At 59.6% G+C, this 139,084-nt stretch overlaps 2 protein-coding genes across 7 annotated transcripts; both read left to right on the top strand.

Annotated features, from left to right (window-relative positions):
- Positions 1 to 38,252: 38,252 nt before the first annotated feature.
- On the top strand, positions 38,253 to 85,024 carry ZNF385A (zinc finger protein 385A). Of its 5 annotated transcripts, none has more exons than XM_043532933.1 (8): positions 38,253 to 38,374; positions 44,865 to 45,049; positions 66,369 to 66,479; positions 71,999 to 72,164; positions 76,969 to 77,289; positions 79,722 to 79,900; positions 80,725 to 80,820; positions 81,808 to 85,024. In XM_043532933.1, exons 2-8 carry the CDS (start codon positions 44,897 to 44,899, stop codon positions 82,030 to 82,032), a joined length of 1,251 nt encoding a protein of 416 aa, XP_043388868.1. In that variant the 5' UTR covers positions 38,253 to 38,374; positions 44,865 to 44,896; the 3' UTR covers positions 82,033 to 85,024. The 5 variants fall into 5 exon arrangements, with proteins under 5 accessions (XP_043388868.1, XP_043388869.1, XP_037739930.1 ...); XM_043532934.1 differs by having other exon boundaries at positions 38,254 to 38,374; positions 44,865 to 45,007; XM_037884002.2 differs by lacking the exons at positions 38,253 to 38,374; positions 44,865 to 45,049 and adding an exon at positions 53,604 to 53,711.
- A 13,671-nt stretch (positions 85,025 to 98,695) lies between these two features.
- GPR84 (G protein-coupled receptor 84) lies at positions 98,696 to 104,394 on the top strand. 2 transcript variants are annotated; one of them, XM_037884175.2, is made up of 3 exons: positions 98,696 to 98,882; positions 100,605 to 100,836; positions 102,042 to 104,394. In XM_037884175.2, the coding sequence occupies exon 3, from the start codon at positions 102,124 to 102,126 to the stop codon at positions 103,318 to 103,320; it is 1,197 nt and encodes a 398-aa protein (XP_037740103.1). In that variant the 5' UTR covers positions 98,696 to 98,882; positions 100,605 to 100,836; positions 102,042 to 102,123; the 3' UTR covers positions 103,321 to 104,394. The 2 variants fall into 2 exon arrangements, with proteins under 2 accessions (XP_037740103.1, XP_027683928.2); XM_027828127.3 differs by lacking the exon at positions 100,605 to 100,836.
- Positions 104,395 to 139,084: the final 34,690 nt, after the last annotated feature.

Raw genomic sequence — 139,084 nt, 5'->3', positions numbered from 1 at the left:
CATTTTGGAACTTTATCCGTAAAGAAAATCCATCAAGTCTCTTCCTTGACTTTGCATTTGCTGTTTGATTTTGCCTTTCCCAACAATTCCTTATTCTTGACAGCAACAGCGTGAATTCCAGACAGGAGTAGCTGAGGTGGCAGCTCATGCAGAGCTCACTTTTGACCACTTCAATGCGTAGGCAATTCCTCTGGCCAGCCCCAGGTTTGGGGGTGGGCAGACAGCTGCTGGGTTTTGATCTGTTATCACTTAAACTGCAGAGGTGGGATGGGAACACTGCAGCATCTTGAGCTGGATACAGACACTTTTACTGTTAGCTAGCCCAGTATATGGTGAGAACAATGTAAATCTTTAGACCCATGTGAAAAAACTGGCAGATTAAATTATTTGTCTGGCAACTGGCAACTCCATAAAAAACCAGGCCGGTCAAACACCAGCCGGGTGGTAACTGGTAACCTAGCTGGGGTGCTTCACAAAGCACTGAGGCACTGAGGCAAGGACCACATGAGGCAGATTTCGGGGGAGGGGGTGTCCAAACATCCTTTTGGATGGATTTGTGGGGGGGCACTCAGGTGGATTTCTGAGTGGGGGGCTCCCAGGTGCCAGATTGGGTGGATTTCTCGGGGGGGGGGGTTCCTAGGTACCAGGTGGGGTGAATTTCTGAGGGGGTAGGGCTCCCAGGCACCAGCTTGGATGGATTTCTGAGCAGGGGGGCACCCAGGTGCCATGTGGGATGGATTTCTGAGGGGGGTGCCCAGGCACCAGATTGGGTGGATTTCTGAGGGGGGCACCAGGCGCCAGATTGGTGGATTTCTGAGGGGGCGTGACGTTATTGACTTGAACTGGGACCGTATAGAACATTGTTGCAACAAAGGTCCTGCAGTGGCACCAAATCTTGTATAAAGGGGGTCAAATAAGGTATCTAAGACAAGGTTATGGTTTGCTGGTTAGGATTATGCTATCTGTTTGCATGTATCATTTTTGTATTTAAAGATATAAGTATTGGCTCTATACTGTCTGTATTCCAAACTTGTGCTATGCTTCTGGGTGACACCCCAGACAAGTTGGTGTCAGCTCTGCCTAGCCTGCTTGGTGGCCCATTAAGGACCATCAGCTGGACAACTGACCCATTGAGAGAAGGCAGACACGCCTTGGGACTCAGCAAGGCATGCAGGGACCTGCCTATGGACAGAACTCTGAGGTTTTCCCAGGCCATGTGATGGACAGCTTGTCTTTGGGACAAAGAAAGAAAGAGACCACATGGCAAGAGACCATAAAAAGCTGCTGCAGGTCCTCCATCTTCTCTTCAGTCCTGCTTCTGACCTCTGGAGGGACTTTGCTACACTGAAGCTTTGAACCAAGGACTGACTGACCCATCCCAGCTGTGGATGTGCTCCAGAGACTTGATTTGAACCTGCAGTTTATTCTATCACTGCTGCAAGCCTGAACCAAGAACTTTGCCATGACTGGATGTAATGGATTCCATTTAACCAATTCTGGCTCTCATCTATTTCTTTTTCCTTTTATGAATAAACCTTTAGATTTTAGATTCTAAAGGACTGGCAACAGCATGATTTGTGGGTAAGATCTGATTTGTATATTGACCTGGGTCTGGGGCTTGGTCCTTTGGGATCGAGAAAATCTTTTTTCTTTTTCTGGGGTATAGGTTTTCATAACCATTTGTCCCCATAACGAGTGGTACTGGTGGGGATACTGGGAAACTGGAGCGTCTAAGGGAATTGCTTGTGGTTAGCCAGTGGGGTAAAACCGAAGTCTTCTCTGTTTGGCTGGTTTGGTTTGCCTTGGTGTGCACAGAAACCCCAGCCTTGGGCTGTAACTGCCCTGCTTTAAGCAATTTATCCTGAATTGACACTCTCAGTTGGGTCCTGCCAGAACCAGCCTCGTTACAGGGGGGCGATCAGGCGCCAGATTGGGTGGATTTCTGAGGGGGGTGCCCAGGTGCCATGTGGGGTGGATTTCTGAGGGGGGCTCTCAGGCACCAGGTTGGGGTCACCTGGTGCCCTGGCATGGTCCCTATTCCAGGGTTACAGCCCTCCCAGCTAGCACGAAGTGAGGAGTTGCACCGAGTGCCCCAGGTTTGCAGTGTCCGTTGTTGTGTTCTTGGCCTCTGGCAGGAGCTCTCAGCAGCTCGTTGTGCCAGCCGTGCCAGCTGCAGCCACTGCTGGCTCTGGCAGCCGGAAACCGAGTTCTCTTTTAGCCGATCAATAGGGACAAATGCTGGAGCCGGGCTATTTATGTACTGGGGCGGGGGCAGGGAGGATTTACAGGTGGGGCGGGGCAGGGACTGTGCTCAAGCCTTGATGTGAGGGTGGGTTTGCTTCAGAACCCCAGGGGCACTGACAGGATTGGTGGCAGGGGCTCAGCAGGGGCCGCTCGGGAGACAGGATTTTAATGATCAGCTGGTGCTCCATTCCCCTCCCCTCCCTCCAGGTGCTGCAGAATCAAACATATCTGGACCTTGGCTGATGGGCTAAGAATCCTGTGTCTGCCCCATAACATAGCTGGATCCCCAATGCTGGTTGCAGCCTGGGGATAATTGCCTTGCCCGCCTTCTGTATCTGTTCACTGCAAACCTCCTAGCCTCAGTGGGTCAGCACAGGATGCCCAGTAGGGCTGGAGGGCACTAGGTGATTGGCAAAAAATCTGCCCCCAAGCCAGGGGGCCACTGGCTCTGGGAGGCTGCAATGTCTGTAGCCTCTAGTGGGCCACAGCCCAGGTAGGGGGTGACTTCTCACGCTCACTAGGGGCACATCCAGAGCCCACCCCCTTGCCTGAGCCCCCCACTGCCACATGGAACAGCCTTGCACAAAGGCTGAGGCGGGGCCAGTAGATCCCTGCTTTGGTGCCCCTCAGGCTGGGGTCTGCAGGAAGCCGAGCCTGGGCCCACGCTGCCAGAGGAGCTGGCCCTGTGCAGGGAGCTGGGACAGTGTCATCCCACCAGGAGCCCAGGCATGGGGCGTCTATTGGCTCCATGGGGCAATGCACGCAGCCCCTGGGGAGCCTGAACACCAGCTCCCACTCTCCACCCTGGCGCTTGGGGCCGAGGAGCAGACGCTGCAGCAGCTTCCCCCTGCCGTCTGCCTGGGTCTGTAACCGAATCCACAGCTGTAACCGAACCTCCTGCTGCAGTGGGAGGGAAGGTGCCTCAAAGTCACAAGACACACTGGGGATTTCACAGGAAAGAAAACCAATGAAGAGTAGAAGGGCTGGCAGGGTCTGGAGACCCCAGAGAGCCAGTCCCGGGTGTGCTACCTGGGGCATCGCCCTGTTGACAGCAAGGAGGGATTCAGGCAAGGGCAGGGCTATGCCTGGAAAGTGCCGCTCCCCCAGAGCAGCGGTTGCCGCAGGGAATGGGGAGGGCAGGTCAGGTTGCCCAGGGGCTCTTTGCTGAGCCTCAGCCACACCCTCTGGTTCTTCTCCAGCCCCCATGTGCTTAGCGCCTGAGCCTTGCACCCTCTAAGGCATTCACCAGGAGAGGGGCAGGGCTGTTACCCCAGGGGGCAGACAGGAGCAGGGGCCCAGCACTGCCACATGACACACCGTGGGTCATCCAGGGAGCCTGTGGCAGAGCAGGGAACTGAACCTGGCTCACTTGAGTCCCAGGCCAGCACCCAGCCTGGTGTGCCCTCCCCCCACCTCCCGGTGCTCCTGTGCTCCGGTCTGCACCATGCGGTCATGGCAGGGCAGCTGGTTACATGCTACTGGCATGTTACCAGACACAGCTCAGGCCTAGACACCCTGCAGCTTAGTTGCTTCAGGGACAGGATAATGCTGCAGCCAGGCGGCTGGACCCCAGACCAACATCAGATGGGCAGGAGCCTCTCCCCACAGGATTGCTGGCCCCGAAGGATGTGGGGAGACATCAGGGGCCCATCACAACTGCCCAGAATACCCAGGGCGCTGTCCCGCCTAGCCTGTCTGTAGCAGGCTCAGGGTGCCACCTAGGACACCAGGCTCCGGAGCAGGTCCTGGGAGTTTCACACCCACTTTGCTTGGGGTAACTGCCCGACGCGGTACAGGGCTTGGGGAGCAGCCTCGGGGGTTTAGTCCCGGGCTCGAAGCCAGGACACCTGGGTTCTGGTCCTGACACTAACTCACTTTGTGGCCTTGAGGGAGCCCCTCCTCCACTGTGTACCCCCCATTGCCACAGAATGGGATCCCAACCTCCGAGGGGGGGGCACAGCCTGTTGGCTCATGTCCCTGGCACTTCCCCTCAGACATTCCCTGCCTGTCTCATGAGTCTCACAGGCCTGGTGGGGGGCAGGCGGCTCAGCTTTCCTCAAACAAGATTGAGACAACCCCCCCCAGCCCCGCAACCCAGCCCGGGGCAGGGGGAGGGGACCCTCCGTGGAAGGAGGCCTCAGCAGCACAGCTGGCCAGGATCCCCTCCCCCCACCCTTTCCCTGGCTCGGGCAGGTCGGGGCGCGTCTGGGGCGGGAAGAGGCTCCGGAGAGGAGACTGTCTGGCACCAGGTGCTTTATGAATCCTCCATCTGCTCTCACATGGGGGCTCCCAGCAGTAACAGCCCAGCCTCTGCTGCAGCCCCCAGGTGCCACCGCGCCCCTCCCTCACTGGGCGCCAGAGCTCAGGCCTTGCATGAGGAGCAGCCCCCAAAGCTGGGGAGGAGGGGATGGAGGATATGGGGCACAGCAATGACGAAGGCCCTGCAATGTTCCACCCGCCCCATGAGCTGGCAGGGTGGCTCCGGGCTGTGCCGCGGCCTGTCAGTCTCAGCCCCCAGCTGGCAGGCCTGGGAGGGATCCCTGCAGCATGGCGGCCCAGGACAGGTACCCACGGCAGCCGTGATAATCCGCGCGAAGGACCAGACCAGCTCAGGTCCTGCTGTCAGCAGATTAGTGACACATGCAGTGTGTGTCTGGCCTGTGCGCTGGTGAGGGCTGGAGCCTGGTGCCAGCAGAGGAGGGAATTAATCTCTAACCCCAGTCCCAGTTATTGGAAATGAGGGAGTGGGATAAGGCAGCAGGACGGGGGGAGGCTGGGAGTCAGGACTCCTGGGTTCTACCCTGTCTCTGGTAGGGGAGTGGGGTCTAGTAGGTTGGGTGGGGAAGAACCGTCAGGATTCCGGGCCCTAGGAGGGAAGTGTTGTTTACTGATTAGAACAGGGGATGGGAGGCAGGACTCCTGGGTTCTATTCCTTGCTCTGTCGCAGATTGGCCGTGTGACCTTGAGTCTGTTTGCCTCAGTTTCCCCTCCCCTCAGAAATCCAGATCCAGACCTAACTCCCAGGAGCTGGGAGGATTCATTAGCCTGTAAAGTTCATTGAGATCCTTTAATATCTTGTGCTGAATGGCTGCAGGGACACTCCGCCCCCTGCACGTGCTACTATACAGCAGGGTGGGGGGCATGGGACAAGCACGGCTCACAGCTGGGATGACTCACTGCCTGTTACTCATCCATGGGATGCCAACAGGTCCTGCATGTAAAGCGCCCGTCTACAAAGCAGCAGAGAGCAGCCGGGAACGGACCTGACCTCGCTCAGCTCTGCTGCCATTCAAGGTGCCGAGAGACACGCAGCACGGCCCACTTGGTCCCTTCCTGCCATGCGGCGCCCCTCTGAGACGGGGCATCTTTAAGTGGGGCACAGACCACCCATGGTAGCTCTGCAGCGACCGGCCCAGCTGTGTGGGAGTGAGATGGATCCTATCCTGCCTGCCCTGCATCACCCATAACCATCAAAGGCTGGATCATTATTGTTGAAATAAGCTAGGATCTGCCCTACCATGGCCCTGCCCCCTGGGCATTACCATACACTGGTCAATGGCAGGATTAATCGGTGCTTTTGGCACAGTAGCACCCCCTCCCCCGAGGCCTCACTTGTGCTGGGTGATATGCAGGTCCCCCAGCAGGAATGGAGCAGACAGATGCAGAGCATGGGAAAGCCATAGGGCCAGGACTAGAGTCGAGGTGTCAGGCCAGGGTCCTACCCACTGCACCCCCTTGCCTCACAACCCGCCCTCCGACCCCCGACAACGTTCCGCCATGCTCAGATGAACATGCCAGCACCTGGCAAAAGCTTTCCCTCCTCTCCCCGCTGGGTATGGCTTTGGATGGGCTAGGGCCCGGTCCCACATCCCCAGAAGTCAATGGCAAGCAGCTGCCTCCTGTGCGGTTCCAGACTGAGCCCTGTCAGCCCGGTGGAGAGACCTGGCGACACGGCCAGTCTGGAGGCCGGCCTAGCCCGAGCCTGGTGTCCCTCGCACGCCCGCTTTACTCTAAGCACGCGCCCCACCCCCTTGCCTTTGTTTGTCACATGAAGCACGTGCCTCAGTCTTTGTGGGATCGGGGCCCGAGGTGACCTGAATATGCCAGCACATTTTCCCTTTTCCCCAGTGATGTTGCATGTAGCAGGAGGAGCAGCGGCCGCCGCTGTGAGTGACTTGTGCTGTTTGCTGCGCAGCCCACCCCGCTCCAGGAGATGGGGGCCGAGGTGAGATGAGTTTGGTAGGTCTCGTGTCCACATCACTAGTGAGGATGTGCCCTGCTGCAGGGGCTCTGAGACAGGCAAGGAGAATGAGCTGAGGCCTGAAAAAGCTCCCATGTAGAGAGAGATTGAGAAGGCTGGGATTATTCTCCCCCAGCGGGGAAAGAAAGAAGAGGGGCTGGAGTGCAGGCCGTAATGACAGGCCGAGGGAGGGGAGCTTCTGTCCTCCCTGACTCCCAGCATGAGAAGGAGAGCACACACAATGAAACATAAAGAACTGATCCAGGGGAAAACTTTCCTCCCAAGGTGGGATTAATCTGTGGAACTCACTGCCACAGGGAGACTCAGAGGTCAAGAACTGAGCAAGATTCAAGGAGGGACTGGCCTTTTCTGTGGATACGACTGTAGAGAGTTGGAAGACGAGTTCTGTGTAGCTAGAAAGCTGGTCTCTCTCACCAACAGAAGCTGGTCCAGGGGTAGGTATTACCTCCCCCACCTTGTCTCTCAAAGTTGGACTAGCTGATCTTAGCAAAAATGTGGGAAGGGATATTAAACCTCAGGCTTGGCTCCTGGTACTTACGGTGGGGGAGGTTCTCCAAGTGTCTCTCCTCTCTCAGGACCTGCATTTTGTTCTATTTACTCCTTAGTGCTAAGAGATGGGGGGGGGGGGGGGGGAAGTTAGCACAGACTGTCCCCCCCAAACCTGCAGGGACCCAGAGATACCAGGATGGCTCCTTAGTGACTGAGTAAATGTGGCTGGAGAGGGGTGTGTGTTTGGAAGTGTGGGACTGACTCTTGGGAGGATTGGGGGGGCTGAGTCTCCAGTGGTTGTGATGGGCTGAGGCTTGGGGTGTGTGTGTGTGGAATCCAGTGCCTTCTCCCAGTGCTAATATTAAAAAAACAAACCAAACAAAGAAACCTAAATCAAATCTGGCCAGGAAGTGCAAAGGGGGGGGGAAGGGCGGGGGAGGGAACAATGGGCAGGTGGCGGGGGGGGGGGGGCGGGAAGGGAAGGTGGAATGACTCAGTGAGTGCTGGACCCAGCAGCTACTTTATAAAGAGGGAAGGAGGTGAGCTGCCACACGCACACACACACACACACACACACACAGAGTCACATCACACAGTCCCCCCATACACAAACAGGTATACGTGCACACACGGTTACATCTGCACAACCATTTGCAACCCCCTGCCCTGCATGTACACACACACCCTTAAACAGGCACCGAAAGAATCACACAGCCGTCTGCATACAGGTGCACTCACACTTGTCTGATTGTACCCCATTAATTGAGAACCACTGAGACACATACAGGTGTGCACGCTCACACCCACTCGTGTTTTAACACAGTTACAGTCACGACTATAAACATGCAAATGTACACGCACACATACACACCCAACCCAACCATACAAACACAACACACTGCTATGACACACATGCAGAGTCCTTCCTAAACACAGGACAACATGAACACCTATGTGCACACACAGGCATTGACACATCTGCACACACGGTCTCTAGCCATGCACACAAATGTATACAGACACACATCCTGCACACACACACCCTTACCTCTCCATGACCCCAGTGCGCCCCCAGCCCAGCCCTGCCCGCGGCTGCGGCCCCCCCAAGGCCCTGCCCCGCGCCTCTCCTGGGGCCGTTATTGATTTCCCGGGACAGCTGCCGCATGAAGCTCCCTCGCCTCCAATGTGCTGAGACAGATCAGAGCTGGTGGCTGCTGTTAGTATTCCAGGCACTCCCCAGTGGCTCGGGTCTGGAGGGAAGGCCCTGCTATGGGGGAGGACAGCCCAGGTCACCCTCGCTCTGCATACCCCAACCCCCCGCACTCCTCATGCCCCGACCCCCGACACACACGCTCCTCATACCCCAACCTCCCCCACTCCTCATACCCCAACCCCTCACACACACACACACACACACTCCTCATACCCTAACCCCCTGCACTCATCATACTCCAACCCCCTGCACTCCTCATACCCCAACCCCTCACACACACACTCCTCATACCCCAACCTCCCCCACTCCTCATACCCCAACCCCTCACACACACACGCTCCTCATACCCTGACCTCCCCCACTTCTCATACCCCAACCCCTCAGACACACACACACTCCTCATACCCCAACCCCCCGCACTCCTCATGCCTCGACCCCCGACACACACACTCCTCATACCCCAACCTCCCCCACTCCTCATACCCCAACCCCTCACACACACACACACACTCCTCATACCCCAACCCCCCGCACTCATCATACCCCAACCCCCTGCACTCCTCATACCCCAACCCCTCACACACACACTCCTCATACCCCAACCTCCCCCACTCCTCGTACCCCAACCCCCCGCACTCCTCGTGCCCCGACCCCCGACACACACACTCCTCATACCCCAACCCCCGCACTCCTCATACCCCAACCCCTCACACACACATACACACACTCCTCATACCCCAACCTCCGCATTCCTCATACTCCGACCCCAACACACACACACACACTCCTCATACCCCAACCCCCCGCACTCCTCATACCCCAACCCCCTGCACTCCTCATACCCCAACCCCCTGCACTCCTCATACCCCAACTTCTCTCTCTCTGTCACACACACACACACTCCTTGTACTCCAACCCCCTGCACACCTCAGACCCGAACCCCCAACCACCAACACACACACACCCACTCCTCATACCCCAACTCTCCCCTGCTCCCCATACCCCAACATGCATCCCCCCGCTCTGCATACCCCAACATACCCAAACCCCAACCTGCTCCTCGTACCGCAACCCCAACCCCACCCCCAAACCGCTCTGTGAACCCCAACCTTCCCCCACTCCTCGTACCCCAACCCCAAAACACACACCCTTGCTCCGCATACCCCAACACCTCACACTCCTCACACCCCAACCCCCTTCTACTCCTTATTCCCCCAAATCCCCCCCATTCTGTGTACCCCAAACCTCCCCCAACCCCTCTCCTCATACCCCCACCCCCAACACACACACCCCAACCCACTCTCATACCCCAACCCCCAACACACACCCTCCTCATACCCCAACCCACCACCCCACTCCTCAGACCCCAACTCCGCAACCTGCGCTGCGTACGCCAACCCCCCACCCCCATACCCCAACCCACCAACCTGCTCCTCATACTGCAACCCCAGCACTTCAACCCCCACAACCTGCTCCTCATACCACAAACCCCAACACACACCCCTCACTCCTCATACCCCAACCCAACCCATCAACCCCCCAACCTGCTCCTCATAACGCAACCCCCAACACACACACCCACTCCTCATACTCCAACCCTCCCCCACTCCTCATACCCCAAATCCCCAACACACCAACCCTCCAACTTCACCTCATACCTCATCCTCCACCCGACACACCAACCCCCCCCATACATTCTCCGCGCCTATACACCATCCCACTGAATACTCCAGACACTCCAGCTCAGGGACTTGAGATTCCCTCAATACATCCTGGGTATCCGGGGCCTCTGGCCTGACCTGGGGATGGGTCAGATGGGGGCAAACAAAGCATGAAGCTTTTTGTGTGTGCCTGAAAGGGGGTGGCAAACTGGGGAGCCTGACGGACAGCGTGTGTGTCAGTGTGTGTGTCTATCTGTCTCAACATAACTGTCTGTGTGTGGGGGGGGAGGGGGGCTGTCTCTCAGTGTGTGTGTGTGTGTGTGTGTGTGTATAGTTGGACGTCCCACAGTGTGTGTGTGGTGGTGGGGGGTTGTCTTTGAATGTGTGTGTGCGTGACAGTCTCTCAGAGTGTGTGTGACTGTCCTGCAGTGTGTGTCTGTCCTGCAGCATGCGTTTGGCTGTCTCTCAGTGTATGGCTGTCTGTCCCGCAGTGGGTGTGTATCTGTCACACAGTGTGTGTGTGGTGGGAGGGGGGTTGTCTTTGACTGTGTGTGTGTGTGACTGTCTCTCAGAGTGTGTGTGACTGTCCTGCAGTGTGTGTCTGTCCTGCAGCATGCGTTTGGCTGTCTCTCAGTGTGTGGCTGTCTGTCCCGCAGTGGGTGTGTATCTGTCACACAGTGTGTGTGTGGTGGGAGGGGGGTTGTCTTTGAATGTGTGTGTGTGTGACTGTCTCTCAGAGTGTGTGTGACTGTCCTGCAGTGTGTGTCTGTCCTGCAGCATGCGTTTGGCTGTCTCTCAGTGTGTGGCTGTCTGTCCCGCAGTGGGTGTGTATCTGTCACACAGTGTGTGTGTGTGTGTCTGTCTGTTCCGCAGTGGGTGTCTGTCGGCTGGCGGGGGGCAGGTCTCCGCCAGCCCGGCGCGGCCCGGCGCGGCAAGGTGCGCTCGCTCACCTGGGCCCTGCCGGGTAACGCAGCCCTGGGCGGCCCGGCCCCCGCCGCTCGCTGGCTGCTCCTTTCGCTCTGGCCGCTGCCATTGGCTCTGGAGTTGGCAGCACAGCCAATCGCGGGCCGGGCAGGCGAGTCGCCCCGGGGGTCCCTGCCCAGGAGCCGCGCTGCCTGCTCCGGGCTCACATTGTTGGTGCTGCGGCTTCGGCTTCTCTGTGCACGGACCCCGCTGCCCATCTCCGCGCCCGGCCCGGCCCGGCCCGGCCCGGCCCGGGGAGCCCCTCGCCGCCGCCCCGACCGCTGGGGCTGCCTGACCCCCCACCCCGGATCGCTGGGCTGCCCGCCCCGCTCCTCTGGATCGCTGGGACTGGCCGACCCCCCCCCCCCCATACACCTGGATCGCTGGGGCTGCCTGAGCCCCCCATACACCTGGATCGCTGGGGCTGCCTGACCCCCCCACACACACACACCTGGATCGCTGGGGCTGCCTGACCCCCCCCACACACCTGGATCGCTGGGGCTGCCTGACCCCCCCCCACACACACCTGGATCGCTGGGGCTGCCTGACCCCCCTACACACACCTGGATCGCTGGGGCTGCCTGACCCCCCCACACACACACCTGGATCGCTGGGGCTGCCTGACCCCCCTACACACACCTGGATCGCTGTGGCTGCCTGACCCCCCCCACACACCTGGATCGCTGTGGCTGCCTGACCCCCCTACACACACCTGGATCGCTGGGGCTGCCTGACCCCCCACCCCGGATCGCTGGGCTGCCCGCCCGCTCCTCTGGATCGCTGGGACTGGCCGACCCTCCCCATACACCTGGATCGCTGGGGCTGCCTGACACCCCCCCACACACACACACACACACCTGGATCGCTGTGGCTGCCTGACCCCCCTACACACACCTGGATCGCTGGGGCTTGCTGACCCCCCCACACACACACCTGGATCGCTGGGGCTGCCTGACCCCTCCCCCCACACACACACCTGGATCGCTGGGGCTGCGCCCGGAGCCCACGGGATGATTCTGGGTGAGTGGATGTTCTCTCCGTCCGTCCGTGTGCCGGCGACCCCCTCCCCAGCTCTCTGATCCGGCCCGATTCGTGACTCCCCAGACTGGGGGTTGGACCGGCTGCGCCTGTCGGACCGCTGTGCTGGGGGAAGGGGGCAGTATCGCCCCCGGGATGGTGCTGATCGGACGGGCCTGAAACTTCCCTGGGGGGGGGGGGGGGCGACAGTTGTGCGGAATTCGCCCGGACGCCCACTCCTTCCCCTACCCCACTGCCTGCCCCCTCCTCTGCCCCCAGTCTAAACCCCTCCTCCCCCGGACTCCCACTCTACCACCTACCCCGTCTCCCCTGCTCCATACCCCTCCCCTTGCTCCCTCCTTCCCACCCCCCCACCCCCGCCTTAGCCCTCCGGGGCACAATATGGAACTTTTTGTCATTTCAGACCAGTTCTGCTTCCAGTGTGTGTGTGTGACTGGGGGGGGCGGGGGGGGGCGGGGGATATCGGGGCTGGAGAGAGGGCACTGGAGGAGTGGGGAGTGTGGGCGGGGCACAAGGGGATAGGGGCGGTCAGACCGATCTGATCTCCAAGGCTATTACTTAGCACGATCCTGCCTTTCCCCCGCGCTCCCCCGGGCCAGGCTCTGGCAGCTGTGCCGGTGCGGGGGGAGGGGTGTCCCTTGGCTGCCGTGACCCGCCGGGGGCTGCTGGTTCTGCGGGGGGGGGGGGGGGGGGATGTGCTCGGCGGATTGTGCCCCTCATGGCTGAAGCTTGAAGCATCATCTCTGACCTAGATCCTGGCTCCATCCTCCCTGTCCCTGCACAGCCCCCCTCTCCCGTGACCTCTGGATCGGGGTCCCCAAAGCAGCCTCCACCCAGAGATGCTGTCACCTCTGGAGAGAGGCAGAAGTGGGGGAGGGGTGGAAGATGCTCTTCTCCAGCCTTGTGGGTGGCTGGGCTACAGGCTCCATAGCTCCCTAGTCCTGGGAACGGGGGGGGCAGGCCTGGAGCTTGGCCTGCAGGAGCAGCGCCCCAGATGAAGTTCACAGCAGTCGGGAGTGAGAAGCAAAGGAGCCGCTGAAGTGCGGAGCTGCTGACTCCGTCCCGTCCCCGTGCCCCCCAGTACCCCCATCCCATCCCTTTGCCCCCCGGCACCCCCTGTCGCATTCCTCTGCACCGATCCCATCCCCCTACCCCCAGTACCCCCGTCCCATCCCCCTGCCCCCCGGTACCCCCATCCCATCCCTCTGCCCCCTGTCATGTCCCTCTGCCCCCCGGCAGCCCCCTGTCATGTCCCTCTGCCCTGTCCTGTCCCATCCCTCTGCCCCCTGTCATGTCCCTCTGCCCCCCAGCATTTCCTGTTGCATCCCTCTGCCCCTGTCCCATCTCTCTGCCACCGTCCCATCCCTCTGCCCCCCAGCAGCCCCTGTCCCATCCCTCTCCCCCCAGCACCTACCATCCCATCCCTCTGCCCCCCGGCACCCCATCCCTCTGCCCCTGCTCTGTCCCTCTGTCCCCTGACACCCCTGTGCCCCATCCTGTTCCTCTCCCCCCAACACGTCCCATCCCTCTGCCCCCATCCTGTCCCTCTGCCCCCCGTCATCCCCCTCTCCCCATAAGCTCAGTCAGAACGAGGGCCAGAGCAGGCAGGTGATAAACCAGCATCACGCACCCACCCAGCTCTGCTGGTGCCCCTCAGTCCCGACCTGCAGCCCCCTGTTATCCCAGCCCTGGGTTCCCCCCATCCCCTGAGCTCAGCCAGTGCCCCTCAGTCCCGCTGTATCTCACGTCGGTTGCGGGGAGGTTTGGGAGGGGGTGGAAGTGGCCCTTGCGGATGACAAAGCCCCCCCGAGTCCTTTGCTGGGGGTTGGCTTACTGGTCTCTAGAGGTTATGGGGGCTGCTGGAAGGGGGCGTTCAGGGAGTCTGTAACCTCCACCCCCAGAAGCAGGCGCTGCCCTCGCTGCTGAGTCTGTCTTCACCCCTGCCCTGGCTGTGTCAAAAGCTGTTACTTGTGAGGAGCCCGGGCGGGGGGATGGGCCCCCCCAGGCTCCCAAAGACTCTTAGGTCAGCCCCCCGACCCACGGCTCTATTGGGCCCTAACCTCCCCCATCTTCCCCTCGGCTCTAATGGTGTCAGTGGGGTCCCCTGCTCTGGATGGCTGGGGTGGCCATGCCGGGAGAAATGCCCTGTTGGCAGCTCTGGTCTTGGCTGGAACCAGCCCAGAAAGACTGCGGTGGGGAGGGGACTAGGGCCCCCAACATGGTGGTGGGGGAGGACCACAGCGCCTGATTCAGCTGAGGTGGACCCCTGGGCCGAGACTTCTCTCAGCTCGCTCCGAGAGCCCTGCAGTAGCACTTGGGCTGGGAATGGGTCTGCCCGGGGGTCTGGAGCTGTCCATGCCCGGGGCTGTCCCTGTGCCTGGGGCTGTCTGCGCTCATCTCTTGCTCGCTCGCTCTCTCCCACCTCCTGTCACCCTCCCTCTCTTTCAGTGCTTGGTCTCATGCCTCTGACTCCCTTGTGTGTGTGACATGGACTCAGGCAGAGCCCCAGATATTTCCCAGGTAGGTGCCAGAGACACTCCCAGGATCCTGTTTGGCGGCAGGGACACCCGGGGGGTCCCGTGGCAGGGCGACGCTCGGCGGCAGCACCCGGGGGGTCCCGTGGCAGGGCGACGCTCGGCGGCAGCACCCGGGGGGTCCCGTGGCAGGGCGACGCTCGGCGGCAGCACCCGGGGGGTTCCGTGGTGGGGCGGCGCTCGGTGATAGCGCCGGGGGGGTCCCATGGCGGGGCGGCGCTCGGCGATAGCGCCGGGGGGTTCCGTGGCGGGGCGGCGCTCGGCAGCAGCGCCCAGGGGGTCCTGTCATGGGCCGGCGCTCTGCGGCAGCGCCAGGAGGTCTCATCGCAGGGTGGTGCTCAGTGGCTCTGGTGGGGGGTCCCGTCGTGGGGCGGCGATGGTGGCAGCACCGGGGCATCCTGTTGCAGGGCAGCGATTGGTGGCAGTGCCGGGGGGTCCCGTCACGGGGTGGCGCTTGGTGGCTGTGTGGGGGGTACCGTTGGGGGCAGCCCTTGGTGGCAGTGTCGGTGGGTCTCGTTGCCGGGTGGTGTTCTGTGCCAGTGCCAGGGGGTCCCATTGCAGGGCAGTGCTCGGCGGCAGTGCAGGGGGTCTCATCACGGGGCGACTCTCGGTGGTGGTGCCTGGCAGGGGTTTGGACTATGATCTTTCCCAGCCCTCTCCCCCATCAGTCTAGGCAGGTGCACAAAAGCCCGAGGAGAAGGGCTCAGCTCTGGCATGGCTGTGGGGCTGCAGTGAGGGGATCCCCCCAGTTCCACCCCACTTCCGGCTCCTGCCTGTGACTCTGTCGCAGGCCTTGCTCCAGGGGCAGACCCAGGGAACCCCCAGGTCCTGCCCAGCTGACACCAAGGTTCCAGCATGGTGCCAGGGGGCATAATACTGCAGGAACCAGGGTAGGGGGTTGCAGGGGCACCATGCTGTGGGGATGGGGACAGGGGCCTGGTGGGGTCCTTGTGCTGCAGGGACCAGGGTGGGGGTGGCAGGGGCATCATGCTGTCAGGATAGGGTAGGGTGACCAGACAGCAAGTGTGAAAAATCAGGACGGGGGTGGGAGGTAATAGGCGGCTATATAAGACAAAGCCCCAAATATTGGGACTGTCCCTATAAAATCGGGACATCTGGTCACCCTAGGATAGGGGCATGGTGGGGGCCTCATGCTGCAGGGATCAGGGCGGGGGCACAGCAGGGGGCCTGGTGAGAGAACCAGCTTTCTGACGAGATGTGAAACTCGGGCGTCCGTGGCCCGTGCTGCTCCCGCAGCGCCTTGCCCAGAGCTGGCGTTCCTGGCGTGTCCTGGCCTGTCCCGGGAGCGTTCCGCCCCCTGCCATGCCAGCCTTTCTGCTGTTGGACATGGGACCATACTAAACTGCTGCGTTGGGCTCACTGTACCGCCCCCCCCCCCCGCCCGGAGGCGTGTGTGACTGCAGGGGCCCAGCAGCGTCCCCCATGGTGGGTGCTGACCGTGGTGGGCAACCCGGTTTCAGCCCCAAGCGTACTCGCTAGGGAAGCCTAGAGAATCGCTCCTGTTGGCAGGCTTTGGGGGGGTGTCTCTGTCTGAGGCCGAGCGTGGTAACAGAACCAGGGCTGGCGCCCGCGGGAGCTGAAAGAAGGGCCAGTGCCCCGTCCTTCAGCTGCCCTGTGCCAGGGTGGGAGACCACCCCCCCCAGCACATGGCAGGGCCCCTCCCACAACCAGTGGGGGTGCTGGGCCCCGGACGAGGAGCTGGGCATGCAGCAAGTCATGGAGTGGCACCCCCGCCTCCCCCAGCTCCCTCTGCTGAGCAGGCTGAGGGGGGGACTGCCCCTGCTAACCCTGAGACCCCGCCTGCCCCAGGGTCTGAGGGATCCCAGCCCAATTCCCCGGCCATGCTGCCCTGGCTGCACCATAACACCCTCCCCCAACTCTGCAGACCAGCACGCATCCCCAGGGCCCCAGAATGGGGAGGGAGCCCAAGGCTCGCAGGGCCGTGTTCATCTCATCAGCATCTGGGATTGATAGCATGGGGCAAGGGGAGCTACCCAAGGAATTACCCGCATGCAGACACCTAGCTGGGCAGAAAACAGCGGCTGAGCCAGGCAGGAGGAGCTGGGCACGGCAGGGTCGGGATTGAGGGGCACTGGCAGACCTGGGGGGGGGATGGGGGAAGCCCAGGGCTGGGCAAGCAGGGTGCTGCGGGTCAGGATTGAGGGGGTGAGGCCGTATTAGATTGTCCAGCACAGGGTATCGAATATTTCAGTTGGTGTGGAAGAACTCCGTGTGAATTAGCAGAGTGTGTGTGTGCGTGTGCGTGCATGTCAGCATGTGTATGTGTCAGTGTATCAACATGTCTGTGTGTGTGTGAGTGTCTGTCTATGTTCATGTGTATGAGCAGGGTCCCCCCCACGGTGGGGCCAGCTTGGCTAGCAGGAGGGAGGGGGGGCAGAACTGGTACATTGTTGGCAGGGGGTGCGCAGGAGGAGTGAATTTGGGGAGATGTAGCGTATTGGGGTGAGACCAAACAAAGCCGTGGGGGGCAGCAGGCTGGGAACCCCAGCAGGTTAGAACAAGAACAAACAACCGTGCTCTTTCCTGCCTGTCTGGTGCCTGGGGGCGTTGGCAGCAGGGGCAGGGTGCGGAGAGCTCCCTGTGGAGTGCTGGGGCTGGGACATGGTGGGGGAGGACACCCCTGGGGGAGGGTGGGGACCTGCACCGAACACTGCACCGCCCCACATGAGTGCCTCCCCTGGCTGCCAGCCATTGCCCATTGTGATGTCAGCTGGGCAGGGACCACGGGGCCCCTCGCTCAGCAGGTGTCATGGTCGCTTCAGTGCTGAGTGGGCAGAGCGGAAGCGGGGAGTACAGGGCATGTGGGCGGAGGGAGACGGGCCCCGGGCTGGTTTTGGGGGCTAAAGGCCTTGGCTGTGTGCCCACCTCCAGTCACTGTAAACAGACCCACACCTATTGGGTCCAGTGTCCCGGGAGCACGTCTCTGCTCCAAGGGTCCAGCAGGGGGTGCTGCAGGGTAAGACGGGGGCACTTCAGTGGAACTATGTGGTGTGGGGGGACCATGAGTGAGTAAGTGGGTGGCCTTGGCAGAGCCACTTTGGGGAGGCCCAGAACTGGCACATTAGGGGGGCTGTGGGTCAGGACTGAGGGGCACCGGCAGAGCTCTGTGCAGGAGAGGGAGGAAACCCACAGCTGGGCTAGCAGGCGGCGGCAGGTGGGAACTGAGGGACACCGGCAGAGCTCTGTGATGGGGAAAGGGAGAGCCCTGGGCTGTGCTGGCAGGGGGCCGTGGATCGGAGAACTGGAGGGAGCTGTGCCTGGTTACCTTGACTCTGCCCATTTTCCCATCTCTGCGGTTCCACGGTTTCGTGACCCTGGGGCATTACAGGGGCACTTGGGGTTTGCAACCTCCCGACAAACTCGTCTTTTTCCCTGCACAGTGAAATCTCCCTGCCGGGCCGCGCTGTACTCCATGTATTTGGCTCGGCCCGGGGCTGCAGCCCCCTCACCAGGCTCCGCGTGGCAGGCAAGCCTGATCTAGGCTACACTCACTGGGCACTTAAGTGGCTGTCACAACCTAGGTTTGTTTTAGTAAGGTGCTCAGTGGGTGTCACACACTGGATGGTGTTGGTAAGGTGCTCCGTCGATGTCAGACACTGCATTGTTTTGGTAGGGTTCTCAGTGGGTGTCTCACACTGGATTGTGTTGGTAGGGTTCTCAGTGTGTGTCTCACACTGGATTGTGTTGGTAGGGTTCTCAGTGGGTGTCTCACACTGGATTCAGAGTAACAGCCGTGTTAGTCTGTATTCGCAAAAAGAAAAGGAGTACTTGTGGCACCTTAGAGACTAACCAATTTATCTGAGCATAAGCTTTCGTGAGCTACAGCTCACTTCATATGCATCCGATGAAGTGAGCTGTAGCTCACGAAAGCTTATGCTCAAATAAATTGGTTAGTCTCTAAGGTGCCACAAGTACTCCTTTTCTTTTTACACACTGCATTATTATGGTAGGGTTCTCAGTGGGTGTCTCACACTGGATTGTCTCGGCGAGGTGCTCAGTGGGTGTGTCATGGGGCGAGACTCACCCCTGTGGCGCCTCCTGCTGGTCTCTCAGGGAATTAGCTCCTCCAACCTCCAGAGCACCTTCTGCAGGCTGGTGTCCCACTTGTCGCTGGCCCCCGTGTCCCTCCCAGACCCTGGTGCCCCTTTTTCCCAGGGTGCTGCCCCTTGGCAGTACCCCCTCAGTCTCTGGGTCTCCTCTCCCCACAGAACCCCCACCCACTATCCCCATCTCACTTCAATCTTTGGCTACTGCCAGTCACCACTGAGCCCCTGCACATGGGGGTGGACTGTAGTGTGTAAGCCAGTCATCACAGGCAAGGGGGGTTTGGACCTGCTGCCTCAGCCTACCCATGGGCTGCCCTGTTGCAACCCCGGTACCTATCTTAGGCCATCTGCCAGGCCTGCAGGTTTTCCAGTCTTGGCCTCCCAGCTCCTCTGGCCTTCCCCAGCCCCGCTTCACCTCAGGTACCCTGGTCCGCTCCCCAGCAGCCAGGCCCATCTCACTCAACAGCTAGAGGAGACTCTCTGCTCCTGGCCCATGGCCCTCTTATAAGGGCCAGCTGAGCCATGACTGGGGTGTGGCCACAGCTGAGCCTGCTTCCACCAGTCAGCCTGGGAACTGCTTGCTCCCAGCCATAGCCCTCTCCTGGGCTGTTTTAAGGCCGGAGCGGGTGACCACCCCGCTACAGGGTGTCACACCCTGGATTGTTTTGGTAGGGTGTTCTGTGGGTATCACACACTAGATTGTTACGATAGGGTTCTCAGTGGGTGTCTCACACTAGCTTCTTATTGTAGGGTGCTGAGTGGGTGTCACTCACTGGATAGTTTTGGTAGGGTGCTCAGTGGGCCGTGTGCACTGCAATGTTATTGTAGGATTGCTAGATATTTGATGTGGCGTTGAAGTCGGTAAGCAGTGCTGTGGGGAGTGGGAACCGAGGGACCTTGGCTTGGTTGTTGAGTCTGTCCCCTCCCCCTTCTTCCCACCCCCAACTGGAGGCCGGTCGCTCTTGGCTGTACCGCGACACCCGCCGGCCTTTATATAAGCAGGTTGTTGTGGCTTAATGGGTTATTTTTATCTCTGAGCAGAGTCGTGCTGATGGGTTCCCTTTTCAGTTCCTTCCTCCACTGTCAGCAGCCAGAAGGCCAGCCCGGCTGGGCTGAGCTGGGCCCACCTTGGTACTTGGGGAGAGCTTGGTTCCCGGTGGCTGACTGCGGTGCCCTCCCATCCTCACTTGCACCAAATCATCCGTGCCGTGCCAGGGCCGTGATCTTGAGCCTGGCAGTCTGCCCTGCAGCACGGCTTCCCCTTTGCCACAATGCCTGCGGCTCTGGGGCCGGGCCAGCCCTGCCACTTCCAGAAGGGATGGCACTGAACCCCAGATCTCACCTCCCCGTGGGAGGCTCCCATCCCCGGGTGCCAGCCCCCTGTGCTCAGGACCCGCCCTGCACCACAGATTCCTAGCTGCTGTTAATGGCCTCAATGGCTCGCTGCCCCCAAGTCCCTCACCGCCAGGGTGACCCAGCTTGTCTCTTGGGGGTGCCCTGGTTCATCACAGACAATGCCAGAGGAAGCGCTGGCAGGGAGGAGCTGACGGAGGAGAAGGGAGCGTCATTTCCCTGCAGGCAGCGGCTCAGGGCCTGAATCCATGGGGCCATGCCCCAGTGTCCACGTTGGACTGGGCCATTCAGCCTCCCCTGCCCAAGGAGGGGCATGAATCTGAATGAATGGCCCCTGCTGGTGTCTGCGGGGCCTGAAGCAGGAGGGCCAGGAGCCACCAGCTGCCCCTGCACCAGAGCCGTTCGCCAGAGGCCACCAGTGAGACACGGCCCGCAGCAAGGGGGCGCCTGGCTCAGTTTTGCCCCAGCTTTGTGGGTGGTAGCTCAGCCATGGCCTATCGGGGGGCACCATGCTCCTTAGCCAGGTCACCCAGCACTGCCTGCCTGGAGCCGGAAGGGGCAGCCCCTCTCCCATGGGGAGAGCTGGGAGCTTGTCTCTCTGGTGCAGGGGCCATGGCATTGGGGCACAGGAGGGCTGGGGACATGATAGGTCAGGGCACCAGGCCTCCCACAAGGTGGTTGGCACAGCTCCATGCAAGGCCACCTGGGAAGGCTGCTTGTGATCTGGGCAGGAGAGTGCCCCCTGCAGGGGATACATGGTGCTGCTTGTTACCCACCTGAGGTTCGCAAGTGTGTCAGCATCACTAACCCTTATGGCAAAAAGGGAGAAACTGAGTCACACGGTGGCAGGAGTCTTCCCAGGGCACACAGTGAGCTGGGCTTGGGATAGAACCCAGGAGTCCTGGCTTCCAACCCCAGTTGTTGCTTCCTCTCACCCCACCCCTGCTCTTGCCCCCTCCGCCCCCGGGGCATGGTGCTGCCATCTGGTGGGTGCTGACTCCCCACCCCAGAGTGGGGCCTTTGTGGTGAGGGGCTGGTTTGGGTGGCAGGCGAGGCAGGGCCTTCCCTGGGCCAGGTATGTGTGTTTGTGTGGGCGGCGGGGGGCTGATCTGGGGAGTGGAACTGCTGAGGGATTGTGTGCCTTGGGGCCGCATGGCTGTGCAGCGATCTGGAGGAGGTGGGAGGGATGGGGATTGGGGTTGTGCGTGCAGTGGGGGAATGGCGGGGGAAGGGAGGTGCTGAGATCTGCAGAGGGTTGGGGGGTCTCTGGGAGTGGCTGGGGGAGCGGCTGGGGGAGGGTGGGAGTGGGAGTCTGTCACGGACTCCCCAGGCGATGCTCTGGAACTGCTCCCTACGTAGCCAGGCAGGACCTTGGGGAAGTCTCCTTTCTGTGAGCAGACTGTCTGCAGGACACACAGCTCACACAGCTTCCACCTTCCTGGGTCTGACCTCGGAGCATTCAGCATCCTCTCTCCCCTCCGTGCGCTTCCCACAGCGAGTCTGCCCAGGTGGGGTCCTGGGAAGCCAGAGGATCCTGCACCCCAACTCCGCAGTCAGACGTGACTCTCAGCCAGCCAGTAAAACAGAGGTTTATTAGACGACAGGAACATGGTCTAACACAGAGCTTGTAGGTGCAGAGAACAGGACCCCTCAGCTGCGTCCATTTTGGGGGGCAGTGAGCCAGACAACCCCGTCTGTACTTCACTCCTTGTCCCCAGCCAGCCCCAACTGAAAACTCTCTCCAGCCCCTTCTCCTCTGGGCTTTGTCCCTTTCCCGGGCCAGGATGTCACCTGATTTCTTTGTTCTCCAACCCTTTAGCTCTCACCTTGCAGGGGGGAAGGGCCAGGCCATGGGCTGCCAGGAAACAGGGTGTTGGCCATTCTCTGTGTCCAGACCCCTGCACACACCTGCCCTCTAGGGCTCATACACCCTTATCCCACCACCTAGATACTTAAGAACTGCATAGGGGAAACTGAGGCACCCCCACAATATTCAGAGGCAACATGAAGAACAGTCCCGCTTTGTCACATCTCTCCCCCCTTCGAGACTGAACTGAGCAGGGTCACTTTAGCCGGTGACCTGGGGAAGTTCGAAGCCACCAACGTTCCCATGGATGCCCCAGCATCTCTCCTGTTCCTTGGTGGGAGTTACACCAGGCCCTTCCAGTTTCAAGCCCTCCCTTAGGTTGGGGGTGGTCAATAGCACTCGCATGCCGCATGTGGGAAGGTTTATGCGGCCCATGCCCTTTTGCCACCCCAAAACCCCTGGGGGTCAAACTGGGATTGGGTCTTCTCCCAGCGCTCCAGTCTGGAGGCCTGCAATTCGGGCTCTCTTGGTTAAGAGCCCCCATCTTGACCTGGGCCACATACTGTTCACTTACAGAACTAGCATGGAGACATCCCTTTCTCAACAACCTTGTCTCCCCAACAAGCTGGCCAAACACAGCCACTTGGTTATAGGACTGTTTAACTTTCTTAACAGCTTTCACTCCATCTGAGACCTTCTCAAAGCTATCCACACTGGATCTTTCAACAGGGAAGTCAGTGGCTTCAGTCACAACAGAAAATTTCTGGCTGTTAGGAACTGAAACTTTCTTGATTAAATCCCTTTCACACCCTTCAGTTGCTTGCAAAGACTGCCATGAGGATTCCTTTCCCTAGGGGCTTTTCTATGCAACAGTTCACTCTTCACAGAAATTCTGCCCTTACCCTCTTCACCTAGGGCTTGCTCTAGAGGAACACTTTCCTGAGCAACAACAGACTCTTTCTGGGTCTCCCTTACATCCAGAATTACCTCTGGCCCATCCGGCGGATTCCTACACAATCCCCTTTCAGGCAAACTGACGGGCTCCCTAGATAAAAGGTTAGAAGCATTCTCCTTCCCTTTGCCACACACAAGTTCAGGAATCTTTTCCTTCTTGCCAAAGGTTTCCCACCCTCAGTAGGTAACACAATCACATCACCTTTATGCTCTCCTTGTGCCCTGGCTAGGATCTCACCCTGATTAGACAGGGTTGCTACACCCTTTCCCAGCAACACACTAGCAACAGGCAAAATACAAGCACCAGAATTGTCTGGTCTCTGGGAGTTTACATAGACACTAATTGGATGGGACCTAGTTGCAGGGCCATTCTCCGGAGCAGGCACAAACTTAAGACCATTCCCTTCCTGGGCTTTAGCTGAATCCAGAACCAACTCTGAGACAACTGCACTATCCTCAATCATCACAGGCTGAAAGGCCCCTTCTGTCTGCTCCACAGACAAAGAGCCAGAGACACATTCTCCTTTCCCAGACACACAGCTTGGGATCTCATTCCCCTTGTCCCAGCACACAAGGCTGTTCACAGACAACTGCTTGGAGACCGGGGTAGCTCCCTCCATAGGCAAGTCAATACCCCTGACAGACACAGGCACATTTCCTTCACTGTCACAATTCTCCACCCAGCTAACAGGTAAGGTACAGATTTCAGAGTAACAGCCGTGTTAGTCTGTATTCGCAAAAAGAAAAGGAGTACTTGTGGCACCTTAGAGACTAACCAATTTATTTGAGCATAAGCTTTCGTGAGCTACAGCTCACTTCATCGGATGCATACTGTGGAAAGTACAGAAGATCTTTTTATACACACAAACCATGAAAAAATGGGTGTTTACCACTACAAAAGGTTTTCTCTCCCCCCACCCCACTCTCCTGCTGGTAATAGCTTATCTAAAGTGATCACTCTCCTTACAATGTGTATGATAATCAAGGTGGGCCATTTCCAGCACAAATCCAGGGTTTAACAAGAACCTTAACAAGGTAAGGTACAGGGACGCTCATCTTCCACTCTCCTCGCCTTCCCACACTTCTGACTAGACACAGCCATCAGCTCACAAGGCTGCCTAGACTCATCCAGACTTTCCTTACCAAGCACCTTGCCACTCCCAACAGATACCCTGCCCTGCCTGTGTCTCCCCTCCCTCAGCTGGGGTCTCAGCTCCCACTGTGCTCAGCGCTGCCCTTGCTGTCCCAGTGGGATAGGCAGTGAGCTCGCTGCTTTCCTCACTGCATCAGAGCCAGCGTGAGCCCCCTTTCCGGTGTGCAACGGGGCGGGGAGCATCTCTCTGTCCCACCCAGCCCCAGGGGTCTGGTCACAGGCAGGCAGGTACCCTGAGCGTAGCGGCTCCTCCCCCCTGCCAGCCAGGTCATCTGCATTTTCACTGACCATTTCCCTCTCCACCGATTGGTTCCCTGGATACAAATTCAAACCCTCCGCAGTTACAGGAGCAGGGTCTGGATCCTGTCCCAAAGAGAGACAGTCACCCCACAACAGGGTCTCGCAGCTGGTATCCTGGAGAACCCCAACGACCAGCCAGCCCCACGCCTCCTGGGTCTGCACAGGGATCTGGACCATAGGGAGGACGAGGGGCTTCATCCCTGGGACGCTCACACAGCCCCTCAGCATCTGAGGCTGCACCACCCAGGACCTGACAACAATTCTCTCTGTCCCAGGATCTCGCCACCCCAGGAATGTCTCCCCATTGACCATCACCTTCTGCTCCCACTGGGGGTCTGAGGGGCCTGGCCCCAGGAAACTCCACACAGACATATGTTGGGACCAGGAGTGGGAGCCTGACCACCTCCCCACCCATCTGGCTGACGGAGTCTATGGCCTCGGGACACAGCAAGGGAGCTGGACACCAGGGCTTTTCCGCAGGGTCTTCCTCGTTCAAATCACCAGACTGCTCAAAGGCAGTGAGGTGGGCATCCACATCCCCCCCTCCTTAACCAGGGGCAGCAATTTAGTCTCGAGGTTCCCTGCGGAACTGGCACCCCGGGGTCTGTTCCCACTCACCCCTGGGAGGACCCCTATGCCTCTCCGCTCCACCACCGCCAGTTCATGCTGCTGCTGCTTCTGCAGCTCTTTCTTGGACTCTCGCTGACTCTCACAGTCCTCTTGCTCTCTCGGACTCAGCTCCAACCCAGTCCGTCTCTGATCCCCCGATGGGGCACCCGATCGTGAAGACCCTCGTCTGGTCAGGGACAGGAGTTTAGGGGATGCCTGGCTCCCACTCCAGCTGCTCCCAGATCCTGCTATAGCCCCAATGGGGTCAGGAATCTGTTCCTTAGGGTGGTCATCCTCCTCCAGCTGCACGATTAACTGTGCTTTGGTGAACTTTCCAATGTGCAACCCTCTCTTTCTGCACAGGGTTACAATGTCCTTCTTCCGCAGATGGTGATAGGCCATCACTCCACTGTTCCCAAGTTGTTGTGAACTCACAGGTCTGTGTGCTCTCAGCTCCCCATGGTTTCCAGGGAGAACCTCTAGTGTGCCAGCCCTTCTCGAGGTCACCACCTCTTTGCCAGGGTCAAGCTGCAGACTCCTCTGCCCCTGGGACCGCTCGCTGCAATCCCCAGGGGAACCCTGTTACTACTAAAGTCCTTCTCTCTCCCAGGGCCAAGTCGCAGGCTCCTCCGCCCCGAGACTGCTCGCTGCAGTCCCCAGGGGGACCCCATTACTGCACAGTCCTTATCGCTGGTCACACACTCCCAGGGGTTAACCGCCCCCCAAAACCGCTCCTCTCTGAGCCTTCAGCACGCCTGGTCCTCGTCAATCCCCCTTCGTTTTACTGCTCCCCAGTCACTTACTGCAGGAAGCGCCATCCGCGGGGTGCAGTAGATCCCACCTCTGCCACCAGTTGTCACGGAGTCCCCGGGCGATGCTCTGGAACTGGTCCCTACGAAGCCAGTCAGGACTCTGGGGAAGTCTCCTTTCTGTGAGCAGCCTGTCTTCAGGACACAAAGCTCACACAGCTTCCACCTTCCTGGATCTGATCTCGGAGCATTCAGCATCCTCTGCCCCTCCGTGCGCTTCCCCCAGCGAGACCGCCCAGGCGGGGTCCTGGGGAAGCCAGAGGGTCCTGCACCCCAATTCCGCAGTCAGACGTGACTCTCAGCCAGCCAGTAAAACAGAGGTTTATTAGATGACAGGAACGTGGTCTAACACAGAGCTTGTAGGTGCAGAGAACAGGACCCCTCAGCTGGGTCCATTTTGGGGGGCAGTAAGCCAGACAACCATGTCTGCACTTCACTCCTTGTCACCAGCCAGCCCCAAACTGAAAACTCTCTCCAGCCCCTCCTCCTCTGGGCTTTGTCCCTTTCCCGGGCCAGGAGGTCACCTGATTCCTTTGTTCTCCAACCCTTTAGCTCTCACCTTGCAGGAGGGAAGGGCCCGGCCATCAGTTGCTAGGAAACAGGGTGTCGGCCATTCTCTGTGTCCAGACCCCTACACATACCTGCCCTCTAGGGCTCTGCAACGATCATACACCCTTATCCCACCACCTAGATACTTAAGAACTGCATAGGGGAAACTGAGGCACCCCCACAATATTCAGATGAAACATAAAGAACAGTCCCACTTCGTCACAGAGTCATTGGGGGTCTTCTGGGCAGGGGGAAGGGGGACTGGTTAATCCTGCTTCTTCTGGTGGGTGCCTGGCCGTGGGGCAGGGAAGCGGCTCTGCCTCCAGCAACACCAGGGCAGTAGTGGACACTAGGCCTGGCCCCGGGGCAGCTCTGCCGGATGGGTCCTGCTGACTCCTCATGGCGCCGCTGCCTGGGCCATTGGCGCCATTCCGGGGATCCTGGCTGGACAGAGGCCAAGCTCTGGTGCATCCCCAAGCCGCTGCCTGGCACCTGCACCACAGGGGAAGTGAACCTGCTGCCCCCCAGCCTCCTGCGCCGCCCCTCAGGCTACAGGAGCAACTCCATTGGCTGGCAGCAGCAGCGGACAGTTATCTTCTAGTGGGTCAGAAGAGAGGTGGCACATGGTTTGCTAGAGAGTTATGCTGGCATCTGCAGGGGTGCCAGGGGGCACTGGAGATGTTGGGGCATTGGCAAGGGTGCTGGGAATTTGGGGGGCACAGGGATGCGAGGGGACATGGCTGTACTGGAGCTGGTGGGGGAAGGTGGGGTGTTGGAGGAGGCTGAGTTCTGGAGTGGGGGGATGTGCATTGTCCTAGGGCAGGATCCCCATTCCAGCCCCACAGGATGGGGTGCCCAGCGCTCACCCCACACTGGCGCTGCAAGACACAGTTCCAGGCAGGCTGATGGCACAGCCAGTAGCAGTGCCAGCCTGGGGGTACTGAGCAGGCCCAGCCGGGTGAGGGTCACCTTCCTCCAGGCACTTGGCATCATCTGCTGCCTTGGCAACCCTTCTGAGACCTTCCCAATTAGCACCTGGCTCAGCTGGATTTGGTCCCTCTGGGCCTCGCTGTGTGGAGGGTCCAAGAGGGGATTAGGGCTCAAGCACTGGCCAAACACCTGCCCTGGAATTGTGGCCCTGCTGGGATCCTGAGGAAATCAGAACGGACCCCTTATCCTACACACACAGCCCTCAAGAGCCCCAGCCCCCCAAGGACTCCATCCCCCCAGGGGCTCCCACACCAGGCCCCCAAGAGCCCCAGCCCCTGCCCTCCACCCCCAGCCTGGCTCAAGGCCTGAGGAAGTTGCAGGAACTTAGCTGGGAACTTTCTCTTTTGCAGGATCTCCTGCACCACGTTGCTCTCCCCCTCCCCTCAGCGGGCAGTGCCAGATGCCCCAGTGAGTGAGTCTCTCACTGGGCCCTGGGGGCTCCGGCCCTGGCTGGGCAGGCGTCAGATCTGGGAAGTTGCCCAGCTGCCGGTGGCTGTGCCTGACTGTGGGCGGGGGAGACCCGTGGCCCTGTGGCAGAGACGCAGGCTCAGGGCTTGCTGGGGCAGGGCAGTCGGCTTCCAGGGCTCCGGTATCCCCCCAGGGCATTAGGGACAGGGAGACCCTGCCCCGTCATGGCTCTGCTGCCCTCAGCCCCCACAGCAGCAACTGCTCCCAGCCGCACTGCTGCAGGGTCGGACACCCATCTGCCAGGGCCACATTGTCCTGGGCACTGGCCAGGGGGCAATTCAAAACTTGGGGGTCCCCTGGCACCTTCCCCTGAGGAACACCCAGCCGTTCACAGGCAGGGATATCAACAGCCCCCAAGGGGCAGCTGGATATCACCCCACAGTCGAGAGGAGAAACTGAGGCACAGAGAGGGGAAGAATGCACCCAAGTTCACAGAGCCATAAATAGAACCCAGGAGTCCTGACACCCTGCCCCCCTGCTCTGACCACTAAACCCCACTCCCCTTGCAGAGCTGGGGATAGAACCCAGGGCTGATCCCTGGGATAGCCCCGCAGCTCCCTGGGGCACAGGGGTGGTCAGACTCCAGCAGGTGACTGTGAAATGAGTTTGCCAGGCCTCAGGCCTGTCTGTCGTGTGAGAGGAGGGATGAGACAGAGCCCCCCAGGATGGATAGCCAGGGGCCTGCTCCCCCAATTCCCCCTCCCTGGGGTCTGGACAGCAAGCAGAGCCCTGGTGGGGCTTGGGGGGGATTCTGCCTCCTGCCCCAAGGGGGGACAGAGGTGGGGCTGCCACTCCTGGGACTGGCCCTGATGGGGATTTGTGCTGGGAGCAGGATTCCGTTGTCCCCTTGCTGGCTTGGGGAGAGGAGCAGTAGTCAGGACTCCTGGGTTCAGTATCCCCTGGGTGTTGCCTGGGGTTCAAGTCTCCTGGCAGATCGCAGGTCTCTCTGGTTGTGTGGGCGTGAGGGGGCAATGGCACCCGAGTGGTGGGGTGGGCAGGTAATGAGGCCTTGCGGTGCCAGCGAGCCATGCCCTGGGCGGAGCAGGCCAGGGAGGGGGCAGCATTACTGACTTCAGGGCCAGCCTTGTGTCCCCAGGGTATAACCGGGGCTCGGTCTGGGTGCGGGGAGCCGTCATTGCCGGCCTAGGGAGGCATCCGCTCTGGGCCCAGTGCCGGAACCAGGCTGAGGCCTGCTAACCCCCGCAGCCTTCAGCCCCACCATGGCACACGCCCCTTCACCCAGGGCCTACGAGACCCCATGGAAGAGCCTGGCTGAGGGGGTTGCCCCAATGCTGACGTTCAGACGGGGCGGTGGGACTGATGCCAAGGAGAGAGCTCCTCCGGGAGAAGTTGGGGGGCTCACATGGGGGGCTGGGCAACAGGCTTATCTGGGGGAGTCTCCGATTCGAGCGGCTCTCCCACCCCATCCCGCTGCCCGCTGGGTGCCCGCTCAACCCCCATGGTGATGGAGCCGCTCCTGCTCCTCTCAGCCACGCTCCCAGCCCCTGCCAGCTGCCGTGCTGGCAGCGGAGAAATGGGGCCAGTTTGTCAGGAACAATCAGGGTCTTTTCCGCCCGGCTGCTCCCAGGCTGCGCAGAGACGGGCCTAGCCGGATGGGCAAGGGGGGCCAGCAGGCTCTCGGCGGCCAGCGCACCAGGGCGGGGGGGGGTGGGGGGCGTGCACCAGAGCTCGCACCAGAGCCCACCCTGCTATGTGGAAGGGCCAGGGGTTCACTGAGCCAGGGCCAAATCTGCTGGCACGCTTGGGGGGAAGGGGGCGTGAGTGAGCTGGGGCTGGCTGCTGCACAGGGTCCCCCAAAGTGCTATGTACCCCACACCCTGTGGGCATCATGCCCAGCCAGGCAGCCATGGGGCCTGGGCCCTGCCGCACATCACTCAATCCAGACTGGGCATCCCCAGACCGCAGGGGTAGGAGTCCCACTCCCAGCCCCGCATCCCAGCCTCGTGCATGCCCAGAGGCTGCGGTTTAGGGGAGGGGGCATCGCGGGTGGGCAGCAGGGCTGGCCTTGGGCTCGCACATAAGCGGCGGCAGGGCCAGGCCGGTCCTCACTCCACCCCACCACACTGGGCACCAGTTCCCACCCTCCACTGTGTACCACCAAGTGCCTAGGCTGGCTCCGGGGGGACGGTTCCTGGTCCTCCCCCTACACCTCCTGTGCCCATCGGCCAGCCACAGGGCTGTTCACCCAGCCCTAAATGCAGTGATGCGCCCAAGGCCGGGGCATGTGCTGGGTGGGTGCTGAGACCCCTCCTCCCCATCTGCCTGGCTCATAGGGGTGCAGTGGGTCAGGCCCAGAGATCCGATCGGAACTAATGGGGGAGGGGGGCTGGACCCAGGGATTTCTTCTGGGCCTCTCCAGTGACTCCACAGCCCCCCGGCTTCTCCCCTCGCTCTTAATATGCATGGTGCCCCATTGCATCCTGGGACTTCTGTTTCTGACTGGCAGTGGGGCCCTGACAGCCCCTCCCCCCATCATGGGGGTTGTGGTTGGGGAGCGGGGGAGAACCACAGACACTGGCCCTTCACTCAGCACCTTTTGCCAGCCAGGGAGAGACCGGGTGGCAGGGGAGCGAAGTGGCACTGCCAGCCTTAGCGTGTGACTGGTGCACATGGCTGCACTGTCATGGGGAGGGTCTTGGGGGAGAGCAGCAAAAAGGGGAATGTGATAGTCTGGGGTTAAAGCAGGGGGCTGGGAGCCAGGACACCTGGGTTCTGACCCTGGGAGGGGAGCAGAGTCTAGTGGTTAGAGCAGGGGGCTGGGAGCCAGGACGCCTGGGTTCTTCCTAAGCTCCAGTGGCTGAAAGTTGATCAGACAGAAACTGACGTGTGAGTTTCCCCCAGGGAGGGGAATTTCCCCTGGGCTGTGAAGGAGTCGCTGGTGCTGGCCATGCTCCCGTGTAGCCGGGATGTTTTTTTTCTAAGATCTGCTGTGGGTGCAGCAGGAATCCCCTGGGTTTCCAGCTGAGGGGGGCTCCAGCTGTTGCCCTGGTCTAGCGGGCTCTGCCCCTGGGAGTCAGGTCCCACGCCCTATGTCCAGGCTGGCACCTCTCCGACCGGAGCTGTTTCAGGCGCAGACAGGGCTGTGCACACCCCAGGCTGGGCCCTGTGGTGGGTCGCGGCACCACAGGGAGGCGAGAGGGCACTGGGCCCAGACTGCGCTGGCCTGGTTGGTGGGCGGGGGCCTGGCACAGGCAGGGTCGGGGGTTCTCCTATAGTCAGGGCAGCACCACACAGGCTGGGGAGTCCTGCCAGCTCTGGAGCGGGGCCAGGGGAAGCTGGGGACTCAGGAGGGGTGCACAGGAGCTGTACGCAGCCCCCCAGGACACAAGGACACGCTGAGTGCAGGACCCTGGCTCTGGGTGGGGGGGTGAATGTGCCTTTTTCCCTGCTGTGGAGCCCCCTGCCTTTCATCTCCGCCTCACTGCCCCCATAGCAGGGTCTGCACCGTCCCCCTCCACCCACTCCAGGGCGCATGAAGCATGGGGGGCAAACACAGGAGACCTGGCACCGCAACTGCTCAGAGGGGCTGTGGGGGGATCATTGGGGAGAAGGCCACAGATTCCCCCCCGAAAACAGGTTCTACTCTAGCCGGGCTGGGAGATGACTTTCAAGCCCGCCTCTGTATTTGGGGAGGGGAATGTGGGGGGCTCCGCTGGGGAGGGGCCAGTCCCCCTGGAGCCCTTGGGAATCTGGCCTTTAAGTTCCATGGGATCAGGGACCAGAGTGTGACCCTGCTGGCAAGTGTCCCAGAGACAGAGTGCTGCGAGCGCTGGGCTGGGGGCCAGGATGCCTAGGTTCCATGCCCAGCTCTGGGAGGGGAGTGGGATCTGGTGGGTTAGAACGGAGGGTGAGGGGCTGGGAGTCAAGATTCCTGGGTTCCGTGCCCAGCTCTGAGAGGGGAGTGGAATTAGAACTGGGGATGGGGGGTGTCTGTGATTCAGGACTCCTGGGTTCTGTTCCTGACTCGCTGTTACCGTGGGTAACCTCCCACCCCCTCCATGCCTCAGTATCCCCAGCCATGTAATGGGCCTGTCTCCCAGGGAGGGGTGTCTGGAGAGCTCCTATGGGGGCAGCTGGTGCTGTGCAGAGTCCCCAGATTTATATCGCTCCACCTGCCCCCTGGAGGGCTCTGGGGTGCCCCTGGTGGGCTCTGTTCCTGCCCCCAGACCCGGCCCTGTCACCCTGAATGGGTCTCCTCTTTGCTGGAGCAGGCTGTGTGGGCAGAGCCCAGAATGCCCACCCCAGAGACTCTCCCAGGGGTGGGATCAGGGGTGACTCCACCGTCAACACCTGTCTCTTGGACCAAAAGGGCTGGGACAGCAGGGCCTGCGGGTCGGGATTGAGGAGCCCTGGCAGAGGTGTGGTGGGGAGCCCAGGGGGCTGTGGGTTGGGATTAGGGGCACCCGCAGAGCTAGGGGTGAAGAGCCCAGGTGTCTGTGGGTCGGGATTGAGGGGCATTGGCAGAGGAGTGGTGGGGGGAGCCCATGGGCCTGTGAGTCGGGATTGAGGGGCATTGGCAGAGGAGTGGTGGGGGGAGCCCATGGGGCTGTGAGTTGGGATTGAGGGGCATTGGCAGAGCTGGGGGGAGCCCATGGGGCTGTGAGTCGGGATTATGGGGCATTGGCAGAGCTGGGGGGAGCCCATCGGCTTGTGAGTCGGGATTGAGGGGCATTGGCAGAGCTGGGGGGAGCCCTGGGGCTGTGAGTCGGGATTGAGGGGCATTGGCAGAGCTGGGGGGAGCCCATGGGGCTGTGGGTCGGGATTGAGGGGCATTGGCAGAGCTGGGGGGAGCCCTGGGGGCTGTGGGTCGGGATTGAGGGGCATTGGCAGAGCTGGGGGGAGCCCTGGGGGCTGCGGGTCTGGATTGAGGGGCACTGGCAGAGGAGTAGTGGGGGGGAGCCCATGGGGCTGTGTGTCGGGATTGAGGGGCATTGGCAGAGGAGTGGTGGGGGTGCTCTGGGGGCTGTGGGTCAGGATTGAGGGCATTGGCAGAGCTGGGGGGAGCCCTGGGGGCTGTGAGTCGGGATTGAGGGGCATTGGCAGAGCTGGGGGGAGTCCATGGGGCTGTGGGTCGGGATTGAGGGGCATTGGCAGAGCTGGGGGAGCCCTGGGGGCTGTGAGTCTGGATTGAGGGGCATTGGCAGAGCTGGGGGGAGCCCTGGGGGCTGTGGGTTGGGATTGAGGGCAGAGCTGAGCAGTGCAGGAGCCATTCGCCACCCCAGCTCCTCGTCCATCCTCACCCCCAGGCCCTGCGTCCCAGCAGGCGTCATACCCGGCAGCCTGGCCTGGTGCCTGTGTCCTCCTCACCCCACCCTGGGTGCACCCTGCATCCCACCAGCTGCCCCACCCAGAGACATGCAGGTCATGGGTGAGCTGGGGGGCAGGGCTTGGGGGGCAGAACTGGGATGAGCTGGGGGAGGTGGCTGGGGGGGCAGGGCTGTAGGTCAGCTGGGGGGCAGCTTCGCAGGCTCCTCTGGGCAAGGCCATGCAGGTCGCCATGGTTACGATTCCCTAGGATGTTCCCCACCCTTGGAAGTAAAATTACAACCAGGGTGTGTCCAGGAGCTCCACTGCCCCCTGCTGGCGGGATTCACATCTGCTGAGTGTCATAGGCCCTGTACACCCAGTAGCAATGGGGATTCCTCTGTCACCTGGTCTGTGGGAGCAGGAGGATCCTGGCTCTGACCCGCCTGTCACCGGGAAGCTCCGAGGTGCGGTGGGTGGCATAAGGTACAAACGTGAGGGCCCGAATGAGCCTGCATGTATTACAGGTGGTCCCATTTCCTTGCCCCCAAAGGGTCCCAAAGCACTAACTGGATAAGGCACAAACACACTGGCAAACTGCAGCCACCTCTGGGATGATATAGAGCAGCAATTTAATGTTCACAACATCTCTGAACAGCTGCTTAGGACTGGACAGGGCGGAGAGAATGCAGTGAACCAAGGGGGGCTATGGGTCTGGATTGAGGAGTGTCGGCAGAGCTCGGGGGGGAGCTCACGGCTGGGGTACTGAGGGGCTGCGGGTAGGGAATGAGGAGCTCTGGCAGAGCTGAGGGGGGTAGCCCAGGGCTGGGATAGTGGGGGGCTGCTGGTCGGGATTGAGGAGTGCCTGTAGAGCTGTGCTGTAGCCAGGAATTTGAGTACACCATGTTTGGCCACAAAATGCAATTGAAGAACGTAGCAAGTGCACAGCCCCGCTGTGGGGAGGGGGGGTGGGAATGTGGGGGGCCATGGGGGAAGCGGGGAGGGGTGGGGGGCACAGATTCCCACAAAACAGGTACTTAGAGAAACCCAAGAACCAGAGTCCTTCAGGCCCGCAATCTGCAGAGAGCCCGCACGGGGGAGGGGCTGATAGGAGCTGGGTGTGAGCCTGGACGGGCCACAGAGCTCGGAGTAGAGACTCCCAGGGCAAAGCTGGCCACTGCACAGAGCAGGGTGGGGGCTCAGCAGGGGGCGCTCTCCCCTGGCAGTCAGTAGGGCACTTGGGGGCTGTGCTGCAGGAAGCTGGATCAGCAGGGGGCGCTCTCCCCGGCGCTCTCCCCTGGCATTAGGACTCTGGCAAGGGGGCCGTGCTGTGTGGTTGGGGCTTGTTCAGCCCCACAGGATCTATGGCCGTTCCTGGCAGCAGGAGCTGGGACCCCCGGGCTCTGGCCTGACTCCGCAATTCTCCTGCCCCTCCCTCCACTCCGGGAAGTCTGGTCCCAGGGGCAGCGCCGCGCAGATTCAGGAGGTTCGAGCAGCTGGCTGGACGGGGATCGCTCCCATCTCTTGCCCCTGCAAGCTCTGTCTGCGCTGAGCAACCGCAAGTGTCCCCCCACCGCCCTGCCTGAGTGGGGCAGGAGCAGGAGAAGGGAGGCCTCTGGGGTGGGGGAGGGGCAGGCTCTGCAAAAGGTCATGAACTGAACTTGCTTCCCACACATTGGTGAGGCCTCTCCGGAATATCAACCACGGAGATGCAGAGCAGGAGCTGTGGAGAGAACCCAGGAGTCCTGGCTCCTGTCCCAACCCCCCGCTGTAACCACTAGACCCCACTTCCCTCTCAGAGCCAGGGAGAGAGCCCAGGAGTCCTGGCTCCCAGCCCCCGACTCTGCCCCTGGCTCTGCAGTTGATCCCCTCGATGTCCGTGCTGTGTGGGGCTTGGGCAGCAATGGAATCAGTGCCCCCCACCCCCGCGTGTCCATGCCAGGCTGCCCGCTGGGCCGTGGGAGCCGGCACGCGGGCAGCTGTGGGGCCAGGGAATCGAGCTGTCATCTCCCGTCACGCCTCTCCTAAGCCGGGCTCCCCGCCCCCCCACCCCCCCCGCCGCACGCCTGCCCCACTTTTGAGCGCCTTTAATTGGCTGCTGTTCCCAAAGCCCGTTAGCGACCGGGGAGGAGGGGCGGCTGCGGGCGGGCGGGAGAAGGGGACACCGGGTTCTGTCCCCAGCCGAGCCCTGTCCAGACCCAGCGCCGGGGGCAGCAGCAGGGACCCGGCCTGCGCAGGTAAGCGCTCGGTGCCTGGCCCGGGAGCGGGCAGATTAGCTGGACAATGGGCGTCTGGAGTCTCCTGTCATGCCTGTCAGGGTTGCTCAGCTCAGCACCCGCCACGCTTGGTAGCTGGACCTAGGCTGACTCCCTCAGCCTGGCCCCCCCACAGCACCGCTTTGCTTGGAGCCGCCGCAACGATGATTGGAGGGGCAGGCAGGGCGGGGGCTGGGAGGCGGAGGTCACCCCAGGGCGCTGGCGGGGGCCAGGGCTCTAGCTTCAGCAGTCGGAGCTCTGGGCAGGAGGGAGGGGAGGTGCTGTGGGGGAGGGGTGATCAGGCCTCTCCCACACCCATGCTGCTTTTTGACCCCTCCCTGGTGGCTGGGGGGCTGTTTACTGTGTCTGGGCTGTGGAGGGAGGGGAGCCTGGTCTCCACAGTGCCCCCTAGCGTAACACGCTGGCACTGAGCATGGGAGAAGGGACCCCTGTCACCCTCTAGTGGCAGGGCCCATGCAGGGGGCCAGGGCCCTGGGGAAGCGCGTCTCCTGGCTGAGGGATGTGGGGCAGCCGGTCCAAGGGCCTTGGCCCAGCTGGGGGTCGCCTGGTTGCAGGGGTTACAGGGCATTGGGGCATAGATGTGCCTCAGTGACAGCTCCCTGGTGACCAGTGCCAGGGACCCCGGCATCCGGGTAGGGCCGAGTCCCTGCAACGGAGTCTTGCTAGGAGAACTGATGAATGGCTCGTCGATACTCAGGGCAGGGGCAGCACCAGCCTGGAGCCTCGTCACTGATCCAAGGGGAGTGACCCCCAGGGGTGGGGATGACCCAGCTTAGACACGGGCCTGGAGATGCTGGGGCACTTGTGGCTTAGCCTGAGGGGCATTGGCAGAGCTGGGGGGACAGAGTTGGGATGGCAAGGGGCTGCAGGTCAGGACTGAGGGGCAATGGCAGAGCTGGGGGGCTGGGCTGGGATGGCAGGGGGCTATGGGTCGGGATTGAGGGGCAACAGCAGAGCTGGGGGCAGGGCTGGGATGACAGGGGGCTGCAGGTCGGGTTCTGCAGACTCGTCTCCGATGCAGACTGGGGGTCACAGATTGCGCCCCCTGCACTGAGGTATCTGGCACTGTCAGGTTCACAGGCTTGGGTGGTACCCAGTGTGTGGGGAACTGGTGCTGGTGCAGCGGATGCATGTGTCAGCGTGACGGGGGTCTCTGCCCGGGGAGGCAGGAGCTGGTTTCAGCCCCTTTTGCAAGGGGCACTTGTTGCCAGCGGTGGGAGAAGAAGCAGTGAACAGCAACAATGGGGCCCTTCGCAGCATCTTCCAGCTGGGCCATTGCATCAGAGGGGAAATTGAGGCACAGGGAGGGGCAGGGATGTGCCTAGCACATTTTACAGCTGGGGACAAAACCCAGGAGTCCTGACTCTCAGCACCCCTGCTCTAGCCACTAGACCCCACTCCCCTCCCAGAGCCGGGGATAGAACCCAGGAGTCCCATCCACCCCTTCACTCTCTGCCCATCCTTGGGACTTGGGGACAGCCCTGCCCATCACACCCACCCTCACCTTCTGGGGAGCTAACAGCCTGGAGGCCCGTCCCAAGCCCCAGCCTTGCTCCCTCACCTCCGAGACCCTGTCAGAGCTGCCACGCCCCACCCCCACCCCCGCCCCCGTGGGAATTGTGGTGTCATTTTTTATTAACCCATCGAGCAGCCTTGTTAGGGGAGCTGGTCTCATTAGCTGCCCCACCCCCAGAGGGGAACCCTTGGTGGCTTTGCCTGGGGGTCTGGACAGGGCTCATGTGCCAGCCCCCTCCTGCCTCCCCGAGTGGCACTGTGGGGCAGAGCCACAGCTGCATTTGGGCCCTGTGCTGGTGCAGGGCTCTGAGCTGGGTGGGGGGCGCTTGGGGGGGTGGTGGGGCTGGGAGCTGAGTCTCAGAGGGGGCCCTGGATCAGTATCTGCTCCACTCCCCGGCTGTGTCCCAGGCCCTCAGTCCCCCAGGCATCTCGCCAATGTGCCACCCCCAGCAGCCGCAGAGCTGCTCTGAGCCATGGCAGCTGCTGGCACCCAACCTGATCGAGGAGGGGGCTGTGCTGCCCCTTTGGCAGCTCCCCCGGCCAGAGCCCAACACACTGGATTGACCCAGCAGACTGTAAGGGGCCCAGCCAGTAGCGGGCTCAGCAGGGGGCGCTGTGCAGCAGGGAGCGAGGGGCTCACCAGGGGGTACTGTGCTGTAGGGAGCAGGGCAGGGGTGAGCAGGGGGCACTGTGCTGCGGGGAGTGGGGCGGGGGCTCAGTAGAGGGCATGGTGCTGCAGGGAGCAGGGCGGGGGTCAGCAGGGGGCGCTGTGCTGTACAGAGTGGGGTCGGGGATCAGCAGGGATCAATTCTCCTAAGAGATACCCAAGGGCCGTATTCCCCAGCTGTGGTGATGCCAGAGCACCAGGTCCTCCCGAGAGCAGCTGTTCCTGTGCCCAGCCACGTTCGAAGTGCCCTGCTAGGGAGGGCCCCTGGCTCAGGGTAGAAGAACGTCCCCCATGTCTCTGCCTCTCATGCTCAGCCACTGAGGCCAAGGGTGACTTGCACTGTGAATGGATCCCGACAGCACAGGGTGGGGTGGCCCTGTGTGGGGTGGGAGGGAGCTGCTCCCCCTGCCCCCAGCAAACGAAGCTCCGAATGTCACCCAGGCCTTTGGGGTTGCGTCTGCACCGTGTGCCGGCACCTCGCCTGGGCTAAGGAACTCTGCACCATGACGGCCACCGCACACTCCCACACTACTGCCGCAGGAGCTGCATCTATGGGGGATGGGCAACCCCCTCAGGCTCGGGGCTCCGAGTCCTGGTCCCTGCCCGCTCTCATGACGTGCCTTCAAAGGGAAGCAGCTGGTGCAGATTCCATCTCTGGCTATTGCACCCCTGGCTCTGTCCCTGCAGGGTGTTGCTGCGGATGGATCAGTGGCTGTCATGCTCCGCCCCAGAGGGGGCTGCAAAATAGTGCAGATCCCTGAGTGGAATGTGCTTTGGGGTGGAGAAAGGTCGTTACCTTAAGGACAGGGACTAATTAGCGCCCATTGATGAGGGAGGGAGCCCCCTGCTCCGTGTATGCCCTGGTTGCACATCGAGGGGGCCACCCATGAGCACAGCTCAGCCCCCACCGCTGTGCTCATTGGGAGGTGCTGTGCAGAGGCGGGGGCCGGGGGGAGTCAGTTCCCCTTTGTGGGCAGCAGGAGCTGAGCTGTGAGTAGGAGCTGGAGGGAAGCAGCATCTCTCAGGCCTGCAAAAGCGGATCCAACCCTGCTGTGCCCAGCCCAGGGGCTGGGAGGTTACATGGGCTCTGGCGTTTGCTGTTGGGGCTGAGAAGCGAGTGCTCAGGGGAGGCATGTGGCTGGCTGTTGGGGTGACTGTGATGCCCAGGGTGAGTGTAACCTGCTGTCATTGGCTGCGCTTGAATCTGGGTGCTGGGCTAGAAGCAAGGGCTCTGTTGTTGGAGCTGCAGGAGTGGCTCTGTTAGCTGGCAGCAGCGGCAGTGGCAGTAGGTTGTTATCTTTGCTTGGCCCAGCCACTGAAGGAGGAGATTTTACAAGCTTGTTGTGGGGTAACCAGCCAGTGAGATTTCGCAGGCTGAAAACAGTGCGGATGAGAGAGGCAGGTTGGGCTTGTGCTGGGCTCGGGGGACTGGGCCCAGGAAGTCACCGAATCTCTCTAGGGCTTGGTTTGCACTGAAAGGTTACGTCGGCCAAGCTCCCAGTGAAAACCCACGCCCGGCCCACTGGGCTTGGCCGACCTCCCCCCACTGGAGACGTAGCCGAAGAGCCGCATGGCGAGGGGGGCACAGAGCTCCCTGGCTGCCCTGAGGGGGAATTAGGGAGAATGATGTTCCTTGGTTCATCTTGTCTATCCAGACCCTGAGCTCAGTGGGTGGGATTGTTGGGGGGGGGGGGGGGAAGGGGGCACACTGCAGCCAGGTGCTAATAGCAGCAGCAGCCCCTCCAATAACAGGTGGCTCAATTCCCCTCCCCCCTCCCAACCCGATTTTCAGATCCGAAGTTCTCAAAACTTAACACTTAGGCCCCTAGTCAGGTTCAGCCGGCTCGGAGCTAAAGCAGCAGCCACGCCAGCTGGCTGGAGGCTCCAGCTGCTTCCCAGCCCCGATTTCACCCCCAGCCCAGCCCAGCAATGTGCGGGATTATGAGGGCTTTGCCATTAACTGCCATCACCCAGCTCTGCTGCGTGGCCTCCTCCCTGAACACCCGCTTCTCTCCAATCCCAGACCTGGCCATCCCGTCACACTCTGTGGTGCTACCACAGAGCCGGGGGCTGGAGCCCCCGTTACTGGAGGGGCTGCTGCTCTTAGCGCCTGGCTGTGGGATGCTTCATGCCCCCCACCCCCTGAGGGAGCTCGCAGCTGCCCACTCTGCAGCACCCCGCCACATCAGGAAACTGCCTTAGGCTTGGCACTCTGCCTCCCCCGCAGCCTCCCAGCGTAGGGTGGCCACTTCCCTTTAGGTTAACCTGCAGGATGTTCTCGTACCCGCCCCCCCTACCCAGCAGCATAGGGTCAGCATGGCACTCAGGTAGTTCGGGGCGCTTTATGACACGATGACCTGGATGCAAATACAGGGAGCCATTCAGTGTCCCCATTTACCTATAGGGGAGCCAGAGAGCAGCATATGCAGATTAGCTGGCCAGCAGGTAGGCGCATGGGTACACGCCGCCTCCACTTTACCTGCAGAGGGTGCCAGGAGTGTCTGTTCCCCCAGGCTGGCTAGCGGTGGTGTGGACGTCCAGCGCCCGGCACAGGCGTCCACTCACAGACCCCAGCAGGGTTTGCTGCAGGGACCTCGGTGCCTGGGTCTGCAGCATGTTCAGTCCGGGCCAGGTCACTCCCAGCCCCCTCACGTTTCACAACCCATCAGTCTCGCGGCCAAACCCCGGGGGACAGGGAGGGGTTTGCAGGGACAGGGGGCGAGAGTGCTGGGGTGGGAATTCAGATCAGCCTTGGGGCCTTTCTCCCTCTCGCCCCTCCCCCCCGACCTTGGGGACTTTCTCCCGACGCCTATTGTCTCTGGGACTTTTCTCCTGACCTCCACCCCTAGGCTCTCATGCTCAGTCCCTCGGGTCTCTGCTGACTCCGGCGCCCCCGAGATGGGGGATCAGAAACCAGGTCGTTGTCTGGCTCCGTGACTGAACTGGGGCGGGGCGGTGGGGGTTGCACCCTGTACCGGAGCCAGCATGGACTCGCTGGGGCCGTGCTCGAGTGGGGAGGGGCAGGGCGCAGGGGAGGACAGGACTCCGGGTTAGATGGGCCCATTGCTGGCATGGGCATGGCATGGGCATGGCTGGCAGGGGAGCAGTGGGTACTCAGGGAGAAGGATCTGATCTGTGGCATTAGTGGTGGAAGGGAAATACTGGGCTATTGGGCCCATGGGGCTGGTGGGGTATGGTTGGGCGGGGGAGGAGGGGGCTAGTGGGCTAAATGAGCCCCTGGGTTTGATTTGGGGGGCAGGGGGACATGGGGCTCAAGGCACCATGCTCTGCACCCCCTGAGCTCCAGCTCCAGCCCATCCTCTGCCCCCTTTTCCTCGGCTGCGCTGGGTTTCCCGCTTGTGTCCCCGACCCCTCCCTGCCGCTCAGGATTGGCCGGGGCTGTTAGCCAGGCCGTGCTGCCCCCATGGCCTTCTCCTGACAACAGGTGGGCCAGGGGATTTCCCATCTGCTCTGATGGGGCTGGTGCTCACATGGGTAAGGTGCCGGGCTGGGGGCAGGACTCCTGGGTTCTCTGCTGTGTGAGATGCTGCCCCCACCTGAGTGTCCCAGTAGAACAATGGGGGTAATAATGCTCCTTCCCCCTTCCCCTTGTAGGGAGCCATTGGAGCTATGATGTGGGGCAGGGCCCAGCAGCTGGCCTGAGTCTGTCGGGGGGGGTGGGTGGGCAGACCCTCGTGCAGGACTCCTGGGGGCTCCCCTCGAGGTGCTGGGCTAGCCCTGTGGGTGTGCTTCCCCCGGCACAGTGGGACCCGTCCCTCCAGCCCCATGTCATAGGGCAGCCTGGCCTTGGCCCTCAGATCAGCTTGGGGCTGCAGTGGGGCCGCGCCTGCGCTGCTAGTCCGGGCGGTTCTGACCAGAGGAAACATGGTCCCGGAGCCCCCCATGGTGCTGGGAGCCCAGCGCCAGCTGCAACTGTCCAGGGAAGGGAAGCAAAACTGACCGTGATGGTTTGGCTCTTGCTGGCAGATCCCAGGCCTTGCCAGGGTGTGGGGGGCTCTCTGGTGATGCTAGGGTGTGGGAGGGGAGGGGATGCCCCCGAGACAGAGACACCACCCTGAGCCTGGGACTCCGGGGTGAGAGCGGGGGGAGAGTTGCAAAGGGCTTTGCAGCTCTAATCGCGCTGCACTGGGGCAGGCATTTCCCCTGCACGGCGGCTGCCTGAGCAGCACAGCCCGCTCGACCCAGCCCGGACCAAGGGGGCTGCCCACCCCCATCCCACCTCCCCAGACACATTCAGCTAGCTGTGCTGCCAGGGGCACTGCCAGCCACTCCTCTGCCCCCCAGGGCCTGGGTTCCCAGCAGTAATCGCTGCAGGACCCTTTGGCCTGCCAGCCAGGACCTGCCCACAGGGGTTGGCAATGCCAGGAGGCCCTGCAGCCTCTCTGCCTTAGTGCCCCCGTTCTCTGCCAGGTAACTGGTAAGACAAGCTCAGAGATACCCTCTGGGGCTGCGCTCAGGGGCAGGCCCAGCTGCCCTCCCAAGGTGCACAGGTGCGACTGAGCCAAAGTGCAGAGCACCTGCAGAGCTGTAGGGCAGCTACCTCCCCTCCACCAGGCCCCTCTGCTGCGTGGGGCTGCTGCTGGGGTGTGGTGTGTGTGACGGGCTGGATCACAGAAACACCCTGGGGGTTGCCAACTGATGTACTAAGACTACTTCTGCCCCTGCTTTCCTGCCCTGGTAGTGCCCTGCCTGGTCAGAGCCATCCCCGCTAGCCTGCTGCAAACCCAGACCCAGGTCTGAGCCACGTCCCCTAACAGCTGTAGGCTTAACTGAAAGCAGCTTACAGAAGTGTTCCTGTCTTTGACACTCAGGTACCCAACTTCCAATGGGGTCCAAACCCCAAATAAATCCGTTTTACCTGTATAAAGCTTATACAGGGTAAACTCAGAAATTGTTTGCCCTCTATAAGACTGATCGAGAGATACGCACAGCTGTTTGCCCTCCCCCCCAAGTATTAATACACACCCTGGGTTAATTAATAAGTAAAAAGTGATTTTATTAAATACAGAAAGTAGGATTTAAGTGGTTCTAAGTAGTAACAGACAGAACAAAGTGAATTACCAAGCAAAATAAAATAAAACCCGCAAATCTATGTCTAATCAAACTGAATACAGATAAAAATGTCACCATTAGAGATGTTTCAATAAGTTTCTTTCACAGACTGGACGCCTTCCTAGTCTGGGCACAATTCTTTCCCCTGGTACAGCCCTTGTTCCAGCTCAGGTGGTAGCTAGGGGATTTCTCATGACTGCAGCCCCCTTTGTTCTGTTCCACCCCCTTATACATCTTTGGCACAAGGCAGGAATCCTTTGCCCCTCTGGGTTCCCACCCCTCCTTCTCAATGAAAAAACACCAGGTTAAAGATGGATTCCAGTTCAGGTGACATGATCCCAAGCCGTCATTCCTCCCAGCCTGACTCACAGGAAGGCCGTCCTGCAAACAGAGCCATCCACAGTCAATTGTCCTGGCTGATGGGAGCCATCAAGATTCCAAACCACCATTAATGGCTCACTCTTTGCATAATTACAATAGGTCCTCAGAGTTATATTTCATATTTCTAATTTCAGATACAAGAGTGATACATTTATACAAATAGGATGCCCACACTCAGTAGATTATAAGCTTTGTAATGATACCTTACAAGAGACCTTTTGCATGAAGCATATTTTAGTTACATCATAGAATCATAGGTTTCAGAGTAACAGCCATGTTAGTCTGTATTCGCAAAAAGAAAAGGAGTACTTGTGGCACCTTAGTGCCACAATTTATCTGAGCATAAGCTTTGGTGAGCTACAGCTCACTTCATCGGATGTGTGAGCTGTAGCTCACGAAAGCTTATGCTCAGATAAATTGGTTAGTCTCTAAGGTGCCACAAGTACTCCTTTTCTTTTTTCATAGAATCATAGAATCATAGAATATCAGGGTTGGAAGGGACCTCAGGAGGTCATCTAGTCCAACCCGCTTCTCAAAGCAGGACCGATCTCCAACTAAATCATCCCAGCCAGGGATTTGTCAAGCCAGGCCTTAAAAATATTTAAGGAAGGAGATTCCACCACCTCCCTAGGTAACGCATTCCAGTGTTTCACCACCCTCCTAGTGAAAAGGTTTTTCCTAATATCCAACCTAAACCGCCCCCACTGCAACTTGAGACCATTACTCCTTGTTCTGTTATCAGCTACCACTGAGAACAGTGTATATCATATTCACACTCATCAGCATACTTTCATAAAATCATATAGAGTCAACGTCACAGTGTGTGCCAGAGCACACAGTTGCGCGGGGGGGCCGTCGAGCATCACGTGTGCAAGGGGGGCCCGTCGTGTGTCAGGGGTGCATGGCCATGCATGTGGGAGCATGCGTACAGCATGGCTGGCCTGCTGCAGTACATTCTGGGAGATCATTCCACTGGCCCGTGACCTGAGGTGCAGGTCCCTCGCCCTCTGCTCTACCAGACTCCCAGCACAGCCTCAGCCAGAGCAGCCCCTGTCCTTATCAGCAGGCATGAGCAGGACTGCACTGCCCTGTCCCACCACCAGGGGGCACCACGCCACCAAGACAGGAAGTGGGGATCAGAGCCTAGAGCCCTGCGGTGTCTGTGCAGAGTAGGGGAGGGGATTAAAGAGCTCGGCTCCACGGGGCCTTTCTGGAGATGAAGAGACCCGGACAGACCCAGACAGGCCTCTCACCTGGCCCTACCCAGACGGGCGCCTCTCAACCGGCCACACCCCAACGAGTGCCACTTGCCCTGGCCCTCCCAGACTGTGCTGCACGCAGATGGGCACGTGTCCCCCGCCACACATGCTAACATGGAACCCCCACTCATGTTCACCTGCAAGTGGAAAAATATGCACGCTTACACACGTGTGTGCACTGTCCCCCGAGTGCTGCTCAGCCCCATCCCATAGTCCCCTGTTATCCCAGCCCTGGGGTCCCCCACACCCAGCTCTGCCGGTGCCCCTCAGTCCCGACTCGCAGCCTGTTTGGCTTGCTGTGAAAGCCCAGCGTGTTCGGGGTTAACTCCCTCTTGGTCTCTGAGTCCCTTCAGGGCTGGGCCAGGCTCTGCCCGCTGGTGGGGGAGTGAGGAACACTCGCCTGCACCCAGAGGGCTGGCCCCAGCCCTGTGGCCAATGTACCTGGGTGCTGCAATCAGGAAGCCGCTCCCAGGCCTGGCACAGACTGGTCCAGGAGGCTGGAGGCTGGCCTGAGGGGCTCAGGCCTGGATCCTGCCTGGGCCAACCAGGCCAGAGTCCCTTGCCCCGTCCTGGGGGCTCCCTCCGCAGGCAGGTCAGGCCAGGGGGGCTGCGAACCGTTGAACCAAACCGTAAACCCTGGCTAGGATGGAAACCACTTTGAGCCTGGTGTGTGGCCACCCCCCTTCCGCCAGTTCCAGCACCTATGGGCCAGGCCATCACCCCAGGGTGAGCTTCTGCCCCAGGCTGTTTAGCATGTGTGGGAGCCTGGCACTCCCTGGTGTCCAGCTGCAGGTTGCAGCTGCTGCTCCCAGGGCCTGTGGTTTGGGAGCTGAACGTTGGATCCCTGCGGATGATGGGAATCCCCCCCACACACACACTGCAGACGTGGCTCCCGCCGGTCCCCCCCATGCTGCTCTTAACACTCTCTCCTTGTCTCTTGTCTAGGGAGCCTGAGCCGGGCAGCCCCGCTCCCCACCATGCTGCGCGCGCCCCCCGCCATGATCCAGCCACCACTGGACATCAAGCACTTCCTGCCCTTCCCCATGGAGGCGCAGCCAGCCGTGGGCCTGTTCCCGGGATTCAGCACGGTAAGGCCCTGGCTGCCACCATGCCCTGCCCTGCAGGCTCGGGTAGGACTCTGCCTCACTTCTCCACTTTCCCCTCCCCCTGTCCGGGTAGGCGAGGGCTGGGGGAACCCCCGACAGCAGGGGAGATGGGGATGCACCGGGGAGGGACAGGTTGCCCCTGCAGGGATCCTAACCCGGGGCAGGGCTGGGGGCTCTGAGAGTTACAGCTGGGGGGAGTGTTAGAGCATAGATCCCCGCCAAGCCCTGCCCAGGCCTCATGGACAGACAGGGATGGATTTACCAAGGGCTTTAGGTGCCCATGCCCCATGCATCCCCCCCCAGGTGGTGCCTATACCCCACACAACCCCTCCCCCATCAGAGTGTTCATGCCCCACATGTCCTCTGCCCCAGGGGTGCCATACCCTATACATCCCCTGCACCAGGGGTGCCCATACCTTGACATCCCCTGCCCCCCAGGGGGTGCTGTTGTATTACTTTAAATGGAATATATGGGTTCAATAAGTGCAAGGGGTCACCATGCCCCAGTCTGCGTCCAGCATCAGACACGGTTCGGGGTTTGGTTATCAGAGCTCTCAGCTGGGCAGTGCCATGGCAAACGCCCCCAGAACAGCCCGGGAAGTCTGTATGAAAGCCCAGGGGAAGAAGAAAAGCCAGTGAAAGCCTTTGAGCTGTAAGGTATTAAAGGCTTTTCTCAGACCAGCGCCCCTTGATGCCCGGCCCCGGGCCTTCAGCGAGGCGGGTGACAAGAAAATCCGTGTCTGACTGGCAGACTCCTGGATGGACCAGCCATGGGAGTAACTGGCCTTGGAGGGGAAGCTGGGGGGATGGACGGAGCCGCTGGCTGAGCTGGGCTGGAGCTGCTGATGCTGTTGTTAAAGTCCATCCCGTTTCCCTGCAGACAAAACAAAACAAACGCCCACAGAGGGGAAGGAGACCAGCAGCGTCTCTCTCCTTTGCAGTGTTACGCCCTGGCCCACAGGCTGATGAGCCAGGCCGAGACCCGTCAAACTTGGGACATTGCTCTTCTCTTCCCCTGGGCTCAGGCTTGCAGCCGTGTTGCAAAATATAGCGTCTTGGCAGCGAAGCCAGACTCTGATGAGCCAGACAGTAAACAGGGAGGTGAGAAAAGAGGAGCAGTATAATGGGGAAGGGAAAGAGACACATGGCAGCGGGGTGTGCGGGGGTGGGGTGGGGGGGGAGACACAAAGTCTCATGTCCCATGTGGTGTTTGGGATTTAGCTGGAGGTGTTGATGGCAGTGGGTCCCCCTCTGGGCAGGTCCATGAGCCCTGGCCCGGGCAGACAGGCAGTGGGTTCCCCTCTGGACGTGTCCATGAGCCCCCAGTCCTGGGCAGACAGGCAGGGGGTCCCCCTCTGGGTGTGTTCACGAGCCCCCGCCCTCGACAGACAGGCAGTGGGTCCCCCTCTGAGTGTGTCCACAAGCCCCTGGCCCGGGCAGACAGGCAGGGGATCCCCCTCTGAGTGTGTCCACGAGCCCCCGGCCCGGGCAGTCAGGCAGTGGGTCCCCCTCTGGTGTGTCCACGAGCCCCTGGCCCGGGCAGACAGGCAGGGGATCCCTCTCTGGGTGTGTCCACGAGCCCCCGGCCCAGGCAGACAGGCAGAGGGTCCCTCTCTGGGTGTGTCCACGAGCCCCCGGCCCAGGCAGACAGGCAGTGGGTCCCCTTCTGAGCGTGTCCACGAGCCCCCGGCCCGGGCAGACAGGCAGTGGGTCCCCCTCTGAGTGTGTCCACAAGCCCCTGGCCCGGGCAGACAGGCAGGGGATCCCTCTCTGGGTGTGTCCACGAGCCCCCGGCCCAGGCAGACAGGTAGAGGGTCCCTCTCTGGGTGTGTCCACGAGCCCCTGGCCCAGGCAGACAGGCAGAGGGTCCCTCTCTGGGTGTGTCCACGAGCCCCCGGCCCAGGCAGACAGGCAGTGGGTCCCTCTCTGGGTGTGTCCACGAGCCCCTGGCCCAGGCAGACAGGCAGTGGATCCCTCTCTGGGTGTGTCCACGAGCCCCTGGCCCAGGCAGACAGGCAGAGGGTCCCTCTCTGGGTGTGTCCACGAGCCCCTGGCCCAGGCAGACAGGCAGAGGGTCCCTCTCTGGGTGTGTCCACGAGCCCCCGGCCCGGGCAGACAGGCAGAGGGTCCCTCTCTGGGTGTGTCCACGAGCCCCTGGCCCAGGCGGACCCACTTGCGCTGGCGTGCGAACGAGCAGGGTGGACAGAGACTCAGGCCAGCCACCCGAGCTCAGACTCACGGGCTGGGAGGGGTCAGGAGCCTGAAGTGCCGGCCGCCCACTGTCCGCCTGCCTGTGTTTAGCGCACACGAGAGCAGGGCTGCTGGGGGCGTCTGTCAGGGTCGGCAGGGTGCTGGTGGGTCCCATGGCAGCCAGGATGGCACCGCTCGCCCCTTCCCCTCCTTTCAGCCAGCTCTTGGTGTGGTCACATCCATCCGGCTGCTCCTCCGGCCCCACCCCCGGCCTCCAAAGGCTCTTCCTTTAAAGAGCCCAACACTAGGGAGTGGCGGAGGGACTCACTGGTGCTCCCATTCATTTGTCCACCACTTAGGCCTAATTTCCGACACGCCAGTGCTGCGGGGCTGGTTTCCAGGCCACGCGACTCCGGGTCCCAGGCGGGATCTTCACAAGCCCCGGAGTTCGATCCGCATCGTGGTCGCCCTTGTTCAGCCTTTCCCATGACTGGGATGGTTATGGGCATTCATCTCACCGGCCTGCTCTGCGGGGAGCCCTGCCCGCACAGCCCAGCCAGGCTTGGCCCATAGACCTGGCCTCAGCTGGGGGCCCAGCTGCACCCCCTTGGCAGAGACTCACCCAGGCCCCCAGACTCCAGCTGTGGTGAAGGTGCTGCTGGCACCGCATGCCCTGGGCTGGGCTCAGGGTAGGGCCCCTCACCCAGGCCCCCAGAGCTTTGCAGTGGCACATACCCAGTGCTGGGCTGATGGGAAATCGCTGGGTCACGCTCCGCTCATGACACCCATTAACTGGAGCCAGGCTCCCCACAGCGCTGTTGTCCCCAGGCTCAGCCCCACGGGGAGGGGGCAGCCGACAGTAGGGAAAGGTCCCCTCCCTGGGATAACGCTGGCCTAGAACCCTGAAGGGCCTGGGAAGCCATGGCCAGGGCCTACTAGCCACCCTGGCATTTTATAGCCACAGGAGGCAGCCAGTGTCTGTCTGTCTAACTGTCTGTGTCGGTGCTGGGGAGATGAGTGCCCTTCGGAGCAGCGGGGCTAGGGCTGTGTGCCCACCATACCTGGCTGGCCTCGCCCCTCTGTCCTAGAGTAGCTTGGGGCTGGGGTTGACCCTCACAGCTCTCTCTCTGCCAGCCCCAGGGTGCCCTTGCCCGCCACCCTGGTCCAGGTCTGTGGGGCAAGGTGATCCCAGGAGGGCGCAGTGTCAGCCAAGGGACACCAAACAAGCATTCTCCTTTCGGTGGAGCGCTGGCACTTTATATCATGCCCGCCATCTGGAAATTAGCTCTTTAGAGACATGAGGGCCCAGATGCTGTGGTGATGGGCAACTCAGGGAGAAGGGATTTTGGCAATCTGGCTTCCCCTTCAGATACCCTGTTTGAAGATGGGCAAAAAATATCCAACACGTTTGTTAGACAGCTGGAGAGCACTGGAGAGTAGGACACCTTGGTTCTATCTGTGGGCAGGGAGTGGGGGCTAGTGGGTTAGAGCAGGGGGGCTTGGCATTAGGACTCCTAGGTCCTTTTCCTGGCTCTGGGTGGGGAGTGTGGGTTAAAGCGGGGTGGGGGGGGGACTCCTGGGTTCAATCAGTGGCTCTGGGAGAGCAGTGGAGTCTAGTAGGTTAGAGCAGGGGGGGCTGGGAGCCAGGACTCATGGGTTCTATCCCTTGCTCTGGAAGAGGAGAGTGCTTTACTGATTAGAGGTGGGATAACTGAAGCAGGTATGTTTGGCACAGTTAATCTGAAAGGTGATGGGGCTGAGTGGATAAGACTTGTGTCTGCTGTAATAAGAGACTCAGATTCGGTTACCAGTTGGCTTAAACTCACCTTGTGTAACCTCACTATGAGCATCTCTGTAACATGGGGGTCTAATACTTGGGGGAGAAGGTGCTGGTGAATACTGAGAACTGTTAAATGTGCAGAAGAATCCCTAGGAGTCAGTAGAGGTGAGACCAGAACTGAGGCCATCTGGCTCCCAGCTTCGTGCACCTGGGGCAGTGTCTGGCTCAGTGTGTGCAGAGCCCTGCTTGGCACTGGGGCAGAACATCCACTGCTGAGTATTTTACAAAGCCCAGTTCCCTTGAGGGCTCCAGCCAGGACTGGAATAGTTGAGGTGGGGGCTGCGGTTCAGGAGTGAGGGGCACTGGCAGGGCTGGGGACATTGTGCTGGATCTGTTCCTAGGGTCCCCACGAAGCAGAAGGCCCTGCCGTGCTCTCCAAACTGGCTGCAGAACTTACTCAGCCTGAGGGCTTGGGCCTGCTGTTGCCCATCACCCTTGTCTCTGGGCATCTTTCTTCCACACCATACAGATCAGCAGCAGCTAGGGCACCTTACTGGGTCTGTCTCTCCTTTTTGGGGGGCTGCTTGGGGTGGGTCTTGGAGTGTTTGTCTGTGTTCTGGGGTCATTTGGGTTTGGTTTTAAAAGTTTTAAAGGCAGTTCCCAAAGCGACCAGTTCAGGTCTGTCCCTTTCCCTTTGGACTCTGCTGGCCTTTCCATAGCTTACATCCAGCCACCACTGAAATGCAGCCACCTCTGGGGTGAGTGTGGCACAGGCAATGTTCAACAGACACAAATGGTGGGTCTGACATCCATTTGGAACCCCAGGTAAGTGGGAAGGCAGAAGGGAGCCCGGGCCCCAGGCGAACACCGAGCTGTGGATCTGTGACATGGCCCAGCTTCAGAGCGGGGATGTGAGGTGGCTGTGTTGGGTGGCCGAGGCCCAGGGATCAGAGGCTGCTGGTCGTCTGCCCATAGGGTTAGTGCAGAGAGCTGAGCGCACCCAAGCCCACTGCTGACACCATAACCATGCAGCAGCTGCTGCTCTGCTAGGCACAGGAGCCCCTGCCACAGGACTGCAGCACGGGGAGGGGCCACTGGGACTCCTGCAGCTGGGGACGGGAGCGTCCTGCTGTCCCTGGCTGCCAAGCTTAGGGCAGCTCCCTGGGTAACATTTTATGTAAGGAGAACATTTGTATATTTACACCTAACTTGCATATGGGCATAAATGGGGAGCGTCTCCTCCAGGGGACCAGGTCTGGGGCAGTTCTGCCTCCCTGATGGCCCCAGCAGCTCCCGGCTGAGTTGGTCCATTACTTCAAAGCATTGGGGGGAGTTTGTGATGTAGGAGCTGGAGCTGAGACCCTCCCCAAGCCCACCTTGTTTCCGAACGTCCCTCAATAATCCCTGCTGCGCTGGGCTGATCCAGCCGGTGACCAGCAGGCCTGGGGCTCTGTGGCTTACTAGCAACGCCCCAAGGCAGCTGGTCCCCCTCAGCGCTGACCTCCCCCATGCACAGAGCTGGCTCTCAGGAAAGACACATTTATTAAACCTGGTTCTGCTCTCTGGGGAGCTGGCCCAGGCCGGGCTCTCTGATCCCCGTCTCCTCCCAGCAAACGGCTAAGGAGGGGCCCCTCCCTCTTCTGAACGAGTTGGCGCCCATTAACCAAAACACTCAGAATACACCAGTAAAACAAACAGTGACCTCACCTCTGAACACAACCCTCCCCAAAGCACAGCCACTTCACAGGCACCATTCTTACATCTGTCTCCCCTGAATGGGCACCCTTCCCTGGCCCAGCCCCGCGGGCTGCATCTTCCAGAGGGGAATCGCTGCAGACAGCTGGGTGCTGGGATCAGAGAGGAGGATCATCATAGAGAAGGCGACAAACCACACGGCACCCCAGCTGCACACAGGTATTTGTGACCAGGCTGGGGCCGAGGCTGCCCGGCTTTGGCAGCGGGGTGCAGCCTACTGGTTAAAGGCTCCATAGCTGAGTGTAACAATGGGACTGGGTCCTCTGCAAGGCACAAGCCTGGGCTCTCTGGCACTAAAAGCTCAAGCCGCTGCCACTCACTTAAAGGACAACTCCCTGCGGCAGATTCCTAAACCTCCCCATGCGATCTGGCCAGTGGAAAGGGACGGAAACCCATCTGTCATCACATGGGGTAGACAAGCACATAATGTGGCAGCTGCCCCTGAAAGGCAGCGTGGCAAAGTGGGTGCAGCTGTTTTAGAGTGCTGGGCTCTCTCCCAGCTCTGCCTGAAGTTCCCTTGTCCAGCCCCTCAGCTGTCTTGGGGAAGTGAGCTGCCTCCGTCGCAGAGGGGGGCTCTGGGGCCTTGGTGGTGAAGGGTGCAGAAGACTCGAGCACAGTCTGTAGAAGGGCTGGGAGTTGGCTGCTCTGCTCCAGGCTAGGGGCTGTGCGGAGCAGTGGTGTAGCTAGGACAGGAAACCTGGGTGGGCCCTGACTTTCAGGTGGGTAGGCAATGAAGGGGAGCAGGAGGGATGGGGGGCTCGCCTCCCCACACCCCCTCTAGCAGGTCCTTACCGCTTAGCAGGCACCAGAAGATGAGGCTGCCCGGGGCACACAGGCTGTGGGGTGAACCCACCGGGGTTTGAGCTCCAGCCACCCCTCCCGACCCTGGCTCGGTGTTCGTCCGCCCAGCTGGCCGCATCCCTCTCTTGCCAGCACTGTGCGCTGGTGCTCCAGTCTTCGGCCCCAGCACTAGCCCTGCCCAGACCCACCCTGACGCGGCACCCCCCCATCTAGGACGACTCCCTCCCCCACAGTCTGTGGATTCGGGGGGCTTTTGCCTGTTTTGGGTGGGTCTGGATGCTAAGTGAGTGGGCCACGGACCACCCAGGCCCACCCGTGGCTACGGCCCTGGTGCAGAGAAGGACTCTCCATCTGTAAGCACTTCACTGGGCCTGCACAACAGCCCTTGACTGATGCACGAGTGTCATGAGCGCTGCCGGGCTGTGGCTGACCAGCAGGGAGCCTCGACAGCTGTGTGCCATGGGAAAATGCTGAATTAGGCTTTTTACAGTTTGTGAAAAAAGAGAGACCTCTGAACCCTGTTTAACGAGTCTCCATCAGCTGGCTCCCTGTATTCACTGAACTGGGGCTCACAGCCCGACTCTGGGCAACAGGACTTGGGCCGACAGCCCTGGGTGGCAGGGTTTGGGCCGTGGGCAGCTCGGTTTGGGCTGTGGCTGTCAGGTGAAGCCCGAGCCCTGCCACGCAAGGCTGACAGCAGGAGCCCCGTGGCCCAGAGCTGAAGTTCTCCGGATCATCCAAATTTTTGATTATCCGATCTGGGCCCTGTCCCCTTAGATCAGACAAATGGGGTTCCACTGGTCCCTCCCCATATTGTGGTAGGGAAAGTAAAGTTCCGTGTTTCATTTTAATTGCAGAAAAACAGATTTTTATGGGGTTTTTTATCATGGAAAACTGGATTCCCTGCTGGTCAGCCAGCATGTATGTGTGGGAGGAGAGGGTGCCCGTTAGATGGCCCTGGGGATGGCTCAGCCACCTGAGAGCAGGACCTGCCTGTTGCTAACTCCCCTATCCCCACAGCGCCAGTGGTCTGCCAGGTAGCAGGGTGCTGCCGAGTTCCTGACTCAGCTGGGGATGGGGCAGCTCAGCTCCGCAGCTTTGGGCAGCGAGGACCCTTCCTGTCTCTCTCACTTGCGCTGGGGCCTGGGAGCCCCTGGCTCGGTGTGGGGAACCAGCCAGCCCTGCACAGGGAGGGCTGGGAGAAGCATGTGTTCATCAGGCCTCAGCCCATAGGAGGGACTGCTGTTGCTGTAGATCAGAGGCCCAGTACATTAGCGGTTATGTATAGATTACAATAATATATGAGCTGTTGGTGGAGCAGACGCCTGGCTTCCACAAGGGCCTGATTAGATCATTATGGCACCCAGCCGGCTCCCCGCCCAGCTGCGCTAGCTACACCTGGGCTCCCCCACTCCATGCACCCCAGCAGGAGTGGCCTGCACCCACGCAGCAGAGGGGTCCTGTTCTAGCGCGTTGGGGGGAGCTCAGGGCCCCCTGCTGTCTCTGGCTGCTGCATGGCAGGGGGGTCCCCGTGTGGGTCAGCGGTGGGGGGGAGAGTGTAGGGAGCAGGAACTTTGGCTCTTCCAGCCTGAAGGAACGAGGCCCTTGGGGGCTGGCGCTGCCCAGGCTGGGCGAAGGCCAGAGGCGAAGTGTTCAGGGAAATGGGTTGAGCCATCTAGGACCCTGCTGCCATGGGCACCAGTCCCGACCCCCGTCCCCACAGTTAACCCAAGTCCCGCCTGGCAGGTAGGGCTCAGCCGCCATCTGGGGCAGGGCCGGGGCGTTGCGTCTCTCAGGCCCCCAGCGGTGCAGAGAGACCAGGGGCCGGTTCAAATGCGGCCGGGGCAGTTGGGTCATTTGCCTCCCCAGCCAGCGCAGCTTCGGGGGGCGGATGGAAGCGCCCGGCCCCGCCGGACTGTGCCCCTGGGGCTGTACCGGGCTGAGCGCTCACCGCCCTGCCCCCAGGTGCCCCCCCCGGGCTGAGCGCACGGCCCGGGCCGGCTCCCCGGGCGGAGCGGAGCTTGGCGGCGCGCCGGGGTGGGCGCCTCTTGCTCGCTCCGCCCCGGGCCGGCGGCTCCGCCCGCTGCCGGGCTGCGCCGGGGACTCGGCCGGGATCAGCGCCGGGGCCGGGGGAGCGTGGCGTCGCCCCCGACGGGCGGGGTAAGGGAGCGTGACGCGTTGCGGGACCGGCTCGCCGGAGGCTGCCCCGGGGGGCGGCAGGTGTCTCGGACGGGGGGTGCGGACCGTCCGGCTCCCGATCCCCCGCACTGTGCGTTCATCCCCCAGGGTCCCTGCCCAGCCCCGCAAGGCCGGACGGTCGGACCCCCGCGCCCTTCTCCGGCCCCCACTCCGTCCTCCCCGGCTCCCCGCATCCACCTGCACTCCTTTCCGCGTCCCGCAGCCCCCCCGTACCCCTCCCCGCAGCACACTGCACTCCGCCTGCCTCGCTGCAGCGCCCCCTGGCTCCCCGCAGCCCCCCTGCACCCCCTTCCCTGGCTCCCGCAGCCCCCCCCCCTTTCCTGATGGTGATTTTGCTAATGTATTTTTGAGACGCAGAACGTGTTTCCCGTCTCCTCTGTGCTTGGGTCCCCGGGGGTGTCACCGCCCCACACCCTGCTCGGGCTCCCTCCATGGGGACCTCCAAGCGCCAGGCAGGCCCTCCTGCACCAGCGCTGCAGACTGCCCTGAGCGGAGCGCCCCACTTCCACAGAGAGGTAGGGATCCCCCCGTGGCTGAGCCACCCCAGCTCCCATCACAGCATCCAGCAGCTGGTCCCTAGCTGTATCTGGGACCAGCCCAGCGGTTTGGTGTCTGCTCAGCCAAAGGCGGGTGGCTGGGTGGTGGGAGGTACCTTTGACTCCCAGGAAGCCCCAGGGGGTGCTCTCCTGTTCCACTTTCCTTGCAGCGCCCTCTGTGGGTTTTCACTGCCTACCAGGAACGAGGGGCTGTGGGAGGTTTGGAAACATGCGATGACTCGCTTTGCTTTGCAGCCCCCAGGCAGATGGAGAATTGCCCCTGTTTTACAGCTAGGAAAACTGAGGCACAGAGATGGACTCACCCGAGGTCACTCAGCTGATACTGGCCTGTCAGGGATGCTGAGCCCACAAGATCCCAGCTACAAGGGGGCTCAACCTCTCTGGAAATCCGTCCCTGGGACCCCCTGAGCATAGTGATCCCCTGCCCTAGCTACTGAACCCCACTCCTCTCTCAGAGCTGGGAACAGAACCCAGGAGTCCTGACTCCCAGTTCCTTCCCTAACCACTAGACCCCACTCCCCTTCCCCATAGGTGAAACTAGAACCCAGGCATCCTGGCTCCTAGCCTCCTGCTCCGTACAGTGACAGAAGCTCTCGGAGGCGAGTGCGTGAGGAACGTGCTGGGGGAGGGGGAGGACTGTGTGTGAAAGCGGAACCGCAGGGGTCTTGTGGGGAGCACTTGCCAAGAGGGGCCTTTCCCAGGCAGCCGTGCAAGCCTATCTGGGCGAAGAGCCCTCTGCTAGCCGGGTGTCTCTGCTAAAGCTCTCGAGAGTTGGCAGCTCTGGAGGTAATTCCCCTCCCCACCCCCAGAGGGGATGGCTTATGGCCCTCAGCCGGGGGCTGTGTGGGGAACTCAGCAGACCCCCCCAGTTCCACACACCCCCTGAAGGAGCCATTATAAACCAGCCCTTTCTCTTTTGCCCCGTCCAGCTAGGGCCTAGTCCCTGCTTGCTGGCAGCAATTCCCCCGACTCTGGCTCCTGAGAACCCGAACGCTGCATGACTGGTAATTGAGCTCCAAATGCTTCAGCCTGCTGGCTCCTCGTTGCTGCGCCTGCTTTTAGAGGTGGGGTGAACTGAAGCAGAGAGAGGGGAAGGGACTGGCCAGGAAAAGAACCCAGGAGTCCGGGCTCCCAGCTCCGCCTCTCGCTGCTCCCGCACTGTGGTTTCACGCTGCCTGTTACCCAGGCTCCTGTCCAGGCAGCGCTGTTAGGATATGCCTGGACAGACGGCCAGGGGAAGAGGTGAGAAGGCAGAGCGATGCAGAGCCGCAGCTCCGGAGCTGCAGTGGAGGATGCTCTTGCGCCGAGAGGGGCTGGGGACAGAAGCAGACGGAGAAGGCAGAGTGCAGCAGTGCCAAGTCCTTGGGCTGGTTTCTTTGGAACAGGGGCAGGGGATGACTCGGGCAGGGCCATTAGCACATCTAATCGTGGCCAGGAACATGAAAGGAGCTGCCCCATTCCGGTCTGGGAGACGGGTCAGCGCCAGGGGAGCTATTCCTGACTCTGGGTTTATTCCAAGCCATTATGTACTAGCCCTGGGGAGTTGCTTGCTGGCTGTCGGTGACAAGATGTAGCTACATCCCCTTCCTGGTGGGCCAGCACCGTGCTTTATAGGCTGTGTGATGCCTGCGGATGCCACTGGCTTCCATTCTGCTGCCCCCATTCCCAGGGCTGGCTTTCTGCTGGGCGGGAGTGTGGGAGGAGGGGAATTGTCACACGCTTCCAGGACCCTGTGGATCTTGCCGAGCTGTGGAAGCCCAAGGGCTGCCAATAATGAGATGGGCTGGTTTAATGTGCCTGTGAAATCTTGCCAGAGCCCAAGGGTCTCGTGGCTCTTTGCGCCCCAGTGAAATGCAGCCACCTCTGGGGTGGAGCTCTGCAGGCAGCAGCGAGGAGAGGGGGAGCCTCTGGGAGAGCAGGCAGGAGCAGGATTCAAAGGGGGCCTCCCAGGCGTGCCATGATTCTACCAGCCTGTGCCACTGTGTGGAATTGTATTTTGCTAATCCACTCGGGGTGCCCACACCAGGCACTGACCGAGAAAGACAGGCCTGGCCATGTGGGGGAAACTAGCCAATGATAGCGCATTCAAATATTACCCCTGGGGAGCTCTTAGCTCAGCCTCGCTCCTTTAAAGCAAGTGAACCCAGCCCTCCCTCCCATGCCAGCCTGTCTCTTCCTACTGCCCAGGAAGCCTTATCTGATGGCTAGAGCACAGGACTGGGAGTCAGGACTCCTGGGTTCTATCGCCAGCTCTGGGAGGAGGGTGGGGTCTAGTGGTTAGAGCAGGGGGCTGGGAGTCAGGATTCCTGGGGCCTGTTCCTGGCTCATGCTGTGACCATGGGCTCATCCCTTCATGTGCCTCAGTTTCCTCATCTGTCCCAAGAGGGTAATGGAGCCTCCTGGCATCAGAGTACAGGGCTTTGCTTCCCCATTTGCAAAGTGCTGTGAGGGCCTGTCCCGGATCCCAGGATCAGTGCTACACCCCAGCTGTGGGATAGGCCTTTGGAGGGACCCCTTTGATGTGCCGGACATCTCACTTCCTCCAGGGCAGCCATAGGGCCTTCCAGCCTCCTGAGACGGACTGTCAGGGCTCTAGCCCTCCTGCCCTCTGAGCTCTGCTCAGAGACTCCACCTGAGCCAGGCTCCTGGTGCAGCCGGGTCCCCACCTCAGGGCCGGATGCCCCTCCATCGCCTCCCCCAGCCCAACTGTGTCCCCTGGAGCCCAGCACTGTAGTCCTCAGCCAGGGGCCCCACCAAGCTGTAGGTCAGGCTCTGTCTGTCAGTCTGCCCTCCTTGGTGAGAGCCTCAGCTCCTTCCAGCAGCCAGCTCTTATCCACACACCTTTGCTGTCCTTTGTTCTCTGCTGGGTCTGTGCCCAGCTTCCCTGGGGTGAGGGGGGGGAATCCATTTCCCTGGGGTGCTGGGAGTCAGCGTCCTGGTGTTTGGCTTTGCCATTGTCTTCACAGATTCATCATTGATGAGGGGTCGCCTCGGCCAGTCCTTTTTAATGACCCATCCCAACTCAGGCCGCCAGTGACATTGGTCTCCCCGCCAGCCCTGAGAGCAAACAGTCCCTTCCCCCACTCAGTAGCCATGTGAAATACAGGGGAAACTGAGGCACACAGGGGCTTCCTAAAAACATTATTGAAAATTCCCCCTTGGCGCTCTGGGCCAGGCGGGGAGGGGATTTGTGCCCAGCCCTAGGGCTGTGTGCGGGACCTGGGCCATGCTGCTGGGCTAGGCGGGGAGATGGGGGGACAGCAAGGCCGGCAGGATGGCATGGGCCAGCTCTTGTGCCCATCCAGTGAGGTTTGAAAGTGTTTGGCTGCTAATCGAGACGTGGCAGGAGGCTCTCTCATGGGAGCGAGTCCAGGACTGGGCCGCCGTGGCTAGAGAGAGGAGGGACCCTCTGAGCCCTAGGCTGGATTTCACTGTTACAGAAGGACATGGCAGGGCTGTGGGAGCTGGCTGCCCCTGTGATACTAGAATCCAAGGGACTGCCCCCGGCTGGGCCATTGACACATCCTGCCAATGATGGGAACAGCCCAGCCCTGGTGGGTCTGTGCAGGGACCCAGTGGTAGGGTCCCTGTGGTATCCCAGCTTGTGTATGTAGGAGATGTGCTGCCCGCTAGAGGCTGGGCCTGCTACTGCTGCTGTGTTGTGGAGCTGGAGGGCTTGGGTTCTAGCCCCAGCTTGGGGCTGGTAATGCCTGGGTGTGGCCTGGAGCATGCAGGACAGTTATAGGTCAAGGGGGGCTGAGACTCTCGGTAAGCCCCTCGTCTGCCCAGGGGAGGGGGCTGTGACCCAGTGGCTTAGGGCAGAACTGACTACGGGGCGGGGATTGGTTCCATGCTGCAGGACGGACCAAGAAGAGCGGCTGAGCCTTCCCAGGGTGGATGGGAGCTCGGCACCCCTTGGCTGGCCTCGGCCCTGGGAAGGGGCACAGCGGGAACAGCGTGTCCCCGCGCTGCTGGCCAGGCTGGCGAGGCGCCAAGGCTCCTGGACCCAGTTCTGTTCCAGTGTGGGCTGGCGGTGAGGACAGGGGCCATGTCAGGACTCTTTCCTGTCTCTGCCACTGGCTTTGTGTGACCCTGGACTGTGCTTGGACTGGAAGGTGGAGGACATGGGCATAGTCCCCTCTTACCAGGGTTCCCTCACCCTGGCCGAAGGGGATGTTGGTCTGGGAGCAGCAGGGCCAGGGCCCCCAGTGGAGGAGCTGGTGCTGGGCTTGGTGCAGCCGAGGGGCCAGAAGCTGTGTGGGGAGCTCGGCCCTGGGGGTGCGGGCTAGCAGGGATCCCCACCCAGAGGCTGCAGTCGGTGTGAAAGGGCCCTGGCAGCCCCAGAGCTTGCTCCCTTCCCTACATTGCAGGTCTGGGGCCTCCAGGCTTTGCTGCCACACATGCATCCTTCTCCCTAAGCAGCCAGTGGGCATCCCTCCCCCAGGGCCAGATCCTCTCACCCCTGAGCGGCCCCACTGCAGGGGCTGGATCTGCAGGCTCCCAAAGTCACCTTTCCAGGCTGCACCGGACTGACAGTGCATCTCCCTCCTCCAGTGCAGGTGACTCTGGCAGAGGCCTTAGTGCTCCTGGGGTGGGGGGAACAAAGCTGGGGCTCCACAGGGCAGGGTAGGTGGGGGGAACAGATCCAGGGCTCGGCGGGGTGGGGGGGGAGCAGGTCTGGGGTTCCGTGGGGCAGGGGGGAGCGGAGCTGGGGCTCTGTGGGGTGCAGCAGAGCAGAGCCAAAGATCCATTGCAGGGAACATACAAGGCTCATTACTGTGGCTGCTGCCCTCCCCTCCCCCAGCTCTCTCTGTTTTAGCCTGGGCTGTGGCTGGCTGGGGGGGGGGGACAGGGGCCAGCTTGGTGGGTGGGGGCACAGGGGGTGCTTAGTTGGCTCAACTCACAGGCTAGATGAGGTGGAGGCAGAAATCCCTGCCCCCCACCCCAACTAGCACCCTGTAGTGGGGGTGCTGGGAGGGGCGATCCATGGGGAGCTGGCTGTGTCGGGGAGGGTGGGCTGGGTGGGGCCTCTGACCAGATAAACCCCCTAATCCCCTGGGAGGGAGCGTGCAGATGTTCGCTCTGGCCCTGTGCCCCGTGGCTCAGCGCTCCCTAGTCTGCTGTGGGAGCCCCGTGCCGGATTAGCTGAGTGGAAATCCGCCTGCCATGGTTAACTCTCAGTGCTCCTGGCTCTGCCCATCAGCAGGACCTGAGGAGGGGTGGGGGGAATTAAATACTAGGAGACAGGTGGCCAGGGAGCCAAGGGGGCATGTGCAAATTACCGCCCAGGGTTGCATGGAGCTGTGAGGGAGATGTGCCCATAGGCAGCACCTTGGGCTCAGGACAGCAGGAGCCTGCAGCGAGATGGCCTCTGGGTCCTGGCGCAGAGAGTGCCAGGCCCATACCCAGGCTCTGTTGTGGGGGCTTGTGGAGGCTGCCCTGCAGCTCCCCTTGTGCTCCCCTCGGAGAGGAAGGGTGGCCTTGTGTCTAGCGCGCTCCTCTGTCCGTTTAGGAGACCTGGGTCAGTTCCCTGGTTTGCCACAGACGTTCTCTTTGAGTTTGGCCAAATCCGACCCGTTGCTCCTTTCCAGAGTCAGCCGCCCCATGGGGCCCTGCAGCCAGCACCCAGGGTCACACAACGGGGCAGTGGCAACAAGGGAACCCAGGAGTCCTGACTCATCCCTGCTCTAACAACAAAGCCGCGCTCCCTCCCCTGCTGGGCATGGAATAGAACCCAGGGTCCTGGCTCCTTGCCTGCCTCCCTGCCCTAGTTAATAGGTCTCTGGGTCGCAGCTGCTTATCTGGTTACAAGGAACATGGGTGGAGCTGGTGGGATGTGTCGGCGAGGATCTGGGCTGCGAGGGTCCCAGTGTGGGGTGGGGTGTGAGCATGAGGGTGTGCCCAGCGTGGGTTGGGGCTGGGGGCATTGTCCTCCATACAGTACAGAATCGTGCTTTGTTCAGTTCTGTCTCACTTATGGCCCCTGTCACTGTGGCATCTGGATGCATCACAGGCTTTATCCCCAAACTCTCCTGTGAGGTTGGGCTGGGCAGGACCTGAGCTGGGCAGGGCAGGATAGGGCTGGGCTACGCTGGCCAGGGCTGTCATCCTCATGTCCCAGAGGGGAGCCGAGGCCCAGAGGGGCTGCCTGAGTCTCCAGGGCCACCAGGGCAGTCGGTGGCAGATCAGGAAGTTGAACCTGTTGTCCCACAGCCCAGGCAAGCCCTCTAACCACTGGGCCAGCCTTTCCCCATTCCCCTTTGTCTGCACCTTGTCCTGAGGCTGGATCCCCGGGTTCATGGCCAGATCTGGGGGCTGAACGGGAGCTCAGAGCGGTGCTGGTGACCCAGCCAGGCCAACCCCAGCCCACCACTTGGGGCTGCAGCGCTGAGGCTTAAATCCCCAGCTCTGGTTGTGCAGACACGGGTGCTGCTGGTCCCCCTCCCCAGCGCTGGGGTGTGAACCCCGGGGAGAGGCTGGACTCCAGCTCTGAGAGCAGCACTCCGCCCCCATCCTCCCGGCTGGCTCCGGAACCTCTTCACTTCCTGTCCTAAAGTGGGCGGGGGCACTGTTGGGAGCTGTTTGAACAGCTGCCCTGTGAAGCAAGTCCAGCTCCCAGGGGCTGGGGAGGAGAGGAGCCAGGCCGGCCGCGGCTCTGCCCCGAAAGCCGGGGCTGGCCCTGAGTTCCAGCCCTCGCCGCACGTGAGCAGCAGAGCAGCCCGTCTCCTCCCGGGCTGCTGGGAAGGGCAGGACAGGGCCAAGGAGGGAAATTCCTCTCGCGCTAGCGAATGCTGGAACAGCTGCCGGGCTTGGCTGGGAGCGCGATGGCTCAGCTGCCCTGGTGACCTTCCAGCGTTCAGCATGGGGGAGATTGCGACTGCAGGGAGCCGAATGCATCGCCTGCCCCAGCCCCTCCAGCTCCTGGGGCCACTCAGCCTCCACGGGCAGCTCATGAGCTAAGCAGGGCACCTGGCATCCCTGCCTGCATGGGAGAGCTAGGAAAACCCATCTGCTGAGGGCTCAGCAGGGGGCGCTCTCCCCTCACTCAGAGCTGAACATGGTGAGGTGCTAGGGGGCGCTGTGCTGCAGGGGGCTGGATGGGGGGCTCAGCAGGGGGCGCTGTGCTGCAGAGAGCAGGGCAGAGGCTCAGCAGGGGGCGCTGTGCTGAAGGGGTCCAGACAGGGGCTCAGCAGGGGACGCTCTCACCTCCCAATCAGGGCTGAACCCAGTATAGCCTTGGGGGGCGCTGTGCTGCATGGAGTGTGGTGGGGGCTCAGCAGGGGGGCGCTCTCCCACTGTAGTCAGTTCTGAACCTTGCACAGCTCTGTGGCCGCTGTGCTGCAGGCAATGGGTAGGGGGCTCAGCAGGGGGCGCTGGGCTGCAGGGAGCAGGGCAGGGGCTCAGCAGGGGGCGCTGTGTCCTCACAGTCGGGGCTGAACCCAGTGTCCCAGTATGGGGCTCAGGGCTGCTATTTGTCAAATGAGTTGTCAAAGCGGGGCACCAGTCACCTCTGGCCATTGCAGATCCCCTGTGTGTTCCCGAACTAGCTGGGTGGGTACATCCCATCTCCCCCTGTGTTTTCAGTTAGGTGCGTCACTATCCTTCATGTCCTGCCCTAGTCTGTTGTGCAGAGATGCTGTGTGTGGTTCACGCTGGCTGTGCCCCACCGCTGAAACAGATGCATTTCAGCATGGGGTTAAGGGGGGGGGTTGAGGTAGCTAGTACTGTGGAAGTCCATTAAAATCAATTCCGGGGGGGTGTATGTAGAGGGACCCCTCCTTCCCCAGGGAGTGGATCAGGGAGAGTCAGGCGCAGGAGGGGGGTAAGCAGGCAGTTGAGAAGGTGAGGGGCAGAGGGGGAGCAAGGAACAGGCTGGGGTGGGTCAGAAGTGCTGGGTGAGAACCGTGGGGCGAAAGCTGTGGTGTAGGCTGGGGGAGAGGCAGGCTGGGGTGTGCTGGACAGAGGAGGTTTATGTGGGCAGGACAGGTCCATGCCTGCTGGGGGTGGGGGAAGATAGGCCTGTGTGTGCTCAGAAGTGGGGGGGGACACGGCTATGTGTGCAGGAAGGAGGGTTGGGGGGCTGGCCTAGTCATGCTGGGAGGGGATGTAACCTCTGGCCCCCAGGGGGTTGGGGGTCCCTGGCACAGAACGCTGGATGGTAGCGCTGGAGACGGCTGGAGGTGTAGAATCATAGAATCATAGAATATCAGGGTTGGAAGGGACCTCAGGAGGTCATCTAGTCCAACCCGCTTCTCAAAGCAGGACCGATCCCCAATTAAATCATCCCAGCCAGGGCTTTGTCAAGCCTGACCTTAAAAACTTCTAAGGAAGGAGATTCCACCACCTCCCTAGGTAACGCATTCCAGTGTTTCACCACCCTCCTAGTGAAAAAGTTTTTCCTAATATCCAACCTAAATCTCCCCCACTGCAACTTGAGACCATTACTCCTTGTCCTGTCCTCTTCTACCACTGAGAACAGTCTAGATCCATCCTCTTCGGAACCCCCTTTCAGGTAATTGAAAGCAGCTATCAAATCCCCCCCATTCTTCTCTTCCACAGACTAAACAATCCCAGTTCCCTCAGCCTCTCCTCATAAGTCATGTGTTCCCGTCCCCTAATCATTTTTGTTGCCCTCCACTGGACTCTTTCCAATCTTTCCACATCCTTCTTGTAGTGTGAGGCCCAAAACTGGACACAGTACTCCAGATGAGGCCTCACCAATGTCGAATAGAGGGGAACGATCACGTCCCTCGATCTGCTGGCAATGCCCCTACTTATACATCCCAAAATGCCATTGGCCTTCTTGGCAACAAGGGCACACTGTTGACTCATATCCAGCTTCTCGTCCACTGTCACCCCTAGGTCCTTTTCTGCAGAACTGCTCCCTAGCCATTCGGTCCCTAGTCTGTAGCAGTGCATGGGATTCTTCCATCCTAAATGCAGGACTCTGCACTTGTCCTTGTTGAACCTCATCAGATTTCTTTTGGCCCAATCCTCCAATTTGTCTAGGTCCCTCTGTATCCTATCCCTACCCTCCAGAACATCTACCTGTAGCACAAGGTGCCCCCCACCCCCGGCTCCGTGGGGGTGTCAGAGCTGGGCTCCATGGGGGTGGTAGTGCCAGGCTCGGGATTGGGGGGATGGTGGGGCCGGGCTCTGGGGGTGGGGTGGTAGGGCCGGGCTCCGGGGGTGGGGGGTGGTAGGACTGCGCTCTGGGGGGTGGTAGGACTGGGTTCGGGGGCGGGGGATGGTAGGGCCAGGCTCTGTAAGGGTGGTAGGGCTGGCCTTTGGGGGGGCAGGATGGTAGCGCTGGTGTCAGGGAGGGGGGGGATGGTAGCGCCAGGCTCTGGGGTGGGGGGTGGTAGGACCAGGCTCTGTAGGGGTGGTAGCGCTGGGCTCTGGGGGCGGGTGGGGTGGTAGGGCCAGGCTCTGGGGGGGTGGGATGGTAGCGCCGGGCTCTGGGATGGGGGGTGGTAGGACCGGGCTCTGTAGGGGTGGTAGTGCTGGGCTCTGGGGGGGGGTGGGGTGGTAGGGCCGGGCTCTGGGGGGGGTGGGATGGTAGCGCCGGGCTCTGGCGTGGGGGGTGGTAGGACCAGGCTCTGTAGGGGTGGTAGCGCTGGGCTCTGGGGGGGGGCTTGGCCAGCCAGTTAGCGCCGCACGGCTTTGTCACCACCCAATCAGAGCGCTGCGTTCGCTAATCATTCGGGGTAAAAGCTGGAATAAACAAAATACAGCCAATGGGAAAGTGGCACGTTCAGTATGCGGCGATGTGTGGGGCTGAAGCAATGGGTCTCGGGGTGCTCCCAGGACTGAGGCATTGCCCTAGGAGGGAGTGAAGCCTAGTGGACAGAGCAGAGGGCTGGGAGTCAGGATTGCTGGGCTCTATCCCAGCTCTGGGAGGGGAGTGGGGTCTAATGGTCAGAGCAGAGGATGTGGGTGGGTGGGGGGGAGGATGCCTGAGTTCTATTCCTACTTGTACCTCTGACCGACTGTGCGACCCATCCTCCCTCTGGGGCAGCCGGTATTGTGGCACCCAACAGAGTGTGTTGGGAGGAGTCTGACCTGCAAGCAGGGCCCAGACCCCTGGGTGGCAGCACATCCTGGGGTGCCAGTGGGGGACTAGGGCAGTGATGGGCCCCGGGGCAGGTGATGGGGGACTAGGGCAGGTGAGGGGCCTAGGGGCAAGTGATTGGGGACTAGGGTGGGTGAGGGGCCTCAGGGTGGGTGATGGGAGACTTGGGGGGTGAGGGGCCCAGGGGTAGGTGGTGGGGGACGAGGGCAGGTGATGGGCCGTGGGGTGGGTGATGGGGGACGAGGGCAGGTGAGGAGCCCCCATGGCGGGTGATGGGGGACTAGGGATGGTGATGGGCCCTGGGGCGGTGAGGGGCCTTAGGGCGGGTGTTGGGGGACTAGGGCAGGTGATGGGCCCTGGGGCGGGTGATGGGGGATTGGGGCAGATGATGGGACCTGGGGCAAGTGATGGGGGACAAGGGCGGGTGATGAGGGACTAATGTGGGTGATGAGGGACTAGGGCAGTGATGGGCCCTAGAGCAGGTGAGGGCTCCCGGGGCAGGTGAGCCTGCCTGGGATGCTGGAGCAAGGGAAGTGGCTCGCAGGATCTGTGGGGACACCCTGCAAGTCCGGCCTCCCATCAGACACAGCCTGGAGCTGGATCCAGCCCCTGCCAGCTCCTCCAGGGCTGGGGCGGCTGCATGTTCCCTGCCCGTTCCCTGCCCGGCGAGCCAACCGAGGCCTTCTCCTGAGCTCCCTTCCCGGACTTCAGCATCAGGAGCTGCAGGCTGCCCCGGGGTGGGGGTGAGATAGCGGGGTCCCTGCAGGGGCCTATATCTCGGCAGCCAGCCCCCCGGTTCTGGCACATCCCTGTTCCCAGCACCCGCAACTGGCGCCCGCCCCCGCTCCCTGCAATCATAGGATGTGTTTGCAGCTGGAATTTTAATATGCGCCAGTTACTGCAGCAAATGGAAAGTGGTGGGGCTGGGGGAAGCGCAGGTGGCAGGGCTGGTGGCACTGGGGATCAGCAGGGGCAGAGCTGGGCCCTTGGGGGGTGCTGGGGCGGGCAAGGTGCTAGGTTGGAGGCTTTGGGGAGGGCAGGGTGCTAGTGTGTGTATCTGGGTGGGAAGGAGGAGCCCCCAGAGTGTGTATCGGAGGCAGGAGAGCCATGGTTGTGGGGAGGCGGAGCTACCAGCGTGTGTATTGGGGGAGGGCAGGGGGACTGTGGCTGGGGGGGAGGGGCAGCTGCCAATGTGTATTGGGGTAGGGGGGCAGTGGCTGGGGCAAAGGGAAGCTGCGAGCGAGCGAGCATGTGTACCAGGGGAGCAGCCAGCGGGGGCTGTGGTTGGAGGGAGGGTGAACTGCCAGCTCCCCCAGGAGCAAGGGAGGGGCCCAAGGTGCTGTTTGGAGCTGGATCGCGGGGGGGCTGTTTGGATCTAGGGGCTGGGCTGGCCCATTACAGAGACTCCATGCATCCCTGTCGGGGGGAGCGCTGGGCTGTACGCTGCTCAGGGGGCAGGGGAGCCCAACATGGGCAGGGGAGGGAGCAGTCTGTCTGCAGATGATGAATGGACCTGCTGGCTGAGTACCATGTCTTCTAATGTTTAGGCAGGTAACAGCCTACTGCTTCTGCCAGCTAATGGGGTGACCCCTGGAGCTCCTGTGGTGGGAGGGGCCGGGGGGAGTGCCCCTTGGCCCATTCCCTCCATGCATTGGTCTGCTGGCTGCATCCCCTGCTCCACTACCACCCTGCCCCATGGAAGAGCTGGGAGGCAGAGCTGGGAGGTGGGGCCAGGGGTAGCTGGGGAGGGTCACTGAGCTCCCTCTATGAATGGTCAGCAGGGCCCCAGTTGGTGATGTTTCTTGTTGGAGAGAGAGACCCACCCATGGGAGTTTAGTCCAGCTTCCCTGGGAGCAGTTCCCCCAGTCGCTGCAGGAGGAGACCCCCCAGGGTGAGGCAGGCAGAGCCCCCAAAGTTGTGCCCAGGGCTCTGTGGGTGCCCAGCTCCCCGTGGCTCCCGTGGCTCCTCACAGCATCACTCTCCCCACAGATGGATCCAGTGCAGAAGGCGGTGATTAACCACACCTTCGGGGCACCCCTCAGCAAGGCCCGGCGCCCCGTCATCTCCTGCAACGTCTGCCAGATCCGCTTCAACTCAGAGGTGAGTCCCCTGCTGCATCAGCTCCTGGCAAAGGCCCCCCGCCCCATGAGCCGGGATCGCCAGCCCCAAGGCAGCTGGACCCAGAACCTATCGCAGATCCACAGCTGGGTGCTGTGGCCCCAGCTTTGGACCAGTCTCCGGGAGGCCCCCTTCAGTGACCCAGACCCCTAGGGTGTCATTCTTCCCCCAGGGCAAGCCACACGGCTTCACTGCGGACCTCGGGGCCTTCACCCTGTGGGCCAGCACCACAGGGATGCCCGGCTGGCGCAGCCACACAGGCAGGGTTCTTGGCTCACTTGGACCGGAGTCCTTGGCTAGCAGAGTCCATCGTGGGCAGCCCAAGCCCCTCTGAACCCCCTGAACCCCCCACTCCTGCAGGAGCCAGCACTTAGCCCCAGCCTGGGCTCCCGAGCGGGAGGGGCTCAGCCCCCCCTGCAGAGGCCTGAGTCCGTATCTCTCTGGGGCCTTGGTTGCTATGTGGCCATGTCACGGCGATTGGGTTTGCCCTGAGGTGGGGATCAAGGCCTAGACGGCTTGGCGATACCCACCTGCATCTTAGCCTGCCCCGAGAGCACACAGGCCTCCCCCCATCACTAGGGAGCAGTGTTGCACATAGGGGAAACTGAGGCACAGCTCAGCTTAAAAATATTACCCAGGCCAGGCCAGGAAGGGGACTGTTCAGACCAGGCTGGCTCCTCGACCACCAATGGACGTGGGAGCTGCTGAGAGCTCGTCTGTCTGTCCTGTGTGTTCCCTAGTGGGTGGGATGGGGTCAGACCCTTACCCTCCCCCCACAGCCTGGCCCCTGTCTAACACTGACCTTCCCCCTGGGGCTCACTCTAAATCCTTGTTCCTTTGGCCCTGTTGATCCCTCCCTCATTCCAGGGGGTAAATTGAGTCACAGAGTGAGTGGCTGGTGCGTGAGCACATAGAAATTCAGTGACAGAACAAGGATAGGACCAGGAGTCCTGGCTCACCTCACCCGCTCTAACCACTCAGCTCCACCTCCTCAGACTCCAGCAGCGTGGTGGGAGGTTGGGAGGGGAACGCTGGCTGGTGGAAGCTCGAGGGTTAGGACACCGGGGTTCTCTTCCCAGCTCTCCCGCTGGCTCAGCATGACCTTGGCTGGTGCTGGCCCCGCGCTGGGCCTGACGTTCCCTGCCTGTAACGGATCCACAGTCACCCTGCCCTGCCCAGGAGCGTTGTGGGACCGTGCGGAAAGTGCTGTCCGGCAGGCAGTGTGCGTGTGCGTGGGGGTGTGTGTGCGGGGGGTGCATGCAGGGAGCAGTCAGGGTGCGGCCCAGGGGTCAGCACTGACCGGGAGGGGAGAGCCCCGACGAGCCCCCTCCCCCCAGCACAGCACCCCAGGATCAGCACTGACAGGGAGAGGAGTGCCCCCGACTGAGCCCACCCTCCACTCCCCCCAGCACAGTGCCCCCTAGCGCCAGGGTCAGCCCTGACCAGGAGGGGAGAGCCCCCGACGAGCCTTCTCCCCCCAGCACAGTGCCCCCTAGCGCCAGGGTCAGCCCTGACCAGGAGGGGAGAGCCCCCGACAAGCCCCCTCCCCCCAGCACAGCACCCCGGGGTCAGCACTGACTGGGAGGGGAAAGTGCGCCTTGCTGAGCCCCCCCAACCCCTCCGAGCACCCCTGGGCTCTGTTCGGTCGCCCAGCCCTGCCCCCGGCTCCGCTCCCCACTGCGTCAGGCCCTTGGCCCTGGGGCCAGGGTCTCGGGGGTGGGGTTATTTGCTGCTCTGTGGTTCGAGCTGGGCTGGAGTGGGTTGGCGGTGGGGCCCAGCTGGGGCGAGGCATGTCCGAGCTGGGCCCCTTGGGCAGAGCCCAGGGAATGGGGTACCAGGGGCTAGCAGTGCCCCCTGCAGGCTGGGCACCACTTTACCTGCATTGCCCCAGGCCAGCTGTGCAGAGCTAGTTCAGCAGGAGAGATTTCGCCCACCCCGCCCCCCGCAGCATTGTCCTGCGTCAGTGCAGCTGTTATTCCTGTCTGCTCCGGCAACCAGGCCAGGATCTGCTCCCAGCCCCCGGCTGGCTGCTCCAGAGGAGGTGTGGGAGGGGGATCTCCTCCCCCCAGGATGCACTTAGAGCCCCCCCGTCCCCCGGGGGTGCAGTGTGGGGCCAGCGGGTATCCACCAGAGCGAAGGGTGCCAGTCCCAGTGGGGGATGGGGGCGGCTGCTGCCACAGCTGTCCTTTGGCACAAGGCACTGGAAGTTTAAACCCTCGGAAACATGTCCCGAAAACGGGTGACATCTCCCCACGGGCACCAACGCCCCACAGCCAGTCCCACGGCCAGCCCCACGGCCTGCCAGCAGCACCAGGGCACCGGCAGATCTGGGGGGAGCCCAGGGCTGAGATAGCAGGAGCTGCGGGTCGGGATTGAGGGGCACTGGCAGAGCTGGGGTGGGGGGCGGAGCCGAGGGCTGCGATAGCAGGGGCTGCGGGTCAGGATTGAGGGGCACCGGCAGAGCTGGGGTGGGGGGCAGAGCCCAGGGCTGCGATAGCAGGGGCTGCGGGTCAGGATTGAGGGGCACCGGCAGAGCTGGGGTGGGAGGCAGAGCCCAGGGCTGCGATAGCAGGGGCTGCGGGTCAGGATTGAGGGGCACTGGCAGAGCTGGGGTGGGGGGCAGAGCCCAGGGCTGCGATAGCAGGGACTGCGGGTCGGGATTGAGGGGCACCGGCAGAGCCCCAGGGTTCGTCCCTCTCCCAGCAGCAGCCAGGGGCTGTGGACCCGCAGCGCTGTCCTCACGCCTCGCTGCATGCTGGGGGAGGAGGGGCTGCGCCGGGGGCCCTTGGCCCGTGGCTGGGGATTAGCTGAGCTGTGGTTTGTTGTTGTCTCCCAGCTGTGGGGCTGCAGCTACATCTCAGGCTGTGACCCCAGGTGGAGCGGAGGCGCCGAGTCCTGGGATAAATAAACAAGGCTGAGTGCGGCCAGAAGCAGCCTCCGCCGGGGCGGCTACAGCCAGGTGTTCCCCCCAGCGCCCCCTCCGGGCAGGGTACAGCCCAGCGCTTCCCCCCAGCGCTCCCTCCGGGCGGCGTTCAACCCAGCGCTCCCCCCTCAGCAACCCCTCCGGGCAGGGTACAGCTCAGTGCTGCCCCGCAGAGCCCCCTCCGGGCAGCATTCAGCCCAGCGCTCCCCCCCAGCGTCCCCTCTGCGGCGTTCAGCCCAGCGCTTCCCCCCAGCGCCCCCTCCGAGCAGGGTACAGCCCAGCGCTCCCCCCCAGCGCCCCCTCCGGGCAGGGTGCAGCCCAGCGCTCCCCCCCAGCGCCCCCTCCGGGCGGTGTTCAGCCCAGCGCCCCCTCCGGGCAGGGTTCAGCCCAGCGCTCCCCCCCAGAGCCCCCTCCGAGCAGTGTACAGCCCAGCACTCCCCCCCCAGTGCCCCCTTCGGGCTGCGTACAGCCCAGCGCTCCCCTCCAGCGCCCCACACTCCCAGCTCTCTGCCCCATTCCCAGGACAGTCCCATCTCTGCCCCTGGGTGGCCTCTCCCGGCTCTGGTAGCCAGTGTGGCTGGGGAGGGCCATGTCTCTCCAGCTGGGCAGGGTGGGGTTCAGGGGATCTCCCAGGGCGCCCCGGGAGCAAGCCCCAGAACAACGAGACTCGTTAGGCGCAGAAGAGAATCCAAACTGGGCGTGGCTGCAGCAAGAGCCTCTGCCATGTGGGGGTGCTGTGAAGGCAGCACATCCACCCCAGGGCGTTAGCAGCACCCCAGTCATTCCCTCTCCTGGCTCCCACCGCCCTGCTCTAACCAGTGGGCCCCTCAGCTTCCCAGAGCAGAGCATGGAACCCAGGAGTCCTGGCTCCCAGCCCCCCTTTCTATCCACTAGATCCCGAGGCTCTCCCCTCTGGCCCAGTTGCTGAGTGCTCCAGGCCCCAGTGGGGAGCTGCATGGGGGCAGGAGCCGCTCTGGCTGCAATGTGCTGGACCCTCCCCTGCCCCAGGCTGTCAGAGCTCCCAGCTGGGATCCTTCATGGCAGGGTCTTGCCAGCAATGACTGGGAGAGGGAATTGTGTACCCCTCCCCCCCAGCCGGCCTCGCTTCCAGTTACTGGGGAGGGACCCTGAGCTAGGGTAGTGGGGGGCTGCGGGTCGGGATTGAGGGGCACCATAGAGCTGACAGGGGGAGCCCAGGGATGGGAAAGCAGGGGGCTGCAGGTCAGGATTGAGGGGCACCATAGAATTGGCGGGGGAGCCCAGGACTGGGGTAGTGGGGGGCTGTGTGTTGTGTGGATTCTCTGGCCCTTTTGCAGGAGTCTTGGGGGGCTACTCCCAATGCTCCCCTCTGGCCTGTGGCTCTGGAAGCACCGCCCTGTCTGTGTGTCCTTGGGGGTCTGGGCTCTGACAGTGGGTCCCTGCCCCCCCTCCGCACACTGCCTGGCAGGCGGGCAGGCGCGTCTGGGTCACACACACTCAGGGCTGCGTGGGGCAGAGCTGACCCAGGCGCCGCCCCCCCCCCCTCCCCCCGGCGCCTCCGCAGCCCCGTGCTGTGTTGCCTGCAGGCCAGGGGCTGCTTCCCCACGGGGCTGAGCCAGGCCCTAGGCGCTGAGCTGGCTGGAGCTCAGGATGGGGTGTGGCCAGCTGGGGGCGTTTGGGGCCCATTCTGCCCCAAGGGGCCCAAGGGTCTGTGCTGGCTGCAGGGAGGGCCCCCCGGACTCCTCGCCTCCCCCCCACACACACACACACTCTGGCCCCTGGGGGGATGTGCATGAAGTGAGATGGGGTGTGATAGTGGTGCCAGCCCCTGATCTCCATGGGAGGGGGTTGATGGAGGGGGAGAACTTGTCAGCCATCGTGGGGGTGAGGGGGCCAAGCAACTGTGGGGGGGATGTTGTAGGCAGCATTGGGGGGCTGCTGAAGGGAAGGGTAGGTCAGGGAGCTATGGGGGGAAGGTCAGGGGTTGATGTGGGGGGGCCGCACTGTGGGGGAAGTGTCAGGTCGGGGGTTGGTGTTGGGGGGGCCACACTGTGCGGGAGGGTCAGGGGTTGATTTGGGGGGGCCATACTCTGGGGGGAGGGTCAGGGGTTTATGGGGGGGCTGCACTGTGGGGGAAGTGTCAGGTTGGGGATTGATGTGGGGGGCTGCACTGTGGGGGGAGGGTTGGGGTTGGTGTAGGGGGCCGCACTGTGGGAGAAGTGTCAGGTCACAGATTGATGCGGGGGGCCACAGTGTGGGGGAAGAATCGGAGGTTGATATGAGGGGCCACATTGTCGGGGGAGGGACAGGGGTTGGCGTGGGGGGGGCCACACTGTAAGAGGGAGGGTCGGGGGTTGATGTGGGGGGGCTGTGCTGTGGGGGAGGGTCGGGGGTTGGTGTAGGGGGCCACACTCTGGGGGGAGGGTCAGGGGTTTATGCGGGGACCGCACTGTGGAGGAAGTGTCAGGTGGGGGGTTGATGTGGGGGACTGCCCTGGGAGCTTGGGGAGGTTGGAGGGCAGGGCAAGGGAGGATGGGGGCAGGGTGGGGGCCGTTCTGCCGGGGTTTCCCAGGGCGCCCTGACCCCCCTCTCCCCGCAGAGCCAGGCCGAGGCGCACTACAAGGGGAACCGACACGCCCGGCGCGTCAAGGGCATGGAGGCGGCCAAGACGCGGCAGAAGGAGTCGGGGCCCCGCGAGGGCGACAAGCAGGGACCCGTGGGCAGCCCCATGTCCAGCGTCAGTGAGAGCGACTCGGACAAGCCAGGTGATCCCTGCCCCCCTGCCCCCACTTCCCCCCTGGGGCCTCGGCAGCCATGTCCCCACCAGCCGGCGGGGGGATGGGAGCTTTGATCACACACGGCGCTAACCCTTCCCTTAGCACCTTCCCCACCCCCTTGGTCTTGTGCTGGTGCCGGAGGGGATAATGGGGCACCCCTGGGGTTGGGGGGCTGGGGGATCCTGCCCCAGGCAGCAGTAGTGCCTCAGGGAGGACCCGTTCTCGGCACAGCGCTGGGGGCAGTCCCAGCAGTGCCCTGCGCGGCAGCCACCAGCCTGCACTGACGGGCGGAAATGAGGCTGGTTCTGGGGTGGGACGTCGGCGGCTCAGTGGTGCCCAGCAACAGTGCCCTGGGAGCAGGGAGCAATTCCATCCCATCCCCAACCCCACACAGGCCAGCCCCGGCCCATCCTCCAAGTCCAGCTCTGGGGCAGCTCCCTCTGCAGTGGAAACCCAAGCTGGCTCGTCAGCCGAGCCAGGCGGCTAATTAAATAGCATCAAATTAAAAATTGATTGCAGTTGCAACAGGCGGGTAATGGAGCTGTGTGACGCCCGGAAGCCAGGTGGCTCTGCAGAGCCTGGCGCTGCGGTGCTACCGGATAATGAACTCGTGCCCTCCCCCCCACACCCCTGCCCATCCCCACACCACTGCCAAGGCCGAGGTCACAGCTTGCACCTGCAGCTGGCGCCGTGTTCATGGGGGCGGCAGGGAGGGGACAGACCGGATCCAGATCCTGTTCTCCCCTCGGCATCCCATCCTTAGAGCCAACAGCAAACTAGGCTGCAACAGAGGGGCCCGGGGGCATCAGGTTTGGCGGGCACTGGCAGAGCTGGGAGCAGGAAGCCCAGGGCTGCAATGGCAGGGGGCTGGGAGGCACTGGCAGAGCTGGGGGGGCAGGGGACTGTGGGGCACTGGCAGAGCTGGAGGGCAGAAAGGCCAGGCCAGGACTGGGATGGCAGAGGGCTGGGGGGCAGTGGCAGAGCTGGGGGCAGGAAGGCCAGGCCAGGACTGGGATGGCAGGGGGCTGGGGGGCACTGGCAGAGCTGGGGGCAGGAAGCCCAAGGCTGGGATGGTAGGGTACTGGAGGGCACTGGCAGAGCTGCGGGGCAGGAAGGGCAGGGCCGTGGGGCAGGTGCTCTCATGTCTGCCCTGGTTTGTGGCCATCCTGGATGGAGGGGAGGGCACCCCCTGTGGAGTCACTCTCCTCCCTCCTGGCAGCACCCCAGTGTTAGCAGATCTCCCCCCAAACCTCTGCCCACCCCCCATAACCTGGCATGGGAGCCCAGACAGGGCCCAGCCCCCTCTCCATTCTGCCCTAGCTCCTTGCACAGGGAGGCTGGGGGGAGGAGGGATCACCCCCTGCTGCTAATGCCCCAGTTGTGGGACCCCAGTGGGCCCATGGGTGCTTCCAGCCGGCTCCAAGCGCTGCCCCCCCCATGTGAGCTGGTTACCGGAGCTGTGCTGCCCTGCGTGCCCTGGGTCTGGAAACTTTCCTCATGAGTGGAACTGGGGCCGGGGGGAAGTTTAATGGGGCCCCATGAGTTATAGAGCAGAAATCGCACTCTGGGCCTTGTGCTCGGGAGGGGGGGCGGGAAGGGCAGCTCTGGGGGGGGAGTGTATGGGGTGGCTGGGTGAGGTGGGGAAGGAGGGTGACATGGGCTGGGCCAGCGTGGGAGGAGGCTAGGTATGGGGAGGGTCATACGGGGGGCTGGGCTGAGGGGAAAGGAGACTGGGCCAGCGTGGGAGGAGGCTAGGTGTGTGGTGGGGGGGCTGGGCCAGTGCGGGGGGGAGGCTAGGTGTGGGGGGCTGGGCCAGTGCAGGGGGGAAGCTAGGTGTGGGGGGGGGGCTGGGCTGGGGAGGAAGGAGACTGGGCCAGCGCGGGGGGGGGAGGCTAGGTGGGGGGGGGGCTGTATGTGGCAACCTGGGCCCAGGAGAGCCGGGAGAGTCCGTCTGAAGGCGCCGTGGGCTCTGCCACGGCCTGGGCAGGTTCGTTCTCGGAGCCGATCGATGGCATTACCCAGCCGTGCTAAGTGATAGATCCCTCCCTCTGCGGCATGGGGCAGGCACGCGGCCAGGCTGAGCAGGGGCAGGGCTGGCACGGGAGCCCACCGCAAAACACTTACAGGGGCTGCAGGGAGCAGTGGGGGGCTCAGTAGGGGGCGCTCTCCACTCGCAGGCAGGGCTGACCCCAGCGTGGCGCTCAGGGGCGCTGGGCTGCAGGGAGCGGGGAGGAGGGGCTCAGCAGGGGCGCTCTGCCTCAGGCAGGGCTGATCCCAGCATGGCGCTAGGGGGTGCTGGGCTGCAGAAGGCGCCATCCTTGGGATGAGCTGTAGTGTCCTGAGTGCTCGGGGCCATGATAGATTCCCTGGCTCTCTTCAGAGTCCCATGTGTCTTGGCCAGATTCCAGTGTCTCTTCAGCCCGTCTCGTCCGAGCCCCCCGCACTTCCCTGTGGATGCCAGCATCCGTCCTCACTTCCTGGCAGCCTGTTGTGCACTGTTAGCCAGCTGCCATGCCCCACCCCAGAGGTGGCTGCATTTCAGTGCCGGGGAAGCTCTGGGAGGTAAAGCCCTAGAGCGCTGGCAGCCTCTGCTGGACCCTGTTGTACTGGAGGCAGCAGGTCGGCCCCTGGGCCCTGGCGGATGCCAGCAGCCCCTGGCGGGGGAGCGAGGAAGGCGGACGTCTGCGCTGCTGCTGCTGGGCCCTGCCCTTGGCACCGGCACCGGCTCCTGCTCAGCGTCTGTCTGTCTCGCTCAGTCCCAGACCTGTTCTGCCGTCGCCATGGCTCTTGACCCTCCACCCCACGCCGGCCATGCTGGGCACCGCCCCGCCCCCCTCCCGTGGCAGCGCTGCCTGGAGCGGGGTGGGCAGCTCCCAGTCTTTCTGAGCCGCCGGGGGCTAGGAGGGGCTGAACCCCCAAGGAGGCCCTGTTCCCCACAGCCCTGGCACCCAGCATGGGGAACGTGTGTGAGCAGAGCTGGCTGGGCCCAGTGTCTGTCCCCTCTCACTGTAAAGGGTTCCCAGGGGTCCCCTCCTCCTAGCACCAAGGGGTCTGTGCCCTCCAGGCCCCTAGGCTGGGGACGTCACCTTGGGCTTTGCTTTGGGGCTGATCTCTGCGCCCGGACAATCACTGGGCCTGTCGCCACGGGCAGCACGACAGTGGGATGTCTGTGTGCCCCAGTGCCGGCTGGGAAACCTGGGCATTGCCCCAGTGCACCCGGGAGCATGGGCATCGCCATGGAGCAATGCATCCTGGGATTCACGGACACAGCCTGCTGGGAGGAGGGGACCGGCCAGGCCAGGCCCACGGGCTTGGTCCTGGGGTCCCAGCTCCTCGGGGCCGGGTACAGGAACCACCCCTGAGCCAGGCTGGCCCTTGGAGGGAAGTGGGGTCTTAGAAAGTGCTTAGAATGGGGGCGGTGGTGGGGTTCTATCCCTGGCTCTGGGAGCGGAATGGGGTCTAGTGGTTAGCGGCGGGGGGGAGCCAAGAGAGCCAGGACTTCTGCGTTTTGTTCCTAGCTCTGCTCCTGCCTGACTTCCCTTCTCCTTGCCTCAGTTTCCTCCTCTGCAGAGCAGAGACGATGCTCCTGACCCACTTCCTAGGGTGCCCCCGGATGCCAGTGAGGGCAGAGGGTTCATCCCCCTCCTCTTAGCATGCCCCCATGCAGGGGTTCCAGTTGGGGGGCAGAGACCCCCATGGATGCAATGGGTCCAGGGCCCTGTGCCCCAGTGGTGGAGCGAGTTCCTCCCACCCCCACCGCTGGCAGCTCTTCCACATGGCTGCCCTGAGCTCATTCCTGGCCACCAGACCTCACAGCTGCTTTGCCAGGGCCCAGGCATGGCCCCGCTGGCCCCTGAGGGCTGTGGAATGGGGAGGGGGAGGCCCATGGCTGGGGGGACAGGACTAGCAGCTGGGCTGCCCTGGAGCCCCTCAGCATGTACGTGTCTCTTCTCCCTTTTTTCCCTCCAAGCCAAGGTGCCTGACACAGCGAGGGCACCGGGAGCGCAGGCTCAGACATGTATGGTCCAGCCTCATGCCCCAGAACCTGTCCTGCACCCAACCCCAGCTGGCCCCTCATGGGCAGTCAATAGGGGAGGGCCCTGGGCTCCTGTCGGGCCCCATGGGAGCTGCTCCCCCATGGTGCTCACGCAGAGTTCGGCTCATGCCCCGGCTCAGTTGGCATGACCTGGTGGCCCAGCCGGGCTGGTTTGGGTAGCGAAGGTGATGCCCCTCAGGCCCAACCCGCAGCCCCCAGCCTGGGGCTCCACCACACACAGCTGTGCCGAGGCCCCTGAATCCCAGCCCCAGTGCCCCTCTACAGGCCGCCCCTTTGCCAGCCCGACTCCTGCCAGCCTCTGCTCCTCCCCATGCTGCCCGGGGGATGAGCAGCAAGTGCTAACGGTGCCACTGGCTCTCCCACACTGCAACAGCAGGGCCTGCGCTGGTCCGGACCCAGGGTTGTGCCCTCCGCAGGCACCGTGGGGGGCAGCCTCCCCCTGCTAGCTGGCTGGGCTCCCCTGGCTGGCCAGCTGGTGGCTCCACTGCACCTGGGGGGCAGGGGGACCTGTGGGGTGTTCAGGGATTGGCAGGATGCAGGGGGCAGAGGTTGCAGCCAGTCCTCTCCCTGCCGCACAGCTGCTGAGCCTGTCCTGGTCCCCATCTCGCATCCAGGCATCCCAACGGGCTGACCCCTTCTACCGTGGGGCACAGACCCCAAGGATCCAGCTGTGCCTACAGTCCTGCCTGGCTCCCCACCCCACACAAGCTCTGAACTTTCTCTCCTCTCCTGCAGCCGAGCAGCAGAACGGGCTGGGGGTGACAGTGCCCTCGGCGCCCACCTCGCCCTTCAAGCCCCCCTACCTGGCGTCTCCGGTCCCGGCCGTGCCGCCCTACCAGGCCTCCTTTGCCGAAGCGAGCCAGGAGCCCAGGGGCACGCTGGCCAAGGGGGATGTGGCATCAGCGCCCGCTGACACCTGTGTGCCCAGCAGCAACAGCAGCGTGGGGCCAGGGGCGGCCTCCAAGTCAGACGAGGAGAAGGCCAAGAAGCTGCTGTACTGTGCCCTCTGCAAGGTGGCCGTGAACTCCCTGTCGCAGCTGGAGGCTCACAACAAAGGTACAGGGCCGGGGGGCGGGCAGCCCTGCTGTGGAACAGGGGCTCCACCCTGGGCTGTGCCAGCAGGGGCCATGTGGCGCCTCGTCCTGCGGGGGCTGTTCTGCCGGGTGCTGCCAGGCCCAACAATGCTGCCATGTTTTTAGAGACTAAGATAACCGTGTCCTTGCCCCAGGGCTGGGCCCCGCACGATGCTGCGCAGCAAAGTTCAGGTCCTTTCTGAAACAGCTCCAAGGTTCCACAGTCAGGGATGTGAGCAGGGTGGTGCAGGGCAGCACCGGGCCAGCAGGGGAACCTGGGCATTTGCCAGACCAGGGGCAGCACCGGGGCACATGCCCTAGGGCAGAACTCTATGTAATTATGTGGCTCCCCACACAGCTCTGCTGGTGCCCCAATCCCAACCCACAGCCCCCTGCTAGCCCAGCCCTGGGCTCCACCCCCCCGCAGCTCTGCCAATGCCCCCAATCCCAACCCACAGCCCCCTGCTAGCCCAGCCCTGGGCTCCACCCCCCACCAGCTCTGCCAATGCCCCCAATCCCAACCCACAGCCACCTGGTAGCCCAGCCCTGGGCTCCCCTCAGCTCTGCCACTGCCCCCAATCCCGACCCGCAGCCCCTGCTAGCCCAGCCCTGGGCTCCACCCCCCAGCTTTGCCAGTGCCCCCAATCCAAACCTGCAACCCCTGCTAGCCCTACCCTGGGCTCCCCTCAGCTCTGCCAGTGCCCCCAATCCTGACCCGCAGCCTCCTGCTAGCCCAGCCCTGGGCTCCACCCCCCAGCTCTGCCAGTGCCCCCAATCCTGACCCGCAACCCCCTGCTAGCCCAGCCCTGGGCTCCACCCCCCAGCTCTGCCAGTGCCCCTCAATTCCAACCCGGAGCCCCCTGCTAGTCCAGCCCTGGGCTCCCCCCAATCCCCAGCTCTGCCAGTGCCCCTCAATCCCAACCCCCCCAGCATTCTCCCTGAGTCCTGCAACCCCAGCCCTTCTTTACCAGTTTGGAATTTCCCAACATGCCCAGCTGCTGGGGCTCAGCCCAGGGAGCCTCTAATTTGCAGAAGCAGCCGGGGCTGGGCCTCCAGAGCCTGGCAGAGAGACGGGCCTGGGCCCTGGCCTGAGCTCCCGGCGCCCCTCCCCGGGGACCCGCATTTCCTGCCCCGCGCCAGCTCCCAGCCCTGGAAAAACAGAGCAAGGGCCACAGTGAGCCCAGCCGACCCCGCCCTGCCCGGCTGCAACGTGCTTCCCGTCCAGCCACCCCCCCGGCTCCTCCGGCCACCCCTCCCAAGCTCATCCAGCCCCCCCGCTCGCTTAGCCCCATCCAGCCACACCCCGCTCGTCCAGCCCCCCTGGCTTGTCTAGCCCCCACCACCCCCAACTCTTCCAGCCACACCCTGCTCATCCAGCTACGCCCCGGCTCGTCTAGCCCCCCACAGCTCGTCCAGCCCACTCCCCAGCTCATCCAGCCACACCCTGCTCATCCAGCTATGCCTCAGCTCGTCTAGCGCCCCCCCCCCAGCTCATCCAGCCGCACCCCGCTCGTCCAGCCCCCCGGCTCTTCTAGCCCCCACCGCCCTCAGCTCTTCCAGCCACACCCTGCTCATACAACTACCCTCCAGCTCATCTAGCCCCCGCCAGCTCATCCAGCCACACCCCGCTCGTCCAGCCACCTCCCAGTTGTGCAGCTAGCCCCCCACATCAGCTCATCCAGCTGCCCCCTCACAGCCGTACCCCGCCCCCATCTGTCCTGCAGGCACGCCAACTAGTAAGGGTCTCTGTGGGTTGAGATTGAGCGACATTGACTGAGCTGTGTGAGGGAGGCCAGGGCTACAGTAGCAGGGGGCTGCGGGTCGGGATTGGGGGGCATGGGCACAACTGTGTGTGTGGGGAGCCAGGGCTGGGACAGCAGACTGGGGTGAGCTGTGGATTGGGGCAAGTGAGCTGGGCAGGGGATGTTTGTGACCAGCTTCCCGCCCCTCAGGGAGTGCCCAGGGAATTCCCCACGTGCCCCCTGCTGGTAGCCCAGTCTGTACTGGGCGTGCGAGGGGCGGCAGCCAGGCTCCTGAGCAGGGACTTTCTGTGGGGAGCATCCGTGCTGCGCCAAGCAGCCCTAGCCCCAGGGACTTGCCCCGGCCTGGGCCACTGGCTGTGACTGAGCTGAGCACGGGGCCAAGACGGGGGTGGGGGGCTTCTGCCCTCTGATTGGTCCAGCAAAGAGCCAGCAAACTCAGTCCATCCAAAGTGAAACTAATCAAGGCTCCAGCCTCTCCAGCAGGGGGCGCTGTGGAGAGCAGGACGGGAGCGCTGGCTGTGCAAGGAGCTTCCGGCTCCTCCAGTCCCAGCCATTCCCAGCAGAGGGCGCTGTGGGGAGTGGGGTGGGAGCACTGGTCATAGGGCCGGGTTGCTCCCACCACTGTCCCCCCTCACTCCCCCCGCCCCCCCAGGTACCAAGCACAAAACCATCCTGGAGGCGCGCAGCGGACTGGGGCCCATCAAGGCATACCCACGGCTAGGCCCCACGGCCAGTGGGGAGCCAGGCAGCCAGGACCCCAATGCTCAGGAGCGCACCTTCCACTGTGAGATCTGCAACGTCAAGGTCAACTCGGAGATCCAGCTCAAACAGGTGGGGCACTGCTGGGGATCCCCATATCCTCCCAGCCTCCCCACCCCACCATCACTCCTCCCCCTTAGCCCCTACCCCCAGGGCATGTGGGGTGGTGGCAGGCCGGTCTCCCATGTCTGGGCAGGGAGCAGGGTCTAGTGGTTGGAGCAGGGGGCTGGGGCCAGGACTCGTGGGTTCCATGCCCAGCTCTGGGAGGGGAGGAGGGCTAGTGGTTGGAGCAGGGGCTGGGGCCAGGATTCCTGGGTTCCATGCCCAGCTCTGGGAGGGGAGCAGGGTCTAGTGGTTGGAGCAGAGGACTGGGGCCAGGACTCCTGGGTTCCATGCCCAGCTCTGGGAGGGGAGCAGGGTCTAGTGGTTGGAGCAGGGGCTGGGGCCAGGACTCCTGGGTTCCATGCCCAGCTCTGGGAGGGGAGCAGGGTCTAGTGGTTGGAGCAGGGGCTGGGGCCAGGACTCCTGGGTTCCATGCCCAGCTCTGGGAGGGGAGCAGGGTCTAGTGGTTGGAGCAGAGGACTGGGGCCAGGACTCCTGGGTTCCATGCCCAGCTCTGGGAGGGGAGCAGGGTCTAGTGGTTGGAGCAGGGGGCTGAGGCCAGGACTCCTGGGTTCCATGCCCAGCTCTGGGAGGGGAGCAGGGTCTAGTGGTTGGAGCAGGGGGCTGGGGCCAGGACTCCTGGGTTCCATGCCCAGCTCTGGGAGGGGAGCAGGGTCTAGTGGTTGGAGCAGAGGACTGGGGCCAGGACTCCTGGGTTCCATGCCCAGCTCTGGGAGGGGAGCAGGGTCTAGCAGCTCAAGGCAGGGCTCTGACTCTCTCCTCTCCCCCCACAGCACATTTCCAGCCGGAGACACCGGGATGGGGTAGCCGGGAAGCCCAACCCCCTGCTGAGCCGGCACAAGAAGCAGCGCAGCTCAGCCGAGCTGGGGGTGAGCGGAGAGGCGGGGGGGGGGGGGGGGAAGTGGGTGGGGTGAGCTGAGAGGCGGGGGTTAGGGAAAGTGGGTGAGGTGAGCTGAGAGGCAGGGGGTGGGGTGAGCTGAAAGGCGGGGGTGAGCAGAGAGGCGGGGGGGTGGGAGTGGGGGTGAGCTGAGAGGCGGGGGTGGGGTGAGCTGAGAGGTGGGGGTGCGGGAGAGCGGAGAGGCGGGGTGGGGGTGAGCTGAGAGGCAGAGGACAGTGGTGGAGTGAGCTGAGAGGTGGGGGTGGGGGAGAACGGAGAGGCAGAGGGCAGTGGGGGTGAGCTGAGAGGTGGGGGTGCGGGAGAGCGGAGAGGCGGGGGGTGGGAGTGGGGGAGAGCTGAGAGGCAGAGGGCAGTGGGGGTGAGCTGAGAGGTGGGGGTGAGCTGAGAGGCAGAGGGCAGTGGGGGTGAGCTGAGAGGTGGGGGTGGGGGACAGCTTAGAGGCTGGGTGGTGGGAGTGGGGGTGAGTTGAGAGGCTGGGGGGTGCTCCCCTCACCTTGCTGGGCCCAACTGCATAGAGAATTGGGGCTGGTCACGAGGGGGGCTGGAGCTTCCTAGGAGTGCAGGGGCCGAGGGGGCAGGAGCACTGCAGCAAGGACGGGTAGTTGGAGGTAGAGATTCCATGGACAGATGGATGGACGGACGGGTATTCTGCAAGCCACGGACACGGATGGGTGCCATAGACGGATGGATGCAGTGGGCAGGCAGCTGGAGGGTGGCTGACAAATATGGCCCCCTGTACGCCCTGGCCTGTCCTGGCCGGCCCCCATGGGTGGTCACCCCACCCACCCAGTGCTCTGTCTGTGGGCACCCCCCAGCCTGGTGTTGTGTCTGTGGGTGCCCCTCCCCCCCATGTCTGGCACTCTCTGTGGGTGCCCCCTCAGCCCAGCACTCTCTGTGCCCCCCCCCACTCGGCGCTCTCTGTGGGCACCCCCTGAGCCCGCCTCTCTCTCTCTTGCAGGGCCCCCTGGCCTTCCCCAAGGACCTGCCGAAGTCGCTGGCAGCCGGACTCCTGCCCAGCCCCTTAGCCATGGCGGCCGCGATGGCAGCCGCGGCCTCTGCCCCCCTGACTCTGCGTCCAACGCCCCCACTCCTGCAAGGGCCCCCCCTGACGCACCCGCTGCTGCGTCCGGCCCCGGGGCCCATCAGAACTGCTCACGGGCCCATCCTCTTCTCACCGTACTGATGCCCGCCGCCGTGCCCCTCGATGCCCACCTCCGCTGGACCCGCCTCGTGCTCGCCCAAGCTCCCGGGGGCTGGGCAGGGACTGGGCGGGGCTTGGGGCCTTTCGTCTGTGGCTTTTTAACTGGAATTCGGATCCTTTTTCCCCAGAAGAAAAGGGACAAGCTCATCCCCCGCCTGCCCCCCCAGCTCCATCCCCCCAGACCCAGCCAACTCTGCACAAGTGCTGGGCCCCCCGGGGAAGTGGCCGAGGGGACCCCCACAGCCCCCTTCATTGCTCTTTTCTCCCTAGTACCAAGGGTGGGGGGGGATCTGAATCTTGGGAGAAGGACAGGGGAAGGGAGAAGCCCCCCCGTCAGACTCCATGGAGTGTCAGGTTGGGGGGTGACCCCAGATTGGGGGGAAGGTCCCCCTGTACCTCAGGGAACTGATCGCAAGCAATCTCTTTTGTATCTCTCTGCGGGGAGGCGCCCCCGTCCCTCCCAGAGCTGGGGGGCTCCCTACAGCCCCCAAGCAGGATCCACGCGGGGGCAGGGAGCCCCCCAGACACACAAGCCATGTCCACTTGCACTGAGAGGCGCAAAGCTGGGAGCCCAGGGATGCCCGTCCACCCCGGGCTCGCGGCCCGTCCGGCCCGCCAGGAGAATGGACACCATTGCAATAACGTTGGGGCCTGGGCCACCCCATGTACATAGCGCCCCCCCCGTGCTTCCTCCCACTGCCCACCACAGCCCCCGGCCAGCAGCCTGCGGCCCACACTGTGCCCCCACACCCGCCCCTCTGCCCTTCGGAGCAGGAGCTTTGTGTCTAGAGGTAGCGCCCTCCCCCCCGGAGCCACTGGCTGGGCCTGGCCTGAGCCCCCTGCCATGGGGCCAGGAGTGGGCGATGTGAGCGCAGCCTTTGAGGAGAAGCCCCGAGCTTGGGTGATTTTATCAGCTGTGCTGAGAATGAGGGGGGTCTCCCAGCTGGCAGGGTGGGGGGCTGGCCGCCCTGTGGGGTAGGACTAGATGGGGGTCCCCCCAAGCAGCACGCTGTGGGGCACCTGCTCGGATGCTGCAGGGGCGGAGCCCCGGCTGGACCCTGGGGGTCTGATCCAAGTGAAGCAGGGGAACCCAGCCTGGGTGGCTTGGGTACCCGGCTGTCACCTCCCTGGGGCTGCAGCCCACGCTAGGCCTTGGCCATGCCCCCTGTCCCACGGCCTGAGGGGCTCAGCCCAGGTAATGGGCACAAGCTGAATCACCCTTTGCCCTGCCGTGGGGCCCCTGCTACCCCAACAGGGAGTGGGGGTGGGGGTCCCTGTGCCAGGGAGCAGGTGGTGCCCCAAGTTCCAGCCAGGACACCTCCCCTCCTACCCCCCATGTTAGGGGATCTGCTGGCCAGACCCTAGCTCAAATACATGGGATGGAGAGGCTGGGGTTAGGGTGTGCAGGGGATAGGGGGTGCCCCTTGAGGGCCAGGGGAAGGGATGGGGTGCCCATCAGGTGCCAGGGGAAAGGATAGGGTGCAGACGGGCCACAGGAGGAGATGGGGGCACATCGGGGGGACAGGGGCACATCAGGGAAAGGGATGTGTGGGGTGCCTCTCGTGGGGGCAGGGGAAGGGTGTAGGGATGGGATGGGAGGTGCCCATCGGGGGGCAGGGGAAGGGATAGAGTGCCCAGGAGAGGGGTGGGGGGTGCCCAGGGGAGCTCCAAGTGCTACTGGAAAACTGCTGCCCCAGACGCAGACTTGCACAGGGCTGTTGTGATGCCGTTACCATGGTGGCCGCCCCCCAGCACCCCCCCACCCCCCATGGGGCCACCGGAAGCCGTTCAGAGGGGGGCTGTGAGCCAGCAGCCTGACCAGGGCAGGAGCCTTAGCCAGAGAGGCCAGGTCATTTCCGGGAGATTAACCAGCCCTCCTCCCCTCCCCTGCTAGGCCCCCAGCCATTAAATCCCAGACACTCGTTAAATGCCCGGGGCTGGCAGTGCCAGGTGGGGGGGGGTAATACCAAAACAGCCCCTCATCCTTACCCCAGGCCTGGTCCCCATGGTTGCCCCTTCGGTGCCTAGTGGTCCCCCAGCAAAGGGCTTGTGTGACAGGCTAGCACCCCCCGCTGGGTGACAGTCACTGCCCCCAAAGCCCTGGCTGCCAGAGGAGAATTGCCCTCCGCCCCCAGCCCATGACTCCTCTGCAGGCCACTTGCCCAAATACCTCTGATTGTCTGGAGAGATTCAGCTCCCATGGCCCCCTTGACCCTGTGGGACGCTGGTCTCCACTGACGCAGGGGACGCTGATCTGAGCTGTGGGGCCAGGGACATCCGCTCCAGGCCCAGCGTGGGGGCTCGAACCAGCTTCCACCACCAAGGGGTTGGCTGGGGGCTGATCTTGCCCTTGGGCCACGCCCTGCATGGTCAGGGACAAGGGGTCCTGCCCCTCTATCTCCTTAGCTGTGGGGCAGGCACTTGATGGGGCTGACTGCTGCCTGCATGCCCCCCTCCCCCTCTCCAGCCCACGGTTTGTGGGGGGGAGGAATGCCTCAGAGCTCAGCACCCTGGGACAATTGGGGGTGGGGGGCTGGGGTTAGGCTCCTGGCCAGACACCTGCTCCTGCCCAGGGCTCCTGAGCCCCCCATGCTGCCTGTACCCCTGCCCCCACCGGCTCAGAGCTCAGCATCAGAGCCCCCTGAGTTCGCACCTGCGGTTCCCAACCCCGCCAGCAAAACTGTGATAAAGCAAAAGCAATAGACAAGGGGGGGGGCCTAGGCCTGATGAGCGCCTCTGCTGGGGTGGGGTGGGGTCCAGGGCACATGCTCCCTGCATTACCTCAGCCAAGCACTGTCCTCCGCGGGGCGCTCGGGTGAGATCCTGCACGCCCCCCACCGCCCTCCCAGGCTTTGCCTCCACCCCGAACGTCTCTCTGTCCGTCCTGTGCTGGATTCTTGCCGTGACACTGATGTGTTTCCGCTCGAGCCCCCTGCACCCTGACAACAATAAAGTTCAAGGTTTGACTCCACAATACCCAGGTTAGCTGTGTGTGTCTGTCGCTGCGCTGGCCCCTGTGCCCTATAGCGCCCACCCCGGCACTCCACCCCACCCCCACTCAGCTCCCTGGGACTCTACAGGCTGCACCCACCCAGGGCTAGAACCCAGGAGCCCCCCAGCCCCAGTACAGGAGGTGAAGGAGTAACCCACGCACTGGGAGCCACAAGACAAATTTGGCCCAGGCCCCATGGCCCCCAGCGAGGAGCCTGCACTGCACCGGGCAGGGCCAGGACGCTGGGGTCTGGTCTGGGCCTTGAGCCCGGTTCAGCTCTTGCTGGCTCTGTGGGGCAATGCCCGATTTCCCCGAGGCAAGGAGCAGAGGAGCTGGCCCGTAGCATCCCCACAAGCACAGCAGCCCCAGGCAGTAAAATGGGAGCATTAATCTTGGTTAAGGGGGCATGGAGAAGGCCTGAGACTGGGCCAAGGATAAGTGGCAGAGCTGGGGCCAGTCCCCAGGAATCCTGGCTCCCAGCCCCTCTCCCTCCAACCACCCACTTGCTTTTACCCCCTAGGCTCCACATCCCTCCCAGAGCTGGGGCTAGAACCCAGGAGTCCTGACTCCCAGCTTCCCCTGCTCTAACCACTAGCCCCCACTCCCCTCCCACAAACAGGGTTGTGAGTGGCTGGTGCCCTGGTCTGAATGGTGCTTGCTGGTCGGCTCTGGGCTCTGCCTTGTGTACACAGATCCCTGCCCATGGCATGGCCGGTCCCTGCATCCATTGAGCGCCAGACATGTGGGCACATTGCGCCCGTGTTCAGCTCCAAGGCCAGACCCGGCCTGTGGGGGAAGGAATGTGACTCAGGCCTGGCAGGATCACCTGGCCCTAGAGGGTGCTGAGGCCACAGTGGGTTGTGCCTAGGGGCAGGAGTGCAGCTGGGCAGGTGCCTAGGGCATTTGATCACAACCCCCCAGAGAGGCTGCAGAGAGACACTGGCCCCTGGCACCCTCCTAGCTCCACTGACTGGTTGGGGAGCAGGGGGACAGCAATGCCCCCCCTCTGGGGGGCACACAGTGGGGCCCAGGAGATACAAGCTGAGGCCCAGCTGGAGAGGAGCCGACAGACTGGGGCCCTGAGTCCCGGGGAGAGCCTGGCAGAGTCCTGTTGGGGCTCCTCTGTGCCCAGGGCATGATGGGAGTGAGGCACCCAGGGGAAGGGTGGCCCTGGTGCCAGCTCTGGGGCCATGCCATGTCCCACCCAGGGCATGTGCAGCCGCTGACCTCATCCATTTTATCCTCAGTTTTCCGGGGGGGTCATGACCCTGGCACTCAGGGGATGGACGACGCTCAGCAGCCCAGGATGGCAGCAGAGCCCTGGGGGGTGGAGGCTGGGACTGACTCTGAGACCCTCCCCCCGAAGGAGCCTAGCTGGCAGGGAGTGAGACCAGGAAGACAGGGCAGGGATTGATCCCGCCAGGCTGCCGCCAGAGTAACCAGATGCCCCACACTGGAGATCTCTTGGGAAGTGCCCACCTCCCCATGCCCCCCCTTCCCTCCCACTTATGTCCCAGTCGGGTGCTGGCCCCTTTGCCCTGATTCTAAGGGCCACGCAAAGACATGGGCACCTGGTGGCTTCTGCCCTAAAAGCCGGGCCCTGCATTCATGCACCCTCCAGCAGGTGGCGCTGCTGCCCTATACAACATTGACAGCAGTGCCTGGGGTGGCATTAATACCCCAAGGCGCAGGGGCAGTGTCGCCCCAGTGACCGCACTAGGGAGGAAGGAGCCTGGAAGAGTGGTTAGAACAGTGGGCGGAGACCGGACTCCTGGGTTCTTCCCCAGTGCTTAGGGCAGGAAGTGGAGTTTACTGGGTTAGAGTGTGGCGGAAGTGGGGGGAGGGCTGTGAGCTCGGACTCCTGGGTTCTGCAGTGATAGCCCCCAGAGCAGGGACAGGACCCTGGGGAACCGCCCTCCCACACAGGCCAAGAACCAGGTGGCACCAGCGCCTGCAGGGAAAAGAGTGCCCCCTCCCCCCAGCTCTCAGGGCTTGTGAGACTCCTCGCCCCACCCCAGGTCAAAACCAGAACTGTCCCCCTCCCGCTATCACAGTGTTACAGACAATACCCCCAGCGCCCCCTCAACCCCTTCCCCCACAGTACACACGACGTCCCCTGCCCCTCCCCACCTTCATAGCCAGGCCCCTCCAGGGCTCCCCCTCCCACCACGGTCCTGGGGGATGGGCCCAGGGGCTGAGTCCCCCCCGCCCAGTCATGGGAGAACATGGGTGGGTGCCCTCAGTGCCCCACCCAGGTCTGAGTGGGGGCAGCTCCCCAGCCCAGCCCCAGAGGGAGTGAAGGGGCCTGGACACATGTGCCACAGCCTGGACCCAGCAATGGGCCATGAGTGCCACCTGGTGACACTGGGCTGCCCTGGGGCCTGCGGGCACAACAGTCCCAGTCTTCCCTCATGCCCTGCCCTGCCCTGCTGGGACCCACCTGGGTGTCCCACTCCCGGCTCAGCCAGGCCTCGGCCTCTCGGCAGTGGGTGATTAGTGCCGGGAGGGGCCCCTGTCTCATCAGGAGCTGGGCTGAGGCCCTCGCACTCGACTCACGCCAAGCGGGCATCAAGTGGGAGCAGCTGTTGTTGGTCTTTCCTGTGGGGAGAGGCCTGGCCTGCTCCTGCCCCCCACCCAAGTCCAGTTTCTGAGCCCACAAACCCATCAGCATCAGCATCTCCCCAGCCCCTGCCCCCTGTGATCAAAGCCCCGCATCTCCAGCCAGCTGTGTGGGTCTCTCAGGGCATATGGAGCCCATAGGCCCTTCCCTGTGTCTCCAAGTCACAGTGGGGCCATGCGCCAGCCCCTCTCCCCGCCCCCTTTCCCCCACCCATGGCTGGGTCAGGGCCTGTCAGCCAGCCTGCCCCTGCTCATTTGCTTTGTAAATTGTGTGTACTGGCAGCTGGTGGAGACGCCGGATCTATAGGCCCCATCAATCACTCATTTCAGCTGCATGCCCGGGCAGCCTGCCCACCCTGGGACCGGAGGAGCACTGGGCTTCCATGCCAGGGCCAGCATTCACACAGATGAATTACATCCCACTGGCTGGGGGGAGGAGTAGGGGCTAGTGGTTTGAACAGGGGAGTTAGGAACCAGGACACCTGGGTTCTATTCTGGGTTCTGGGAAGTGAGTGGGTCTAATGGTTAGAGAAGTGGGGGCCTGGAAGCCAGGATTTCTGGGTTCTCATCTCAGCTGTGTGGCCATCCCCTCTCTGTGCTTGGTACAATGGAGCTAATGATGCTTATTTACCCACCTCCCAGGCCTGGTTCTGTTCTAGCCTCCCTGGCTCTGATGTCCGTCTGGAATGCCTCCATGGAGCCCTGGCCCCTCTGAGGCAGACTCAGGTCCTGCCTCTCCAACCCCTCGACCCTTCGATTGGGAGAACTATTAACCCTTGTGGGTTTGATTTGTGCCAATGCAGAGGAACAAAAAGCCACAAGCAGCTCACGGGGCGGGAGGAGCGGAGCTGTCATTCAGCCTGACTGGAGAGCACCCACAGTCCCCCAGGTGTTGCAGAGCCGGTTTCAGAGATCACGTGCTCAAATGCAGCAGAACAGGCATCCCTCTTGCCAAGCGAGGCCCCAGCAATGCCCTCCAATTAGAGGGATCCCAGGAGCTGCCCCCACCCCAGAAGCAGCCGCTTTCCAGCAGAAGTCCCGTGTACATACAGTTTGCGACACTCTTGGGGGGGTCATTCCCCAATCCAAGGTCACTGAGGAGTAGATGTTCCTGCCCCTGGTGTCTAAACTCAAGACTGCACAGCTCTTTCTAAAGAACACACTCTAGCTCGACCATCAGATCAGGGCTGGGAGCAGGAATTGCTGGGGGAAGGTCCCTGCCCTGGGTGTCCCAGCTCTCTTCTTCCTGACACCACCACCCAGATCTGGTCACTTAGGTTGTGGCAAACAGGCCAGTCTGCGTGAAGGCTGGCTCCCAGAGCCTGGGCTGGCTGCATTTCCTGGGTCGAACTCTGCGGCACAGGGCAGGGCCTGGGCTGGGCTGCATTACGAGGGGCACTGCCATAGCACTATGACAGGGGCTGTGGCAACACAGTGATGGGAACCTGGGAGGCAGTGACCATGAGATGGTCGAGTTCAGGATCCTGACACAAGGAAGAACAGAGAGCAGCAGAATACCGACCCTGGACTTCAGAAAAGCAGACTTTGACTCCCTCAGGGAACTGATGGGCAGGATCCCCTGAGAGAATAACATGAGGGGGAAAGGAGTCCAGGAGAGCTGGCTGTATTTTAAAGAATCCTTATTGAGGTTGCAGGAACAAACCATCCTGACGTGTAGAAAGAATAATAAATATGGCAGGCGACCAGCTTGGCTTAACAGTGAAATCCTTGCTGACCTTAAACCATAAAAGAAGCTTACAAGAAGTGGAAGCTTGGACAAATGACCAGGGAGGAGTATAAAAGTATTGCTCGGGGATGCAGGAGTGATATCAGGAAGGCCAAATCACCCTTGGAGTTGCAGCTTGCAAGGGATGTTAAGAGTAACAGGAAGGGTTTCTACAGGTATGTTAGCAACAGGAAGAAGGTCAAGGAAAGTGTGGGCCCCTTACTGAATGAGGGAGGCAACCTAGTGACAGAGGATGTGGAAAAAGCTAATGTACTCAATGCTTTTTTTGCCTCTGTCTTCACAATCAAGTTCAGCTCCCAGACTACAGCCCTGGGCAGCACAGCATGGGGAGGAGGTGAGCAGCCCTCTGTGGAGAAAGAAGTGGTTCGGGACTATTAGAAAAGCTGGACGAGCACAAGTCCATGGGGCCAGATGCATTGCATCCGAGAGTGCTAGAGGAGTTGGCGGCTGTGATTGCAGAGCCATTGGCCATTCTCTTTGAAAACTCATGGCGATCGGGGGAAGTCGCAGACGGCTGGAAAAAGGCTAATGTAGTGCCCATCTTTAAAAAAGGGAAGAAGGAGGATCCTGGGAACTACAGGCCAGTCAGCCTCACCTCAGTCCCTGGAAAAATCATGGAGCAGGTCCTCAAAGAATCAATCCTGAAGCACTTAGAGGAGAGGAAAGTGATCAGGAACAGTCAGCATGGATTCAGCAAGGGCAAGTCATGCCTGCCTAACCTAATTGCCTTCTATGACGAGATAACTAGTTCTGTGGATGAGGGGAAAGCAGTGGACGTATTATTTCTGATTTTAGCAAAGCTTTTGACACAGTCTCCCACAGTATTCTTGCCAGCAAGTTAAAGAAGTATGGGCTGGATGAATGGACTATAAGGTGGATAGAAAGCTGGCTAGATTGTTGGGCTCAACGGGTAGTGATCAATGGCTCCGTGTCTAGTTGGCAGCCAGTATCAAGTGGAGTGCCCCAAGGGTCGGTCCTGGGGCCGGTTTTGTTCAATATCTTCATAAATAATCTGGAGGATGGTGTGGATTGCACTCTCAGCAAATTTGCAGATGACACTAAACTGGGAGGAGAGGTAGATACACTGGAGGGTGGGGATAGCATACAGAGGGACCTAGACAAGTTGGAAGATTGGGCCAAAAGAAATCTGATGAGGTTCAACAAGGACAAGTGCAGAGTCCTGCACTTAGGATGGAAGAATCCAATGCACCGCTACAGACTAGGGACCGACTGGCTCGGCAGCAGTTCTGCAGAAAAGGACCTAGGGTTACAGTGGACGAGAAGCTGGATATGAGTCAACAGTGTGCCCTTGTTGCCAAGAAGGCTAACGGCATTTTGGGCTGTATAAGTAGGAACACTGTCAGCAGATCAAGGGTTGTGATCGTTCCCCTCTATCTGGCATTGGTGAAGCCTCATCTGGAGTACTGTGTCCAGTTTTGGGCCCCACACTACAGGAAGGACATGGAAAAATTGGAGAAAATCCAGCGAAGGGCAACAAAAATTATTAGGAGACTGGAGCACATGACTTATGAGGAGAGACTGAGGGAACTGGGATTGTTTAGTCTGCAGAAGAGAAGAATGAGGGGGGATTTGATAGCTGCTTTCAACTACCTGAAAGGGGGTTCCAAAGAGTATGGATCTAGACTGTTCTTAGTGGTACCAGATGACAGAACAAAAGAGTAATGGTCTGAAGTTGCAGTGAGGAAGGTTTAGGTTGGATACTAGGAAAAACTTTTTCACTAGGAGGGTGGTGAAGCACTGGAATGGGTTATCTAGGGAGGTGGTGGAATCTCTTTCCTTAGAGGCTTTTAAGGCCCGGCTTGACAAAGCTCTGGCTGGCATGATTTAATTGGGGATGGGTCCTGCTTTGAGCAGGGGGTTGGATTAGATGACCTCCTAGGTCTCTTCCAACCCTGATATTCTATGATTCTATGAACACCACCAATCCAGCCAGACAGAGCCACTAGGCTGGACCGTCACTAGGTCATTTATTTGAAGGGCCCTGCCAGAGAAAGACAGTGGGGTTTGGGCCCCGTTTGGGTGGCTTCATGATGAGGCAGAATTATAATAAGAACCTGGAGCTCTTGTCTCAATGTGCTTTCCAAGTGGGACACACAATCATTATCCCCACTGTACAGCTGGAGAAACTGAGGCACGCAGAATGGAAGTGACGTTCAAGCTCCCCATGCAGGCCAGTGCTAGAGCCAGGACTAGAACCCAGTGTCCTGAGCCCCAGTCCATTGCTTTAGCCACTGGGCCAGTGTTTCTCAAACGTGGCCACCAGAGGATTTTTTTTGCTGTCAAGACAGCCTCCAAAACATGGGGAGAATTGGGGTCGATTGAGGAGCATTGCCCCCCAAAACCATATACGTTGATAGTAGAGAGCACAATTTAAAGGTTCGACCGCCCCCCAAAGATCTCAAGTCACGCATGCCCCCCACAAATAGGAGAGCCCTCCCCCTTACGCTCGATCTCCCCTCCCAGAAAACAGCAGCCCCTCCCTGCAGTGCCCAGCTGTCGCTCCTGAATTGCTGTTACCAAGGGCAGTGAGATGTGCTGCCCTGGTGTTTGCACTGGCATGGCCAGCAGGGATCAGCGCCCTGCACCACGCAGCCTTCTCGGGAGCAGCGCCTCGGAAGACAGATGGGGCCAGTGTGCCCGGCACCGGAGGCACCTCGTCAGTGGAGGCAGCTGCGGCCTTCAGTCACCAAGACGCTCCATTGTCCAGCAACCACGCTCCTGCCCAGCCCAGGGCACCAGGACCTTGGGGATCCGCAGGAGGCTGGTGCGCTCCCTGCCCACTTTCTCGGTGCAGGCTCCTGCTGAAGGGCCGTGGGAGGCAGAGACAGAGCCGGGAACATATCTGTGAATATTTATTTGCTTTTCCTAAATTTAATTCAATATTGCAGGAAAAATTGTCAGCGCGGCCCCAGCAAGAGTTGGTGATCGCACTCTGAGGCCACCCCTGCACTAGGCTATGCTGCCAGGCCTGGATGTTTTCCCCACGCGGCTCTCCTTTTCTGCCCATATTGAACGCTAGCAATGACTCGGTCTTTGCTTGGGCAGGGGCTCTGGGGTGGGCCCTGTGATGAACGCCTGTGGCATGCCCCACCCTTCGGTGACTTTATCAAAGAGATCTTTTCTCCCACTGTGCACTGGACGTTTGAGTTAAATCACAGCCGACACTGCGCAGCTCCTGAACAGAGCAGAACAGCTGACGCTGAGTGAAACCTGCCCACCCTGGCTCCTGCTGCCCCAGGGCCAGAACCCCGCCCGTTCTCCAGCCGTTCACAGTCCTGGGAAAACAAGGAGATAGATTTATTGGGTGAAAAGCCAAGCAAAAAAAAGCCACAACCTGTGGCCTCTGTCCCATAAAGAGGCAAGAAAGCCGGCTCACCCTCTGCAGAATGGGAAGTGCCTGGTCCCAGCCCCACCTGCCAGGGGCCGGGCAGGGCTCCTAGCTGGGAGGTGCCCCAGGTTCCAATTAAACCTACAACCGAGCTGGGCATGGCAAGCCCACGGGGTGGTTTTTCCAGTTCTGCCAGAACCTGTCTCCTCCCCCGCCACACCCCTCGCTGGCTGAGATTGATGCGAGCAGCCACCACAGCACCGTGCCTGCCATCGGGTCGTCTCAGCCCCGCGCTGGGGGGCACAGAGGGGAGGCCCAGCGCTGGGACTGGAGGTGCTTTCCTAGGCGGCACCTGCAGGGGGCACCCATGCTATCATCGGAGGCAAATGCCCCAGCTGGATGGTGAGTGCTGCTCATTGTAGGCTGTCCTGTGGCCCATCGCTGTAGCATCTGGGCACCGGGCTGAACTCATGCTCAGTTGCTCCTGGTGTGAGGTGGCTGGACAGGGGTCAAGCAGGAAGCATGTGACACAGACAGAAATAGAGCCCAGGTCCCCTGATTTCCGGCCCTAACCACAGGAGTGTTCTTCCTGTGGGCTTGCGAGCTCTGCTCAGGGGTGTGGGGCACTGGCCACAGCCTGAGATTCAGCTGATGGGTCGAGGCTGGAGGGGGAGCGAGGCTGACAGCCCCAGGTGAGGTGCGGCTCACCCCTAGCCCTCTGCAGAGACACCACTCAGAGGGCTGGGCTAGCATGGAGTCTGGCTCCACCAGAGGCCCCAGGCTCTCAGATGGCATGTGGGGGTAAAGCTCTGACTGTGGGGGGGCCCCAAAAGGATAGGGCAGGCAGCCGGCAGCGCTCCGGGAACAGGCAGGCGTCTGCACATGCAGGGTCCCTGGGGATGTGCCAGCCTCAGCCGGGGATGGGCACAAGGAAACACTGTTCCCTGCGGTTCTGAAGCGCTGGCCCGCTCAGCTCCTCAAGGCCCAAATGCTCCCAGTGCGAATGGTTTGTATCCCCGTTCCCATTCCGGTTCTCCTGGGGAGTCCTAGCTGTCACACGCCGGATGATCGGATTCATTAGCCGAGATGTTACCTGTAGAAATGTGAGAAGAATCCCTGATCTCCGTGGGCAGCGTGTCCTGCCCGGGGAGCGGCTGGTCCCTGGTTCCTGCGCTAATGGTTTGACGGTATCAAAACCAAAAGCTTCCACTAGCTCCAACCTGCTGGTTCTGATCTGGGACAGACCCACGGTGGGATTCCCAGCTCGGCCCGTCACTAGGGCCATCACCAGAGAGCCTTGGAGGCCCACTCAGTCCTGGCATCTCTGCCAGCCAGGCCCCAGGACCTGCCCTGATGCCCTGGTGGCTTGGAACTGGCCTGAGGCACCCCGCTCCCCCATTCCTTGCTGCTGAGTGGCCATCAGATGGGAACCACTCTCAGGGACCAGGGCTGCCTTCTACCTCATGTCTCAGCCTGCGGCCGGGCAAGTCCCCTCCACCATAGCTGGGCATGGGGCCATGTGGGCTGGGGGTCATTGCAGGGCAGGAGCAGTGTGAGATGGGGTAGGGGCAGCTCAGGGCACAGCATGTGGGCAGATGGGGCAGTGGGGTGAGCTAGGGTCTGCTCTTATTGGCCAGGCCTTTGCGTGGTCACCCCAAGGGCCTTGCCACCATTGCCAGCAATCTCAGCTTGTCCTTTTCCAGGCTGTAGCTTGGGGGAGCCGGAGCTGTTTGGGGGAAGGGAGTGAAAACACTTATTACACTGAGCAGCCATGGGGTGGCACTGGGGGGCAGCTGGGGCAGGGGTTCGGAGCAGGATGTTGGCAAGGCTGGTGCTGCGCTCAGCCCTGCGGGGGGCTCGGAGCTGGACTCGGGCAGGGCTGGTGCTGCACTCAGCCCAGTGCCGCATGGGAGGCCTGGGGGGGCTCGGAGCCGCATTTGGGAGGGGCTCGCACTGTGTTCAGCCTCACGGGGGGCTCTGGGGGGTCGGCGGAGCTAGGAGCTGGACTCAGGCGGGGCCCGTGCTGCGCTCAGCCCAGTGCCACGTGGCACACACTGTGGAATGCGTTTGGATTAGGCCGGACAGACACACTTCAGCACTGGGTTTGTTTATGTTACTCCGTTTCCCCCTCACGCCAACTCAAAGGCAAATAAAGAAATGCAGCCTCCCCAGGTTCTGAGACCCCCCCCCAGCACGCGAGCCCCTCCCGGCACTCTGGGCCGACCCACCAGGCCCATGCCAGCTCCCTGTGCAAAGGGCAAAGTCTGGAGAAGAACCAGCCTTCTGCCCATGCGGGGGAGTCAGCAAAGGCTGGTGCCCCCAGAGAAGGGGAGAAGGGGGGGGAGGGATAGCTCAGTGGTTTGAGCATTGGCCTGCTAAACCCAGGGTTGTGAGTTCAATCCTTGAGGGGGCCATTTAGGGATCTGGGGCAAAAATTGGGGATTGGTCCTGCTTTGAGCAGGGGGTTAGACTAGATGACCTCCTGTGGTCCCTTCCAACCCTGATATTCTATGATTCTATGAAAACAACAGTGTAGCCGCAGGCCGGGCCCCCCAACGGATCCAGCGCTGACTTTGCTGGGCCCTGCAGATGCTCCCCTAGGCCCAGATACTCCTCACAGGGGAGGCCCCCAACTCCCTGGGACCCTCACGTCCCTGCCGGGGGCAGCCTGGAGAAAAGCCTTACAGATCTCCCCAGCCAATCGGATGCTTGAATGCCCCAAAGCCCACGTGAAGGGATACCCTGGTGACACAACCCCCCCCCCCCAGCTCGGGTCACTGGTGGGGACCAAACCAGCCCCTTAAGGCACCATGCTCCCTAATAAGCTAGCAGAGTAACTCCCGCAGCTAGCAGCAGTAGTAAGCGCTTATCCTTCACATGGGCCAGCCCCAGAAAGGCTCACTACAGATGACCAGAATATAGCAACAGCATAAATCAAGGCCGGAGCCACATGGGGGTTTAGAGCTTGTGCCCAAGATGCAGCCACTGAGCATTTACCAGCAACAAGGTAGAATGCCAGCCCCCGAAGTCAGGGTGCGCAGACTGGTGCTGAACATGGCAGGGCCCCTGGGCTGGCGCTGACAGTGGCAGGGCCCCCGGGCAGGTGCTGGATGTGGCAGATGCTGGATGTGGCAGGGCCCCCGGGTGAGCACTGAACATGGTAGGGCCCCCGGGTGAGCTCCCTGTGGCGTGAGGAAGACTGCAGGCTCCCATGCATTTAATATCAGAAGCCGGCAATGGCCTGTGGAGTGGGGTGGGCATTGCAGGCAGTGGCGGTGGATTAGCCACTGGGCCAACAGGGCCCGTGCCCAGGGGTCCTGGCCGATTGAGGGCCCTGGAAAAATTGGGTCTGGCGCATGAGGGTTTATGGCTATATCCAAGTCTCTGGCGTAAATGTGCATGTCCACAGCATCCACATGGAGCCCTTCCGTTAACCGTGCTACCTTGGCCTCAATGAGTCCCAGTGGCAGGCAGTTCCGCAGGTTAATGTGTTGTGTAAATCTGTGCTTTACTGGCGTTAATTCATCTGGGAGCCCAAGAGTTTTCACTGGTTAAAAACAGTTCTCTAAAGAGAACTCAGCAGGCCTGTAGCAAACCGCAGGCAGAGAGCAGCGGGAGAAGTTCTAGGAGCATGCGGCTGGCTGGATTTCCGTGCAGCCAACTGAAGGGGGAAGTGGTCTGGCTGCCCTCAGCTATGGCAAACCCAGCTTGAGCCATGCATGGGGCAGAGTGTGGGCTAGCACCCCAGTGCATGCTGGGAAATCACCAGTCACCCCCACCAAACCCTGCAGAGAAGGGCCCCTTCCGGCTGCAATGCCCCTTTGGCCAAGGGCTGCTGTGCCTTGTGGGTGAGCTCCAAGTGCCACCTCCCTCGAGGCTCTGTTCTGAGAGCCATGGCCCGTGGGGCAATAAAATGGGGGCAGGCGAGTGGGGGCAGGATGGGGGTGCTCAGCTCCACAAGGGATAGGGAAGTGGGGGGCGGGGCAGGATGGGGGATGCTCAGCTCCACAAGGGAAGGGGAAGTGGGGGGCAGGGTGGAGGGTGCTCAGCTCCACAAGGGAAGGGAAAGTGGGGGGGGGTGCTCAGTCTACAGGGGAAGGGGAAGTGAGGGGGAGCAGGGGGTGCTTAGCTCCACAAAGGAAGGGGAATCATAGAATATCAGGGTTGGAAGGGACCTCAGGAGGTCATCTAGTCCAACCCCCTGCTCAAAGCAGGACCAATCCCCAATTTTTGCCCCCGATCCCTAAATGGCCCCCTCAAGGATTGAACTCACAACCCTGGGTTTAGCAGGCCAATGCTCAAACCACTGAGCTATAAGTGGGGGGGTGGAGTGGAGGGTGCTCAGCTGCACAAGGGAAGGGAAAGTCGGGGGGGGGGGTGCTCAGTCTACAGGGGAAGGGAAAGTGGGGGGCAGGGAGTGTTCAGCTCCACTAGGGAAGGGAAGTAGGGGGCAGGGTGGGAGGGTGCTCAGCTCCCTGCCGGGGATCTCTCACATCCCTTGGGGGAGTTCCCAGGGACACCAGCGCTTCACCCTTCTCCCTCCCGGGTCTCTGACTGGTTCTTACAGCTCTTGTCGTACCTTCCTGTGAGTGCTGGTGGCCTAATGGTTAGAGCATAGGCCTGGGAGCCAGCTCTGGGCACCATTCCCCTGCTGCTGAGTGGGTTATTTCACTGGCACTTTTCCCACGCTTTGAGCCCTGGCATGAGTGGCAGAGTGCCCGCTGTGTCTCACCCCCGGGAGCCAGCTGGGTAGCTGGGCCTGTGACGGAAGAGACTCGCCTGGGGTCGGTCAGCGGGGGAAAGAACCCAGGAGTCCTGACTGCCTCTCTCTAAGAGAATAGAACCCCGGCATCCTGGGTGCCAATCCCTGCTTCTAACCATCCAACAGCCGCCCCGGAACTTGTACTCACACCAGTTGGGCTCTCAGCCTGCGCTGCCCCCTGCTGGCGCTAACCACCAAGGTGTGTGAATGGCAGCTGCTGGCGGCAGGGCACTGGAGCTGCCCTGCCCAGCCACTCATTGGCTGGGGCTTGCCAGCGGGTGGCACTGCTGGGGTCCATGGGCGCTGTGGTGTCTGGCACCCGTGTGGCTGGGGCTCGTTGGCAGGGGGTGGGGCGGGAGAAATGGGGTCTCCCTTCCCCTGAGGGGAAGCCTGGCTCTGAGCACCGGGGCTGCTGGTGCCCGCGTGGGGGGGTCTGCAGCTTGGAGCCTCTTGCCAATTGCAGATGCTCCTGGGGGAGCCTGGCCCATCAGCTCTTGGGACGTGGCAGATCCTGAACCCTGGCCTAAGGGGGCACAAGAGCTGCTGACAGCAATTGGGGGGGAGCTGGCACCCTCTGGCTACCCCACAACTCCATGACAGGACTTCAAATAACTCCCTACCCTGCTGCCCCCTCCCATGCAGCCCCATGGCTGGGGAGGGGGCCAGTAAGGGGCTCCGCAGGAGGGGACCCCTGCCCCCCAGCAGACAGAATCCACCCCCTCCTGTAGGCTCTGCAATGGGCCAGTCTAACGTGGGGGCTCGGGACTCGGCTAAGGGCTGGCTGGGCCACATCTCACCTTCCCCCGGCGTGGGGTGTGGAGGGAGGGCTGGGGCTTTGGCTCGTTGCCAGGCCCTTGTGTGACTGCTGGGGCAGGCCAGGCCTTAGGGTAACCCCGTGTGGCTCCCACAGCCAGGAGCCAGGCAGAGCCACGGGGTGTCCGCAGGCAGCCGCTTCAGCGCTGAACCCCTTCGTAGCCAGCCCAGCCCTGCCCTGCCCCCTGCCAGGGCCCCTTGCAAGCACCAGCCCCCTGAGCCCCCCGGCGCCCCCTTCTGGCAGGGACCATGCAGGCCCCCGACCCAACACGATGCACTTGCCCTGGTGCTCTCGGGAGCCCTGTGTGTTCAGCTCTGATTGACGCCTCCACCCCAACCTCAGCTGCTGTGTTCAATCTCCTCTCTCCAAACAAAGCTGCAGCCCTGCAGCTCGCCAGCACCCAGGAAGGAGGAAGTTACCTCACTGGCTTTGGCAACTCAGGGCTTTTCTCTCTTGCTGCCGGGGCGTGAAGCCCATAAATAGCTGGCGGATGAGGCTGTGCCGGCAGATCGCTCCAAGCACAGCTGGACACATCTGCCCCTCGGCTTGGTAAGGTTTTGACCCTCCTGGATGGTCTGCGCCTAGCCGTGGGGGGCTGGGCTCACCATAGTGCAGCCCCTGTGCCTCCGGGTGGTCCAGCAGGGGGCGGTGTGCAGCCAGCATTGGCGCTGATCAGATCTGTGCAGGGGCTGGGTCATGGACCGGCTCTGGCTGATGGTGCTGGGAGCCCTGCTGGGGAAACTCTTACAGCCAGAGCGGGCACCGTGCCTGGGGCGAGGGAGGGTGGCGCAGGCAGGGCAGGCACCGGGTTTGATGGCAGGCTAGGGGGTGGCTAGGAAACAGGGTCCGTGGGAGGGAGAGGGGCTGGCTGGTCTCCTAGGCCTTTTGCCTGATTGCCAGAGTCCTCGGCTCCTTGCGGCTCATCAGGTTTGGGGGAAGGGGCAGCGCTCAGGGTGCCCAGGGCCCATGACGTCCCCAGTGCGGTGACTCATGGGCTAAGGGGGCTACTGAGGGAGGAGATGGGAATCTGGCCTTTCACACCCAGATGGGAGCTGGTGTGCGGGGAGCAGGCCCCAGTCCTGGCTGCCAAGCAGGCTAGTTGAGCTGGGGTGTGAGCTGAGCCTGCTCCGGCAGAGCCCGCGGGGCTTCTCCGTACGATGCTTGGTCCCTTTCGCACGCGGCTCTGGGCTCAGTGGGGCTGTTCCTACGGAGCGAGGAGCCTTGTTACCAGTCCCTGCTGCTCACTGAATCCTTCTTGGGGCCATGGCCCCACCCCGCCACAGAGCCAGGGCTTTGCCCTCTGGACTCGAGCCAGCAGGCCCCGGTGGGGAGAACGGGCCGGGTCTCAGGGTGGCTGCAGAGCAAAGGCCAGAGCGAGATCTGGAGTAGGCTGCACTACAGCTGGGGTCTCCTACACTGTGCCAGCCCCGAGTCCTCTGCATCAGCTAGGAGACAGAGTCCCCCCAGGCCAGGGAGCATGTCTCCTCCCCAGAGGGTCACAGACCCTGCCCCCTTCCCTGTGTCTATTCAGACTGAGCTCTGGGGGCAGGGACTGTCTCAGGCTGCGTCTGTGCAGCGCCCGGCGTGATGAGCTCCGGGGGGGGGTCGTGTAATGATGCCCTCCGGGGAAAGGGGTGCAGATTCCTGTGCATTCGCTGGAGTGTGTGAGCAGGGCGCTTGGCTCCAGGCTGATGGGGCTTGTTATGCTGCTCCCCCCAGGTAGCCTGACACCCCGGCATGCCCAGGGATGCGGAGCCAGGTGGGGCCTCACCTGCTCTGCAGACATCTGAGACATTGGTTTCCGTGGAAACGCCCCAATTAGACCCAGGATGGAAAGAATGGGGCCGTGTTTGATCTCCCTTCGGGGAGGCTGCCAGGGGCCTTCGCTTGCTGGTGCATTATTCCAGGGTCCTGCCCAGGCCTGCCCGGGATCCAGCATCTGCTCCCTGCTCTCCCCCACCCGGGGCAGTGTGGGGCCCGGGGCTGTGGCTGGAGGGGAAATGGTGCGTCACAACAGGGGCCTCTGTCACGGACTCACAGGACTCGTGCTCTCTTGGCTCCATACGGTCCCTGGGAGGAACCCCCTTCAGTGCGACAGCCCTGCTCAGGGGTCTACTCTTTCCCTGGGGTTAAGCCCCTCCGCCTCCTGGAACTGCACCTCTCTGAGCCTCAGCATGCCTGTCTCTGCCGTGGGCCCCTTCAGGGAGTCCCCTCGCTCTGGACCCCCGGGGCCTCCACTCCCAGAGGGAATAATGCCACTCTGTTCTCTAGACTGGAGTGACTCTCGGTCAGCGTAACACAGGAGGGTTTATTGAGCGTCTGAACCCAGCACAGGAAACTCTCAGGCCTGGCCTCCCTCAGCACAGCACATCTAGGTCTGTCCCGCATGCAGGTGGGCGCTGGCTGCTCCCTCCTCCTGGCGCAGAGACCCCCTCCTTCCAGCCGAGGCATCCGATATCACCAGCCCCAACAGCTTCTCCCCGACCTTTGTCTTCCGTCCCAGGTAAATTAGTCGCTGGGGCCCTCTCTCTGGCTGGAACTGGTTGGTCAGGTCACCAGGGTCCTCTCTCCTCAGCCCGTTGTCCTCCCACTGGTCAGAATCTGCTGACTGCCAAGCTGGGGTGGGCCTCTTAGTCACCAATTGTTAGGGTTCCCCATCTCCAGGCCATTGTTGGGGGGTCCCGGCTGCTACGTGAGGTCACGCCTGGTCCTCTGCAACAACAAACCCTCTCCCACCACCTTGTTAAACATGCAGCACACAGGGAAACTGAGGCGCACACACGCTATTCATGTAAAACACTACAAAAATCCCCAACTTCATCACAGCCTCCCTGGCCAGGTGCTGAACAGACATGGAGTGAGAGAGACTTCCTGCCCCCCAGAGCTCACAATCTGAACAGACACAAGGGGGAGGGGAAACTGAGGCACAAAGCAGGAAAGTGACGTGTCCATGGGCACTCAGCGGGTCAGTGGCAGAGCTGGGAATGGAGCTGGTCCCAAGTCCCAGCCCCATGGCAGCCCAATAGGATGTGCTGCCTCTTTAACTATACAGCCATGTCAGGGCGGTGGGGCCCTGGGGAGGGGTCTGGGTCCCAGCCATGGGGGAGGCCAATCCAGCTTATAGCAGCCAGGAAAGACCTCCATGTTTCTAGTGGCCTGATGCTTATGAGTCAGGATGGGCTCCAGCCCCAGATACTTTAATAGGAGGATCTGTGCCCCCTTTCTCTGCCCTCCCTGTCCCACACTCCTCCGTCCTGCCTCTCCTCACCTCCACCCCAGCTCTGCCTCCCCTCCCCTTCCGCAGCTCTCCCAGCCCTCTCTGCTTACAGCTCCCTTTGGGCTGGACCTGAGCTGAGCAGCTCACCCTCCCCAGACCCAAGGCTGCCAGGGCCCAGCCAGCTGGGGTGCAGGGGCAGGAGCCTTCTGGCTGCCCTAGCTCATGCCCTGGCCTGGGTTTTGCTGTGGCTGGCAAACAGAGCACAGGGATGTCCTGCCCTGCTGCCTCTTCCCAGCTGGCCCAGCCCAGTTGGTGCCCCCAGCCCTGGTGACCTGGGGCACAGCTATGCGATGTCCTTCCTGTCTGTGCCTCCCCAGATGGGGGAGACACTTTAAATGTGTGGCTGATTCTGGCTCAGCAGGGGCATTGCAGGGAGGGGCTCCTGGGGCAGGGGGTTGTGCGTTGCCTGACCCCCTTTTCTTTTACTTCAGTTCCTAGAAGCCAAGGATCTAGGCCAGGACTGTGCTCCAGGACCTGACCCCTCCCCGAGACCCGATCCTCCCACTCCCTGAGATGATGGTGAACGTCACCATGGATAACTTCTCGTGCTACGAGGCATCCATCGTGGGGTACCGCTATGTGGCCGTGAGCTGGGGTGTGGTGGTCACCGTGGTGGGCACGCTGGGCAATGTGCTGACCCTCCTGGCCTTTGCGGCCGACGCCAAGGTGCAGACCCGCTTCAACCTGCTCATCGTCAACCTGACGCTGGCCGACCTGCTGTACTGTGCCTTGCTGCAGCCCTTCTCTGTGGACTCCTACCTGCACCTGCACTGGCGGGCCGGCCCCAGCTTCTGCCGTGTCTTCGGCATGCTGCTCTTCGTCTCCAACTCAGTCTCCATCCTGACGCTCTGCCTCATCGCCGTCAGCCGCTACGTGCTCATTGCCAACCCAGCCCTCTTCAACCGGGTCTTCTCGCGCCTGGGCGTGGGGCTCGTGGCCCTGGGCACCTGGGTCCTCGGCTTCGCCAGCTTCGCCCCGCTCTGGCCCGTCTTCGTGCTGGTGCCCAAGGTCTGCACCTGCAGCTTCCACCGCATCAGGGGCCGGCCCTACACCACTATCCTGATGGCCTTCTACTTTGTGGTGGGCCTCAGCTGCGTGGGCATCTTCTACTTCCTCATCCACCGCAAGGTGAAGGGGGCGTCCCACGCCATGGACCACTACAAGCTGAAGAAGGCCAGCCTGAAGGGGGCTTATGTCGCTGGGGCCAGCTTGGCCACGCCAGGCCAGTTTGTGGAGCTGGACAGCGGTGTGGACACGGGCGTCTCCCAGCCCTCCAGCATCTCGGAGCAGGGCCACACCTCCAAGACGCTGGTCATGGAAAATGGCCCAGCCCCAGCCCTCACCCCAGCCCCTGCCCCCACCCCTGCCCCCGCTCCTGCCCCCGCTCCTGCCCCCGCTCCTGCCCCCGCAGCTCAAAAGCTCAAAAGCCTGCCCTCCCAGCCCAAGGACAGCAACAAGGAATTCCGGAAGGTCACCCGCATGTGCTTCGTGGTCTTCCTCTTCTTTGTCCTCAGCTACATCCCCTTCCTCCTCCTCAACATCTTCGATGCCAAGAACCGGGCGCCCACATGGTTGCACATGGTGTCCGCCAACCTGACCTGGCTGAACAGCTGCATCAACCCCGTGCTGTACGCCGCCATGAACCGCCAGTTCCGCGAGGCCTACAAGCGTGTGATCTCCACCATCTCGCGCCGCCTCCGGTGCCTCTGAGGGCTGGGGTAGCAGGGGGGCAGGGCTGCCCCAGGTCAGAAAGCTGCCTTGGTGCTGCCCTGCCCCCCTGGGGGACCCCATATCCTGTCTTGCCCCAGAGGAGGACATTGGACCCAAGCACAGACTCATGCCAGATGCAAGCTTTGCCCTGCCCCAGTGCCTCCTGCTGGTGGCAAGAGGAACTGCCCTGTCTCTAGGGGGGTGGCAGGGGCAGGTTGGTGCTGAGCCCTGCCCCACATGGGCCGCCAGTTATGGGCTCTGCACTGCCTTCGCAGAGTGCTAGCGTGGACTGTCCCTTTACCCACCATCCTTGGCCTGGTGAGGTGGTAGAGGCTGGCTGGGCCCTGCCTTCCCAGCTCTATTTATTGTCTGTTCCTGATTTACACCTTGTCATTTTTGTATCACTACCTCAATAAGCGGATCCCTGCGTGTCTAGTATTGGCTGCATTGCCTGTTCCCAGCCAGCGAACAAGCCCTCCATCGGCTGTGGGGTGGGGAGGCCTGGGGCCAGGGCCAACCATAGGTCTGGGCTATGTGCGTATCCAAGTACCAAGTGTGGGGAGGGGATGGGAAGGGGAGGGGATATGTCATAAACACAGAGATAAGGATAACATAAAATCCCTCCTGGGAAGCTGTACTAAATTGCTTTACCTGTAAGGGGTTAAGAAGCTCAAATAACCTGGCTGGCACCTGACCAAAAGGACCAATAAGGAAAGAAGATACTTTCAAATCGGGGGCGGGGGGGTTGTGCTCTCTTTTTTTGTTCTCTCTCTTAACGCAGAGAGAGAGACCAGGCAGGTAAAACATCTCCTGAAACATACCTGAAATGATTCATCTAAGATTACAAAAATTGTAAGCAAGGGCAAGGAAATACATTAAATTATCTTTTGTTTTAGCCTGTGAATTTTCCCTATGCTAAAAGGTAGTTTTATTCCTGTTTTTTAAAACTGTGAAGCTAAGTCCAGAGGGGAGTCCTCTGCATTTTAAATCTTTTTATTTTCCTGTAAAGTTACCTTCCATCCTGATTTTGCCGAGGTTCTTTTGCTTTTTTCTTTATAATAAAGTCCTTCTTGTAAGAACCTGATTGATTTTAGTGTCCTAAAGATGAAAGGTCTGATCTGTACTTACATTAAAACCAATTGGTTGATATATTATTCTTAAGCCTCCCCAGGAAAGAGGATGAAGGAGCTTGGGGGGATATTTTGGGGGACTAGGGACTCCAAGTGACCCTTTCCTGAATTTTTGTGTAAATCACTTGGTGGTGGCAGCAATACTGTCCAAGGAGACGGAAAGGAAGTTGTGCCTTGGGGAAGTTTTCAACCTAAACTGGTGGAATATAAGCTTAGGGGAGTCTTTCAGGCAGGTACCCACATCTGTACCCCAGAGTTCAGAGTGGGGAGGGAACCCTGACAGGATATTAATGGGGTCCTGGGTTTTTCTAGGTCCAACCCACCCCAAGGCAATATCAACAGCTCTGCCCTCAGCCTGGGGCCTCCAACTGGCTATGTGCTGCCTAGAACCCCAAACTCTCTGACGGGCTGGGGCGGGGGGGGTGTGTGGACTGGCTTGCCTCTCCCCCAACCACAGTGCCTCGTTGTGGGGGATGGGCCCCGGGGCAGGGAGCCATGGTGAGCCTTTGCTTTGTGTGGGACTGTCAGCTCTAGACGGAGAGTAAATATGGAAGGGAACGGGACCCATGGCAGGGCTGGGCCACACAGGGGTGGGGGTTGGGGCTGTGCGGGGGGGGAACTGGGGCAGCGGGGGGGGGGGGGAGGGAGGACTGGGGTTAGATCCTGTTCCATTGCTGCCTCTTTATCCACAAAGAGGACCCCTGCCCTGATGATTAATGGGGAGAGGCCCCTGCCCCACTCACTGTGGGATAAGGTTGGCCCCTAGGTCCACCAGAGTGGAGCTGGGCCCCATGGCCAAGCACCCCCACCGTCCCAGGCTGACAGAGAGACGTGGCCCTGATTTGCCAGTCCCCAGCCAGGCTGGTGCAAGGGGCTGCAGGGCAGGTGGCGGCCCTGGGGAACAACGCCTGGCACAGGGCTGGGGTGTGTCAGTTGTGAGGTGGCCTCGGGAGCACAGCGTCCATTCAGGCACAAACAGGCTGAAGCCAAAGGGATGGCACCTGGTTCTGAGCCAGCGGGAAGCTCAGCCCTGCCGGGGCCGTTCCCCTGGGGATCCTGCTGGGACCCCCATCACCTCCCTCTCCTTGCTGCCTCTCAGGACCCCCCTCCCAGCCCCCACCAAGGCTCTTTGCTCGTCCCACCTCCTTCCTCTCTCGTGCAGCTCAGGGGTCATCACCGGCTGGGGGCTCACTCTGGGCCCATGCAGCCAGCAAACAGGGGCTGAGCCTGCTCTCTCCACTGCCTGCTGATGCCTGGGCCCCTGGCAAGAGATGGCAGTGCCCGCCTAGCCACCCCTAGGGCACGGGCCACAGACCTGTTTCCTCCGCACCAGCCATACACCCCCGTGCATCATTCTGCCAGTGCAGGGAACTGCGCCCTAGGCCTGGACCCCCCACCAGAGCCCCCCAGACCTGTAACCTGACCCCCACCAGAGCCTGCCCCCAGGCCTGGAACCCCCAGTCACAGCTCACCCCCCCACCCCCCGCCCGAGGCCTGACACTTGCCCCCACATAAAGCCCCTGAGGTCTGGAACCACCTCCACAACCAGAGATGGCAGCTGCTGTGAGTCAGGTTCAGGGTCCATTAGGGGCATGACACGGTATGCATGGGGCGGGGGGGCTGTTGAAGCAGCCGCAATGCCCCCTGGAGCTCCCCTCTGTGGGGCAGGGGGCCTGTTGCTGGGTCTCCCCTAGTGCCTGGGGAGTGAGATTCACACACACAACCTGTCAGAGCATCCCCAGCTCAGCGCACCCCCACTATCTGCATGAGCTGCCTGGCGCCCCTAGCCCCTATGAGCTTCCAGTCACCTCCAGCCCCCCTCCCTCCCTCTGTGTGTTGCTCCAGCGTCCCTGCCCCATGCTGCATGGGTGGCCTGGACTTGCCCGAAGAGATTGCACAAGGCTCCGAGTTGCATCCGCCCCTTTGTTCTCTGCTGACAGGGTGGGGAGAGGGGTCCCCAGGCTTGCATATTGCACAAGGCAGGGAGAGGAGGGGAATGAGATTCTTGCGTTCCAAGTTTACTAACAGGCTGTGACGAAATGGGGGATTTTCTTGGTTTTTTTCAGTGGTTTGCATGCAGAGGGGGTGGGACTCAGTTTCCCTGGGTGTTATTGGTTTAACAAGGTGATGGAAGAGGGAGTTTGTTGTTACAGAAGGCCAGCGAATGGCCTGGAGAATGGATACCCCAGCGACTGGTGACCCAGTGACCGGGAGGCCCAGCTTGGGAGTCACAGCTGGGTTCTGGCCAGTGGGAGGACAATGGGCTGCGGAGAGAGGACCCCGGTGACCTGACCAGCCAGTTCCAGCAAGCGGGGAACAAAAGACAGCTGAGAGGAGAGGCCAGGCCATCCTGTTTACCTGGAGAGAAGACAAAGGACAGAGGCGGCGCTTGGGGGCAGGTGATATCGACGCCCAGCTCGAAAGCGAGGGGCTGGGAGGAGGGAGCCCGCCAGAGCCCACCTGCATGCGGGACAGACCTAGATGTGCTGTGCTGAGGGAGGCCAGGCCTGAGAGTTTCCTGTGCTGGGTTCAGACGCTCAATAAACCCTCCTGTTTTATGCTGGCTGAGAGTCGTGCTGGTCTAGAGAACAGGGTTGCATTATTCCCCCTGGGAGTGGAGGCCCCTGGGGTCCAGAGAGAGTGGGGCCCACGGCAAGAGACAGGCCTGCTAAGGCTCAGAGAGGTACAGTTCCAGGAGGCGAAGGGGCTTAACCCCCGTGAGAGTGTAGACCCCCGAGAAGAGCTGTCCCACTGAAGGGGGTTCCCCCCAGGGACCGCATGGGGCCAAGAGTGGGCATGACCTGTGAGTCCATGACAACGTGGTAGCAGAGGATGGTTGGCAGATGCACCCTGTAGACGGCTGGCTGCGAGCGCAGGCACTTTGCAGGGAGTGGCTGCCAGCGATAAAACGAGGGAACTGAATGAACCAGCGCAGGAATGGCCTATACCCAGCTCCGTAAGAGGGACCTGGCAGGTCTGTGCAGGGAGAGAGGGCTGAGCATGGGGAGGGTCTCTAAGGAGCAGCTGATGGCTCAGCTTGTAGAGAATGACCAGTCTGAGGAACAGGCTCCAATCCCAGGGGGGCTCCCGGGGTGCCCAGAGAGCCGGGGAGTAGTCGTGGGGGCAGTCCGTGTAGCAGCCGGGAGTCTACCAGACCTGACTCCCCAGTCAGCCCAGGGGGACCCTTTGAGAAGGCTTGTGATCTGAACCAGATTGACCCAGCAGACAGGCTCCACTCTCTGACCCCCCTGCTGGGTCCCAAGGCCATAAAGCCGAGGGGGGACTATGACTTGTTCAAACAGGCTTTGCTGCTGAAGTTTGAACTGACCCCCGAGGCGTACAGGAAACGATTCCGGGGTGTACGCAAGACCAAAAGGGTCACCTACAAGGAGGTCGCCAATCTGCTGGGGGAATATCTCCGCAAGTGGGGGAAGGGCACAGGGGCCACTACCGAAGAGGAGGTGTGTAACCTGGTAGGGTTGGGGCAACTGTATGACATCTGCCCTCCAGACCTTAAGATGTGGTTAGTGGACCGGAAGCCTAAAGATCTGTGCAGTGCGGGGGCACTGGAGGATGAGTTTGTGGACAGCAGATCGGGGGATCCCCCACATTGGGGACTCAGAAGGGGAGTCACACAGAGACCTCTCAAGGGTGGGACTCCAGGAAGCCCAACTCAGGGGTGCCCGTGAAGGCCAGGTGGGCTTACCCCCGATGTGGGACTTGAGGGACCTGAAATGTAATTACTGTGGCCAAAAAGAACACAAGGTGGCGCAATGCCTGAAGAAGAAGGAGATGGCAGCCAAGCAGAACCCGTGGGGTGTCAACTGGGTGGAAGCCCACCGAGAGGGGCACCGCCAGTCCAGGGGGCCGCAATCGATAGGGTTATGCCATGGGGAGGGGACAGCCAGGCTAGGACAGCAGGGGAAGGCGGGGCTCCAGGTCCACAGCGCCCATACTCAATCCACCGGGTGAGGGTGGGACAGGCCCCGGGGAACAATTGCCACGTCATCCCCATTGAGGTCGGGGGAGGGAGCGTCCAGGGGTTCTGGGACATGGGCACAGAGGTGACACTGGCATTGCCCCAGGTGATGGACCCAGACCAGCGAGCACCCGATGCATATGTGCCCCTGAGAGGAGTGTTTGGGCCCCCCGCAAGGTGCCTGTAGTGAGGATACACCTGAAATCGGGGGCTAAGGAGGGACCCAAAGAGGTTGTGGTGCACAATCACCTGCCTACCGAGGTGCTAATGGGTCCTGACTTGGAGGCCTGGCCAGATGGCACTCACAGCGCCCTGGTCCTTACCTGGTTCCAGTGCCAGCGAGGGACGTGGGACCTCCTGAAGTGGGGGACCGAAGCACTGAGGGTAGGGCTTGACAGGGCTGGGCTGGCACCTCTGTCCCAAGGTGGGGAAACTGAGGCACCGCCAACCAGGGCTGTACCCTCAAACCCAGGAGCTGAATTCCAGATGAAGCTGCAGGAGGATCCCTCCTTAAAGAAGCTGAGGGCCCTTGCTGGCCACAGCGGTGCAGGATCCCAGGGGGAGGACCACCAGGAGAGATTCCTGTGGGAGAAGGGATTCCTGTACCGGGAATGGGCCAGTTCAGGGCAAAATGATCTTTGGAAAACCAGGAGGCAATTGGTGGTCCCCCAGAGGTACCACCACTGACTGTTGTACTTGGCCCACGATATTCCCCTTGGCCCAGAGTCTTTGACTCTGTCTAACAGTATTGCAGGTCCTGTGACTCCTGCCGGAGGATGGGGAAGGATAAGTGTAAAGCAGCTCTGAGACCTTTGCCCATCATAGAGGAGCCTTTCCAGAGGGTGGCCATGGACATAGTGGGGCCCCTCAGCAGGGCAACACGGTCGGGGAAGAAATACATTCTGGTGATGGTAGATTTCGCTATGCGCTACCCCGAGGCAGTGGCCATGTCCTCTATGGAGGCAGACACCGTGGCAGACGCGCTGCTCACCATTTTCAGCAGAGTGGGTTCCCCAAGGAGGTTCTTACAGACCAGGGGTCCAACTTCATATCAACCCTGCTCCAGTGCTTGTGGGATAATTTTGGGGGCTCCGACACACCTGGGCCTCGGCGTGTCACCCTCAGTCAAATGGGCTGGTGGACAGGTTCAATGGGACCCTAAAGATGATGCTGAAAACATTTATGGACCAGCACCCACAGCATACAGGGAAGTGCCAACAGGAATCCACAGGGTTTTCCCCGTGTCACGGAGTCCCTGGGCGATGCTCTGGAACTGCTCCCCATGAAGCCAGTCAGGACTCTGGGGAAGTCGCCTTTCTGTGAGCAGCCTGTCTTCAGGACACACAGCTCACACAGCTTCCACCTTCCTGGGTCTGACCTCGGAGCATTCAGCATCCTCTGCCCCTCTGTGCGCTTCCCACAGCGAGTCCGCTCAGGCGGGGCTCCTGGGGAAGCCAGAGGGTCCCGCACCCCAACTTCGCAGTCAGACAGGACTCTCAGCCAGCCAGTAAAACAGAGGTTTATTAGACGACAGGAACATGGTCTAAAACAGAGCTTGTAGGTGCAGAGAACAGGACCCCTCAGCTGGGTCCATTTTGCGGGGCAGTGAGCCAGACAGCCACAGTCTGCACTTCACCCCATGTCCCAGCCAGCCCCCAACTGAAACTCCCTCCAGCCCCTCCTCCTCTGGGCTTTGTGCCTTTCCCGGGCCAGGAGGTCACCTGATTCCTTTGTTCTCCAACCCTTTAGCTCTCACCTTGCAGGGGGGAAGGTCCCAGGCCATCAGTTGCCAGGAAACAGGGTGTCGGCCATCCTCTGTGTCCAGACCCCTGCACACACCTGCCCTCTAGGGCTCTGCAGTGATCATACACCCTTACCCCACCACCTAGATACTTAAGAACTGCATAGGGGAAACTGAGGCACCCCCACACTATTCAGAGGAAACATTAAGAACAGTCCCACTTCGTCACACCCCATTCCAGTTGCTGTATGGGAGGAGAGGGAGGGGACCCCTCAACTTGATGAGGGCTGAGTGGGAGAGGAAGGCCTCTTCTGATGGAGTATGTACTGACCTTCTGGGAAAAGCTTGCGGAGCTCATGGGCTTGGCCAGGGGAAACCTAGGAAGGGCAGAGAGGAAGCAGAAAATCTGGTACGACCGCTCAGCACGTGCCTGCTCCTATGCTACCAGGGACCAGGGGATGCGTCTCATCCCCATGAGGACGCACAAGCTGCAAGCTGCCTGGGACGGCCCCTTCAAGGTCATCAGACAGGTAAATGAAGTGAAATATGTCGTGGAACTGTCCATCCGGGCACACCGCCACTGGGTGCACCTTGTCAACATGATGAAGCCATACTGGGACAGGGAGAAGTTGGGGCTGGCTGGGTGTGGGCAGTGGGAGGAGAAGGGAGAGGATCCCCTGGTGGGACTCCTCCCTGAGGTGGGGGCTGACCCCTCACTGGAATCAATTCTCCTCTCAGACCAGCTAACCCCTGCCCATCAGGCAGAGATCAGAGAGGTGCTGCCTTCACACCGGCAGCTGTTCTCCAGCCGGCCTGGGCTCACTAACCTGGCTGTTCACCGGGTGGAAACAGGAGCCAACCTTCCCATCAGGTGTTCCCCATTCAGGGTCACTAGGAAAACAGCCCAGGACCTGGAGAGCAGGTTGGAGACATGCTGGCTTTAGGGGTGATCCAGCCGTCCTCCAGCCCCTGGGCCTCTCCCATGGTGCTGGTCCCCAAGAAGGACGGGTCGATCCGGTTCTGTGTGGACTATTGGAAACTCAATGCCATCACCGTGTCCGATGCCTACGCCATGCCTAGGACTGATGAGATCCTAGATAAGTTGGGGGCTGCCCAATACCTCACTAGCATGGATCTTACCAAAGGCTACTGGCAGATGCCTTTGGACCCAGAGGCCAGGGCGAAGTTTGCCTTCACCATCCCAGTAGGGCTCTTCGAGTTCCTGGTTCTGCCTTTTGGTCTCAAGGGGGCACCTGCCACCTTCCAGTGCCTGGTAGATCAGTTACTAAGGGGGATGGAGGACTTTGTTCTAGCGCAGTGGGACTCAAACTTTTTTACTGGCGACCCCTTTCACATCGCAAGCCTCTGAGTGCGACCCCCCCCTTGTAAATTAAAAACACTTTTTAATATATTTAACACCATTATAAATGCTGGAGGCAAGCAGGGTTTGGGTGGAGGTTGACAGCTCGCGATCCCCCATGTAATGATCTTATGACCCCCCTGAGGGATCCTGACCCCCAGTTTGAGAACTCCTGCTCTAGTGTATATTGATGATATCTGTGTATTTACCCAAACCTGGGAGGACCATGTGTCCCAGGTGAAGGGGGTGCTGGGTCACCTCCAGGATGCAGGACTGACCATAAAAGCTGGAAAGTGCAAGGTGGGGATGGCAGAGGTGTCATACCTGGGCCACTAGGTGGGGAGAGGCCACCTGAAGCCGGAGCCGGCCAAAGTGGAGGCAGTCAAGGACTGGCCTGCTCCCCAGAGTAAGAAGCAGGTCCAGACTTTCATTGGGATGCTAGGATACTACCGGAGGTTTGTGCCCCACTTTAGCTCCCTGGCAGCTCCCCTCACGGAGCTTTGTAGGAAGGGAAAGCCGGACAACATGGTCTGGACCCAGCGGTGCCAGAAGGCTCTCTGTGCGCTGAAGGGGGCACTCATCCAAAGCCCAGTGCTGGTAAACCCGGATTTTAACAAACCCTTCCTGGTGTTCACTGACGCCTCAGACACGGGGCTGGGTGTGGTGCTGAAGCAAACTGATACTAAGGGGGAGAGACACCCCACCGTGGACTGGAGCAAGAAGCTGCTGCCCCGGGAGCAGCACTATGCGGCCATAGAGAAGGAACGCCTGGCCACAGTGTGGGCCCTTAAAAAACTGCAGCCAGATCTATCTGGGGGGTGCTTCACTGCGTACACTGACCATTCGCCCCTGACGTGGCTGCGCCAAATGAAAGGGGCTACAGCCAAGCTGCTGACATGGAGCCTGCTCCTCCAGGGTTATGACATGGAGGTGGTCCATGTGAGGGGGAGTGCCAATGCTATAGCCGATGCTTTATCACCGGGTGGGGAGCCCTGAAGTTTCCCAGAGCACTGGCTAAGTGACACCTCTCAGTTCAGACTCGAAGGGGGCAGAGATGTGATGAAGTGGGGGGGTTTTCTTGGTTTTTTTCTTGGTTTTTTCAGTGGTTTGCATGCAGAGGGGGTGGGACTCAGTTTCCCTGGGTGTTATTGGTTTAACAAGGTGATGGGAGAGGGAGTTTGTTGTTACAGAAGGCCAGCGAATGGCCTGGAGAACGGATACCCCAGCGACTGGTGACCCGGTGACCAGGAGGCCCAGCTCGGGACTCACAGCTGGGTCTGGCCAGTGGGAGGACAATGGGCTGTGGAGAGAGGACCCCGGTGACCTGACCAGCCAGTTCCAGCCAGAGGGGATGGCGGAGAGGAGGCCCAGGCGACCCTGTTTACCTGGGACAGAAGACAAAGGACAGGGGAGGAGCTGTGGATGCCCAGCTGGAAAGCCGGGGTCCCAGGACGGGAGAGAGGGAGCCATCAGAGCCCACCTGGACGCAGGGGAGACTTACATGTACTGTGCTGAGGGCAGGGGTGAAAGTAACTGAGGACACTTACCGGTACGGGGCGGGGTGGCTCTTGCCCCTGGAAGGGGCGGGGCCTCGGGCAGAAGGGGCGGGGCTGGGGGGCAGCATAACCCAGTCGGCCCTTCCAGGCCACCTGGCCCGCACTGCCCGGGGCTCCCGTGTTGATTTAAAGGTGCTGCAGTAGTGACAGCAGCGTCCAGAGCCCCGGGCCCTTTTAAATAGCCGGCCTCAGGGCAGCTGCTCCCTTTGCCCCTCCCCCGACCGTCGGCAGCCGGGGGGGGGGGGCAAAAGGGCAGGGACATTAAAGCGCTGCAGGGTCCTTTGCCGCGGCAGTGCTTTAATGTTGCTGCACCCCCCGTGGGCGGCCCTGCCGGTACGGACCCTACCAGCAGGGCCGCTGACAGGCCGCGGCAGTGCTTTAATGTGGGCTGGGTATGGGCCCGGGCGGGTTCTTACCGGTACGCAGTACCGGCCTGTACTGGCTCACTTGCACCCCTGGCTGAGGGAGGCCAGGCCTGAGGGCCCTGAGAGTTTCCTGTGCTGGGTTCAGACGCTCAATAAACCCTCCTGTGTTACGCTGGCTGTGAATCACTCCTGTCTAGAGAACGGGGTTGCATTATTCCCTCTGGGAGTGGGGGCCCCGGGGGTCCAGAGCAAGGGGACTCCCTGGAGGGGGCCCATGATGAGAGACAGTTGTGCTAAGGCTCAGAGAGGTGCGGCTCCAGGAGGTGGAGGGGATCCCTGAGAGAGAGTGGACCCCCGAGAAGGGCTGTCACACTGAAGGGGGTTCCCCCCCAGGGACCACACTGGGTCAAGAGTGGTCATGACCTGGGAGTCTGTGACACAGGCCTAGGCCAGAGATCCCCTACCCTTACCCCAGAGGCATCGGAGTGCAAAGGACAGGAGCTGGGCTGCAGGACTCTGCAAGAAGCAGCATTGCCTAGTGGTCACAGTGCCGGCCTCAGGCACAGGACTCCTGGGTTCTGATCTTGTCTCCGCCGTGATCCCACTGTGTGACCTTGGATGGGCCCCTTGCCAGGCGCCCATGAGCGCTGTTACTGGCAGGTGCCTGGTACCCATAAGCAGTGCTATCCAACAGGGGCCCGATGCCAATGATCACCATCACCCAGAAGGGCCTGGTGCTGGTGAGCTGCGTTGCCTGGCAGAGGGGCCCTAGTGCTAATGAGTGTCCTTGCCCAGCAGGGGCCTGGGCTCTGTCCAGCCCCGGCCTCACCCATCTCCCTGTCATGGGCCCCTCTGTCACTTTTGAAACTCCTCGGTGTTGTGAAACGGGAAGCAACCGCACCATCATGGGCTCAGCCCTGGCCGGCAGGAAACAACCATGACAGGCCCAGGGCATGCGGGTGTTTCAGCAGCAGCACAGGACACGGCAGGGGATGTTCAGGGGAATGCTCTGCACTGAGTGGGCAGAGAGCCACGGGCCTGGGCCAAGAAGCCGGCCCAGGGCTACACTGAGTATCTGTGCCCCGAGGCTGGAAGGCCAGGACCCAGGCAGCTCTGGGCTCCCCATGTTAGAGAGAAGGGGAATGGCAGGGGTGGTCAGCTTTATTTCCATGTTATTTACCCATAATTCCACCTGCCAAGTTTGGTGGTTTATGTTGCATTTTTGTGTCTGTTATAAACATATCTTTTAAAAATAAACCATTACCCCAGCTGTGACCAACACAGAGCCCTGGCGTCATGTCATGTCTGCCTTGGGGGAAAGGTCACCCCAACCGTACAACCATAGAATCATAGAATCATAGAATATCAGGGTTGGAAGGGACCTCAGGAGGTCATCTAGTCCAACCCCTTGCTCAAAGCAGGACCAATCCCCAATCAAATCATCCCAGCCAGGGCTTTGTCAAGCCTGACCTTTAAAAACTTCCAAGGAAGGAGATTCTACCACCTCCCTAGGTAACGCATTCCAGTGTTTCACCACCCTCTTAGTGAAAAAGTTTTTCCTAATATCCAACCTAAACCTCCCCCACTGCAACTTGAGACCATTACTCCTTGTCCTGTCCTCTTCTACCACTGAGAATAGTCTAGAACCATCCTCTCTGGAACCACCTCTCAGGTAGTTGAAAGCAGCTATCAAATCCCCCCTCATTCTTCTCTTCCGCAGACTAAACAATCCCAGTTCCCTCAGCCTCTCCTCATAAGTCATGTGTTCCAGTCCCCTAATCATTGTTGTTGCCCTCCGCTGGACTCTCTCCAATTTATCCACATCCTTCTTGTAGTGTGGGGCCCAAAACTGGACACAGTACTCCAGATGAGGCCTCACCAATGTCGAATAGAGGGGAACGATCACGTCCCTCGATCTGCTCGCTATGCCCCTACTTATACATCCCAAAATGACATTGGCCTTCTTGGCAACAAGGGCACACTGCTGACTCATATCCAGCTTCTCGTCCACTGTAACCCCTAGGTCCTTTTCTGCAGAACTGCTGCCTAGCCATTCGGTCCCTAGTCTGTAGCTGTGCATTGGGTTCTTCCGTCCTAAGTGCAGGACCCTGCACTTATCCTTATTGAACCTCATCACATTTCTTTTGACTCAATCCTCCAATTTGTCTAGGTCCCTCTGTATCCTATCCCTGCCCCTCCAGCGTATCTACCACTCCTCCCAGTTTAGTATCATCCGCAAATTTGCTGAGAGTGCAATCCACACCATCCTCCAGATCATTTATGAAGATATTGAACAAAACCGGCCCCAGGACCGACCCCTGGGGCACTCCACTTGACATCGGCTGCCAACTAGACATGAAGCCATTGATCACTACCCGTTGAGCCCGACAATCTAGCCAACTTTCTACCCACCTTATAGTGCATTCATCCAGCCCATACTTCTTTAACTTGCTGACAAGAATACTGTGGGAGACCGTGTCAAAAGCTTTGCTAAAGTCAAGAAACAATACATCCACTGCTTTCCCTTCATCCACAGAATCAGTAATCTCATCATAGAAGGCTATTAGATTAGTCAGGCATGACCTACCCTTGGTGAATCCATGCTGACTGTTCCTGATCACTTTCCTCTCGTGTAAGTGCTTCAGGATTGATTCCTTGAGGACCTGCTCCATGATTTTTCCGGGGACTGAGGTGAGGCTGACTGGCCTGTAGTTCCCAGGATCCTCCTTTTTCCCTTTTTTAAAGATTGGCACTACATTAGCCTTTTTCCAGTCATCTGGGACTTCCCCCGTTCGCCACGAGTTTTCAAAGATAATGGCCAATGGCTCTGCAATCACAGCCGCCAATTCCTTTAACACTCTCGGATGCAACTCGTCCAGCCCCATGGACTTGTGCACGTCCAGCTTTTCTAAATAGTCCCTAACCACCTCTTTCTCCACAGAGGGCTGGCCATCTAGTCCCCATGTTGTGATGCCCAGCGCAGCAGTCTGGGAGCTGTCCTTATTAGTGAAGACAGAGGCAAAAAAAGCATTGAGCACATTAGCTTTTTCCACATCCTCTGTCACTAAGTTGCCTCTCTCATTCAGTAAGGGGCCCACATTTTCCTTGGCTTTCTTCTTGTTGCCAACATACCTGAAGAAACCCTTCTTGTTACTCTTGACACCTCTTGCTAGCTGCAGCTCCAGGTGCGATTTGGCCCTCCTGATTTCATTCCTACATGCCCGAGCAATATTTTTATACTCTTCCCTGGCCATATGTCCAACCTTCCACTTCTTGTAAGCTTCTTTTTTATGTTTAAGATCCGCTAGGATTTCACCGTTAAGCCAAGCTGGTTGCCTGCCATATTTACTATTCTTTCGACTCATCGGGATGGTTTGTCCCTGTAACATCAACAGGGATTCCTTGAAATACAGCCAGCTCTCCTGGACTCCTTTCCCCTTCATGTTAGTCCCCCAGGGGATCCTACCCATCCGCTCCCTGAGGGAGTCGAAGTCTGCTTTCCTGAAGTGCAGGGTCCGTATCCTGCTGCTTACCTTTCTTCCCTGTGTCAGGATCCTGAATTCAACCAACTCATGGTCACTGCCTCCCAGATTTCCGTCCACTTTTGCTTCCCCCACTAATTCTTCCCTGTTTGTGAGCAGCAGGTCAAGAAAAGCTCCCCCCCTAGTTGGCTCGTCTAGCACTTGCACCAGGAAATTGTGCCCTACGCTTTCCAAAAACTTCCTGGATTGTCTATGCACCGCTGTATTGCTCTCCCAGCAAATATCAGGAAAATTAAAGTCACCCATGAGAACCACGGCGTGCGATCTAGTAGCTTCTGCGAGTTGCCGGAAGAAAGCCTCGTCCACCTCATCCCCCTGGTCCGGTGGTCTATAGCAGACTCCCACCACTACATCACTCTTGTTGCTCACACTTCTAAACTTAATCCAGAGACACTCAGGTTTTTCCACAGTTTCGTACCGGAGCTCTGAGCAGTCATACTGCTCCCTTACATACAGTGCTACTCCCCCACCTTTTCTGCCCTGCCTGTCCTTCCTGAACAGTTTATAACCATCCATGACAGTACTCCAGTCATGTGAGTTATCCCACCAAGTCTCTGTTATTCCAATCACGTCATAATTCCTTGGCATGACCAGGACCTCCAGTTCTCCCTGCTTGTTTCCAAGGCTTTGTGCATTTGTATATAAGCACTTGAGATAACCTGCTGATCGCCCCTCATTCTCAGTATGAGGCAGGAGCCCTCCCCTCACAGAAGCCCAAAACCCCTGGGCTTTGGTTGGGCAGGGAACTTTGGGACACACTGGGAGACAAGTAATGGGTGCTAAAGAGTTTGAGTTGAGTTGGGTGTTTTAAGGAAACATTTTTATGATGGCTTCTGGGTGGGTGAGGAAGCAAAAGCTTGGGGGTAGGAAAAAGGTAGCTACTCTGTGAGGGGCTATACTTGACACCAGGGTTTGGGGTTTGTCTGGGCTGGGTGCTTAGTGAGATAGAGTCTGCCCAAACTCCTGGTATCCTGACTTGGGTTTTTTGCATATCTGTCTAGATCTGCAAAAACAGCAAGGAGTCCTTGTGGCACCTTAGAGACTAACACATTTTATTGGGTATAAGCTTTCATGGGCTAGAACCCACTTCATCAGATGCATAGAATGGAAAATACAGTAAGCAGGTATAAGTAGACAGCACATGAGAAGATTGAAGTTGCCTTACCAAGTTGGGGGTCAGTGCTAATGAGACCATTCAATTGAAGTGAAAGTGGGCTATTATCAACAGGAGGAAAAATAATTTTTGCAGTGGTAATCACAGTGGCCCATTTCAAACAGTTGACAAGAAGGTGTGAGTAACAGTAGGGGGAAATTAGCATGGGGAAATTAGTTTTTACTTTTTGTAGTGACCCATCCACTCCCAGTCTTTATTCAGGCCTAATTTGATGGTGTCCAGTTTGCAAATTAATTCCAGTTCTGCAGTTTCTCATTGGAGTCTGTTTTTGAAGTTTTTTTGTTGACGAATTGTCACTTTTAAGTGTGTTATGGAGTGTGTCCAGGGAGGTTGAAGTGTTCTCCGACTGGTTTTTGAATGTTATAATTCTTGACATCTGATTTGTGTCCATTTATTCTTTTGCATAGAGACTGTCCGGTTTGGCCAATGTACATGGCAGAGGGGCATTGCTGGCACATGATGGCATAGATCACATTGGTAGATGCGAACGTGAATGAGCTCCTGATAGTGTGGCTGATGGGGTTAGGTCCTATGATGGTGTCCCCTGAATAGATATGCGGACAGAGTTGGCAATGGGGTTTGTTGCAGGGATTGGTTCCTGGGTTAGTGTTTTTGTTGTGTGGTGTGTAGTTGGCGGTGAGTATTTGCTTCAGGTTGGAGGGCTGTCTGTAAGCAAGGATTGGCCTATCCCCCAAGGTCTGTGAGAGTGAGGGATCATCCTTCAGGATAGATTGTAGATCCTTGATGATGCACTGGAGTGGTTTTAGTTGGGGGCTGAACTTTAATTGAATTGTCTCGTTAGAACTGGCCCCCCACTTGGTAAGGCAACTCCCATCTTTTCATGTACTGTGTATATATATTCTGCCTACTGTATTTTCCACTCCATGCATCTGATGAAGTGGGTTTTAGCCCACGAAAGCTTATGCCCAAATAAATTTGTTTGTCTCTAAGGTGCCACAAGGACTCCTCGTTGTTTTTGCTGACACAGACTAACACGGCTACCCCTCTGAAACCTGTCTAGATCTGGTGAGTCCTCTGGGCCCTTCCCTGTCCTTGATAACAGATTTCCCTAGTCTGGGTTCCAGGAGGTCTCTGTGTGCAGGGTATGGGGGGATCCAGGAGGACTCTGTGTGCGGGGGAGGAGGAATCCAGGAGGAATCCGCGTGCAGAGGAGGGGGGATCCAGGAGGTCTCTCCGTGCGGGGGGCAGAGGATCCAGGAGGACTCTGCGTGCGGGGGAGGGGAGATCCAGGAGGTCTCTGAGTGTGGGAGAGGGGGGATCCAGGAGGTCTCTGCGTGCGGGGGAGGGGGGATCCAGGAGGACTCTGCGTGCGGGGGACGGGGGATCCAGGAGGTCTCCGTGTCGGGGGAGGGGGGATGGGAATCGCCTGCAGAAGGGAGCAGGGCTGGTTTATCTGATTTCCACGAGGGGGACCCGGACGTCGTGGCCCCAGCCCTTATAGCTGCTGTTGGCCCCTGGCTGAGGGCCGCGTGCGCAGGGAGGCAGGGTCTGTCTGCTCACAGCCTGGCCCCACCTGGCTTTCTGAGCCCCCTGCTGTCCGCCCAAGTCTGACCCCCCCAGAGACTAGACCTGGGGGCAGGGCAGATCCCAAAGCACCGCAGGAGGGACCCTGGCAGCACAGCTCATGCTCGCAGCCTCAGGACTCTCGGTGCCACCATGAAACAGCCTAGTTCAGCCTCAGTGTGGGCCGGGAGGGGCCCAGCACTGGAACCGCAGCGGGGCCTCAGCTCAAGAAGGAGACATGGGGCAGGGAGCCTGGGGCTGGGAGAGGAGAGGGCAGTGGGTTGGGTTTGAGGAGTAGCAGCCGCAGAGCTCTGTGTGTGGGGGGAAGCCCAGGGCTGGGATAGCTCGGGCTGCAGGTCGGGATTGAGGGGCACCGGAAGAGCTGGGTGCGGGGAGCCCAGGGCTGGGATAGCTGGGGCTGCGGGTCGGGATTGAGGGACACCGGCAGAGCTGGGTGCGGGGAGCCCAGGGTTGGGATAGCTGGGGCTGTGGGTCGGGATTGAGGGACACCGGCAGAGCTGGGGGGAGCCGAGGGCTCGGATAGCAGGGGCTGCGGTTCGGGATTGAGGGACACCGGCAGAGCTGGGGGGAGCCCAGGGCTGGGATAGCAGGGGCTGCGGGTTGAGACTGAGGGGCACCAGCAGAGCTGGGGGGTGGAGCCCAGAGATGGGATAGCAGGGGCTGCAGGTCAGGATTGAGGGGCACTGCCAGAGCTGGGGGGAGGGGGAGCCCAGAGCTAGGCTAAGCTGGGGGGCTGCAGGGAGTTCCAAACTCCAGGGGATTCTCTGTTTGTCTTTCACATGCACAAAACTTGCCCCCGTTCCCGGCTTGCTGAGCCCAGAGGCTCTGTGGAGGGTCACGTCCCACATGACCCTGCCTGGTGTTGCTGGTCAAGGGAGAAGAGACTCAATGTTCCCGCTGGCCCATGTGAGACTCTTGTCGCCGGGAGGGCGACACCAGCCCCAGGGGGTGTGGCATCAACTCTGTTTCCTTCTGCAGATTCCGGGCAGGACGTTTCCTTCCCCATAAATTTTCCAGTGACTCAGCAACGCCTGCAGAGACCGGCACCTCCGGCTTTCCAGTAGGGGTGACATGGGGCTGTGACGGTGTCGGTCCAACAGTGCTCGCCGGGACTCCCACACCGGGGGCTGGCATGGCCCATGCTTCCCTTGCCGCCTCTTGTGCCTGCTTCCCTGGGAGAACAAACCAGCCTCTTTGGGGGCCCCCAGCACTGCCACCCTGCAACGCCGTCTTGCGGGGAGCATTGAGACCCCTTCCCCTCATCACTGCCCCATTCCCAGGCCCCCAAGTACAAAGCTCTGCTGCCCCCAGAGAATGGTGACCCCAGTCCAGGCACTGCCCGTGCCCTGTGGTGAGGAAGGGCAGCCCAGTGGTCAGAGCACGGGCATGGGCTATGGGAGTTCTCGGTTCAAATTCCCGCTCTGCCACAGAGCCCTCCCTCCCTGTGCCTCAGATCCCCTCAATAATACAGGCGTGCATGGCTTGAGGCCACAGACAATGGAGAGGCTCCAATGCTGTGGTACCGGGGGCCAGCCTAGTACCGGGGCGGCGTCTCCCTGCCCCAATGCAACTGTGATGCAGCTGCAGATCGTAGGGTAGCAAAGCCCCAAAGGGGAGTGTCTGGCGGGTTTGGGACTGGGGGGCCACAGAGAAGAACATTCACCCCCTGGTGGGGAGCTGGGGCAAATGCTGCAGTGCTCTGAACTGGGTGTGTGATCAGCCAGAGCCCTTCAGGGCAGGTCAGTTCACCCTGGGCCTCACTGGCCCCAGCGCCCCTTCCCATCTCATGTACACCTGGGCCTTGCTGCCCGGCAGGGCCTGGTGGCTCAGACCCCCCCCCCCCCCGCCCCAAACCCCGCAGCTGCAGCAAATGTGAGCTTCTCACTGCATAGGACACCCTTCACCCCCCATTGGCATGTGTCACCGCAGAGCCCCACTCCCCATCTGGGAGCCCCTCTATCCAGGGGCGGCGTTTGCTGTTGCCCCCGCGCCCAAACTTTTCATAGGTCTTATCTGCTCCCCCCAGCCTCTGACTCTCCAGGATCTGATGGACTCACAGATGCTTGTCCCCCACAATTTGTCTGGAATGACCCTGCCCCCACCACGGCCCATGGGGGACACAGCCCTGGGTGCCTCCCAGCCGCCACACTGCTCCCAGCTGCCCCTTCAGCCCCGACTGCCAGGACACATTACAGAGGAAAAGGAGACGTGGCTGGGTGGGGGATCGGCATTGGTGCTGGAACTAGGGGTGCTGGCACACCCCATGGCTTGAAGTGGTTTCCAGTTTGTCCAGGATTTACAGTTTGGTTCAATGGCTCTCAGCATCCCCACTATACAAATTGTTCCAGCGCCCTGGGGATTGGTGAGGGGATGCTGCCACCTACTGGCCAAGGACCTCCCTCGCCCCGGGGCTGAACCCTGGTCTACACTACAAATGTCTGCCCGAACAACTACATCACTCGGTTGGGGGGGGGGGGGGGGAGATCCGACACACACACACACCCCGGTGATGGGAGGGCTTCTCCCGTCGCCAGAGCCACCGGACGGGGAGACACTCTCCTCTCAGAGCAGGCAGTGGCCTCACTCAGTGCTATGGTGGGGTCGCTGCAGCATAGTGTAGATGAGCCCCGAGTGCAGACCTGAGTCCAGCCAGGGTCTTCCTGCCGCCATGGGCCTCAGCTCTCCCTGGCATTCAGCTCCAGTGTGCACCAGGGCACAGCGCACCCTCCAAAGCCTCCCGCTGCTCCATCGGTCTCGGCCCCAGCCCCACTCCAGGGCTGTCTGACTGCGTGTCTGTGCAGCGCTCTGGTCTCTCTCCTCAGGCAGTGCTGGCAGTAGGGGGTGCTGTGCTGCAGGGAGTGGGGGGGGCCTCTCTCCTCAGGCAGTGCTGGCAGTAGGGGGCGCTGTGCTGCAGGGAGTGGGGGGGGCCCTCTCTCTTCAGGCAGTGCTGGCAGTAGGGGGCGCTGTGCTGCAGGGAGTGGGGGGGGCCCTCTCTCCTCAGGCAATGCTGGCCGTAGGGGGCGCTGTGCTGCAGGGAGTGGGGGGAGCCTCTCTCCTCAGGCAGTGCTGGCAGTAGGGGGCGCTGTGCTGCATGGAGTGGGGGGGGGCCTCTCTCCTCAGGCAGTGCTGGCAGTAGGGGGCGCTGTGCTGCAGGGAAGGGGGGGGCCCTCTCTCCTCAGGCAGTGCTGGCAGTAGGGGGCGCTGTGCTGCATGGAGTGGGGGGGGCCTCTCTCCTCAGGCAGGGCTGGCAGTAGGGGGCGCTGTGCTGCAGGGAGTGGGAGAGGTGCTCTGCCTCGGAGTTTGGGCGCAGGACAGGGCTACGGGCTGGGCCAGGGGGTTGGGGTGCAGAGGGGTGAGGGCAACCTGAATGCATAACAACCTGTTCATCTGGCTGTCCGTTAGCGGCAACAACTTCCTGGTGTCACTTTGGAATCCTTGAGTCTACCTCTTCTTCTGCATCCACCATCTGTAGCGATTGCTCTGGCTGAGGAACAAACTGTAGACGTCGGCCTCAATCACATATGATCTGGGTGCTGAATTCCTTTTCTTTATGCTAGGTGGAGTTGTCCTGCTGTTCCCCCATCCTATTTGGCACAAACAAGGTTCTAGACCCAGCAGGTCGCTGAGTGACATCTGTTGTAAAAGTGTTTGTAGAGTCTTTTTGCCCTTTTCTCTGATTTGGCTACTCTCTTCATGTCCGGCCACTCTGGAGACAGGATCTGTCCCACAGCTGGAATAGTAGTTCTGAGGTGTCTCCTAATTAGGAGTTGTGCTGGACTGTATCCGGTAGCCAAGATTGGTGTTGCTCTGTAGCTTAGAAGAGCAAGGAACTGGATCTTCCTCCTGTTGGATTTTCTTGGCTGTCTGTATAGCTCTCTCACCCTCTTCATTCATTTGTGAGTAATGTGGGCTGCCAGTAATACAATCAAACTCATATTTCCTTTGGAATTATTTAAATTCTGCTGGAGTGAATTGAGGTCCATTGTCCATCACTAGTTGTTCTGGAATACCGCAGTGAGCAAACGGGCACTTCAGTTTCTCCATACCACTGTGACACGTTATGCAGGGGGAGGGATAGCTCAGTGGTTTGAGCATTGGCCTGCTAAACCCAGTGTTGTGAGTTCAATCCTTGAGGGGGCCATTTAGGGGTCTGGGGCAAAAATTGGGGATTGGTCCTGCTTCAAGCAGGGGGTTGGACTAGATGATCTCCTGAGGTCCCTTCCAAGCCTAAGCTTCTATGATTCTTCTATGATTCTATGTCTTTCAACTACATGGTTTCTATCTACCTGGGGAAATAGTCCAAAATGACTAGCTAATGATGTCCTCTGAATTCACATAAATCTGCAGCTACTCTCTTCCAAGGTCTCTCTGGTAGAGGTGTTTGTACACTGTATGGTTCAGCATGGTCTCGTAAGCTGATTTGTACTGGATGTGCTTGCAAAAGTCCAATATCATCAAATACGCCATCAAGTTCTTCCACCTCCCTCACTAGGTCTATCATGGCTGCCATGCTGCGGCTGAGAAGGTTCTTGGTCTTTGATTGTTTGATCAAATGCACTCTGAATGCAAAGCTTTTGTCTTTGTAAGTTGTTTCTGTGGTAAACTGGCCCATGCGGTTCAGGATACCTCCAGGGTTAGTCAGGGCTGTGTCTGGTGACTTCAGCTCTGGGAGGGCTGACGGTTATTGTAAGTCCCTTCTCAGATGACTATGACATCTGCTCCTGAGCCAATTTAAAGTCAATAGTCTTGCCATGAATCTTTAGTTTCACTCTCCAGGCAGGTTTTGTGTCATCATACAAAATGGGAAATGACTGCCTAGGAAGGAGTACTGCGGAAAGGGATCTTGGGGTCATACTGGATCACAAGCTAAATATGAGTCAACAGTGTAACACTGTTGCAAAAAAAGCAAACATCATTGTGGGATGTATTAGCAGGAGTATTGTAAGCAAGACACAAGTGTGACATTGCACTCCATATGTTTTATGGAAATATGCTTATGAGTGTGAATATGATGTAACTGGAATATGCTTTATGCAAAAGGACTCTTGTAAGGTATCATAATGAAGATTATAATCTACTGAATATATTCCTCCTATTTGTATGCATGTATCATTCTTGTATCTGAAGCTAGAAATATGAAGTATAACTCTGAGGTCCTACTGTAATTATGTAAAGTGTGGGCCATTAATGGTGGTTTAGAATCTTGATGGCTCCCACTGACTAGGACAATTAGTTATAAATGGTTTATGTACCTGCAAGCCTTCCTGTGTACATGTGGGACAGTGCAGGAAGAATGAAGACTAGGGATCTTACAATGACATGTGACTATGTCACATGATACTGGAATCCATCTTAATCTGGTACTTTTCCATTTAGAAGGGGGGGTGGGGACCCAGAGAGACAAAAGAGTCCTGCCTTGTGCCAAAGCTATAAAAGGAGGTGGAGCAGGACAAAAGGGGTGCTAGTCATGAGAAAACCCCTGCTTACCACCTGAGATGTCTGCTGGAACTAACTGTACCAAGGACTGTACCAGGGGAAAGGATTGGGCCCAGACTAGGAAGGAGTCTAGTCTGTGAAAGAAGCTTATTGGAACATCTCTGAGGGTGAGATATTACCTCTAATCAGTTTCTTAATATATTAGGCTTAGACTTGAGTGTTTTGCTTTATTTTGCTTGGTGACTTACTTTGTTCTGTCTGTTATTACTTGAAACCACTTAAATCCTGCTTTTTATACTTAATAAAATCACTTTTGTTTATTAAGAAACCCAGAGTAAGTGATTAATACCTGGGGGAGCAAACAGCTGTGCATATCTCTCTATCAGTGATACAGAGAGTGAACAATTTCTTAACTTACCCTGTATAAGCTTTGTACAGAGTAAAATGGATATATTTGGGGTTTGGATCCCATTGGGAACTGGGCATCTGGGAGATAGGTAACCTGCTAAACTGTTTTCAGTTAAGTCTGCAGCTTTGGGGGCATGGACCAGCCCCTGGGTCTGTGTTGCAGCAGGCTACCATGTCTGGCTCAACAAGACAGGGTTCTGGAATCCCAAGCTGGCAGGGAAGATGGGCTCAGAGGTAATTTCAGCACATCAGGTGACAGTCCCAAGGGGTTCTCTGTGACCGAACCCATCACAATAAGAAGTAATTCTTCCACTCTACTCTGCGCTGATTAGGCCTCAACTGGAGTTTTGTGACCAGTTCTGGGTGCCACATTTCAGGAAGGATGTGGACAAATTGGAGAAAGTCCAGAGAAGAGCAACAAAAATTATTAAAGGTCTAGAAAACATGACCTATGTGGGGTTTCAGAGTAACAGCCATGTTAGTCTGTATTCGCAAAAAGAAAAGGAGTACTTGTGGCACCTTAGAGACTAACCAATTTATTTGAGCATAAGCTTTCGTGAGCTACAGTGAGCTCCAAGTACTCCTTTTCTTTTTATGACCTATGAGGGAAGATTGAAAAAATTGGGTTTGTTTAGTCTGGAGAAGAGAAGACTGGGAGGGGACATGATAACAGTTTTCAAGAACATAAAAAGTTGTTACAAGGAGGAGGAAGAAGAATTATTCTTCTTAACCTCTGAGGATAGGACTAGAAGCAATGGGCTGAAATTGCAGCAAGGGAGTTTTAGGTTGGACATTAGGAAAAACTTCCTAACTGTCAGAGTGGTTAAGCACTGGAATAAATCACCTAGGGAGGTTGTGGAATCTCCATCATTGAGGATTTTTAAGAGCAGGTTGGACAAACACCTGTCAGGGATGGTCTAGATCAGGGGTCTCAAACAGGTGGCCCACATGCGGCTTGCAGAGCTATTTGCTGCGGCCCGCCAAGCTCCCCGCTGCCCTCTTCAGTCATTTTCTGCAGCCGCCAAACTCCCCTCCCATGCTGCCCCCCCAGCATGCCTCGTCCCCTCTCCTCTACCTACCTCTAGGCGCTTCCTGCCGCCAAACAGCTGTTTGGCAGCACATAGTGGTTTCCAGGAGGGAGGGGAAGGAGCTCAGGGGAGGAGGCAGAGAAGTGGTGGGGTAGGGGAGGGATATGAATTTTTCCATATCTTGTGAATTTAGGCTGTTAGGCTTTGTTGTGTGACTGGAATTTGTCCCTCTTAGCCTAGGAGTTCTCTCTCCTTGGCTCCGATGTCTAATGGTAATGACTTGTAGCACTCACACTGCATATTTTAACACTTCTAAGTTAGTTTTTTGTTTGGCAAGTTTGGCAAGTTGCTCTTTGTTTTGCTGTCTCACCAGCTCACACTCTTTGCTATCTGAATAGCTCTGCGTAGGGTTAAATCTGGTTTTAATTGTAGCTGTTGTGGAAGATTTTTATCTGTTAACGCAATAACCAGCTTGTCTCTGGCATTTACATGTTTTGCAGTTTCAGAATCACATTTTTCAGCCAATGCATGCAGAGCCCTTATAAAACTTCCGGTATTTTCCTCTGGTCCTTGAATTCGCTGGTGAAAACATGTTCTTTCCTGAACCACAATTCTCTGATGTATAAAATGTGACACTGGCAGTCGAGCTCATGCCAGAGTGTATTCAGGCCAATTCACTTGTGTATTAGTATAGATCAAAGTGATTGTTGAAGGTAGAAGAGTGTATTTAGGGTTTAGACTTCATAAAACTAATGGGATGCTACTTGCAATGTTTTCACTTCCCGGTATCCTGTTATGATGCAGCAGGGAACATTTACACTGACTATAGCCCTGTAACTAAATAACCCAGCAAAGAAGTTGTGGAATGCTAATGAAGGACTTTCACAGAAAAGTGCTAATTTCAAAGCAAGTGGCCATTGTGTGTGATGAACAGAGGTCAAAGACTCTAAGTGTATTCCTCATTCACCGTCATCAGAGGAAAAGGTAGTGACCCTGACAGCTTGTTTGCTGTGAAAGGAAGCTATAAGAAGGGATCCAAGGAAAGCTCCTTCATCTCTGGACTGTTTGGACTCTGGCAGGGAAGTGTAGCAGGGATCCCCAGAGACAACCTGGGTACCCTGAAAAGACTTTCGGGAAACTGGCTGTTTATGAGATCTCTGCCACCATTTGGCATTACAAGCTGTGACTCACCAGCGTGTATCGTTCACCTGCTTTAATCTCTTAATAATTCTCGTTTTCTTTTCTTAGCTAATAAGCCTTTAGTTAGTTTACTATACAATTGGCGGCCAGCGTTGTCTTTGGCATAAGATCTGGAGTGCCAATTGATCTGGGGTAAGTGTACCAGATGTGGGCTGGCTACCCAGCTTCCATCTCAGAGCGATACGCAGAAGATCTGTCTTCCCTGCGGTCCTTTAACGCTCTGCTGGGTACAGCGGAGGTTAGCTTAATAAACCGTGCTACACACGCGCCACCTAGTGGCACAACAGTATAGTACAGTTTAGCATTCCATTACACCCATGCTCCCCCCAGCTCTGCCAATGACCTCCTGACCCACAGCCCCCTGCTAACCTCCCCACACAGCTCTGCCAGTGCCCCTCAGTCCCGACCTGCAGTCCTCCTGCTATCTGGGGCCTGGAGCCATGGAACGGAAGGATGCGAGTTTCAGCAGGGCTGTTGGGTGCCAGCTCACAGGGCCCACAGAGACGCTGGGGGAGAAGCCACCAGCAGCTGCTTCAGGATGAACAAGCTCAGTTGCAGCCAAGGCCTCCCTCTGACCCAGTGGGAGGACACCACTCCCCCACCCGCCTTTCCCTACTGCTCCCACCCCAAGGGGACGTGACGAAAGTGGGAACTGTCTGTAATAGTTTGGTGCTCAAAGGCCCAGTGCGCACGGAACCCCTCCTGCCCTGGCTTCCTTGAGTGTGGAACCAACCCAGGTAAGTAACAGCAGGGCGGGCCCATCCTGCTGCAGTGCAGGGTTGTTCTGGGGCACGAAGGGCAGGCTTTGCAAAGTGCTCAGCGCCCACCAGGGAGACTAGATTTTCTAAGAAGCCCAGCACCCAGCAGCTCCCATGCTCTGCAGACCAGGGTAGGCTGCAAAGCCCCTGTGTTCTCCAGAGCTCTGAGGGAATGCAAGAATGGCCATAGTGGGTCAGACCAATGGTCCAGCTAGCCCAGTATCCTCTCTTCCGACAGTGGCCAGCACCAGGTGCTTCAGAAGGAATGAACAGAACAGGGCAATTTATTGAGCAATCCATCCTCTGTCATCCAGTTCCAGTTTCTGGCGGACAGAGACTTAGGGACACCCAGAGTACAGGGTTGCATCCCTGACCATCTTGGCTAATAGCCATTGATGGACCTCTCCTCCATGAACTTATCTAATACTTTTTTGGATCCAGTTATACTTTTGGCCTTCACAACATCCTCTGGCAGTGAGTTCCACTGGTTGACTGTGCGTTGGGTGAAGAAATCCTCCCTTTTGTTTATTTTAAACCTGTTGCCTAACAATTTCATTCGGTGACCCCTAGTTCTTGTGTTATGGGAAGGGGTAAGTAACATTTCCCTAGTCACTTTCTCCTCACCAGTCATGATATTTAAGGTTAAGATTCTGTCATGAGTATTTTTAGTAAAAGTCAGGGGCAGGTCACGGGCAATAAACAAAAATTCATGGAAGCCTGTGACATATCCCTGACTTTTACTAAAAATACCCTGGGGGGCCGGACTAACAGTCAGAATGCTGCTGGAGGCTGACCTCTGGCTGCTGCTCCAGCCCCCGGGGGGCTGACCAAACCCCAGACGCTGCGTCAGCCCTGGGGACACTGCTCCAGGGGCCTGTGGACCACTGCTCTGGTGGGCTGAGGGCTGACTGCTGGCCGCTGCACCGGTGGCCCCGGGGTTGATGGTTGCTCCAGCCCTGCCCGGGAAGAAGTCATGGAAGTCCCGGAAAGTCACAGGATCCGTGACCTCTGTGACGGAATCGTATCCTTCATGATTTTATAGACCTCTATCATATCCCCCCTTACTCACCTCTTTTCTAAGATACACAGTCCCAGTCTTCAGAGGGGCTGCAGTGTTAGTCTGTATCCACAAAAACAACAAGGAGTCCGGTGGCACCTTAAAGACTAACAGATTTATTTGGGCCTAAGCTTTCGTGCATAAAAACCCCACTTCTTCAGATGCAAGAGTCCCAGTCTGATTTATAAAAGGAGGACTTGTGGCACCTGAGAGTCTAATAAATTTATTTGAGCATAAGCTTTCGTGAGCTACAGCTCACTTCATCGGATGCATGCAGTGGAAAATACAGTGGGGAGATTTATATACACAGAGAACATGAAACAATGGGTGTTACCATACAGACTGTAAGGAGAGTGATCAGGTAAGGTGAGCTATTACCAGCAGGAGAGCGGGGGGAGAACACTTCAATCTCTTTGAAGAATCAGTCGGAGAACACTTCAATCTCTCTGGTCACTCGATTACAGACCTAAAAGTGGCAATACTTCAACAAAAAAACTTCAAAAACAGACTCCAATGAGAGTCTGCTGAATTGGAATTAATTTGCAAACTGGATACAATTAACTTAGGCTTGAATAGAGACTGGGAGTGGATGGGTCATTACACAAAGTAAAACTATTTCCCCATGTTTATTCCCCCCCTTCCCCTCCCCACTGTTCCTCAGATGTTCTTGTCAACTGCTGGAAATGGCCCACCTTGATTATCACTACAAAAGGTCATCCGTCCCCCGGCCACGCGCTCTCCTGCTGGTAATAGCTCACCTTACCTGATCACTCTCCTTACAGTCTGTATGGTAACACCCATTGTTTCATGTTCTCTATGTATATAAATCTCCCCACTGTATTTTCCACTGAATGCATCCGATGAAGTGAGCTGTAGCTCACGAAAGCTTATGCTCAAATAAATTGGTTAGTCTCTAAGGTGCCACAAGTCCTCCTTTTCCTTTTTCGAATACAGATTAACACGGCTGCTACTCTGAAACCAGTCTTTTTACTCTCTCCTCATATGGAAGCTGTTCCATCCCCTGGCCTGATACATGTTTGTTGCCCTCCTCTTGTACCTTTTCCAATTCTAATATATATTTTTTGAGATGGGGCGACCAGAACTGCACACAGAATTCAGGGTGGTACCATGGATTTATATTGTGGCATTATGATATTTACTGTGTCATTATCTATCCCTTTCCTAATGGTTGCTAACATTCTGTTCTCTTTTTTGACCGCTGCTGCACACTGAGCAGATGTTTTCAGAGAACCATCCACGATGACCCCAGGATCTTTCTTGAGTGGTAACAGCTAATTTATCATTGGGATTGTGTTCTTCAATGTGCATTACTTTGCCTTTATCAGCATTGAATTTCATCTGTCATTTTGTTACCCAGTCACCCAGTTTTGTGAGGTCCCTTTGTAACTCTTCGCAGTCTGCTTTGGACTTAACTGTGTTGTATAATTCAGTTTTGTCTGCAAACTTTGCCACCCCTCTGTTTACCCCTTTTCCCAGGTCATTGATGAATATGTTTGTGACATTGCACCCCCATATTCTTCATAGCTGCATGATTATGATATAATTATGACAGTGCAGAAGGATGCTTTCTGTTCTTCTTCAATGTCAAGAGTCGGTGCATATGCACAGATGATAGTGGCAGATGACTTATTGATCGATTGGATGCGGAGGGTCGTAAGGCTCTCGTTGATGCCAATGGGGAGCTCAGACAGGTAGTTGACTAGAAGGTTTTTGATTGTAAAGCCAACACCGTGTATTCACCTGTTGCTTGCTGGTTTTCCTTTCCAGAAGAAAGTGTAACCACCGCCCTCTTCCCTCAAGTGGCTTTCATCTGCCCGTCTTGTTTCGCTGAGAGCAGCGATGTCGATTTTGTACCTCGAGACTTCTCAGGCAACAAGTGCTGGTCTGCATTTGGGTCTTTTATTTTTTGCATCTTCTAGTAGGGTATGGACATTCCAAGTTGCAAGAAACATTTTTGTTTTTCGACCACATTGGGAGTAATCCTGCTGAACATGGTTCTCCAGTCAGGTATGGTGGGATAGTCTATGTTTGGGGCACCTTTTCTAGCCCCTTCCCCATATGGGGCAAGCAGAGGGGTTCCTAAAAAGGCCTGCTCAGTCATGACTGCTGCTGCCGAAAATACCCCCCTATCCCAGTCCAGGGACACATGATGACCATCATGCCGTCACCGCCTGCATGTGTGTCTGTGACTAGGGACTCCTGGTTGACCACTTCACCTGTCAGACTCTTCAGTCACCAAAGGACCCATGAAAAATAAAACCTGTGAAAGAAAGGGATCGCCGACTAGTTATGACATAATTATGATGCATTTTGTACAGGATATGTCTTGTCAGGTGTCTATGGAAAAGTTATAATTTGCTAAATGGGATTATCTTATTTGTGTGCAGGTATCATTTTTGTATCTGAAGTTATGAATAATTACTAGGTATTTGTATTTCAAATGTGGTTACAGCTGGGTAGCACTCCCTAGGCAAAAGGCTTCCAGTCTAGACAGCTGGTTGTGAAGGCCCTGTTCAGGGTAATGGGCCATTTGGAAAAACAATAGGCCTTAGGAGAAGCTTATCCCCTACCTGGTCAGCCTTCCTGAGAACCTCCAGACAGCCTGTAAGTAATGGCTGCTCTGACTCAGCAAGGGCAGGTGACCAGATCACATGACACTGAACCTCATTTTGATACCTGTATTTTTTCACAAACAGGGCTGGGAACTGTGTTTGGGACAAAGGATTACCACCATAAATTAAAGCTATATAAGGTGGGGTGTGACATCATCTAGGGGCCTCACTCCCCACACAAGAAAACTCCTGGAAACACCTGAGGAACAAAGACTGAACCAGGGGGAAGTGCTGGTCCCAGGCTAAAAGAACCTGGTGGACTGCTTGTATCACCAGTCAGGGTGAGAATTTGCTAATTCATATCCAATCTTTCTCATATTTTAGGCTTAATTTGTGATTTTTGTTTATTTACTAGGTAATCTGCTTTGATCTGTTTGTTATCACTCATAATCACTTACAATATATCTTTTGTAAGTTAATAAACTTGTTTTATGTTTTAATCTAAACCAGTGTGCCTTTAAGTGAAGTGTCTGGGAAAAATTGCAGCTTGGTTAACACCCGCGTGTTGTGCATATTTTCCCCACATTGAGGGGAAATCAAACATATTAATAAGCTTACTTCATAGAGATCCCTGTGCAGTGTAAAATGGTATAATTCTGGGTTTATACTCCAGCAAGGGTGAAAAGTAGGTTGACCAGATGTCCCGATTTTATAAGAACAGTCCCGATATTTGGGGCTTTTTCTTACATAGGTGCCTATTACCCCCCACCCTCTGTCCTGATTTTTCACACTTGCTATCTGGTCACCCTAGTGCAAAGTGGAGGAGCTGGAAAATTGCCTGTCATCTCCTGCCTGTTTTTGAGTAAGGCACTCAGGTAGCTCAGTTTGGGTGTATGGCGCCACCTGCTGTCGTGTTGGGTGATAACAGGGCCTGAAGGGGCTGTGAGTCACCAACAAAACAGTTTAGGAAAGGCCAGCCCCGCTGGGAGGTTAGAGGGGCACAGCGGTTCCCACAGCTTCCAGACTGCATCCGGGGGTGACAACCCATCACAATGTTGAACAGCACTTGGCCCAGTGCAGATCCTTGCGGGACCCAGCTATTTATGCTATTTACCACTGTGAAAACTTACAGTTTATTCCTACCCTTTGTTTCCTATCTTTTAACCAGTTACGGACCCCATGAGGTGACCTTGCCTCTTATCCAATGATGGAACTGGGAGTGCTTTGTTCCAGGTGAGCCTTAAGTGGGCCTGACTGTATAAAAAGCCAGTCAGCTGCGAACCAGCTGAGCAGCGAACAGCACAGTAGCTAACAGAAGGAGTTTGCCTGGGAGTTCGCCTGGGGAGAGCCCGCTTAGGCTTACATCTTGCCGAAGTCTCTGAGTAATTACTACAACTCCTGAGGAAGCTCGTAGAAGGAAGGTAACATGGATGGGGGGTGTTCAGCTGTTGTGACCTGCACTGGATGTGCTATGTTTGTCTTTCTTCCACAGGACAGAAGCGACTTTGTCTGTACAAAGTGCAAGCTGGTCGCCATATTGGAAGAGAAGGTTCAAGGTCTGGAGCAACAGGTATCGACCCTGCGTTGCATAAGAGAAACTGAAGATTTCCTGGACAGACGTCAGGATTTGCTTCTATGGGCACAAGGTTCTGAAGATTCAGAGCAGGCTGCACATCGGGGACAGGAGGATGGTGAAGAAATTTGGCATCATGTGACCTCCAGAAGAAAAAAGGGTAATGTCCATGTACCAGCAACGCAGATACAGGTAAGTAACCGTTTTCATGTTCTCTCCACAGGTACTAGTGCGGAGAGTGGACCATATGATACGTCTGAGGGAAGGGAGCAGAAGGAGACTCAGCCGATCGGAAGGCATGAGATGCACTGTCCTAGGGTTGGGGGTTCCACGACCACCACTCCCAAGAGAAGGAGGCGGGTGGTGGTGGTCGGGGACTCTCTCCTCAGGGGGACTGAGTCATCTATCTGCTGCCCCGACCGGGAAAACCGAGAAGTCTGCTGCTTGCCAGGAGCTAAGATTCACGATGTGACGGAGAGGCTGCCGAGACTCATCAGGCCCTCGGATCGCTACCCTTCCTGCTTCTCCACGTGGGCACCAATGATACTGCCAAGAATGACCTTGAGCGGATCACTGCAGACTACGTGGCTCTGGGAAGAAGGATAAAGGAGTTTGAGGCGCAAATGGTGTTCTCTTCCATCCTCCCCGTGGAAGGAAAAGGCCTGGGTAGAGACCGTCGAATCGTGGAAGTCAACGAATGGCTACGCAGGTGGTGTGGGAGAGGAGGCTTTGGATTCTTTGACCATGGGATGGTGTTCCAAGAAGGAGGAGTGCTAGGCAGAGATGGGCTCCACCTAACGAAGAGAGGGAAGAGCATCTTCGCAAGCAGGCTGGCTAACCTAGTGAGGAGGGCTTTAAACTAGGTTCACCGGGGGAAGGAGACCAAAGCCCTGAGGTAAGTGGGGAAGTGGGATACCGGGAGGAAGCACGAGCAGGAGCGTGTGAGAGGGGAGGGCTCCTGCCTCATGCTGAGAAAGAGGAGCGATCAGCGGGTTATCTCAAGTGCCTATATACAATGCACGAAGCCTGGGAAACAAGCAGGGAGAACTGGAAGTCCTGGCACAGTCAAGGAATTTTGATGTGATTGGAATAACAGAGACTTGGTGGGATAACTCACATGACTGGAGTACTGTCATGGATGGATATAAGCTGTTCAGGAAGGACAGGCAGGGCAGAAAAGGTCGGGGAGTTGCAGTGTATGTAAGAGAGCAGTATGACTGCTCAGAGCTCAAGTATGAAACTGCAGAAAAACTTGAAAGTCTCTGGATTAAGTTTAGAAGTGTGAGTAACAAGGGTGATGTCATGGTGGGAGTCTGCTATAGACCACCGGACCAGGGGGATGAGGTGGACGAGGCTTTCTTCCGGCAACGCGCAGAAGTTACTAGATCGCATGCCCTGGTTCTCATGGGTGACTTTAATTTTCCTGATATCTGCTGGGAGAGCAATACAGCAGCGCACAGACAATCCAGGAAGTTTTTGGAAAATTTAGGGGACAATTTCCTGGTGCAAGTGCTGGAGGAACCAACTAGGGGCAGAGCTCTTCTTGACCTGCTGCTCACAAACCGGGAAGAATTAGTAGGGGAAGCTAAAGTGGATAGGAACCTGGGAGGCAGTGACCATGAGATGGTCGAGTTCAGGATCCTGACACAAGGAAGAAAGGAAAGCAGCAGAATATGGACCCTGGACTTCAGAAAAGCAGATTTTGACTCCCTCAGGGAACTGATGGGCAAGATCCCCTGGGAGAATAACATGAGGGGGAAAGGAGTCCAGGAGAGCTGGCTGTATTTTAAAGAATCCTTATTGAGGTTACAGGGACAAACCACCCCGATGTGTAGAAAGAATAGTAAATATGGCAGGCGACCAACTTGGCTTAACAGTGAAATCCTTGCTGATCTTAAACCATAAAAGAAGCTTACAAGAAGTGGAAGATTGGACAAATGACCAGGGAGGAGTATAAAAATATTGCTCGGGCATGCAGGAGTGATATCAGGAAGGCCAAATCACACCTGGAATTGCAGCTAGCAAGAGATGTTAAGAGTAACAAGAAGGGTTTCTTCAGGTATGTTAGCAACAAGAAGAAAGCCAAGGAAAGTGTGGGCCCCTTACTGAATGGGGGAGGCAACCTAGTGACAGAGGACGTGGAAAAATCTAATGTACTCAATGCTTTTTTTGCCTCTGTCTTCACGAACAAGGTCAGCTACCAGACTACTGCACTGGGCAGCACAGCATGGGGAGGAGGTGACCAGCCCTCTGTGGAGACAGAAGTGCTTCGGGACTATTTAGAAAAGGTGGACGTGCACAAGTCCATGGGGCTGGATGCGCTGCATCCGAGAGTGCTAAAGGAGTTGGCGGCTGTGATTGCAGAGCCATTCTCTTTGAAAACTCATGGCGATCGGGGGAAGTCCTGGACGACTGGAAAAAGGCTAATGTAGTGCCCATCTTTTAAAAAGGGAAGAAGGAGGATCCTGGGAACTACAGGCCAGTCAGCCTCACCTCAGTCCCTGGAAAAATCATGGAGCAGTTTCTCAAGGAATCAATTCTGAAGTACTTAAAGGAGAGGAAAGTTATCAGGAACAGTCAGCATGGATTCACCAAGGGCAAGTCATGCCTGACTAATCTAATTGCCTTCTATGACGAGATAACTGGTTCTGTGGATGAAGGGAAAGCAGTGGATGTGTTGTTCCTTGACTTTAGCAAAGCTTTTGACACGGTCTCCCACAGTATTCTTGCCAGCAAGTTAAAGAAGTATGGGCTGGATGAATGGACTATAAGGTAGATAGAAAGCTGGCTAGATTGTCGGGCTCAACGGGTAGTGATCAATGGCTCCATGTCTAGTTGGAGCCGGTATGAAGTGGAGTGCCCCAACGGTCGGTCCTGGGGCCGGTTTTGTTCAATATCTTCATAAATGATCTGGAGGATGGTGTGGATTGCACCCTCAGCGAATTTTCAGATGACACTAAACTGGGAGGAGAGGTAGATACGCTGGAGGGTAGGGACAGGATACAGAGGGACCTAAACAAATTGGAGGATTGAGCCAAAAGAAATCTGATGAGGTTCAACAAGGACAAGTGCAGAGTCTTGCACTTAGGACGGAAGAATCCAATGAACCGCTCCAGACTAGGGACCGAATGGCTCGGCAGCAGTTCTGCAGAAAAGGACCTATGGGTTACAGTGGACGAGAAGCTGGATATGAGTCAACAGTGTGCCCTTGTTGCCAAGAAGGCCAATGGCATTTTGGGATGTATAAGTAGGGGCATTGCCAGCAGATCGAGGGACGTGATCATTCTCCTCTATTCGACACTGGTGAGGCCTCATCTGGAGTACTGTGTCCAGTTTTGGGTCCCACACTACAAGAAGGATGTGGAAAAATTGGAAAGAGTCCAGCAGAGGGCAACAAAAATGTTTAGGGGACTGGAACACATGAGTTATGAGGAGAGGCTGAGGGAACTGGGGATGTTTAGACTTCAGAAGAGAAGAAGGAGGGGGGGATTTGATAGCTGCTTTCAACTACCTGAAAGGGGGTTCCAAAGAGGATGGCTCTAGACTGTTCTCAGTGGTAGCAGATGACAGAACAAGGAGTAATGGTCTCAAGTTGCAGTGGAGGAGATTTAGGTTGGATATTAGGAAAAACTTTTTCACTAGGAGGGTGGTGAAACACTGGAATGCGTTGCCTAGGGAGGTGGTGGAATCTCCTTCCTTAGAAGTTTTTAAGGCCCGACTTGACAAAGCCTTGGCTTGGATGATTTAGTTGGTGTTGGTCTTGCTTTGAGCAGGGGGTTGGACTAGATGACCTCCTGAGGTCCCTTCCAACCCTGATATTCTATGATTCTATGATTCTATGGCTTACTTTGCTTAAGAGCCTTTGCTGAGGAGCCTTGTCAAAGGCTTTCTGAAGGTCCAAGTTCACTATGTCCATTGGATCACCCTTGGCCACATGTTTGTTGACACCCTCAAAGAATTCTAATAGATCTGTGAGGCATGATTTCCCTTTACAAAAGCCATGTTGACTCTTCCCCAACATATTGTGTTCATCTATGTGTCTGATAATTCTGTTCTTTACTGTAGTTTCAACCAATTTGCCTGGTACTGAAGTTAGGCTCACCAGCCTATAATTGCCAGGATCGTCTCTGGAGCCCTTTTTTAAAAATTGGTGCGAGTTATCCTCCAGTCATCTGGTACAGAGGCTGATTTAAATGATAGGTTGCAAACCACAGTTAGTTGTTCTGCAATTTCATATTTGAGTTCTTTCAGAATTCTTGGGTGAATTACAGCTGGTCCTGGTGACTTACTACTGCTTAATTTATCGTTTTTTTCCAAAACCTCATAGAATCATAGAATATCAGGGTTGGAAGGGACCTCAGGAGGTCATCTAGTCCAACCCCCTGCTCAAAGCAGGATCGATCCCCAATTAAATCATCCCAGCCAGGGCTTTGTCAAGCCTGACCTTAAAAACTTCTAAGGAAGGAGATTCCACCACCTCCCTAGGTAACGCATTCCAGTGTTTCACCACCCTCCTAGTGAAAAAGTTTTTCCTAATATCCAACCTAAACCTCCCCCACTGCAACTTGAGACCATTACTCCTTGTCCTGTCATCTGCTATCACTGAGAACAGTCTAGAACCATCCTCTTTGGAATCACCTTTCAGGTAGTTGAAAGCAGCTATCAAATCCCCCCTCATTCTTCTCTTCTGCTGACTAAACAATCCCAGTTCCCTCAGCCTCTCCTCATAAGTCATGTGTTCCAGACCCCTAATCATTTTTGTTGCCCTTTGCTGGACTCTCTCCAATTTATCCACATCCTTCTTGTAGTGTGGGGCCCAAAACTGGACACAGTACTCCAGATGAGGCCTCACCAATGTCGAATAGAGGGGAACGATCACGTCCCTCGATCTGCTGGCTATGCCCCTACTTATACATCCCAAAATGTCATTGGCCTTCTTGGCAACAAGGGCACACTGTTGACTCATATCCAGCTTCTCGTCCACTGTCACCCTTAGGTCCTTTTCCGCAGAACTGCTGCCTAGCCATTCGGTCCCTAGTCTGTAGCGGTGCATTGGATTCTTCCGTCCTAAGTGCAGGACCCTGCACTTATCCTTGTTGAACCTCATCAGATTTCTTTTGGCCCAATCCTCCAATTTGTCTAGGTCCCTCTGTATCCTATCCCTACCTGCCACCGTATCTACCACTCCTCCTAATTTAGTATCATCCGCTAATTTGCTGAGAGTGCAATCCACACCATCCTCCAGATCATTTATGAAGATATTGAACAAAACCGGCCCCAGGACCGACCCCTGGGGCACTCCACTTGACACCAGCTGCCAACTAGACATGGAGCCATTG

Source organism: Chelonia mydas, chromosome 20 (genome assembly GCF_015237465.2).
Source record: "Chelonia mydas isolate rCheMyd1 chromosome 20, rCheMyd1.pri.v2, whole genome shotgun sequence".
NCBI classification, from domain to species: Eukaryota; Metazoa; Chordata; order Testudines; family Cheloniidae; genus Chelonia; species Chelonia mydas.
This window is presented reverse-complemented; position numbering and strand designations above follow the sequence as displayed.

What these genes read in the sequence shown, in the direction of transcription:
- ZNF385A (XM_043532933.1), top strand. Translation starts at nt 44,897, where the DNA reads ATGCTGCGCGCGCCCCCCGCCATGATCCAGCCACCACTGGACATCAAG. An exon ending in AGATCCGCTTCAACTCAGAG is followed by an intron (nt 66,480 to 71,998) that starts GTGAGTCCCCTG and finishes CTCTCCCCGCAG; the next exon opens with AGCCAGGCCGAGGCGCACTA. An exon ending in GCAGCTCAGCCGAGCTGGGG is followed by an intron (nt 80,821 to 81,807) that starts GTGAGCGGAGAG and finishes TCTCTCTTGCAG; the next exon opens with GGCCCCCTGGCCTTCCCCAA.
- GPR84 (XM_027828127.3), top strand. Translation starts at nt 102,124, where the DNA reads ATGATGGTGAACGTCACCATGGATAACTTCTCGTGCTACGAGGCATCC.